Source organism: Delphinus delphis, chromosome 19 (assembly GCF_949987515.2).
Source record: "Delphinus delphis chromosome 19, mDelDel1.2, whole genome shotgun sequence".
Lineage (NCBI taxonomy): Eukaryota > Metazoa > Chordata > Mammalia > Artiodactyla > Delphinidae > Delphinus > Delphinus delphis.
The window spans coordinates 47,716,104-47,846,114 of record NC_082701.1 but is presented as its reverse complement, the minus strand read 5'-3'; the positions used below and the strand labels follow the sequence as shown (position 1 = coordinate 47,846,114).

The 130,011-nt window shown below is 45.6% G+C and overlaps 4 protein-coding genes across 7 annotated transcripts; 3 read left to right on the top strand and 1 right to left on the bottom strand.

Moving 5' to 3' along the window:
* Positions 1 to 9,358: 9,358 nt before the first annotated feature.
* On the top strand, positions 9,359 to 33,650 carry TRPV1 (transient receptor potential cation channel subfamily V member 1). The gene is made up of 15 exons (XM_059996881.1): positions 9,359 to 9,660; positions 10,417 to 10,571; positions 10,646 to 10,798; positions 11,176 to 11,316; positions 11,462 to 11,760; positions 12,626 to 12,805; positions 15,353 to 15,511; positions 16,790 to 16,885; positions 18,283 to 18,353; positions 21,404 to 21,569; positions 21,988 to 22,054; positions 24,898 to 25,220; positions 26,126 to 26,253; positions 26,864 to 26,979; positions 32,767 to 33,650. The coding sequence occupies exons 1-15, from the start codon at positions 9,374 to 9,376 to the stop codon at positions 32,937 to 32,939; spliced, it is 2,514 nt and encodes an 837-aa protein (XP_059852864.1). The 5' UTR covers positions 9,359 to 9,373; the 3' UTR covers positions 32,940 to 33,650.
* A 5,553-nt stretch (positions 33,651 to 39,203) lies between these two features.
* Positions 39,204 to 69,964, top strand: TRPV3 (transient receptor potential cation channel subfamily V member 3). 3 transcript variants are annotated; one of them, XM_059998701.1, is made up of 17 exons: positions 39,204 to 39,319; positions 43,904 to 44,008; positions 44,206 to 44,295; positions 45,220 to 45,374; positions 46,142 to 46,318; positions 48,846 to 48,986; positions 51,398 to 51,678; positions 53,782 to 53,958; positions 54,896 to 55,054; positions 55,769 to 55,864; positions 56,910 to 56,983; positions 59,148 to 59,313; positions 60,707 to 60,773; positions 62,502 to 62,776; positions 63,928 to 64,040; positions 65,227 to 65,306; positions 65,553 to 69,964. In XM_059998701.1, exons 1-17 carry the CDS (start codon positions 39,204 to 39,206, stop codon positions 65,645 to 65,647), a joined length of 2,367 nt encoding a protein of 788 aa, XP_059854684.1. In that variant the 3' UTR covers positions 65,648 to 69,964. The 3 variants fall into 3 exon arrangements, with proteins under 3 accessions (XP_059854684.1, XP_059854680.1, XP_059854681.1); XM_059998697.1 differs by lacking the exon at positions 48,846 to 48,986; XM_059998698.1 differs by lacking the exon at positions 48,846 to 48,986 and having other exon boundaries at positions 65,227 to 65,662.
* Positions 69,965 to 72,261: 2,297 nt separating this feature from the next.
* ASPA (aspartoacylase) lies at positions 72,262 to 94,096 on the bottom strand. 2 transcript variants are annotated; one of them, XM_059997951.1, is made up of 7 exons: positions 94,061 to 94,096; positions 91,790 to 92,050; positions 88,460 to 88,655; positions 86,904 to 86,997; positions 84,263 to 84,370; positions 77,547 to 77,656; positions 72,262 to 73,772 (listed from the first exon to the last, which is right to left on the bottom strand). In XM_059997951.1, the coding sequence occupies exons 2-7, from the start codon at positions 92,023 to 92,025 to the stop codon at positions 73,575 to 73,577; spliced, it is 942 nt and encodes a 313-aa protein (XP_059853934.1). In that variant the 5' UTR covers positions 92,026 to 92,050; positions 94,061 to 94,096; the 3' UTR covers positions 72,262 to 73,574. The 2 variants fall into 2 exon arrangements, with proteins under 2 accessions (XP_059853934.1, XP_059853933.1); XM_059997950.1 differs by lacking the exon at positions 94,061 to 94,096 and having other exon boundaries at positions 91,790 to 92,171.
* A 4,031-nt stretch (positions 94,097 to 98,127) lies between these two features.
* SPATA22 (spermatogenesis associated 22) lies at positions 98,128 to 114,733 on the top strand. Its single transcript, XM_059996889.1, has 8 exons — positions 98,128 to 98,170; positions 99,894 to 100,022; positions 101,897 to 101,957; positions 102,097 to 102,191; positions 106,530 to 106,873; positions 109,571 to 109,700; positions 111,611 to 111,708; positions 114,542 to 114,733. Exons 1-8 carry the CDS (start codon positions 98,128 to 98,130, stop codon positions 114,731 to 114,733), a joined length of 1,092 nt encoding a protein of 363 aa, XP_059852872.1.
* The last annotated feature ends 15,278 nt before the right edge of the window (positions 114,734 to 130,011 follow it).

Below are 130,011 nucleotides of genomic sequence, written 5' to 3'. Positions count from 1 at the left end.
GGCTGATGTCCACCTCACAAGGCAGAACGCTACACCTTGTCCGAGGCCTGACTCTGATGCCATCCGCCAGCTGCAGTCCCCCTGCAGCATATTTGCCACCAGATCACAACTGCATCCAGGACCTCGCTCAATGTTTGCTGTCGGCACGGCCTGTTGGCTCCTGGTTTGTGCCGGTTACAGGGAGCCCCACCCTGTAAGCGTCAGAGAGGGCCTAGCAGGTCTTCCTCCTTATCCCTCCCAGCCTCCTGGAGGGCAGAGACCACCCTGTTCACCCTACTCACCGCTCTGGGTTTGCAAAGTGCACAGTGGGCCTCAGGAAAGAGGGTGGGTCACACCTGACCACTTCTCAGGCGTGATTAGATGAACAGGCCACATCTTTGAAAGCGAGATGTTCTTGGTATAGAGATGCTCATTGCGTGACTCATGAACATTAAGGAAATCTTGTTTTTTTCATCAGAAAACAATTAGTCACCACCTCGAGCTAATGGCCGGATACAGTTCAGCAGTCAGCAGATGCGAGCTGAAATAATGAGGAGATGTACAACCCCCCAGACCTGCCTGGAGACTTACCAGCTCACAGAGCCCATTCACATCCATATCCTTGCTAATCCCCAGCAAAGCCCCTGAAAGCAGGCCAGGCAGGTGCTCTCACCTGTGTCGTGGATGAAGAAGCAGGCCCGGAGCTTCAGCTACCGCCCAAGTTCACACAGCTGGCGTCTGACACAGCTGGGCCTCTTCACTCCTGCTTCCATTCTCTGCCTGCACCCCGCCAACCACTTCTCACTCTGTTCTGGTCCCTCTCTCTGGGTCCCAGCTCTGCAGAGCAGGGCTCAGCCATGGGGTGCCGAGTGGATGTCGGCTCCCTCCCCAGCTCAGATGGCCAGCTCATCTGCTTCTGCAGCACACAGACCCCTCTCCCAGAGCCCTCCCCTCCACGGGAGCTGACTCATGTGAGTACCGCTGACACTCATGCACAGACCAAATGCGAAAAGGAAAGTAGTTTTCTTCCAGGTTTGCTGTTTTCCATCTGAATCTTGGACCCCTGAAGCCATTTAAAATTTGGGAGGCAAGACGCATAAATCAGGACACGAGTTAGAAATCTCAGTGCAAGACTTAGAAAGCTCAAGACAAACTAGTAGTGTTTTCACTGTCCTTGGCGGGGGGGTGGGCGTTACGGCACCTGCGGTCGTGTCTTCACCAGTCTCCCTGGGGCTGGGTCTAGCACGGCCTGCTTCCCACCAGGTTCCTCCCGAGGTGGCAGGATGAGTGTTCCCGACTTTGGTAATCAGTCTTTTTCAGCACATGGGAGTTTGCTGGTTTCTAGCTGTGCCAGAAAGTCTGGCTTCCAATCTGAGAAGAGCCCAGGTGGATGAAAAAAATCTATTAGGCTCCCATTGCCAGGGTCAGTGTGCCCCACGGTGGTAACACAGAGAGAGAGAGAGACCTGTGGCCATTACTGACGTTAGCAGTTTTAGCCTAGGTCACACCAGAGGGGGCCCAACCACCTGCTGTGAGACCTCTAGCGCTTTCCCATGCTGCCTCTGGTACCCATCAGAGCTTGGAGGGAGTGCCCCTTCCCAGAAGTCATCATTAAAACATGATCTACTTACAAAGAGTTTTAATGGGCACGTCATTACATAGATCCAAGAACACAGTGTTTCAAATTACGACCCAGAAACCACACTGATGGTGGTGAGGCCCAGCCCTGAGGTCCCGTCCCAACACTGTTTTCTGAACTTTAGTGGAACCACTCAGGGCAGGTGCTGTTCAGATAAAGCCGGGCCAGCGTGCACCTTTGGGAAAGGCACGGAGTTAGGCTTGGAGAAGGGAAACGGAGGGCGCCGGAGCCTGTGTCGCCCAGGAGCCATTAAAATCTGCAAAGCCGGGTGCAAACATCAGAGAAGTTAAAGCCCGATACAAATTTTAGGAAGCTCCAGCTGAGACTAGTACAGTTGTCACTGTTCTTGGGCAGGTTACATAGCCTGTCTACTCTTCATTTCCTCCTCTGTAAGGTGGGAACAAAATTGTACTCACCTCGTGAAACTTTGCAAGGGTCCAATGAGATAGTGCCTATCAAGTGCTTATCCCAGAACCTGGCACTCTGTCTGCCATTCTTGTTGTCATTGTGATCAAATGTACCAGTAGGCCCAGGAAGGCATCGTTTGGAGGAGGTGGGATTTGAATGATAGGATCTCAGCGTCCATAGGTCTCACCTTCCACTTGGGCCGTAACGGTGGGTTGAGTGGGATGGATGTTGGGCAGAGGGAGGGCGGGGGGAAAAGCGTGGAGGCAGGCACCGTGGGTGTGGCTGGGGAGGAGATGTGTCTAGGTGACAGGAGGAGGTGGGCCACGGTGGGAGAGGGGACCGGGGATGTGGTCTCAGGGTGCCAGGTGGAGGGGTGGGGCCTTGATTGGTAAGGGGACCACGATCAGGACAATGTTCTAGGACTAGGGACTGGGTGTGGCAGGCTGGGAAGCCTAGACTGGGAAAAGGAGGCACTTCTGGGGCTTCTGGTGAGAACTGTCTGCCAGCTGCCGTGAGGGATGGACGTGAGCCACAGAAACAGCCCAGACAGCGAGGACAGAGAAGAAGAGGGTTGAGAGGACAAAGCATGCCGGACTTGGTGACCAGAAGAAAGTTGGTGCCTTTATAGGCAGGGGCATTGAGGGGAGGGAATGTGGGGGGAAGAGGGGTCCATCTTGGGACGTGCTGAGGGGAAGGGGTTTGCAGTCTTTACCTGGAGATCCCGGGAGGCAGGGATGGAGCCCAGGGGAGAGGGCAGGGCTGGACGCCTGGGTGAAGGAGTCTCTGGCTTGGGAATGTCAGGTGGGTTCTTGGAGGAGTGAGGGTCTCAGAGAGGGGAAGGAGGAGGTAAGGGTCCCGAGGAGCACCTGTGTGGAGGGGAAAGGCTTGGCGAGGAGAGGCAGCCAAGGAGACCAACATGGAGCTGTCGGGGAAGGAGGAGAAGGGCCAGGATTTCCCCTGCAGCCCTCGGAGCATGTGCGGTACCAGGTAGACTCTGGGATGTTGTCAGCCCCAATGGCTCTGTTACAAAGGGGACACATTTAGTGACAAGTGTTGTCCTCACCAGAGGCAAAAATCACCTTGGAGGCTAAGGGGACGGTCCTGGTGGAGAAGTGTGACCCACCACTTTGCTGGACATTGCTCCTGGGCTGGCCGGTTCTCTCAGTGCCTTCCTCAGATATCTCCCTCCCTGTGCCTGGGGGCAGCTCAGGGCTGAGACCCCGGCCTGGCCCAGGCAGCGTGTGAGCCAGGGGCTGTGCCTGACCCAGTGTCTGCACGGCACTGTCTCCATACCGAGGTGTATTTAATGCTACTCAACTGTGCACTTAAAAATGCTTAAAACGGTAACTTTTAAGTTATACATATTTTACCACAATTTCCAAAAAAAAAAAAATGAATTCCAAGTTTCATTTTTCAAAAATTAATTTTTTTAATAATTTTAAAATGTTTTTATTTATTTATGGCTGTGTTGGGTCTTCGTTTCTGTGCAAGGGTTTTCTCTAGTTGCAGCAAGTGGGGGCCACTCTTCATCGCGGTGCGCAGGCCTCTCACTATCGCAGCCTCTCTTGTTGCGGAGCACAGGCTCCAGACATGCAGGCTCAGTAATTGTGGCTCACGGGCCCAGCTGCTCCGCAGCATGTGGGATCTTCCCAGACCGGGGCTCGAACCCGTGTCCCCTGCATTGGCAGACGGACTCTCAACCACTGCGCCACCAGGGAACCCCTCAAAATTAATTTTCATTAGAGTATAGCTGATTTACAATGTCGTGTTAGTTTCTGCAGTATGGCAAAGTGAATCATTTATACATACACATATATCCCCTCTTTTTTAGATTCTATTCCCATATAGGCCATTACAGAGTACTGAGTAGAGTTCCCTGCACTATACAGTAGGTTCTTAGACGTTCCAAAATTTCATTTTATTTTATTTTTTATTTTTGTTTTGGCTGTGCAGCTTGTGGGATCTTAGTTCCCCGACCAGGGATCTAAGCTGAGCCCGCTGCAGTGGAAGCTCAGAGTCTTAACCACTGGACCGCCAGGGAAGTCCCCCAAGTTTCATTTTAATTGAAGCATTTTAGCTTCAATTTTAGGCACATATCAAACGGCACACATATGAAAAGATGTGCAAGCAGGGGACATGGTATGGCGTGGTGGAATGGGCCCAGCTTCCTGGCCCAACCAGCAGTGTGACTTGGGCAATCATCTAATTGCTAGATGTCACAGATTTCTCATCTGTAAAATGGCTATGACAGTCTCTACCCTCCCACTGTGCCGGGTTGCTGCATGGCCTAGGAGAGTGGGTGGTGAAATCTTTTTGTAAACTGTAGAAAGACATGCCGGATCCATGTGGTGTCTGCACTTCAGTGTCTGACTCAGGGGTCGGAGCTCGTAAGCTACTCCAGGCAGGGCTACAATGGGCCTTTCTGGCATGTGGCTGCTCTTTTCAGGCTGTGTCTGACCCGCAGCTTATTGGAGTCCTATTGAGTTCCCAGGGGCAGCTGCTAGGTCAGCTTCTCAGGCATTTTGGGCGGCAGCCTGTATGCACACCTAGAAAGACTTTGAGACTTTTCTCAACCAGTTTCTGGGAGGGAATGAAGCCCTATTGGAAGTGATGAATTAACTTTTCCCTTGTTCCTTTAGGGTCATACTAGGAGGCGTTAGAAAATAAACCCTCATCAAAGCCCTATTGGAAGTGATGAATTAACTTTTCCCTTGTTCCTTTAGGGTCATACTAGGAAGCGTTAGAAAATAAACCCTCATCATTTTCTGTGTTCTGTGGTTCCGTGAGGAACCCCAATTGAGAAACTGGCAGATGCAGACGTGCCCCCACCATCATCCCTGCCCCAGATCTGGGCACACAGGGAATGAGAGGCCCAAGAGAGCCAGGCACTTGTTCCAGGTCACACAGAGTTGGTGCAAAGGCAGCACTCAAAACGAGGAGGTCCCTAATTGCCAGGCCAGGATTGCATGATGGGTGACCCTTTCCATTCCTTCTGCATTTTGAAAATGGAGCGGTGCTCCATTTACATCTCTGGCTGTGAAAGTGCATTTGTTGAGCTGTTTCCCCAGACCACCCTGTCTGCAAGAGTGGTGGGTTTGGGAGGTCTGAGCAGCGCCCCTCTTCCTTGAGAGCTGAGGTCACCAGCTCTGGCTGGTTCTGGGCTGCGTGTGGCTAATTGCATTGTGGCCCCAGCACTAAGTGGTTTCTGAAAAAAAGGGCAAAAATGATGGGAAAGACTTTGGGGTCCTCTGGGAATCGGAGCCTCAGCAACAGCAGCTGCTACTATTGCTGGAAACGTTTTCCTTGAGTGCCAGAGGGCGCCCACAGCCCATCCCTGTCAGTGCGGAGCAGCCACAGCCCGGGGAGAGGCCGTGGACCCTCACGGAGGGAGGCAGGGGAGGCACCTCTTCTCCCCACAGCAGCTCCACTCTCCCTTCGAGTGGAACGGCCTTCGAGCTCGCCGCGCCTGCTGGGTCTGGGGTGTGCCTGCGTCTAGCTGGTGAGTCCCTTTTGTAGTTGGATGTTCGCTTTCAGAAACATCTAAAAGCGTTGGACAGCATAGTGAGCTGTCAAAAGCTGGGGTATGCCTCTTCCCAGCTGTGTGACTACGGGCTGTTCAGCTAGCCTCTCGGCGCCTCACTCACCCCATCGGAAACCTGGGGATAATAACAGTGGCTTCCTCAAAGCCCATGGTGAGTCTTAAGTGGTACTGGAGTCGCAGGGCACTTATCCTAGCTAATCGTGAGCGCTTGGTAAGGGATGGTGGAGGTTGCTATTATCACTGTCTCATCTGCACCAGAGGCATCCTGGGGTGAAGAAGCTCTGGCTGCTGCAGAGGCCAGCGGTCCGTGGCTGAAGGATTCAGTGCGTAGTCCTCTCTGGAGTGAAGGAGCGCTGGGCCGGCAGGCGGGAGCCCTGGGTCCTTGTCTAGCCTCCACTCTCTGTTTTTGGTAGTGTTCCTCTGGCTCTTCATCCATGCGCTGCAAACCCAGCTCTCCATCCCTCTTTAGGAGATGCTCAGTAGGAGACGAGAATGATCAAGGCCGGGTGCTAGACCAGCTCCCAAAAGCCCGAACGGAAGCCAGACGCAGATGGATGCTTTGGGCAGAGAGGGGAGGAGGAGAGCTGTACCCCAGGATGTCTCACCTGGACTGGGGAGAGGGGAAGGGAGGCCTCTCCCAGGTGATGGGCAGTGTCCTTCCTGGCTCTAGAGTTGAGAAAGACCCAGAGGCCAAACCAGGCCTTTGCTGGGCAGAGTCTTTTCTTGAGACCATCCTTTAGTCCAGATGGGTGAATTTGTGAATCTTATGTAAAACAGAAGCACCATCTCCATCAGACACCCCAAACCGCGGTTGGAAATTCCCCCAACTCTGTAGAATGTTTGGCTCTGACAGGTGCATTGCCATGGGGCGCACGTGCTGGGCACACCTCAGGCCTGGCAGTGCAGACTATCTTGTCCCTGTTCATCCCCCCCAGCCTAGAGCAAATGGCCTCTTAGTTCTTGTCCCTCCCTCTGTCCTGGGAGAAGCTTGGTTTCCAGTAGGGAATCAGGTGCAGGGCCTGCAGGGCAGATTCAGGGTTTGTTGACTGACTGACTGATAGCACTGTGTGGGCTGCTTCATGCTTACTGAGTTTGGTTAGATTTGGACCAGTCAGAGAATGAGGCAAAGCTGCAAGAAAGAACAGCACTGAAAGGTTTGTTGAGGCTCCTGGCTAATAGGTGCTCTCTTGTTGGGCTGTTAAGAGCTGCTAGTTGGGAAGCAGGTTTATTTTTGGTTTTGCAGCCAGCCTTATCCAGAGGGAGACATTCCTGGGAGAGCCAGGCCTGGCATATGGCCTGGACCTGATTTGTGTCTGTTGTGGGGTTTTGAGCTTCCTGGGTTGCTTGTTTTGAGCAGGAGGGTGCTACAGGTTTGGGGCTTCTGAATGAAAGGGCATTGTCCCCACCTGCCTGGCCCCAGGGCTGGGAGGGCCTGGTCTGATTGGCCCCCAGCTCTTGGTTTGAGGTCTGGGGCTGATTTTCGTGACTGAGAAAGAGCCCTGAGCCTTCCGGTGGGGGTGGTAGAGTGCTAGAGAGACTCAGGGGCCAGGCTGCCTGGGATCAAATCCAGGTTCCACCTTTTACTAACTGTGTGACCTCGGGTAAGTAATATAATTGCTCTGTGCCTCAGTTTCCTCATCCGTAAAATATTTCCCTCTTAGAGATGTGAGAATAAAGCGAGTGAATGCCTGTAAAGTGTTAGAACAGTGTTTTCCTTTGCACAGCATGGGCTCAAACACATCAATTCCTCTCATTCTCATTAGCCTCCCGTGCCTTTTAATCGCCAATACGATCCCCATCCTATGAACAGGCCTCGATGGGAAGCTTCTCATGGCTTCCTACCATCTGAGCAGTAATGTCCACATCTTGTTCCTTGGCATTCAGGGCTGACAGCCATCTGGTTCTGACCCCACTGACTTCCTCTTCATCAGCTGCTCTGGGGGTCTCCATCCTCTTCCCTAGTCCCAGCCCAGCCTTGTTCCATTTCCAGGCCCAGCTCATCTGTCACCTCCTCCACGAAGACTTCTTCAGCACCCCGGGCCCTGCTGTGGTTCCCCTGCCCCAGCCAGCACCTGGTTTCTGTCTCCGATGGGGTCTCAGTCCTCTCTGTGCCCCCAGCACAGGGCTGGGCACCCAGTAGTGTCAGTGAATGGGTGTTGAATGATGGGATGCACACAGGGGTGTTGGTTGGAAGTGGAGCTTTCTGTGGCTGGGCATACTTCCTGCAGCAGAGTTTCCACCTAATGGATGAATCAGAGAAAGACTCAGGCCCTCCTGAGTGCAGAACAACAGGCAGGAGTGGAAACGAGCCTGTAGTCATCGTCTGTCCTATTCACAGGATGCGAAATGGTAAGGCTGCCTCTTTTTCCGCGTGGATCTGGGTATCAGATCATAGCCGAGTTATTGTCACAGCCCAGCCACGTGCTCTGACTTCTCACTGCCTGAACTTTCACTTGAACATGCAGGCTTAAGAAGCCTCCCATTCCTTCAATGGCTGTTTTCTGGAATCCGGCCACTGCCGGAACATGAATCTCTCTAACTTACTATGGAAATGGGAGCCAGAAGGGTCTGTATCTGATCTCACTCCTTTCCCAGCACAGCTTTTTTTTTCATAAAGACATGGATCTGGTAAGTGCCCTGCCCAGGTGGAGTTCACGGGGCAGGGTGCGGAGATAACAGTTAAGCATAGAAATTGCTAGACTGCATGGTGGACGGTGCTAAGAGGGCTGTGAGGAGGGATGAAATGAGCTGGGCCCCTCTGGAACGGGAGGGGAGCAGCACGATGAGTGCAGGGATTAGGGGACGTGTAGGAAGTGGCATCAGTGGGGAGGTGGCATCTGAGCGGTGGTGCGGTTTGGACAGGAGGAGAAGGAGGAAAAAGCACCCCATGTGGAGGCACTGTGGAGGCCAAGGTCCCTGAGATGTGGGACAGCGCTGGGTATCAGGGAGTGATGGTGCCCAGTCGGGAGGGGAAGAGTAGGAAAGGAGGTTAAGAAAGAGTGGAAAACAGTATCAACAGCAGTTTACAGCCATAGGTGCTGGCACCAGCTGCCAGTGTAAGTCCAGGTGTTCAGGCCTAGAAGGCCCACCGGCGCTGAATCACTTAAGGTCTAAAAGTTCAGGGCCAGGATGCTTGAAATATACTAATTTCACAAAGATGACAAAACGTGCAAAAAATCCCCTGCAAACTCAACAGCTGCAGCAGCCAGGTCGAAGAGCAAAGGTAGGAGAGTGCGTGGCTGATGAGGGTGGGGGGGTGACACACAGCACCCAAGGGCCCATGCAGTGTGGAGTGTGAGTGCCGGTCTCTGCCAGCAGCCACCTTGCTCCTGGGGACGCACACTGCTCGGCTCTTTGGGGCTGAGCCGTCCTGAGCTCCTCCCCAGATGCACAGCCAGAGATTAGCCTCTCCTCCTGTTTCCCGTATTCTGATCTTGGAGGGAGGCAGAGCAGTGGTTATCATTCCTACTCTGCAGACAAGGCAACTGAGGCCCAGAGAAGAGGAGGAACCATCCATCCTGATGGTTCCAAGCTGGGGGCTCATTCATCCCTGGAGGCTGCTGGCCATGGGGCTGCTAGGCCTGCTCCCCCTGAGGCCTCTGGGGTGGGAGGTACAACACCCCTGAAAGCTTCCTTTCTGGAAGGCTGGGGGCAGGAGCTGTCGGACTTCTGGGCTGTCCTGCTTCACAGGGGCCTTTGCAACAAGGGCAGTGGGGGCTGGGGTCATGCAGCCCTCCAGCTGGGAGCAAACCCGATCTTGGTGGCTGCCCGCAGGCCGCCTCTCGGGCCACAGAGGATCTGGCAGGATGAAGAAATGGGGGAGCTCAGACTTACGGGAATCTCAGGACCTGCGTCAAGAGGACTCCTGCCCAGAACCCCTAGATGGAGACCCTAACTCCAGGCCAGCTCCAGCCAAGCCCCACAGCTTCCCTGTGGCCAAGAGCCGCAGCCGGCTCTTTGGAAAGGGTGATTCGGAGGACACATCCCTCATGGACTGCTCTTATGAGGAAGGTCAGCTGGCATCCTGCCCGGCCATCACAGTCAGCCCTGTTGTCACCGTCCAGAGGCCTGGGGATGGTCCCACCTGTGCCAGGTAAGCTGCATCTGGAGCTCAGCCTCCCTCTCCACCAGGAGCCTAACTGGCCCAGCTGGCTGAGGCCCCAGCCGTGGAGACACCATGTGATACTCGAGTTTATGGGCTGAAGGTCATAGAGCTAGGGAGCTGGGGGGCCTCCAGAGGTCGCCTGGTCCAGCGTCTGTACTCATAGGACCTTCAGGACATGTGGCCACACATGCTGGCATATATGCTGATCCTAGCTGCTGGCTGATCTCTGGGTCCAGGCTTAGAACGCTCACCAGCCCTAATCATGAGGACTAAGTTGGAAGGCTCAGGCGCAGGATGCTTTTAGACAGAGTACAGAACAGTTCCAGTGAGAGTGCACCAGGCCTCCCACCTCCTCCGAAGCAGGACAGGGACTGCACAGGGCTGGATGACTTCTGTGGCCCTGTGAGGATGCTTTTTCACTTAGCAGAGGCCAGCCAAACCCCTGCCCTCCATCCCCTCCAGGCTCCCCCAGCCTCTGAGCAGGCAGAGAAGTGAGTGGCCTGGGTATTGGAGGAAGTGGAGGCTGCAAAGACTTTCTAGATGATGCCTACACACAGGGTGGGGACACAACAGGGGTACACGCGCCCCACTGTTCCCTGTTACAGCCTGGACTGAGCGGTGGGTTTTGTATCGTGTTTTTTCCCCTTTTGGTTTGCCTCGGGGTTTAGTTGTGCCCCCTGACAGGCTCTGAAGGCCTCAGGGCTGAGACCAGAGTATGAGACGAAGGTGTTTTCTGGCCCTTAGGCAGCCATCCCAGGACTCTGCTGCCGAGAACCTCAAGCTCTATGATCGCAGGAAGATCTTCGAAGCAGTGGCTCAGAATAACTGTGAAGAGCTGGAGAGCCTGCTGCTCTTTCTGAAGAATAGCAAGAAACATCTCACGGACAGCGAATTCAAAGGTGGCCCGGAAGCCGCCGGGTCCCGGGAGTGGCCCCGCCGTGCTGCCTGCTCTGACCCCCATTTTGTCTTGCAGACCCGGACACAGGGAAGACCTGCCTGCTGAAAGCCATGCTCAACCTGCACGACGGGCAGAACGACACCATCCCCCTTCTCCTGGAGATCGCCCGGCAGACAGACAGCCTGAAGGAGCTGGTCAACGCCAGCTACACGGACGGCTACTACAAGGGTGAGGGAGGCCCGGGCCGGCATGGCTTTGCCCACAAGTTTGCCTGGATCCAGGAGGGCACCGTCATGCCCGGGAAAGGCTCTGAGCTCCTTACTCCCTGTCCAGCCACTGAGTTGGGATCTCCTGGTCCTGGGGGTCCCTGCACCCCCCACCCCCACAATGGCTCGGTGCTCCTTACACTTGGGCCATTTTGATTCCTTCAGCTCCCAGTCTGGTGTTCCCTGTTCTGGGGGTCTCTACTCCTGCCTCAGGGCCTCCTTGGGCCTCCTTTGGTGGGGGGTCATGCTGCATGTTCTGCCCACGCCCACCGCCGGCACCTGTCCGGGCAGCCCCCGCAGGACGACAAGCACAAAGCCAACAGCACGCGTCCTCCACAGGCCAGACGGCACTGCACATTGCCATCGAGAGACGGAACATGGCACTGGTGACCCTCCTGGTGGAGAACGGGGCCGACGTCCAGGCCGCGGCCAATGGGGACTTCTTTAAGAAAACCAAAGGGCGGCCTGGCTTCTATTTTGGTGGGGAGACCACGTGGTAGACACTTGGCTTTTTGATGATTGCTAAGGGGAGGTTTGAGGTGGAGATGGGGGGAGTTGGAGGCTGGGTGGTGCAAGGGCCAGTCTCTTCCTGGGGAAGCCCACCGCTTGCCTGTGTTGGCTGCAGGTGAGCTGCCCCTCTCCCTGGCTGCGTGCACCAACCAGCTGGGCACCGTGAAGTTCCTGCTGCAGAACTCCTGGCAGTCGGCCGACATCAGCGCCAGGGACTCGGTGGGCAACACTGTGCTGCACGCGCTGGTGGAGGTGGCTGACAACACGGCCGACAACACCAAGTTTGTGACGAGCATGTACAATGAGATTCTGATCCTGGGGGCCAGACTGCACCCTGCGCTGAAGCTGGAGGAGCTCACCAACAAGAAGGGGCTGACGCCGTTGGCTCTGGCCGCCAGCAGTGGGAAGATCGGGGTAGGGAGGGGGCATCATGCCTGAGCAGGGGGTGCTGTGGGAGGGGCCTGCCTACCTTCCTAAGCTTCTGACATCGCCACCGCGCAGAGCCCTGGTGCTGCCCCACCAGCCTGTAGAGGGAGGGCAGGGGGCATTAGAGTCAGCCAGGGGAATTGTGAGATGCCGAGCAGAATTCATCAGCTCACACGTGGCCGTTTCTGATTTCCAACTCTGAGCATCACCGACAAGACACAGAATGGGGGTGGGGCGCTGGGGTCTGGGGATGGGGGTGGGTTGATCTGAGGGTGAAATGGAAAGAGAAGCTGTTGGTGTTTTTTCATGGAAGATAGGACTTTTGGGTGATATGGGGTCCTAATGGGGTGGGGCAGGCCCAAGCCTGTGGACGATGTCAGGCCATGGAAGGCTGAAGGTGGGGCTGGGCAACTGGGAACTGGAGGGGAAGGGGCTTCTCAGTACCAGAGGATTCTGGGAGCTTGACTCTGTTCATACTGAGTCTCTTAGGATGAGAACATTGGTTTTATAACCTTTATAACCTTGGTTTTATTTCTTGGATTTTATTTCCTTCTGGCTTGAGGTTTTCTAGAGTGGACCACTGCAGTCCTTCACTGTGAGATGGGAGAAATGGGGGGCCAGGTGTGATCAGGTGATGGGTCCGATGTGGCTGCAGTTGGGGTCTGAGGCAGTGGGAAGTTGATCTTGATGGTGGTCGGGAGGCTGCTAGATGGGGGTGGGGCTCTCCTGGGGCTTGGGTGGGGTCTCCAATGGGCTGGGAAGCAGAATTATTCTTGGAGCAGAGCTGGTAGGGAATGCAGCCCGTGCAGGGCCCCAGGCTGGCCTCTAACAGGCTCTTGTATCCCTGCGGCAGGTCCTGGCCTATATTCTCCAGAGGGAGATCCAGGAGCCCGAGTGCAGGCACCTGTCCAGGAAGTTCACCGAGTGGGCCTACGGGCCCGTGCACTCCTCACTGTACGACCTGTCCTGCATCGACACCTGTGAGAAGAACTCAGTGCTGGAGGTGATTGCCTACAGCAGCAGTGAGACACCTGTGAGTGGGCTGAGGCTGGGACCCAGCCAGGAAGGGCTTCGGGCCTCACTGCACCCCAGCCCCTACTCCCACTCCCTAATCTGGCTCTGGCCCCTCCCATCAATGGAAACCTGCTACCCGGGGCCTACACCCTGCGGTCTCATCTCCCCATTCATTCCCACCGAATGTCTTCCTGCATCATACAGTCAATATATGATAATATTCCCATAAAACTTAAATATTTCAAAAATACATAGACAAGAAAAGAATCCTCCTTTTCTACCATATAAAAACATGTAGCTTCATTTTGTTTATATAAATGGGATTATACTATATATAGTACAGAACAACCATGTTTTTCACTTAGTGGCATGTTTTATTGTTTTTTAAATTTTTTATTTTGGCTGCGCTGCTCGGCTTGCGAGATCTTCCCCGACCGGGGATCGGACCCGGGCCCCCTTCAGTGGAAGCACAGAGTTCTAACCACTGGACCGCCAGAGAAGTCCCTGTAGATAGTTTTATATCAGCACATATGAGTCTGCTTCATTAAAAAAAATTACTGCAAGTATTCCATAGAAGGAATGGGGTGTAAATATCCACAGAATGACATTTGAGTTATTTCGTTGTTGTTTTTTTTTTCCTACTACAATGCTACCGGCCACTTGGCATGGGTTTGAGAATTTTTCTATGAAGGACACCTGGAACTGGAATTGCTAAGTCAGAAAGTATGGCCTCCAAAAAGATTTCATGAATGTACTTGCCCACCACCCATGGGTACACATCTACTTGTGTCCTTGCCAACCTGGGTATTACCAATCTTTTTTTTTTTAACCTAGTTTAAGCCCATGGAGCCCAAAATGCTATCTCATTGATGTCTTAATTCTTGTTTTCTTGCTTACCGTGAGGCTGAGAATTTTTTCATGTGTTTTCAACCATTCATATTTCTTTGGTAGATTTCCTGTTCCTTGTCCTTTGCCATCTCTTCTACTGGACTGTTTGCCTTACTCTTTTAGTGTGTAGATGCTCTTGTTATGAAATGAATTGATCCTTTCTCTATTGCATGTGTTTCAGATATTTTATTTTCTCCTAGTCTCTTGCAAACTTCATTTGCATCATTTGCTTATACAGAGTTTTCATTTTGAGAGTCGAATTGGTTAGACTTTTTCTTTCATAGCTTTTGTGACTTGTGTCTTGCTTTGGAAAGCCTTTTCCACTTCAAGATTGCACATACATCTTCCAATACTTATATTTAGTTCCTTTGTAGGTATTTTATGTTTGGCTTTTAAATTTATCAAGAATTGATTTTTGTGTATGTGTGAGGTAGGTGTCTTACTTATTTTGTTTACAAATGAGGGTCCCAATGCCACTTAATGAAAAGTTTATCCTGCCACCACTGCTGTTCCATCTTTCTAAGGTGACAGGTGCTCCAGGCCCTGAGGCTGACTTTGGGGGCTGTAGTCTGTGCTGTTGGTGATGATGGGCTGCCATGATGTCTCACAGGGCAGAGGCTGCACTTACAGGGGCAGAATCCAGAGGAGGGAGAGGCCTGGCTTGCTTTATTCTGTCCTGTCAGCTCCCACCTGGGCTGCCATGCTGAATCTGGGCCTCTGACTCAGAATCCCTGATGTAAGTGTTCCCAGAGGGCTGGCCCAGGTAGGAAACAACCTCAAGAAGGACTAGGGTGTTTGGCCTAGAGAGAAGGCTCTGGGGCCACGGCTGCCATCTGCACATCTCTGGAGGCTTTCAAGGGCTGGAATGCAGTACTGGGGTCCCGAGTGCAGAGCGGGGACCACTGGTGGGAAGCAGAGAAGACCAACTTTACTCCAGAGAGCAGGATTTCCCAACAAGCTTCTTGGGGCAGCAGAGAGCTTCCCATCCCCAAAGGTATTCAAGAAGACACTGAACATGGTCCTTATTTGGGGAGCTCCAGCTTGGGTCAGAGTTGCACTCAATGGCCCAAAAAGGCTAGGATGACCTGATTTTGGCTCATCCACATCCTAGGAATACTTGAACTTTACAGAGAGCTCGTTGATGTGAGACTTTTGCCCCAAAGCAATACTTGTAATGGTGGTATCCCAGGCACTGGGCCCACTCACGGCAGGAAAGACTTCCCCGTTCCCTTCAGTCTCATGCATAGGTAATTGCCACTCCCACCTGGATAGCCTGTCTGACTCAGGGCCGGAAATGGGAGAATTAAGGAATTCAAAGGCCTCTCCCTCAGCAGCCTCATGCTAAGCTCTGCCTGTGCCAGGCTCTTCCCGACACTGTGGGAACAGCAAGGATGTAGGCTCTTGGGAGAGCGTTATTACAGAGCGTGGGCGTAGAATGTCGGGTGACACTGGTACGCTCTTGAGTGTCAGGGGCTCTTAGGGTCACGTGTCCAATGTCACCCCTTGTTCACTGCACAACAGAGACACTGAGGCCCACGGGGGGGCCACGTGGGGAGCCGGCTGTGACCCTCGGCTGCCGCCCGAGCTGAGGGCGTGGTCCTGCAGAGACGTGGGTGTGATGTGGTCCTGTGAGACGGGTCCGGGACGAGTGAGCCTCACTCCTCTTTGCTCCCCTTAGAATCGCCATGACATGCTCTTAGTGGAGCCGCTCAACCGCCTCCTGCAGGACAAGTGGGACAGATTCGTCAAGCGCATCTTCTACTTCAACTTCTTCATCTACTGTCTGTATATGATCATCTTCACCACGGCCGCCTACTACAGGCCTGTGGAAGGCCGGGTGCGCCTGGGGCTCGGGCCTCTGCGGGGGACGAGGGGAGGGGGCGGGCGTTCCTATAAGACCCCGAGACCACGGGCCCAGGCCAGACCCTGGAGACATGGAAGAGTCACCTGGAGATCTTACGTCCCTGTGCTCCGTCCTCCCTCTCCTGGTCGTCTCACCTCCCTCTCCTGTTCTCAGCCCCTCCTTTAGCCTCCGGGTTCTGAGAGGCCGAGCCTGTGGTCGCTGAGGTCCCTGATCGCAGGGGGGCAGTACTAGGTTAGAAAGGATGCAGGAACTGGGGCTCCAGAAGCACCTCTCCGCTCGTCTGGGTGTCTTCAGGGTCCCAGGTGGCGTCATCCCTGAGCACATTGCCAGCCCTCTCACCTGCCTGCTTTTGTTCACTCACTTGCACATTATTCATTCCCTGGACATATACTTCGAGGGCTTCCTCTAAGCCAGGCCCTGGGTTATGCATCAGATTAACTGAAGACCAGACTTTTTCCGCTACGCTACCGGGAGCCATAGACTCCCTCAAGTTTCTGAACTGAGAACTTTCCATTCAGTATCCAAGCACTTAACTTGCTGCCTTTATCTCCAGGTTGCCTTGCTTGTAAATTTGGTTGAAAAACTCAACTTCCTAGTTAGGTGCAACCCAATTTCTATACAACTATTAAGGCCATCTAATGACTTTATTTTAAGAGAAACGAAATGTGTGCTCATGAGACAAGCTAGTGAACTAGTGCTTATGAAACATGGGTGATCGGCTGGAAGGAAACCCACTCTGGAAAACTGTGGCTGAAACACAAGGACGACACACACACGTGCGTGGGCGCACACGCGCGTGCGTGTGTGTGTGTGTGACGGTGACGTCTCTCCCTCCACCATCCGTGGGGAACCTTGACAGTTCTGGGAGACCAGGCGTTTGCCATAGGCTGTGGGAACAGCAGGAAGCACATGTCATTGGATCTGTAAGGGTGCCTCCACCTGATGCCACCACCATCCTCCCAGCCAAGCAGAGCTCCAGGTTAGGACATCATCCAGGAGAGAGCACAGTACAGTAAGGATACTCCTCTCAGCAGCTGGAAGCTGCCACTTTGGAAATCAGGTCCCACAGAGGGGCCTCCTTGCAGGTGTCCCCATAATTATGCATTGTCTTCATTTGTGTCTCTCTCTCCTGATGGAGGCTGAGCCTTTCCAGAAGGGGCTGGGTCTTAATCGCAGGGCTCTGTACCAGGTAAATGTTTGTGGAATGAATGAATGAGTGAATGGAATCACTAACTTCTCTGCCCTTTGCAGCCTCCCTTTAAGCTGAAACACACCGTTGGGGGCTATTTCCGAGTCACTGGAGAGATTCTTTCTGTAGCAGGGGGAGTCTACTTTTTTTTCCGAGGGGTAAGCATTCCTTCCAACTCCGTGAGTTTCCACTATCACCAAAACAAAAAGTCAAGAGACTCACTCAGCGCTCACCCACTTTTAATTCATCAGCCACATAATGGCCCTGATAGAGGAGCTTAGAGATGCACAGGTGAAGATGAGATCCCTCAGGCATTCACAGCTGTGGGAGGGTGCAGGTTTGCCCAGTGGGTCCCTGCAGACCCAGGGCAGTCATGCTTGAAGACAGGCAGTCAGGGCTCCCCACTGAATGTAATTTTTAATTACAGAGATAGAGTGGAAGCCTCTTAAGAGACAGGATCATGACTAGTAGTTGTTTAATTAATTGAAACAGCCCATTATAGCTCTGAATAATGAAAGAAATCTATATGTAAACTGGAACCATTTTAACTAAAAACTCAAACATGCATATTCCTTGGCCATTCTTCTAATATATGTGGAACCACTGTTGCATGTACAAAGGGACCTGAATGCAGAATTTGAGATTATTGTGATTTTTTCCTTTAATCTTTTTTTTTTTTTTTTTTGCGGTACGCGGGCCTCTCACCGCTGTGGCCTCTCCCGCTGCGGAGCACAGGCTCCGGATGCACAGGCTCAGCGGCCATGGCTCACGGGCCCAGCCGCTCCGCGGCATGTGGGATCCTCCCGGACCGGGGCACGAACCCGCGGCAGGTGGACTCTCAACCACTGCGCCACCAGGGAAGCCGCCCCTTAATCTTTTTGATCTAAGCTACACCTCTTTTTTTTTTTTTTCAGTAACTCACCTTTAAGGAGTCTTTCCAAATCACTGGACTCTGTCTTCACAGAAACAACTGTTTCTGTTTATTTTCACCCTCCTAGTTTATATTTTAGTAAAGTACAAAGCTGCAGTAGCAAGTGCAGTGGGCAAAAAGCATTATTGGCAAACAGGATTAACCAGTGGGAGGGCAAGGCGGGTGTGGGTGTCCTGGAGGGGAGCATGCACCGTGGGCATCAGTCAGAATGTTTTCGGGGGGTGGAGAGCACTGGTTTACCCTGGGGAGTTAGTTCGGTGGAGGATGGTTAAAGAATTTTTACTGTAATTCAAACTTCTTTAAGAAAATTAGGAAGAAAAAGTACAAATTAAAAAGAAGGAAAAAAATCACCCAATTCCATCATTCAAGCACAGCAATTAATAACATTTTGGTGGTTTTCCTTCCCATCTTTGCTTCTAGGTATAGCTGTAATTCCACTCTATTTTAAAAAAATCTTCCTGACCGAGTACATAACATTACCCCATTAGCCTGACCCATCCTGTTTCACTGTCTTCATTATCTTTGCTTTGATGCACTCCCATGGTCCATCGTGGCTCCATGTAGGAAGCATTCTGGGCGCTCACCATTTAACCTTTCCTGGGATCTTACTCTGTTTACCTGCAGATTCAATATTTCCTGCAGAGACGGCCATCACTGAAGACCTTATTTGTGGACAGCTACAGTGAGATGCTTTTGTAAGTGATAGTGACTCTTATGCCTCTGTAGCAGATAGCATCTTTTGGGCATGAGACCTGGGGTTACAGCAATCAGCTCATTCTCACTCATTCTCTCACATCCGCTGGGCCTGGCACATAGTAGGGCTTCATAAACATGTTGAATGAATGATGGAAGGCACCCAATAAACGTTTGTCGGGTGAGGAATACTGAGGGTCCACTCTGTGCCAGGTATGTTCCAGGTGCTAGGGAATTTCTTTTAAATCTGGCACATCTGAAAATATTTCTACTATACCTTCACGTTTGATTGATAGCGAGGTTGGTTATAAAATTCTTCTAAAATTGTGAAGATATTTCTCCATTTTTTCTTTGCTTTCAGTATGAAAGGCGACAAGTCCAAAGCCATTCTGATTCTGAATCCTCTTTTAAGACCTCTTTTGGTTTTTCTCTTCCTAAACCTATAGTATCTTCTGTTTATTCCTAGTGTTTGGAAACTTGATGTTTCTTGATGCAGATTTGTTTTTATCCAATATTCTGGGTACTTAGTGGGCTCTTTCAATCTCTAAATTTATGTCCTTTATTTTTTTGTATATTTTCTTGAATTATTTCTTGGTCTCTCTTCTGGAACTCCTGTGATTTGTATATTGAACCTCCTGACTTCGTCCTGAACTAGTTCTTACATTTTTTCACTTGTGTTCTCTTTATTTTTGGCTCTTCTTTCTGGGAGGTTCAAATCAATTTTAATTTCCGTTCTTTCTAGTGAGTTTATTATTTTTGATATCATGTTTTTAATTCCTAAGTGCTCTTTTAAAAAAATTCTATTTGTTTCCCCCCCCCCTTTTTTTTTTAAGTTTATTTATTTATTTATTTTTGGCTGCGTTGGGTCTTTGTTGCTGCACATGGGCTCTCTCTAGTTGTAGCGAGCCGGGGTTTCTCTTTGTTGCAGTGCGCGGGCTTCTCATTGCAGTTGCTTCTCTTGTTGTGGAGCGCAGGCTCTAGGCGTGCAGGCTTCAACAGTTGTGACTCACAGGCTCCAGAGCGCAGACTCAGTAGTTGTGGTGCACGGGCCTAGTTGCTCTGCGGCATGTGAGATCCTCCTGGACCAGGGCTTGAACCTGTGTCCCCTGCACTGGCAGGTGGATTCTTAACCACTGTGCCACCAGGGAGGCTCCTATTTGCTCCCTTTTATTACACTTTATTCTTGTTTCATGGATGCAATATCTTCTTTTGTCTCTCTACGACTATTAAGATAGTTTTTGGTAATTATTTTCTTTTTGCATAGCTTTTGTTTGCTCCAAATTGTTGATTCCCATTTGCTTGTTTAGTTCTCTCTTTCATGTAGAGGCCGTTCTCAGAATATTTGGAAATCTTTGATGTCTGCTCATGATTAAGAGTGGAGGACTGAAAAGCTGGTTGGAAGCTCTTAATGTGTGAATGGGGCTTATCAGTTTTTTTTTTTTTTTTTGCGGTACGCGGGCCTCTCACTGTTGTGGCCTCTCCTGTTGCGGAGCACAGGCTCCAGATGCGCAGGCTCAGCGGCCATGGCTCACAGGCCCAGCCGCTCCGCGGCATGTGGGATCTTCCCGGACCGGGGCACGAACCCGTGTCCCCTGCATCGGCAGGCGGACTCTTAACCACTGCGCCACCAGGGAAGCCCGGTGCTTATCAATTTTTAGCTGCATTATAGTCTGGTCTAGATAAACAATTTGTTGGAGAATGTCCAAAGTCAATCTGTTGGATCTTTTCAATCTCCTATCCGGAGGGAAGAAGTCTAGCTGCCAGCTTCCTGAGAGCTGAGTGGAGAAGAGGGCTTTACGTAATGTCTTGTATAGAAATCACACAATCTCCTGTTTTGGGTAAAATACCAATGCTTTCTTGGGTGTCTGATGAAACCGGGTCCAAAGACCCTCTGCTTTATCTTCTTCAGAGACAACACCTCCACTCTTACTCACGTCAGGTCTCTTCACCTCCCCTCGAAAGCCTTTTGAGTTTCCTTGATGAAACGAGTTGGTTCTCAGGTCTCCACACTATGGATTTGGCTTTCTTGGGTCTGCTAGGTCAGTTTCCATTTGTTCACTACGTCCCAGCTTCCAGAATTCTTAGGTGGGGACTCCATTTGCTTATGTCAGCTGGCGTCAGTTCTTATTTTGGCCAAGGGTCTGCAGATGCCGAGGAATAGTTTTTCTTTGCAGCAGAACTCCAATTGACGAGCCAGTTTAAGGACACTAGTTTTCAGGACACTCACATCAGCACAGCGGTGACTTTTTGCTGGGTTCTCACACACAAATGGGAGGTTGGGTGATCAGTGCAGGCTTCTGTGTTAATGCAGCTGTTGGGCGGGCACTTCCGGGAGGAGGCCATGATGAACAAGGAGACCTGGGACGAGTAAGTAAAGAAGGGACCACTGAGCAGACCCTGTCATAGGATCGTCGTAGGATAATGATCATAGGATCATCCAGACGTCCTCCAGCCTGTCCAAGGCTCCGAATAGGGCAGCCCTCACCAGACTAAAGAGTGAAAGGACATCTTCCCTGGCTCCTCACCTGAGTTTGAGGGTGTGACCAGCAGACTCTACCTGTGGTTCTTTAAGAGAGCACAGCCTAGACCTCCTCAGAGGCCTAGGCCTCCCAGGTTCTCTGTTGTCTGTGAGGTTATTGTTCCCAGGGACTGGGCAGGGAGGATATTGGAGCCTGTTTCTCAGCCTTTTTTCATTATTGCCTTTTTAGAAAATTTTTTTCCTAATTGCCCCTCCCATGAAATCTCCTACTGCAAATGTACTATATATGCGTTTATGTAACTGTATTTGTATCTGTGTTTTGTGTGTAAAAAGGATAAGATTTTGCACATGCAACACCCCCTCCCCCTGCCCCCCGAACCGATTTTTGCCTCTTGGGAGCGATACTCCTCCCACTGAGACTCATGGGCTGAAGGAGGGAGGACAGCCATCCCCAGCTCACCCGTGGCCTGGGGCTGTGCCTCTGAGGAGAGGTCCAGGCATCTGGGGTCTTGTCTGTGAGGGTGCAGGCCCCCCGGTGCCCATGGACAGGGCTTGCTGTCCCTCCCCCGTCAGCTTCGTGCAGTCGCTGTTCATGCTGGGGACCGTCGTGCTATACTTCTGTCACTGCAAGGAGTACGTGGCCTCCATGGTTTTCTCCCTGGCCATGGGCTGGACCAACATGCTCTACTACACCCGCGGCTTCCAGCAGATGGGCATCTATGCTGTCATGATCGAGAAGGTGGGTGCCGGTGCCGGAGCGGTTCTCCGCAGAGCCCGTTTACCTCCTGAGTGTGTGGGACCCGGTCTGGGGAGTTGTTGTCTGGGGAGGTGCTGCTTTAAGACCCAGTTTTGCAGAGAATTCCCCAACAATGAGGCAATCTGGCCTTGACCCAGGTGTGGGGGGCTCCCCTGAAACTTGACCTGCCACATGCCAGGCCCCCCTCTCCCACCAGAAAAAGGCCCATGGGCGGGGGCGGGGGGAGCTGTGGTGACTCCCTCATGACACCTGAGCTGAAAACCACCAAACCAAACCTACCTGTCTGTCCTCTGATTCCACTTGGGCTCAAGATGAGCCCCCAGGCCGATACAGTCCTGGCCCTTCCCTTGGCCCCTCCCGGGCCTTGATTTGCTTCTGACAAGCCTGCTCTCTCCCGCAGATGATCCTGAGAGACCTGTGTCGCTTCATGTTTGTTTATCTCGTTTTCCTATTTGGGTTTTCCACAGGTAACGGGCTTGGTCAGGGCTGGTGGGGGGCAGGGGATCCCGCTGACCTCAGCTTCCTGAGGACCCTGCCGGGCTGGGTGGGGAGAGGCCCACCGGGGTGTGTGTCTGCAGGTGACAGAGCAGATGGACAGTGAATACACTGAAATAGTAGGAGAACTTAGAAATTGATTCATAAAAGATTTTAAGTCATTTTAGAGGTATGAAGTGCTGCTTACCTATAGTATAGCTGCATTTTGGCTCAATTAAACTTTTTAAAAATTTTGATGTTATTTCAGAAAAGCCACAAGAATAGTACAAATAACTTCTCTATAGTCTTTACTCAGATTCCCCAAATTTTACCACATTTAAAAAAATCACTTTCTCTCCCAGCTACACACACACACACGCGCACGCGCGCGCACACACACACACACACACACACACACACACACACTACACCATACTTAAAAGAACAGAGTGAGTTGCAGACATGATCAGTCCTTTAGCGCTAAATACTTCAGTGTGTATTTCCTAAAAACAAGAACATTCTCTTACCTAAACACAGCATAATGATCAAAATCAGGAAATCAATATCAATACAGGACTATTAGCTCATTTCCAGCCTTATTCAAATTTCACCAATTGTCCTAAAAATATCTTTTACAGAAATGAAAATCCCAGATCACGCATTACATTCACTTGTCAAGTCTGTTTGGTCTCCTTCAGTTGGGAGCAGTTCCTCAATCTTTCCTTTTCTTTTGTGATCTTAGCATTTTTATTGAGTAAAGACCAGTTTTTACAATGTCTCTCAGTTTGTGTCTGTCTGATGTTTCCTCACAATTAGATTTCGGTATACATGTTTGGTCAGAATATCAGTGAAGTAATGTGTGTCTTCCTTATATCAGGAGTCCCGTGATGTCTGTCTGTCCCATTTCTGATGATAACTTTGTGGTTCTTTTTTTAGAATTGAAGTATAATTGATTTACAATATTGTGTTAGTTTCAGGTGTATAGCAAAGTGATTCAGTTACACACATATATGTATGTTTTTTCAGGTTATTTTCCATTATAGTTTATTACAAAATATTGAATATAGTTCCCTATGCTATACAGTATATCCTCATTGCTTATCTATTTTATGTATAGCAGTTTGTCCCATAGTCCTAATTTATCCCTCCCCTCTTCCCTTTCCCCTTTGATAATGGTAAGTTTTGTTTTCTATGTCTGTGAGTCTGTTTCTGTTTTGCTTATAGATTCATTAATATTATTTTTAGATTACACATATTAGTGGTACCATATACTATTTGTCTTTCTCTGTCTGACTTACTTCACTTAGTATGATATTCTCTAGGTATATCCATGTTGCTGAAAATGGCAATATTTCATTCTTTTTTATGGCTGAGTAATATTCCATTGTATATATATATATACCACATCTTCTTTATCCATTCATCTGTCAATGGGCACTTAGGTTGCTTCCATGTCTTGGTTATTGTAAATAGTGATGCTATGAACATTGGAGTACATGTATCTTTTTGAGTTAGAACTTTTGTTTTTTCCAGATATATGCCCAGGAGTAGGATTCCTGGATCATATGGTAGCTCTATTTTTAGTTTTTTAAGGAAACTCAATACTGTTTTCCATAGTAGCTGCACCAATTTACATTCCCTCTGGTGATGTTACCTTTGGTTACCTGGTTTTGGTAGGTCTACCAGATTTATCCGCTGTCAAATTATTATCTTTCCCTTTGTAATTGATAAGTAAATTGTGAGGTGATGCTTTGAGACTGTAAATATCCTGTTTCTCATTAAACTTTCACCCAGTGATTTTAGCATCCACTGATGGTTCCCACCTGAATCACCTGATCCTGTGATGGTTGCCAAATGATAATTTTCTAATTTATTCTTTCTACGTTTGTTAGCTGGCATTCTATTGTCTGGAAGAGCTTTCCCTGCAGTAACATAATGGAAGGGGTTTCCATTCTCCTACATTGATTTATTTATTTACATCAGTAGGGCCTCTTTGATTCTTTTGTGTGTGTGTGGATTCTCACTTTGTTAAGTGGGTTATAACTCCTTACTATTATCATTTCTTTTCATGCTCAAATTCTCCGAGAAATAGTCATCAGGGGTCCCTTGCAGCTGGCTCCTGTGCCCTTTTGACACACCACATCCTTTTCTTAGCAACTGAGTCCTGCTTTGATCCCCATCTGAGTCCTACTGTTACATGGTTCACGTGGTATCCTGTCTGGGAGTGATGGGCAGCTTTGACTGGAAGGGATCTCATAGGGATTAGTGTGGGCTCTGGCGCTTGATCTGAGCCACAGGAGGGGATAAGGCCAAGGGGGTTATGCAGTAACCATGGGGCACAACTGCTACAGAAGCTCTCAGGCTCTGGAGTATCTCTCCCAAAGAAGAGTACAGAATGCAGCAAGAAGCCATTCTGATCTGAGCTGCTTAGCCCCCATGGTTCTGGAATGGGCTGGCTCTGGGCTACCCTCTAAGGGGCACAGGCAGACAAAGGTGTGACTGAGAAAGTAGATGCGGACCCAGGGCTGACATGTAAGGTTAGGCAGCTTGTGTACTGCACACACGTGACCGTGTCACATTGTGCATATATACTTATTTTAGCATTTTTTTTCCCCTGGCAGATGATGATAAAACTTTTCTATTAATAAAACAGTATATTATGACAAACTGATAGTTTTGAAGAAGGGAGTGCTTTTAAAAACAAAAATCACACAAAGGTTTCTCACAGCCAGGCCAGAGTTCCTGCCGCAGACCCATCCTGGGGGTAGTGGGTGTTCATGTTGGGGAACCTGGGGTCTTGGCTTCCATCCAGCCACATGTTCCCCATGCCCTACAGCGGTGGTGACACTGATTGAGGATGGGAAGAATGGCTCCGTGTCGGCTGAGTTGACGTCGCACAGGTGGCGAGGTCCTGGCTGCCGGCCGTCCGACAGCTCCTACAACAGCCTGTACTCCACGTGTCTGGAGCTGTTCAAGTTCACCATCGGCATGGGTGACCTGGAGTTCACGGAGAACTATGACTTCAAGGCTGTCTTTGTCATCCTGTTACTGGCCTATGTGATTCTCACGTACATCCTCCTGCTCAACATGCTCATTGCCCTCATGGGTGAGACGGTCAACAAGATCGCACAGGAGAGCAAGAACATCTGGAAGCTGCAGGTGGGCGCTTGGCGGGGTGTGTGCAGCACGAGGAGATCCCCTGCACGCTTTGGGGAGGGTGCAGAGAGCCTAGCCAGGCCGCGGGCTCAGGCAGCAGCCTCTCCCTCAGTTGGCTCCCCCTGGCTCCTCCCACAGGGGTCCCTGCCCAGGGTCACCAGCGGGTGTTTGCAGACTCTGTGTCTACTGTGGGCTGGGCAGTCCCTGCGGGGAGGAGATGGAGGGTTCAGCTCCACGGGGGTGCCTGTCGCAGAGGAACTCCATCTAGAGTGGGCACCAGAGACCAGACTCGGGAAGCAGCTAATATGGGATGGGCCCTGAGAGCTGCATCTTTGAGACACCTGGTCTACATCTGCCTTTCCAACTAATGATAAAAGCATCATTGTTATTAAGTAGCACTGGCTCTACACCAGGTACTGTTCTAAGTGTCTTACGTACATGCTCTCTTTAATCCTACAGTAATGCTACCAAGAGGGCACTCTCACTCTCCCCGTTTTTGGGTGAAGGCACGAGGCATAGAGAAGTTAGGTATCTGTGTCCAAGGTAGCCAGGACTCGGCACAGGCAGTCTCACCCCCGAGCCTCTGCTCTTAGCCACTATACCACGTTGCCCCTTTGTGAGCTCCTCAGGGGAGGAACTGGGGCTGGCACACTCCATCCAACTCATGGTTGCCCTGCCCAGACCCGGAAGGCACCAGCAGCGCCTGTGCAGGTCTGAGCTCCATCCATGGAATGTGCACCCGCCTGGCTGTGGGAACCAGCCTGGTGCAGAGGGTTCTGGAGGTCCGGCTCGGAGGCGCAGGGACGGGGAGAGACCCTGCAGACGCTGATCTTGGCAGGTGACACTGGCAGCCAGGGGCGGCTCCTGGATGAACCCTCTGCCCCTCTGCCCTTTGTGTCGTCCTGCAGAGAGCCATCACCATCCTGGACACGGAGAAGAGCTTCCTTAAGTGTATGAGGAAGGCCTTTCGCTCAGGCAAGCTGCTGCAGGTGGGGTACACAGCTGACGGCAAGGACGACTACAGGTGGTGTTTCAGGTAATTCCCAGGCAAGAATCAAAGCTTGGGGAACTTGGGGGCTAAGCTATGGATATTGGGACCCAACAGAATCAGCTGTGGGTACAGAGGCCTAACTCAGGGCTCACCTGTGGGCCTGGGGATTCACCCAGAGCCAGCTGTGGGTACAGGGGCCATTCCAGGGCTTAGCATGGGTATGGAGGACCCACCTGGAACCAACTGTGGGAACATAAGCCTTTCTCAGGGTCTCTTGGGCCCAGTCATGAACATAAAGGACTCTCCCAAGGCAGCTGTAGGTTCCGGGGCTGCCCTAGGGGTTGACTGTGAGCATAGGGGCCCCACCATAGATCCCAGATGGTGGGATCCAGACATGAAATACTGGTAAATGAGGTGTCCAGAAGGGGTCACCTAGCGATCAGGGTCGGAACCAGGACTCCAATCTTTAAAGTTCCTGGGTCCCACAGTGTGGTCAGAGAACTCATCTTCAGGGGTGGTGTCCAAAAGGCAGGCCCCTCTGCGCCTCCTCTTGCCAGCTGTGTCTCCCCATCCTGGTCTACGGGTGTGGCCTGCGGGGCGGGGAAGCTGGCCGTGGACCACCAGCTCCCTGCTCCCTCACCTCCTCCCCTTGCAGGGTGGACGAGGTGAACTGGACCACCTGGAACACCAACGTGGGCATCATCAATGAAGACCCGGGCAACTGTGAGGGCATCAAACGCACACTGAGCTTCTCCCTGCGGTCGGGCCGAGGTGAGGGGAAGGTGGGCAGTTGAAGCCTTGGGGTCCCCCACTCCTGGAGCAGCCCCAGGTGTCAGCCACCCACATAGTCATGGGCGCTCCCGTGCTCTCTCGCACGCCTGCGCAGCCCGCTGCTCCGTGTGCCCGTGCCCGCTAGCTCTGCACGCCCCCCTGGTTGTCAGTGCCCCAGAGGAAGCCGTCAGCCCACGTCCAGCCTCTCCGTGGGTGCCCTGTCTCCTCCTGCCCAGTCCTCACACCCAGCATCTGCCTTCAGCTCCGTGAGGCTTACGGACACAAACAGGGACTCTCACCCGGCCCAACACATCCAGGCAGGCAGAGGAGGGAAGAGTGGGAGGAGAAGATGTACACCTTGAACAGAGAAGCCCCATGGAAAATCACTACCAGAAAAAGTCCTTTCATCATTAATAGTAAACATTTTAACAGTGGACATGAAATGAAAGGTCCAATGGAAGATATTTACCTAAAAATGAGGCAAGCCTAGTCTTATATTGAAGTCTTATTTTGAGTTATAATTACAACCCTGCACTAAGTCTGTTTTTCTTTTTTTTTTAAGTTGTGGTAAAATATATATAACATGAAATTTGCCATTTCCATCATTTTTTTCAAAGTGTACAATTTGGTGGCATTAATTATATCCACAGTGTTGTGTAAGCGTCACCCTTACCTATTTCCAAAATGTTTTCATTCTTCCAAACAGAAACTCTGTACCCATTCAGCAGTTATCTCCATTTCACCCTCCTCCCAGCCCCTCTATTCTACTTTCTGTCTCTATGAATTTCCCTATTCTAGGTACTTCGTATAAGAGGAATCGCACAATATTTGTCCTTTTGTGTCTGACTCGGTAATGCTCCATTGAATGTATATACCATATTTTATTTATCCATTCATCTGTTCCCTGACATTAGTATTGTTTCCACCTTTTAGCCTAGTGTGAATAATCCTGTGAACACTAGTGTACAAGATTCTTTTTGATTTCCAAATATCCAGTCTTCTGGGTGGTAGTAGAACTGCTGGATCATGTGGTAATTCTAGGTTTAACTTTTTTGAGGAGCTGCCAAATTGTTTTCCAAAGCAGCTGAGTCATTTTATATTCCCAGGAGCAACGTACCAGGGTTTCATTTCCTCACCTACACTTGTTATTTCCTGTTTTCGTTTTGATTATAGCCATCCTAATAGATGTGAAGTAGTATCTCATTGATTTACATTTCCATAATGACTAATGATTTTGAACATCTTTTCATGTGCTTATTTGCCATCTATAGATATTCTTTGGAGAAATGCCTATTCAAGCCCTTTGCCCATTAAAAAAATTTTTTTTATAGGAGTCCTTTGTAACTTTCGGATATTAATTCTTTATCAGATATATGATTTGTCAATATTTTCTCCTATTCTGTGAGTTGCCCTTTGATGTACAAAACGTTTATTTTGATGAAGCCCAATTTATCTATTATTTTCCATTGTTGCCTATTCTTTTGGGGTAATATCCAATAAATCATTGTCAAATCCGATGTCAGGAAGATTGTCCCCTGTGTTGTTTTTGTTAGTTTTTTTTTTAAAGAGTTTTGTAGTTTTAGTTCCCTAACATTTTTAAGTTGCTATAAACCTTGGACTGTTTCACAGAGTTCTGACTGCATTGGTTCTAAAGTTTCTGCCTTTTTAAAAAATGTTTTTGTGGAGGCATGGGTGTTTAGAGCGGCCTACTTTGCCAATTTGCTGATGTTGCTAATTCTTTTCTTTAATTTTTAAAAACAAATTTATTTATTTTATTCATTTATTTTTGGCTGCGTTGGGTCTCGGTTGCTGTGTACAGGCTTTCTCTGGTTGCGGCGAGCGGGGCCTACTCTTCGTTGCGGCGCACAGGCTTCCCATTGTGGTGGCTTCTCTTGTTGCAGAGCACGGGCTCTAGGCACGCAGGCTCAGTAGTTGTGGCTCACAGGCTCTAGAGCACAGGCTCAGTAGTTGTGACGCACGGGCTTAGTTGCTCCTCGGCATGTGGGATCTTCCCGGGCCAGGGCTCGAAACTGTGTTCCCTGCATTGGCAGGTGGATTCTTAATCACTGTGCCACCAGGGAGCCCAATGTTGCTCATTCTTAAATGAACAAATGAATCAAGTGTTGATAGTTTTTTTTTTTTTTTTTTTTGGCTCGCTCGGGGAAAGGGCATGATTTTTCAGGCAAACTTGCCTGTTAGCATGACACTGCATGTTGAATATTGCTTCATAGAGAAGCTCATTTTTTTATATTTCACAAACTTTAAAAAGTATACTTTATTGAGATGTAATTTACATACAATAAAATGCACACATTTTAAATGCACAGTTTGATAAGTTTTGACAAATGTACACACTCAGGCAACCACTACCCCACTCAAGATACAGAACATTTCCACCATCCCAGAAAGACCCTCATGCCCCTTTGTAGTCAATTCCACCCTCCCCATCCCAGGTAACTATCTAATTTCGATCAGTATAGATTAGTTTTATATCAGCTTTTGTTTACCTGAAAATGTTGATTTCATCTTCGTGTTTGAAGGATATTTTCATTGGATATAGAATTCTAGGTTAACAGGGGTTTTTTTGTTGTTGTTGTTTTTAATTTTAACACTTAAACTGTGATTCTCTGCTGTCCTCTGGCCTCCATTGTTTCTGATGAAAATTCACCCGTAATTTGCACTGCTGTTCTCCTGTCTGTAGTGTGTCTCCCCACCCTCCCCCCACCCCCGCCCCCAACCCCAGCCCCGGCTGCTTTCAAAACATTCTCTTCATCTTTGCTTTTCAGCAGTTTGACTAAGATATGCTTAGGTTTGGTTTTCTTTGGTTTTATTCTGCTTGGGGTTTGCTGAGCTTCTTGGATCTGTACATCAATATGTTTGGAAACTATATACACTTTGCTTTAGTCTCCCTATCTGCTCCTTTTACATGCATGTTAGACCATTTGATATTGTCCTGTGGGTTTCATTTGTTCATTCCTCCTCAATTTTTTTCTATTTCTCAAATTTGATAATTTCTATTGATCTGTCTCCAAATTCATTGACACTTTCCTCAGTCATCTCTAAACTGCTATTAAGCCCGTCCAGTGAATATTACACTTCAAGCGTTAGGCTCTTGGTTATGGAATTTCTATTGGGGTCAGTTTCTACTGACTGTTTTTTTCCTGGCTGTGAGTCACATTTTTTTGTTTCTTGTATGTCTAGTAACTTTAAATTGTATACTGGGCATCGTAATAATATGTTGTAGAGACAGTTGATTGAATTTTTATCCTAGTTGGCAGTTCAGTTACTGATGAATCACCTTGAACTTGTGTAGGCTTAGTTTTAACCTTTATTGTGGGAGGCCTGTGGAAATTCCAAGGTATTTGCCAATCCCATCAAACTTGTAGGACTCAACCTCCAAACTGTTTCCCCTGTGGATCTTGTCGGGGCTTGGTTAGAGGCTTTTTAGGGTGGGTCTCGAGTAGATCTTACTTTAGTGTGTGTACAGTAAGTAGGGTATTTCTGGTATTTTAGCTTGATCCTCAGAGTAGAAAAAGGGTGGTGAGGAAGTCTCTCCACTGGCGGGGCTGGATCTCCAATATCCCTCAGTACGGCTCAACTTCTGGTGTCTCTGTCCCACTTTCAACCCCATAGCATCCGCTGTCTGAGAAGCCTGTGCAAGTACAGCCCAACTGTGAGCCAAGGACTTGGGGGGACCCCACCCCAAAGACTTCTGGACCTCTACCCCTACAGCTCCCTTCTTCCTCGTCTCCTGCACCCTGTCCCACAGATTCTAGCTGCTTCGGCTGCTCAGAGGCACGGCCACTTCGGCTGCTCCCTTCTTCCTGAGCTCAGAGGCACTGCTACACTCTGCTTAGACTCCAGCTCGCTGCACTGTAGTCTGAGAACTTGTCCCTAAGCAATACGTTAGGGCGATCACAGGGCTCACCCTGTGAATCTCACTTCTCTCAGCAATTGCAGCTTCTCAGTCTGTTGTCTTATGCCTGAAGACATTTGCTGCATGTATTTTGTCCAGTTTTATGATTGTTTATAGCAGGATGGCTAGCCCAGTACTAGATACTCCATCAGAGCTGGAAGTGGAAATCTATTTTATTAAGAGGCTTACTTTTGGAAAACTACTCAAGGGCTTCATCAGTGTTCCCAAGGGCCTTCTGCAGTCCTATACTCTCCCCACAAGTTTCATTAGAAGCACTCCCCGTGTCATGTCATAACACTTATTATCTCTTTTTCGGTTGTTAACTGGTCCAGCTTCACCACAGAGCCGTTCAAAGATGGCTTTGCAAGGGATTCGAGTAGTTTTCCAACGTTGCCCTCATTGATTTCATGAAACCACACACCTTTTTACAAGATCTGCTGTTTCACTTTGCAGTTGATTTGCACTGTGTTTGCATGACATTGTTGGCTGTTTGAGGCATCGCACGTTCACTATGCTATTAATAAAGACATTGATCCAGTGACAGGGATACACACACACTCATGTTACTTGGGGAGGGGCTAGGAGATGGTTAGAGGATCCCTGGTTTCACACCTATGCTTAAGTAGGGAGTATTTCCTGAGGATTTTGCTTTCCTATACAACCTCGTAACAGTGGAAACTCCCATAATGAATAATCAGATTATTCAGGTAACAGGGAACTCTCCCCACCCACATAGCACTAGTGATTGGGAAGGCATGAGGGAGCGCAAGAGAGAAAGGGCAGGGAGGAAAGTGGTCAGTAGCTGAGCTAGGGAGAGCACGTGAGGGGGTCTTCGTATCAGGACTGTGGGAAGCAGGCACTGGGAGCCCCATGCCTGCTTTGAGGGCCCAGGGACTGGAGCTGGGCCAAGCGGTCTCTGAGGAGGGGTATCCCCACCATCCATCCAGCCAGAAGATGGTATCTTCAGTGAGCACCTGGCCTGTCTCCCTGTGGAGGCTTCCTGCTTCTATGCCTTCCCTGAAACATCCTCCTGGTGCTTGTATCAGGCTGTGGTGAACGGGGGCAGGCCAGTGTCAGCCTGCGGGCCCAGGGGAAACCCGAGGCCTGGAGAATTCATCTGGGAGGTCACAATGGGCCCAGCCTCCCACATTCCTGATGCCTTTGGGATGTGACCAGTGCAGGACACCAACAGAGGAGCCTGAATTGTGGCCTGAGGGCCAAAGGTGTGAATTTAGGCTGGTTTTCTAGAAAGATCAGACCCAAGATGGCCAGCCAGAGGCAAGCAGAAGGAGAGCACATACAGCTGTTCCTCTTGGCTGTCACTTCTCTGAGGTTGCTGGGGGGAGGGAGGGGCTGGAGATCGCTCTGGGGGGTGACAGTGGGTCCTCCTCAGGGGCTTCCTTGGATTTCAGGCCACACATGAGAGCCCACTTCAAGGCCCAGTGTCACCATGGTTCCCTTGGCATTGTTCCCAATCTGCTATTCCCTGGTGGGGCCTGAACCCCAAATCCTCATTCTTTGGCTGGGGTTCATCACCCTGCAGCTGACCTGGTGTGGAGCCGCTCCCAGGGCAGCCCCAGCATTGCTCTCCCTCCCACGTGGGCAGGGAGGAAACTGAGGCTGAAAGCAGCACCGGAAAATCCTGAGGCCACAAGCAAGTCAGGGTGGGGTCGAGGAGGAGAATTTAGGAGCTGCCAGAGCAGATGAGCCTCCTCGATCAGGTGAGGAAAGAGGAAATGGCACTGATCCCTGTGTTCCGGAAGCACCGATGTGCTTGTGCCCCCTTTTATCTGGAGGGTGGTAAGGCCAGCAAACGACTGTTTGGTATCGTTTTGCTGCTTCCAAAGCAGTAATAGTGTTTCATCTTTCAGCTGCAGGGAGGAACTGGAAGAACTTTGCCCTGGTTCCCCTCTTAAGAGATGCAAGTACTCGAGAAAGACACCCTGCCCAGCCTGAGGAAGTTCATCTGAAGCACTTTGCAGGGTCCCTCAAGCCAGAAGATGCCGATATCATCAAGGATTCTGCTGCTTTAGGGGAGAAGTGAGGGACCACACAGGGTGCTCTCAACCCTGTGGGCCTTAGGAAAGCCTACTGTCTCCGGTAAGAGGGTGTGTAGGGGCCACCAGTGATGCCTCAGCAGCCTGGCCCTACCAGCACCCTCCTCGCAGGCCCTTTCCTAGACCGCACGGAACAAGCTGCACGAGGCATTGCTGGATGCGTGGGTAGAGCTAGTCACGCCACCCTCACTGTCCCCAGCTGACTCTCCTAACACAAAAGGATATCGCTTTCCAGTTTTTACTGACTTTATCAAACATGGCGAATGAGAAATCGCCACGGGCATGTACGCGATGCCCCAGTTTCCTTTGATTTTATATTCCTGGGAGTGAAAGGCAGCGATGCCCAGGGAAACACCTTTCAGAACAAAACACTTCTTTGAGATAGAATGCCGAAGCCCTTGTCTATTTTGTCCTTAATATCTCCCCTGTCCAGAGTGGTCTGGGGGTGACGATGTTTGCTCCTCCGAGAAGGTGGGGGAACCTGGCCCCATTCCCAGCTCTGTCAGAATCAGGTGTTTCCGGAGTGACTCCCTCCTTCTGTGTGATCCATCCCAGTTCCAAAAATATTAGCTCTGTCGCTGTTCAAATGAAAGTACAGAACCATGTCCCAAAGCCACGTGGCAAGAATTTTTTTAATGATCTTCCCTCTGTAGTGGCCATAATCCTGCTCGCCTACAGGGATACCTACTTCCACCTCTACCCATCCTGCCGTCCATCAGATAAGTACAGAAATAAATACATCTGTCATATCAAGTGTGAACTCCATGTCAGTCATTGAGCCGGCGTAGCTCATTGGCTCCGTGTGTTCTGTGTGTGCACATGCGTGTGTGTGTGCGTGTGTGTACTACCTTGTATGGCTAGGAGCCTCTGGTCATGCTTTAGTTGTTACCCGTGTGTGAGGGCACTCCTGCATGCATACACCTACAATAGTTAGCAAACTGTGGGCCAGGGACCAAGTCTGGCCCGCCACCTGTTTTGGTTAACAAACTTTTATTAGAACACAAGGCAACCTTTCATTTCTGTACCGTCTCTGGCAGCTTTCATGCTACAACACAGAGCTGAGCAGTTGCAAGAGACTGAATAGCTTGCAAAGCCTAAAATATTTCCTTTCTGGCCCTTTATGGAAAAGTTTGAGGATCCCTGCTTTACGGACTAGAATGTAAGAAAGAATGATTTAGAAAAACCCTCTGTCCCAAACACTGGCGGGTTTTGTTATGTCTGTGGCGTGTGGAATGAGCTGCCTAGTCGTGAAATTGTTGGATGTTGATTCCCAAGATGAAGGATGACATTAGCTGCGGCCGGGCTTCAGCCCTTCTGTGAGAAGTCTATCCGGAGGGAACACTGGGACCCCCTCCTCCAAGTTCTCCAGCAGCACATCTACCTCCACACACAAGCCCAGCAGAGGATCCTGAGTCTGGTTGACGAAGCGGCCAGGCGTGTAGTGAGCCATGGCCAGACCATGGCAAATGAGCATAGCAGAAGGACACCGACGGCTAGAACGAAGGGAGTGTTTATGTGATGTGCTCCATGTTCATTATCCTGTAAGCCTCCTAATCGCCCATGAAGAGCTATTATTAGCTCCATTTTATAGATGAGAAAACTGAGACTGGAACAGTTAGTAAGTTTACACAGCGAGGAAACAGCAATGCCTGGGTCCGACCCCAGGCAAATGTGACTCCAAAGCCAGAACTTGACTGTGGTGCCAGGTTGCATGGCAGAGAACGGGCTGGGGCATGACAGCCTAGCCCAGGGTTGGAAGGGAGACGTGCGGGCTTCTGCTTCCTGTTTGGGTTTGGGACTCCTTACTTTACCCGTAGGCCTTCCTCAGAAAATGTGCAGACATTAGATATTTTCAAATGTCTGCAAATTGGATCAAACCTCCAAACTCAGCGCTGGAAGGAATCTTGTGGGTGTTCTTTTGTAAAATGAATGATTACAACCTTTGTGTAAACCCGGGTTGTTTAAAGGAGGACACACCTGCAACTAGCTTGGTCTTTTTTATCTGTCGCTGTCTCTTGATCTCTCTCAGTTCCCATGTCCTCCACTCTCCATCACTCGGAGGCAGCATGAGTCACCACCCAGAATCCCTGATGGGCGGGCTGCTCAGCTCTGCTAAACCAGGGACAGCTGTGGCCACTGGGATGCAGACGGACCCGCTGCTGACCATTGGGTGGGTCTGCTCAGGCCTGAGGCTGCTGATGGAGCTCTGCCTGGCTCCTGGTCCCCCCTCCTTGCTCACTGCACCAAGTGGGGCATTTTCTAGAGCAGGTCAAGAGATCGGCCCCTCCCTGGCTGCACCCCCTCCCCCGAGACCCCTCCTCTCCCTTCTCCCTTCTCCTTCCTGGAGGAGGGGGTACCTGTGGGCCTGCATCTCGGGCCTGATGTCTGCAGGGCTTGGGAGGTGTGTGTGTTGGGGGGGGGGGTCTTCTCAACACTTGCCTGGTGTGTCCCCCCTAAGGGGTCAGGGCTGACTCAGTGGCCTGGGGCCACTCAGTTGGCTGCAGCCGGACTTGAGTTTAGATGTTGCCCAAGATCGTCACCACAGCTTGAACGTGCCTGTGTCTCTTGCCTCTGAGTGCCTGCTCCGTGGCTCTCCCCGTGTAGACTGTCCTCCCTCCTCCCAAGTCCAACCCAAATGCCCTTCTCTGAACCCCTCCCCCACCTCCCATTAGAAGCACTTCCTCCTCCTGGGCGGCTTGAGTCCTCTCTGTCCTTGTAACCTGTCCCGTGGGGTTACAGTTCCTGCCCGAGCCTGGCTGCCGCATGGCTCACAGCTCCTTGAGGGTAGAGACCACTTTCCCCAGTTCGGAACCTCACGCTGGCCCCTGGCTTCCCTGCCTGGCCTCCCAGTGTAGGCTCTCATGATGTGTTGGATTCAATAGGACTGAATGCAGACCAGCCCCTGCTCCACACACAGCAGAGGGGGCTCCCTTTTCTCCTTGCTGGGCACACTGTGTACCTTTGGGTGGGAAACAGAGGCCTTCTTAGCCAGCCTGGCTATTGAGAAAATGTGCTAACACAAGGCAAAATACAGATGCCAAGATTGGGCAAGAGCCTCACCCTTAGGGCTCAGAGGCAGTCAGCCCAAAGCAAGCAGGGAGGGGTGAGGGGCTGAGTCAGGAGGGGCAATTAATGGAGCAATAGAGGGCGGACTGTGTTTGGTCCAACACCTGGCTTTAATGGAGTTTCAGGCAGTGATGGGATTGCGATGTGCGCTTAGGAACTTTGAGGCTCCTTTGACTTAAACTGCAAAAGCAGCCCCCTACTTCACCCACACCTGAAGCCTGTTGGCCCCGGAGCCTGGTTTTCTGCCCCTTACTGGCCACAGGTGGGAAGCCTTGAATGGGGACTTCTTCTGTCTCTGAGCGGACTTGATCCCAGACTTTGAAGGACGGAAAACAAGTCTTGGGGGTGGCCATTGTGAGGTCAACTAGGCCAGCCCTGGGCTGTGGCGTTGCCTCCCAGGGGTCGGGGCTGAGCACTCGACCGTTCATTTGTCCCGCCTACCAGCAGGATCTCTGACTTCTCACAGCATCCTTGGGAAGCAGTTATTATGAGGCCCATGATGGGAAGCATCAAATACAGGAAAGGGAAGCGTTGGGACCAAAACTTCAGGCTCAGCACCTGCTGCCTCCCCTGCCTTCTCCTGGGCCGGGGTGAGGCTGCCCTGGGGGTGTGGGGCTGACTCAGGCAGGGCAGGTGGGCGGTGGGCGGGCGTGGCAGCTGTGGCTGGTGGGCGTGGCCTGCCTGACATCAAGGGCAGGTGACCCAGCAAGTTCTGCCTCTGACGCCTCATTCCAGCCATCCCTCTGTCTCTGATGAGAGCCTCTCACCACCTCAGCTATCATCCTACTGGGGGGCCTTGGGCCCCTACACATGCGGTGATCTGAGAACAACCACTGCCTCCTGGACCTCACCAGGTGAGTCTTGCCGAAGTCTTGGCTACTGGAGGTAGCCAGTGCCCTCCAAGGCCGCAGGGTGCCCAGAGCGAGGACCTCAGGTGTCCCTCTGCCAATTGGCCTCAGGGGAGGGCTGGGAGGGAGCTTGGGTCTCTAGCCGGGAAAACAAAGCTGAACGTGAGCTCTTGGCCACAGGGAGTGCGTGAGAGCACGGGATATGATGGATGTGGGAAGCTTTCCCCTCCCTGAGGTTTGGGGATATTGGGGTGCGAGGACAGTCGTAGCTGCCCAGGGCAGAGGTGAGGCTCCTGTCACCCCCACAGGCCCCAGGGACGTGGCTCTCCAGGGCAGCAGTGATGGGAGCTCAGGATGGGATGAGATGGCCCCAGAGCTGGAGACGGACAGGGCCCAGGAGGCTCATAGGAACTGAGTCAGCAAGCCCTGGACGGAGGGTGGGCCCTGTGGCCCCCGGGCCTGGTCAGTCTCCCAGGAAAGGCCACTCCAGTCAGTACCAGGTCTTGGGAGGCACTTCCCAGGTGAGGACGCCCAATCCCAGATAGAGTGAGGGCCAGGCCTGCAAGAGAGTCCAGCAGGTGGGAACGCAGGTTTATGGCGTGACTCAGGGAGCTAATTAGAGCTGCTGCAGTCCCCGACCAGAGTTCTCTGTCCCCCTCCTGCTCCAGCAGCCCAGGACTGTCCCATACTCACCAGGCAGGGCAGAGAAAATGGAGCAGCCAGTGGTCATGGATGAGAGATGTAGGGGACCATTCAGCCCATTTTTCAGAAGGGAAAACAGAGGCCCAGGGAGCGGTAAGGGACAGGCCCTCCATCCCTCTCTTCCAGTGTTGGCCCAGCCCAGCCTCTAGCCCCACAGGTCATTTTGGGCTGAGGCAGGTGGTAAAGGCAGCCCACCCTTATCAGGCTGTGACTGTGGATACGGCCTGGGGCCTGTGTGCTGAGAATCCTCTCCCAATAGGATGCTTAAGGCCTCCTCAGAGCTCCCTAACTCCAGGTGCCTACACGCCGGGGCACCCCCTGATGACTCTCCTCTCCCAAGATTGCTCACGTTTAGTGGGGTGGGGCGCGCGGGCAGAGGGAGGAGGCTCTCCCATTTCCAAGTCTCACTGCAGTCTGCAGACAGCCAGGTCCAGACACTGCCTCCGGGGGGCTCTCCTATTTGGGTCAGGATCACCAATGGCCCAAGCTCCACCCAGAAGAAGAGGTGGGCTCTTCTTATGGAAATCACCGCCCCGCACCCCTGCCCCGGCTCCCTGTGACTCTGAGGGAGTTCTCTGAGGGTGGCTTAAGCTGAGAATGGCCCCCGCTCACTGCAGAGTCACCTCCTGTCCCCACAGCCCTTTCCCCTGCCCACCTCTTCCTCTATGGCCAGCCCGCCTCCCCGCTGGCCCCCACGGCAGCCTCGTCCTGGCCTCTGGTCTCCTCCATCCCCCTTGTGCTGTCTCCGGTAGGACCTGGGTCCCTCTCACGCCCCCGCTGTCCCCAGGTTCAGCCACAGCTCCTACTACAGGCCCAACCTCTTCCCAAGCCTCTTACCACCCACGGGTCCAGCCACACCAGCTCCTTGCCACTCGCCAAACTTTCTTGAGCCCTGGTCTTTGCTCAGGCTGTCGCCTCTGCCTGGACAGCCCTGCCTCCAACAGAAAGCTCGAAGTTCCCCTCAGTCTCCTTGGAAGACATATCAGTTCCTCTCCCCAGTACCTCCCTCCAAGCCCCGCATGGGGTCCAGCCCTTACCGAGCATCAGTAAAGCAGGTCTGGACAGAGGGGGCTGGGGCTCAGCTGCTCCCTCCAGGTGGACAGATAGCCACATAGCTTGTTACACTCAGCTTTGCGGGGGAGAAAGATGATCAGCGTGTTAGTGGCAGAGAGCACCAGGGGGTGAGAAATTAAAAAGCCGGAGCGGCCTGAGGCTGTGTTACTAGGAGCATAGTGTCTAGAGGAAAGGAGGTGACAGTCCTGCTCTGTCGAGGAGAATTCTAAGCACAAAACCTGAGAGGGATGTTGAAAAAGCAGAGCTGATTCTCAGGAATCCACCTGGAGATTGGTGGGGCTGGAGAGGATGTCTGGAGAGAGGTCAAGGGCATGGTGACCTCTACCTGGAAGGTCTGCTGGGCTCTCCTAGGACCCAGAGGAGCAGGAGTGCTGAAGCGGGGAGCAGGGGAAGCTGCGGGGACAGTCTCCCTGTCCCTGAGAAGGGGTGGTGGCCTGGGAAGGCAGAGTGAGCTCCCCGTCCCGGGGGGTATGAGCAGGGGTCATATGGTGCTCCAGGGGGGTCTGAAGCTCCTTTCTGTCCCTTCAGCCTGAGCATCTGTGCTGTGGTTGTGTTCCAGCCATGGATGCCCACCCGAAGGAGATGGTGCCTCTCATGGGCAGAATAGCCACTATGCCCAGTGGGAACGCTGCCACCCTGCAGGAGAAGAGGCTGGCAGAGATCACCCCCACCAAGAGGTAGGACCAGCAGGTTCAGGGCTGGGTGCTCTGCTGTGAGGGGCACAGGAGGAGCCTGGCACCCACCTTCAGGGACCCCTCGCCTGGGGTGGACCTGAGAATCTCAGTCTCATCTGGGGTGGCCTGGTGCCCAGCCAGGTATAATGGGGGGTGTAGGGGGGACAGCACTGCATTCTCTGGGGTTGAGCTCGGGAGGTTAGTATGACTGGAATAATCAAGGGAGGCCTCCCTGGGGGCCCAGGGGCACCAAGGCAGAAACATTCAGAAAGGCTCCTGGGGGAGGTGGGGAGTTGCTGGAGCCCGAGATAAGGAGCAGAAAGATGGGTGGAAATTCCAGGTAGCAGGGACCCCCTACAGCATACATTTTTCAAGTCCACTGGGGGCTTTCATATCCACTGGGTGCGTAGCCAGGTAATTCAGGCTCTCCAACCCCGCCTGTGTAAGAGGGACACCAGCCACGGCACCAGCCCACAGAGTAACAGTTAATTGCAATTGTGCCGACAACGTGCTCGGCACGGCGCATGTTGGCGCTGATAATGTTTTGTTACCTTGAACTTTGTCTTCATTGTTGTCGTTGTCACTGTCATGCCCCAGGGCCCCTGGAAACTGCACAGGGCTGGGACAGTTATGACCACTTCCCAGTTGAGGACACGGAGGTGGCGGGAGCAGAGAAAGTCCTTCTCCGGGGTCACAGCTGGCCCCTGAGCTGTCTCCACCGCAGTCCCCGCCTGAGCCGGTTCGGTGTCCCTCAAGCCTGAATGCCCCTCCTCCAACCCCGCGGCACTTCCCTTGGACCGGGTGGGCCCCCGGGGTCTAGGTTGGCCCATTTGCCCTGCCTCTTCGGCCCCTGTCCCAGGCCCCTTCTTGGGCCGAGGTGAGCCGGGTGCTTTCCCTTCTCTTGATTTGAGTAGAAATTGCTGAGGCCTTCTGTGCATGAGGCGGGGGCTGGGCCCAGGCTGGGCAAGAACACCTGCCCCTGTTCACAGTCTGGATGGTGAGGGGCCCCCAGGGAGAAAGTGGGGCGTGGCCTGGAGAGAGGGTGAACTAGGCGGGGCCGGGCCTGAGGAGGGGCAGGTCGTTCTGATCCTGTGGGCATGTCGTTGAGGAGCTGCTGTTACAGTGGATGGTGGCAGGTGGACAGGAAGGGAGAAGGCAGAGGCTTGGGGCAGGAACCAGTGAGGAATCCCATGGGACTAAAGTGCCGGGTGGGTGAGGGTGTCTTTGGGGGGATAAGTCCCACCGGGGCTGGGTCTTGGCAGTCAGTTGAGGACATTGGACAATTGGGGGTAGTGGGGAGCCATGGAGGGATTTTGTATGAGAGGGAGGGCATGGCAAGATTGCATTTTAGAAAGGATACTCTGGGTGATCTGTGTGGGTGATGGATTGGAGGGGAGTCTGTTGTGACTATTGCCCAGGTGATAGGTGGTGAGCCTGGCAGCGAGAAGCAGGCACAGATCAGAGAAGTAGTAGGATAGTGGAGTCTGCCGGTCAACTCTGGGAGGGGAGGGAGGAGGACTGAGAGACGTCCCCTCCTCCGGTGGGGGGACCTGGAGGGGTGATGGGGCCACCTCTGACATGAGTACTTCAGAGGAGCAGGAACAAGGGCAGGAGGAAGGAGCCAAGTTCAGGTGTGAAATGTTGGCTGAGAGGTTCCAGAGGCTCATTCAGGTGGAGGCTCCATCCTGGAGCGCAGGAGAGAAAACTGGGTGGATATGGAGACCAGACAGGTGTCGGGGGCCCATGTGGGAAGCCCGGGTCTGGGAGGGCTTGTCTGGGCAGCAGCAGAGATATCTTGGATCTAAGCCACCAGCACTGCCCTCCTGCCTCCTTTCCCCCTTCCCTCCCCTCTCACTTTCCCAGGGGAGGTTTGGACCTCAGAGAAGGACTGAGGACAGAGTTTCAGGAAAATCCCAGATGCTTCCTGCAGTCGGGCTGCCCTTCTGAGCCCATCCTGGCTCATGAACTTAGTTCCAGGGTCAGCTCTGCCAACGGCCCCCGCCCAGCTAAGGGCCTGGTGTGAGGTGTGACCTTTGTCTCATGAATTGGTGGTCCCTTCTCCTTCCCAAGGCTCTTTGAGGGACCTCATGTGCCTACTTCTCCCCAGACCCCAAAGGTTTGGGCAACTCCCTCAGAACGGAGTATAGGACTCAGGTTTAGAAAGAAAAAGAAAAGAAAATATTATATGTCAGAAGGCAGTTCTGACCGCTGAGGAAATATGTACTAATGGGGGAATTGAAGGCACCAAGAAATCTAGATTGGGGAGAAATTTCTGGACCTGGAGCTTTTTCTGAAGCATCATGCCCCTCCCTGTGAGTGGCTGCTATGGTTACCTCCCCCTGGGCGTCACCTTGCCCAGGGACACAGACACAGGCCATGAAGGCTGCAGAGGCACTGGCCTTGAAGCTCAGAGCACTTGGGCTTTTCTTTGGACAAAGTAGGAGAGATAAGCTCCTCCCCAGGCCTGAGTCCGCCTGGGGATTGTTCTCTGCCTTCAAAGGAACGGAAATGCAGGAGGAATTGTACAGAGCTGTCTGTCTGCGCATCTGAGTTAACAACACCTAGGTGGTGGTGCCTTTCTGGCTGGGTCAAAGTTGGAATAAACAAACAGCACCTGCTGCAAGTTAGGAGCCGGGATGTCACCTGGCCAAGACCTTGCTGTCTGCTCATGCTGGTGGATGAGATGTGGCACATGCAGTGGCAAGTAGGGCAGGCAGGGGACAGGCCCTCGTGGTCTAGCAGCTCCCTGTCCCAGGAGTTAGGTCCTTACATACAGCTGGGTCCTTTCCAGCTCAGCTCTCACCATCCACCTTCCCAGCCACTGAAGTCCTCCTTCCTCAGTCACAGCCCTCAACTTCCTGTTGAGGGATGCAACCTCACAGCTTTTACAGTTTAAGGGTCTGTCTGATTACTGGTCTCTCCATCTATCACCTATCTACCCACCCAAGTATTCATTCCTCAGACAGTCATCCATCCATCCATTCATCCTTCCAACCATCCATCATCTACCCATCTATTCATCCGTCCACTCATGTGTCCAACCAGCCATTCTTTTTTCCACTCATTTATCTTTCACCTATCCATCCTTACACTCAGCCATTGTTAGGTCTTCTGAGCGTCACGACAAATGTTGGGTTCTAGAGAATTAGGACGATGCAATTGTAGTTTCTGCTGTTGAAGAACTTACAGCCAAGGGACAGTGTGTTATTGCCTAGAGCAGCGATCCCCAACATTTTTGGCACCAGGGGCTGTTTTTGTGGAAGACGGTTTTTCCAAGGACCGGGGGGAGGATGGTTTCGGGATGATTCAAGCGCATTACATTTATTGTGCACTTTATTTCTATTATTATTTCATCAGCTCCACCTCAGATCATCAGGCATTAGAGCCCAGGGGTTTGGGACCCCTGGTCTAGAGCAAGAAAAGCAATGGCCTTACTGTGCTATAATCTGGTCTGATCCTTGGGGCCAGTTCTTACCAACCCACTGAAACAAGAGCTTTGTGAGGGGAGGAATTTTTGTCTACTTGTTTACCACTGTATCCGCAGCTCCTAGAATAGTACTTGGCACATTGTACATGCTCAGTAAATATTTGTTGAGTAAATGCACTACTGAACCCAGATAAGTAGGGTGGGATGGAGGTCAGGGCAGGAGCTGGACCTATTGTCCTGGGGAAACACCTGCAGGTGTGGGAGTTGGGCTCTGCCTGGAGATAGTCAGCAAATCTCAACCAGGATGTTTTGCTAGTAGATGTGTTTGTTAGTCGCTGGGTCAGAGCTGCCATAGTGGTGTGGTGACGACTTTGGGGTGGCAGTTCTGGGGTACTGCCGGGGTGCAGGGAAAGGTGATCTCACAGGATGACCTCTGATGCCCATTTCAGCTGGACGGTCCCTAAGTAGACAGTCCTAGAGCAGCACTGGCTCCAGAGTCCAGGTCTTTTTTATTTGTTTTGTTTTTTGTTTTTTGCGGTACGCGGGCCTCTCACTGTTGTGACCTCTCCCGTTGCGGAGCACAGGCTCCGGACGCGCAGGCTCAGCGGCCATGGCTCACAGGCCCAGCCGGCATGTGGGATCTTCCCGGACCGGGGCACGAACCCGTGTACCCTGCATCAGCAGGCGGACTCTCAACCACTGCGCCACCAGGGAAGCCCCAGAGTCCAGGTCTTAAGGATCATGTAGCCCAACCATTTTCATATCCGGTGAGGACACTTGGTCCAGAGAAGGCCAGTGACCTCCTGGGGTCACACAAGAGGAGAGGCAGAGGCAGAGCCAGACTAGAACCCAGGCCTCGGGTTACCAGCTAGGGGTTTGTTCCTCCCTTTGTCTTCTCTTTTGGAAGAATGATTTGATCTTAGGTCAAATCAGAAGGTTCCTCTTGATAGGCAGGAGACAGGCAGGTGGGGGGGCCAATGTATCAGGGAGCCCTGCCCTCACGCCATTTATGCCGCATTTCTGGACTAGCTCTGAGCCTTCCAGGCTTCCCTGGGAGTGAGCACTCCGTGAGATGGGCACCCTCGACAGTGGGGTTGCAGGACACACAGGTGGACAGGCCCTGTCCCAGCTCTAATGGCCTTGCTTGGGTGTCCCCCCAGTGCACACTTTTTCCTGGAGATAGAAGGGTTCGAGCCCAGCACCACTGTCACCAAGACCTCTCCCCTCATCTTCTCCAAGCCCATGGACTCCAACATCCGGCAATGGTGAGTACTGCGACCCCAGCATCCGGCAGTGGTGAGTACTGCGGCCCGCCAGCCCGCCACCCCTGCCCTGGCCCAGCCCTCAGCTCTCGCGGGCGGGCAGTGACTCGCCCTGGGCCACACAGCCAGACCTGCTTGGGGCATACTACCATTGTCCATTTAAAAACTCGTCCCTCTCTCTGTCCTCCCCATTCCCCCAGCAGCCTCCCCGGCAGCTGTGATGACATGGACTCCCCACATTCTCCTCAGGATGACGTGACAGAGACCCCATTTAATCCCAACAGTCCCAGGTGAGCCTGGCCCTTCCCCTCCTCCCACCGTGCCCACCAGGCAGGCGCCAGAGGGACAGGAACCAGGACCCTGCAGGAAAGAGAAAGAGGCCAATCCTGGGGTGCAAATGTCTGGGCCCATAGTTATGGCATGTAGGTCATTTTTGGGGGGAAGGGAGTATTACATTTTATGAAAGTAATACCCGTTCATTATAAAACATCCGGACAACAGTATGCAGCAGAATGAGAACTTAACGCAATGCCATATACGTAAATTAAAAATATATGCATGTAGGGGACTTCCCTGGCGGTCCAGTGGTTAAGACTTCGCCTCCCAATGCAGGGGTGCCAGTTCCATCCCTGGTAGGGAGCTAAGATCCCACAGCCTCGCAGCCAAAAACCCAAAACATAAAGCAGAAGGAATGTTGTAACAAATTCAACCAAGACTTAAAGAAAAACATACATGCATGTAGCCATCAAACATCAATGTGCATTTTGCAAGAACACACACAAACAAAAGGAAACACATCACGCATTCCCGTGGCTGCCTATTTGGAGTGTAGGGGTGGGGAGAGAGATATGAAAAGTATTCAAACAACACAAAATATGAAAGCGAAATTCCCCTTCCTCTGACCTCATTCTTTCGAGGTAATCAGGATGAACAGTTCGGCACGTATCTTTCCTGATCATTACTATGTGGATCCAAAGATACAGTTTGTTAAAATGTGCTTGCATTTGGGTTAGAAGCGGAGCAGCACAGGGCAACATGAATCCCAGCACCTCCGCCCACCCCCCAGCACTAAAGGAGGGGATTTCAGGCACTGTGACAGGCACGTGCAGATGGTGGGGGCTGGCGCCGAGCCCCCTGTAGGCACAGCGGCTTTGGAGGGGTAACGGGAGACAGTGGTGCATGTGTGGTGAGTTGGAAACATTTTCTGGCCTCAGTGCAAACCCGGCCAAGCAAGAGCAGAGGCACAAACAGAAGCGGCTGAAGAAGCACATCTTTGCGGCTGTGTCGGAGGGCTGCGTGCAGCAGCTGCTGGAGCTGCTGATGGAGCTACAAGAGCTTTGCGAGCAGCGCCACAGCCTGGAGGTGCCTGGTCAGTGGCTGGCCCTGGCAGAGGGTGCAGGGCTGGGGGTCCTGCTCGGCTCCTGCTGTCCACCTACCCACTGCCCTCCCACCCCGCCCTCCAGCCTTAACTGCTGGGCTGGCAACTTCGAACCTGATTCTGAGGGCAAGGGGGAGCCATGGAAGGGCTTAGACAGGTGACGGTGGAGGATGGGGGTAAAACTGGAGAAGGCCGCCGTTCAGGCGGAGTTGGGACTCCAGTGGCAGGGCTGGGGAGGGGGGAACAGCCCTTCCGGGAGTGGCACTGGTAGGACTCCAGGACGTGAGGAGTGAGTCCATGGCGGTGCCATTTGGACTTGGGCGACTTGGTGGCTTGTGGGGCCCGAGCTGTCTTGGGTACCAGGAGAGTAGAAAGTTAAATGGAAGGGGGTGAAGTCTATTTGCAGGAAACCGGGGTGTGGGGTGGTGGCCTGGAGATTTCTGAGCTGGACAGTGGGAAGCCAGGCCGTGGGTGGGATTGGAGACGGTGGGAAGGCAAAGAGCAAAAGGTCTCTGATAAGGCTCTGGGCAGCTCACCGAGGGGGAGGAGCCAGCAAGGAGGCGGGAGGAGGAAGAGATGGACAGGGCAGAGGGGAGCGCGGAGTTCAGGGCAGGGAGCTCCGTGGAGAGCCCGCGGCAGGTTCTGGAGGTCTGTGGCTGCAGCCGCCACAGCCCGGCCTCCCTTTCTCCGGGCCGGGAGCACCAAGGGCAGCCGGGGTCCCCCTGTGCAGTGGCTCCATCCTGCGACCCTGCCTGCAGACTTCCTCATGCGCAACCTGACGGCCTTGGACACGGGGAAGACCTGCCTGATGAAGGCCTTGTTGAACATCAACCCCAGCACCAAGGAGATCGTGCGGATCCTGCTCGCCTTCGCTGAGGAAAACGACATCCTAGACAGGTTCATCAACGCCAAGTACACGGAGGAGGCCTTCGAAGGTACCCGCCTGCGGGAGGGGCTGTGCAGACGGCGATTTCTGGCGGTGGTGGGGCACAGGCACTGCTGTTGCGGAAGCCCAAAGCACTTAGTGTGGTGCCCGGCACCTTCCTTCATTCTGCAAACAATCTTGACCTCTGGCCGCGTGCCAGGCAGTGTTTTTGGTCCCAGAACACAGGAGTGAACAAGACAGATGAAGGCTGATCTTCTAAATAAGGCAATTTAAAAATTGATGAAAAGAAAGTTACAAAAAAACCAAAAGATAATGTCATCAGAAGTAATTGGGGATGGGCAACTTTAGTGTGGATGGTCAGAGAGGTGAGCTTTGACCCGAAGCCAGCACGATGAGAAGGATCCAGAACAAAGCAAGGGCGAAAGCCTGAGATGGAACTGAGCTTGACAGGGCTGAGTGATGGCAAGAAGGCTGGAGAGCTGGGCAGGGCCAACACATAAGTAACTATTAGTATCGCCATTATCCTCATCACTATTAACAGCGCCATTTGGGACTCAGTTTTGTGGCTTCTCTCTTAGGTGGTCTGGAGAGGGGGCAGGGAGACCAAACTCAGGAAGTCTGTTGTGAATAACCAGTAAGGTGTGTCTTTGAGTTTTTGGAGTCAGTAAACGTCCCACTAGGATCTTATGACACGCTTGTGTCAAAAATGATTGGCCCGAGAATAACTGGATGCCATCTTACTGACATGCCGAGGGTGCTAAACATCTCAGCTTTTCGCAGGTGGGAGTCTGGCTTGGGCCCTTAACTTTTCTTGTGGGAGAAAGTTATTTTATTTGTACTTATTTATTACCATTATTATTTGTTTTTGCCAGTCTGGTGGGTGAAAAGTATGAACTCATTAGGTTCAAATTTTCATCTGCCCGATTACCAGTAATTCCAAACATTGTTCATTTCCTGTATTGTCTGTGTGTATTTTCTTCTCTGTGAGGTGCTTGTTAATACTAGTTTCTCAGTTTTCTTTTAGGTTGTTTGTCTTTTTATTGATTTGTAGGAGCTCTTAATCCTTTATGGACTTTTTTTTTTTTTAATTTATTTATTTATTTTTGGCTGTGTTGGGTCTTCGTTTCTGTGTGAGGGCTTTCTCTAGTTGCGGAGAGCGGGGGCCATTCTTCATCGTCATGCACAGGCCTCTTACTGTCGTGGCCTCTCTTGTTGCAGACCACAGGCTCCAGACGCGCAGGCTCAGTAGTTGTGGCTCACGGGCCTAGTTGCTCCGCGGCATGTGGGATCTTCCCAGACCAGGGCTCGAACCCGTGTCCCCTGCATTAGCAGGCGGATTCTCAACCACTGCGCCACCAGGGAAGCCCGCATTATGGACTTTTAAATGCACATTGCCTCTTTTATACATCTCAAATATTTCCCCCAGCCTATCGCTCGTCTTTTAACTTTCTTTAAGATGTCTTTTGAAATACAGAAATTTTCAATTTTTATGGAAGCAAATACGTGAGTGTTTTCTTTATGGCTTCAGAATTTTGGATTTTGCTTAAGAAGTCTTAAGAGGGTTTTCCCTCCAAAAAGGTTAGTTATTCACAATTTTCCAGTTTTAAAAAATGCTTAGTTCTTTGATCCAGCAGGACTTTGTTTTTATGTATGGCAGCTCTTTGGAAAATGCTGTTTCTGGTGTAATGTTCTGAGACACCGGCCCCCGCACCCCCAGCCCTCTGGTCTCTTCTGTCTGGAGGTTCTGTAGGCTCCACCAACTGTGTCTATGTCCCTCCCCCACCCCCCTCCCTGCTGCTTCTCCCCTGTTCTGTTTCTCCGTCACCAGAGTATCACCCACCCAGCACCCAGGCCAGATGCCTGGACCTTACCTGAGACAGCCCTTGTCCCCCATCCCCAACAGACCATCCTGAGGACTCTTTCTTCCCAAGGATCTTTGGGTCCATTGGATGGACAGCTCCTCACAAGTCTGAGCTCCTTCTAACACATCCTCCAATTTTGCAGCCAGAGTGCTTTGAAAACACACATGTACAAAACCCCAAACTCTGATCATGTCACTGCCCTGCTTCAATGCCTTCTGTGCCTTCCCATATCCTTTGGGATAAAGTTCTAACCTCTTAACCTGGCTTACGAGGCCTTGAGTCAGCCCCATCCAGCCTGGCTAAACTTACCCCTTAGTTTCGAGGCCACTCTGGGAAGCCCCCCAACCCCTTAGGCTGTGTTAAGAGCTCCTCTGGATACCACAGACCCTGCACCTCCCCATATCATAACGCTCAATTCGCAGGGAGACTGTGAGCTTCCTGAGGACAAGAATCAAAACTGCATCCCGTGTCCTGCTGTGTCCCCATTGCCTGGCTGTGGGGCACAGAGCAGACGCTCCACGAATAATCCTTGCTTCCATGCAAAAATGAATGAAGCGAAGAATGAAGCTGGGCGACGCAGACCAGGCAGGCAGCTAGCATTTCTCCACGGTTCGGTGGAGGATACAGAGGACAGAGAGGGGAATAGGCCAGAGAGGGTGTGTCACCCCCGGTCCCAGCCGCTGAGCGCAACCGCCCACCCCGTCCTGTCCGCAGGGCAGACGGCGCTGAACATCGCCATCGAGCGGCGGCAGGGAGACATCGCCGCGGTGCTCATCGAGGCCGGCGCCGACGTCAATGCCCACGCCAAGGGCGTCTTCTTCAACCCCAAGTACCAGCACGAAGGCTTCTACTTCGGTGGGTGCCGCCGCCCCGGGTTGGGGTCTGGGGGCCAGAGGGGCGGAGGGCGAGGCGGGGCTTCTGCCCATAGAAGCGCTAGCAGGCAGGGGAGACCCCACTGCCAATCTCTGCTGGCTCAGTTGTGTCCGAGGCCCTGGAGGACGGAGCCGGGACCAGGGTGGTGGCAGGGGCAGATCCACCTGAACAGGACCGCCAGGCTGGAGACCGGCACTTGGGAGGATGGGGAGCCTGCATTCGGGGAGTGTCACCTGGTGGTGTTAGAGGACACACAGACATTCACCTGAGCAGCCCCCGGTTGGGAACATAGACCTGGGAGGGAGAGCAAAGAGAGCGCCCTAGTTTACAAAGAGCAGACAGGTTCTGAGAAGGGAAATGACTTGCGCCAGTGTAGTAAGGATGTAGGCATCCTGCCTGCCAGCTCTGGCCTCTGTCCCCTGTGTACAGTGCCTCTCAGGGCTGCAAACAGGAGTCAAAAGTAAGGGGACAAAAACTCCCTGACTGACACTTTAGGGGGTCCAAAAGCAACTGGTGTTAGGCCATCCCGGGTGAAAAAAAATTTTTTTATTGTATAATTTAGATACAGTGAAGTTCACCCTTTTTTTTTTAAATTTTTATTTATTTATTTTTTTGCTGTACGCGGGCCTCTCAGTGTTGTGGCCTCTCCCATTGTGGAGCACAGGCTCCGGACGCACAGGCTCCGGACGCACAGGCTCAGCGGCCATGGCTCACGGGCCCAGCCGCTCCGCGGCATGTGGGATCTTCCCGGACCGGGGCACGAACCCGTGTCCCCTGCATCGGCAGGCGGACTCTCAACCACTGCGCCACCAGGGAAGCCCCAAGTTCACCCATTTTAATGTACACTTCTGTTCATTTCCACAAATGCGTACAGTTGTATAACCATCACTGTGATCAGGACGGGACAAACAGCTCCATCACACCAAAAAATTGCCTGGTACAACTTTGTAGTTAACTCCTCCTCCTTGCCCAGGCCCTGACTGATGGCCACTGACCTGTTTTCTCTTCTGGATGGTTTTTTAGTCAGCAGGACTAAATGGGTCTGGGTGGCCTTGAGGACAGGGTCTTGTCCAGTCAGACCTGGCTGGGAAACATCTGTTGGGTGGGATGAAGAGAGGTAACAGGATGGAGATTGGGGGGGGGAAGCAGCAGGAGACCTGATGTCCAGCCCTGGTTCTGTCCCCGGTTTGCTGTGTGACCCAGTGTGAGTCACTTGCCTTCTCTTTTCTCAACTAACATTGATTGTTTACTATATGTACCAGGCATTGTTCTAGGTATTTGAAATATATCTGCGAACAAAACCAAGATCTCTACCCTCATGGAACTTGCATTCTAGATGGGAGACAGACCATCAATAATGGATATAACAAATAAGAATGTTATGTAATATGTTAGAAAATAACAAGTGCTATTGAAAAAAATAAAAAGTAAAGCAGGGGGGACTTCCCTGGTGGTGCAGTGGTTAAGAATCCGCCTGCCAATGCAGGGACAAGGGTTCGATCCCTGGTCCGGGAAGATCCCATATGCCGCGGAGCAGCTAAGCCTGTGTGCCACGACTACTGAGCCTGCGCTCTAGAGCCCGCGAGCCACGACTGCTGAACCCATGTGCCACAACTACCGAAGCCCACGTGCCTAGAGCCCATGCTCCACAACAAGAGAAGCCACGACAATGAGAAGCTCGCACACCACAATGAAGAGTAGACCTGGTTCACGGCAACTAGAGAAAGCCTGTGTGCAGCAACGAAGACCCAAAGCAGCCAAAAATAAAATAAGTAAAATAAAAAAATAAATAAGTTAAAAAAAAAACAGCTCAAAAAAAAAAAAAGTAGTAAAGCGGGGGAAGGAGATCAGGAATTCTGGGCCAGGAAGGAGCTGGGTTTCCATTTTAAAAGGGTAGTTAAGGTGAATGATTCATTGAGAAGGTGACATTAGAGCAAAGACTCACAGGTGGTAAGGTAGGGAGTGATGCAGGTATCTAAGGAACAGCACTACTGGAAGAGGGAACAGCCTGTGCAAAGCCCCTGAGGCAGAAAAGTGCCTGTGTGTGCTCGAGGAAAAGGAAGAAGGCCATTGTGGCTGGAGGGGAGTGAGTGAGGGGGAGAGGAGGAGGTGACGTCAGATGTAGGGCCTTGTAGGCTGTCATTGGAATTTGAGCTTTTGTTCTGGGTGAGGTGAGCCTTATGTATTAATAGGATCAGTCTGGCTTCTGTGTTGAGGATAGTGTTGGAGGGCTAGGGTAATAGCAGGGAGACCGGTTAGGAGTTTGTTGCAATGATCCAGCTTCAGTCTCCCACTCCTGCTGAGATGGGCCGGATAAGCCCCATTCCTAGAACTTGGGGAATCACCACTCTGGTCCAGGAGAGAACCGAGCCCCTGTGCTCCCCCTCCCCCAGGCGAGACACCCCTGGCCCTGGCAGCCTGCACCAACCAACCCGAGATCGTGGAGCTGCTGATGGGCAACGAGCAGACGGACATCACCTCGCAGGACTCACGGGGAAACAACATCCTCCATGCTCTGGTGACGGTGGCTGAGGACTTCAAGACGCAGAATGACTTCGTCAAGCACATGTACGACATGATCCTGCTGAGGAGCGGCAACTGGGAGCTGGAGACCATGCGCAACAATAACGGCCTCACGCCGCTGCAGCTGGCCGCCAAGATGGGCAAGACCGAGGTGGGTGAGGCCCGGGGCCGGCGGGAGGGCGTGAGGCCTGCTCCCCAGGGCCCCTTCTGAGTGGCCGACTGCACGGACCACGGACAGGCAGCACGTGGGCACACCCTCTGGACTTCAGGCCCTAACATTCTGGATTTCTGTCTCCTGCCCTGGGACCCCCTTGCCGGGGCCAGAGTGGAGGAGTCTTAAGGCTGCGGTGACTCAGGCTTTGCGGCCGAGGATTCCTGCGCAGTGAGGCACCCAAGCGGAGGCTGACTGTCTGACCCTGGGGGCCTTCAGCCTCTTATGAGGACGGGAGTCCCCGAATGTCTGCTCTGGATCCAGAGCCAGTTGGCTGCTGGTCCCTGACGCTGGACAGACCCCAGCCTGTCTGTCAGGTTGAAACATTGAGCCAAGTCCCCAGCAGAGTATGTGGCTGCTCGTGGCTCTCTGTGCCCTTGTGATGTGGCCGAGGAACTCAGGTTAACTGGGAGCTTGGTGAAGACTCAGCTGGGGTGGGCTCCCATCTCTATCTGTGGTGGGAGCCACGGCTTGGTCTGGTTTCAAGGTCAGGACTCATCATGGCAAAGCTGCCCTGAGCGTCCACATCTTGAGCCCTGGGAGGGGACCGTGGCTCCTGGGAGGCTGCAGGAGGGCACTGGGTAGGGTGGGGACTGTGGAGCCATCACAGCTGTGCCAACCTCAGGGCAACTGATGAGGGAGGTGGTGCCCCGAGGGCCTTGGGTCCCGTCCCAGTGCTCAGGGCTGGTGCCCACAAGGGACCTTTTCATTCTCTTGTGGGAGGAGGAAGGGGTGCAGAACAGCTTTGACAGAGGAGGAATTGTGTGCCTGCCTCGCCCATCTCCTGCCCACCCCAAGGACACAGCTTCCTGGGGGCTTTGAGGAGAGTCAGACTGTGGTCACAAGTCAGAACTTTCTCCAAGGACCGCTGCGCCATGTGTTTGTCCCTGGGGAGGGCCCAGGGATGAAGCTTCCTGCATGGAGCATGGCCCCCTGACCCCTGGTTCCCCAGAGGATAATGTGTCCCTCCACCCACACCCACCACTTCTTGCCAGTCTTGGGAAGCCGCCTGCACCCTTCCTGGCCCCTCCTCTCCTTCATTCAGTGTTCTTTGGAAACTTTTCCAGATGCTGCCCAAGTTGGCCACTATGCTGGGAGCAGAGGGTGCGGTCATACTTGAGACACAGACCATGTCCTCGGGCTCTTGTAGCCTGGGGCACAGGAAGGGGAGACGTGCCTTATCCCTAGGAGCTCCCTGCCTGGACTGTAGAGACTAGGCTCCTGTGCGAGATGAGATGGGAACCCCACTGGGTCACATGAGATCAGGGCTCTGACACTGTCCTGCCCATTAGGACCCTCCTCCTGGGCCTTGGGTTGGTGCCCCAGGAAGTTCTGCCCCCATCTTATCGTACCCAGGGCTCGCTTTCGGGAACAGTGAGCTCTCCATCTTGCCTGCACTTTGGAACCACCCAGGAAGCTTTACAAGATGCAGATTCCTGAGTCCCACCTCCAGAGATTAGGATTGAGTTAGTCAGTGGTGTGGGGATTCTAAATGTTCCCCAGTGACCCTAACATGTAGCAGAGAGCAAGCTCGCTGACCTAGAGAGTGGGTCCCACGGGCCTCTCTGAAAGGCTGGTGTCATGCATCACCCCCTGACTGGCCAGAGCAGTGAGCCTCAGCTGGCAGGGTCTGACAGAGGGTGGGATGGGGAAGCTGGAGAAACTTCCAGCTGCTTCTCAAGTCCAGGCCAAACAGAAATTATTTCTCAAAATTGTCAGTTCCTGGATTCTTCCCGGAACAGACTCCCCAGCTGGTGCAAGGATTTGTGAGCTGATCATGCAGCCCTCTTAAGCGTGCAAAAGGCCTTCACGCCTCTTGTCTCTGTTATTCACAATGCCTGGTGTGACGGGCAGGTCAGCGAGCTCTGTGCCCATCCCACAGATAAAGCGGGGGCCGGGGGTCACAGTGACAGGCACTCGGCCTGACTCAATCCATCCCTGGTGGGAGCCTCTTCCCAGGCCCTGTCTGCCTGGGGCAGGCCCAGTGGTCTTCGCCCCAAACCCTGTCCAGTGGCTGATGGTTGTGACTCTTCCTGTCCCCAGATCCTGAAGTACATCCTCAGCCGTGAGATCAAGGAGAAGCGGCTCCGGAGCCTGTCCAGGAAGTTCACCGACTGGGCCTACGGGCCAGTGTCGTCCTCGCTCTACGACCTCACCAACGTGGACACCATGACCGACAACTCGGTGCTGAAAATCATCGTCTACAACACCAACATCGATGTGGGTCTCCCGGGTGGGCTGGGGAAGGTCAGAGGGTAGCAGGCTGGGCCCCAGGCCAGGGAGGCCCTGGGAAGACCCCTTGCTACTAGCCAGACGTGTCTGCAGCCCCCATTCCTTAGCCTTAGTGGGCGGGGCCTGGGGTGGGTGCTGGGGCCACCTGTTCCCAGCTGACCTTGTGGTGGGGGTCTCCTGGCCCCATAATCCTGGGCAGGGTTGGGGGGGTGTAGACCTTCTCCATCTTGTTTCCCCCCAACTCCTTCTATTGGTTCCACATGGTCAGGCTTAGAATCCCCTCTTCCCCCAAACCTGGCCCTAAATAAGGGTCAGGGAGTACACAGCTTGAGCAATCAGGGAGGCCTTTCTGGAGGAGGCATAGCTGGGAAGTCAGTGAGGCTGAAGGAGGAAAGAGAAGATCAGCAGCGGGAAGTTTCTGGCTCTTGGAGGAAAGTGAGGCAACACATCTTTCACATTTTACCAAGAGTTGTGCTTCCCAGAGCCTGCCTTGCCCGGGATCTCCCTGGCCCTCACAGCAGCCTGACTGGTAGGGCAGGGATTGAGATCAGTTTTACTGATGAGGCGGCTGAGGCCCAGAGAGGGTCAGGGGTTTTCCTAGGGTCACACAGTGAAGGAGGGCCCAGTAGGGGCCAGACACCAGTCGTGGCCCTGGCCTCCCTTCTAGCCCTCCCTCCCCACCGTGCCTCAGATCCCCTTGGCAAAAGCACCAAGCTCTGTGTCTTTTGGTTGCTGTCTGGGTGCGCTGGAATGGAACCTCAGGAGCTAGAAATTACCTCTCCCAACATTTCCAGCCAAACCAGTTCATTGCCTCCTTCTGCCAGGGGCAGTGCTGACTCAGAGCTTCCTTTGAAATGAGGGCCTTCCGAAAATGGTCCCTTCCTCTGTCTCATCTCCATGGTGACTTGTGCCGTTCTACCCCCAGAACCGGCATGAGATGCTGACCCTGGAGCCCCTACACACGCTGCTGCATATGAAGTGGAAGAAGTTTGCCAAGTACATGTTCTTCCTGTCCTTCTGCTCCTACTTCTTCTACAACATCACCCTGACCATCATCTCTTACTACCACACCCGGGGGGAGGAGGTAAGTGGGCCCCTTGAAGTGGGGGATGCGTTGGTCAGCACTGCTGGACCCTGGAGCCGCCCCATGTGCCTATGGAGAAACTGAGGCCCAGAGAGGTCAAGAGTTGTGCATGGGGTCCCCCAGTTTTCATGCTTCAACAGTGTCTTGGACACTGAATACGTCGCCAGCGCCTGGTTGAGCTCAACCCCAGGTGCTCAGCCCCAGGCTGACCCCTGCTGCAGAATTAGGAGCCCCAGGCCCTGCCCAGGCTCCATGTCTAAATCTGGAGCTGGTTGGGTGTTTCTGCTGTGAGGGCCATGGGAGAAAATGGGAGGAGGTGGAAGTCACTTGGAGAAGCATTCCCAGCACTCTGGGTCTCGGTTCCCCATCCATTACACGAGGCACGGAGCCTTGGCTTTAAGTGTGTTATGAGGCCCTGTGAGTGTCTGGATACAGAAGGAACAGATAAATGCCAAGAGGTGTGAGAGGGTTGTTAGCGTGGATTGGATCGTGCTTCTCACCGCACAATTCTGGGTTTCCACTCTGGGCGGGGGAGGCAGGGGCTGGGGGCTGCAGTTCCTTTTGGCCCTGTACAGAGATGCGGCTTTGTGCTGGCCTCTGGCCCAGCTTGAGGGTTGGGCATGTGTATGTGCGTGGTCGCCCCGGAGGTGGCGCTACCCCTACCTTCCTCACTCCCCATCCTGCACCCATCCATTCCTCTCCCTTCCTCCCCAGGCCCTGAAACACCCCTTAGCAAACAAGATGGGGTGGCTGCAGCTCTTAGGAAGGATGTTTGTGCTCATCTGGGCCATGTGCATTTCTGTGAAAGAGGTGAGTAGGTCACCAAGCCCTCCTGGACTGCCCTGTGAGGCAGGCAGGGTGACAGCAAGCCCTGCTACTACTGCTGGGAGACTCTGGGGAGGCATTTCCTTTTTAACCTTTAGATTTACATAAACAAGCAAGCTTATCCTACCTACTTTATCTATCCATTCCTCCATCCATCTGCCCATCTATCTGCCAGTTATCTACACTCCCAGCCACTCAGTGTCCCATCTTCCCTGCCCCTCCATCCACCCATCCAATCACCTGCCCTCTCTCATCAACCCAGCCACTCATTCATCCATTTAAACACCCACTCATCCTTACCCACTGTCCTTCCATCCTTCATCCAACCATCTTTCCATCTGTTTGTCAGTCGATCTACCCATTCATCCATCCAACCAATGAATCAGCAGGTATATTCTGAACACCTTCAATGTGGGGCTCTGGAGGAGATGATAGGGATGGAGGGAATCTGCCCTCTTTGAGTTCATAGTCTGGTAGGGATTTCAGATGGACACAAATAGCTAGACTTTAACATAGACTGTGAAAAGACCTGATGTTGGGCTCAGACCCGTGCTCAGAAGAAGAGAGATGACTTTTATTGGCGGCGGGCGGGGGGGGTGGGCAGGAAGGCTTGAAGGCAGAGATGGCACTTACTCTGGTAGGGGAGGGTTGGCATGAGGACACTGGGGAGAAGGTATTACAGGACAGGTGTGGGGAACAGCATGAACAAAGGCTCAGAGGCTGGAAAGCTAGGCCATATTTGGGGAATGGCAGGTAACTGTATGGTTCTGCTGCTTTGTAGGTTCTGGGGTGATTATGGGGGTGAGAGTAAGAGATGTGAGAAGATCAGGGGGAGCATGCCCTCTTACCCTGGGGTTGCCTCTGTCCCCCAGGCACAAGTCCCCTTCCACATCCCTCACCTGGGCTCTGGCTGGGCCTTCACGTACTTCCCTGTTCCTGAGTCTCAGTCCTGGGGAAACGCCCCCCTTCCCCAAATCCTCCAGCGAGGGGCATGAAGAGGGGGCAGCTTTTCTTTCCTTTCTGGCCTCAGGGCATCGCGATCTTCCTGCTGAGACCCTCAGATATGCAGTCCATCCTCTCGGATGCCTGGTTTCACTTTGTCTTGTAAGTAGGTCTGTCCCCTGGTCACCACCTCACAGGCAAGGCTGAAGTCCTGTATGATGGCTGCTGTGTCCCTCTGCAATAGCCACCCTACTGTGTCACCTGTCCCTGTCATTTCGCCAAGTCACATGGCCAGGGACCTCCTCTCTCCTTTCTGGTAAGAGAGGCCCATAGATGCCCATGGAGAGGACCAGAAAACACTAGGACAGTGCCCACCATCCGGTTGCAGGGATAGCTGCCTGCACCCTGCCAGAGCCCTGGGCGGCAGCCAGCACAGAGAAGGCATGTTTATTTTTTATGAAGGGACACTCCCGGCCAGTTCCTCCTGGCTGTCGTTTTGGACCCTGGCAGGTCAGGGCTGGAAGGTACTTGAGAAATCATTGAGTCTCATCTTTAGGCATGAAAACCGAGGCTCAGGGCTTCCCTGGTGGCGCAGTGGTTGGGAGTCCGCCTGCCGATGCAGGGGACACGGGTTCGTGCCCCGGTCCGGGAGGATCCCACGTGCCGCGGAGCGGCTGGGCCCGTGAGCCATGGCCGCTGAGCCTGTGCGTCCGGAGCCTGTGCTCCGCAACAGGAGAGGCCACAACAGTGAGAGGACCGCGTACCGCAAAAAAACAAAACAAAACCGAGGCTCAGAGCAGGGAAGTGAGTCACGTCGAGTCAGGCGGAGCTTCAGTCGTGAAGCTCAAGCCAGCCCAGTTTCCCAGTCAGCCTCATCCCCAGCTTGTGCAGGGTTGACTACTGTAGGCTCTAGCCAGAAAGCCCAGCTCAGCGGCCTCTCTGAATGAGGGCTTGTGCCGAGGATTACGTAATCCCTGTCTCTAAATGAAAGGAGGATTATGTAACCCCTGTCATGTGCAGAGGATTACGTAACCCCTGTCTCTAAATAAATAATGGAAAAGGATCTGCAGCTTGAGATGAAGAATGTTAGGCTCCATGGCTCTGTAGACCCCACCAAAGGCCCTATTCTGAGCATTTGGGAGGCTGGGTCTATAAGACCTTGAATCTTGGTCTGATGTTTCCAAATACCTATTAAGTATGTACCTGCCTTCCAGAAGCATGAGCTAAGTTCTTCATCTCTTTGGGCACGTGGGGCCCCCTGATACTGCAGTGAATGAATAAGCCAGGTGCAGCACTGCCCAGGGTGCAAGTCACATATGAGTCTGTCACCTTGGAGAAATTGTGACGATTCCAGAGAAAAATCCATTTGTACAGCCACTGGCTTTGGCACAGACGGAAGGCACCAGTGCCATGTCCTGTTCTTCTGCTTCTTCGTTGTTTTCTTAGTGTAGAGGAACGTGTAAACATGCTTCCTCACTTCAGTCCCAAATGCCCTGCTCACCCAAACGTTTGTTTTTCACTGCACAAGGAAATCAAAGTTGCCTGCGTCCTAACTTTAACTAGTTAGATATTTTGTAATCGTGGAGACTACCTGATGTTATAAGCAAGAGAGGGTTTCTATCCAGATGTCTGCATAATTGATGGTGTTACACACTGTTTAGGAGTAGATTTTGATCTTGCATGTTTGGTACTTATTGTACTTTAAACATTTCAAATTGTGGTATAATACACGTAACACAAAAGTTAAAACATCTTAACCATTTTAAGTGTACAGTTCAGTACTCTTAAGTACATTCGCATTGTTGCACAATCTCCTTTTAGCAAACCTATTATATAGCATGTATTGTAGTTTTTTCAAGGATTTCTCAAAATAGGTTATGGGGGACTTTTGTTGTGATTGACTTTTGAGTATAGATATCAGCTTTTGTCATTTTGCTTAAAAATGCAATCATTCACCACATCCTCAGTCTACCCCAGTGTACCCCAACCCATGTGGGGGTCAGAAATCACATGGGTGATTTAAAAAACATACAGCCTCCTGGGCAGCACCCTGGGCCTTCTGAACCAGAATCTCCTGGGCCCTGGGGATCTGTATCTTTAAAAAGTCCTTGTCAACTGCAACCAGCACTGACTTGCATCTAGCAATGCAGTCTGCAAGGCTGGATTTTAGACGTGGTCCAGCAGATCTGGGGCAGCCTTATCTGTCTCTTCAGCGCCAGCCACCAGGGTAACTATTCAGGATTTAAGGGAGGTTGGAGGATTTGGACATCTCTGCCCTGATGCCAAGAAGTAAGTAAGGCCCTTGTCTCCTGTGTCTCCTGAACAGTTTTGTCCAAGCTCTGCTTGTGATACTGTCTGTCCTCTTGTACTTGTTTGCCTGCAAAGAGTACCTCACCTGCCTCGTGCTGGCCATGGCCCTGGGCTGGGCGAACATGCTCTACTACACGCGGGGATTCCAGTCCATGGGCATGTACAGCGTCATGATCCAGAAGGTGTGTTGGGGCTGCCGAGCGTCAGAGATGGGCAGGGAGGGCCTTCCGAGAAGGCCCATTTTTCAGATGGGGAAATTGAGGTGTGGAGAGGAAAAGAGACTTGCCCAAGAGACAGGCCACTGCTCTTTCTCCCAAATACTGTGGTCTCCCTTTGCCTTTGGTCAGGCTCTCTAGGAGGGAAAATATGTATATATAATATGTTATATATATACACGTAGATATGTTTATTATATATGTTTACCATATAAAGGATGTGCAGCACACAAGTTACAAACAATAATAAAATATACAGTGCCTTTTGTTGTAAATTCCACATGGCTAGTTGAGTCTCACCGAATAGTTTGTTGATTTTGGTTGAACTCATATCTGTTTGCCAACCTATGGTTGCAATTGACAAGTGAGTGTTTTGCCAGCATAAATGCTGGTATTTTCCTCTGCTTTAAGGAGTAAGATGAAAGGGAAACAATGAAGACTTGTGTTGAAACTGCATTTGTTTGTCAGTGATGCTGAGCCATTTATCTGCTGAATTGGATAATAGTTTTCAAATACTAGAAGAATATTTCATCAACGTTTTTGTGCTATTCCCACTATTAACAGCTACAGATAGGACACATTTTTAAAGTTTAATCTGCCTTAACATTTTGTCCATCGTTGTCTTAAGTCTAGATCTAGATGATCAACAATCTCTGATTTGTAGCTTTTACCAATTTCCATGGTGTAAATATTCCCACCATGGCTGACTTCCAGCTACCAATGCGATGTCACTGAATACAGAATTGGGAAGGGATGCACAGTAATGCACCATTATATAGTGTTTCCACCATATGGTTATGAGAAATAAATAGGCTTAAAAGCCTAGATAATTATAAAATGTAGTAAAGTCACTCGGAAGTGATGCGTTTTGAACATTTATTATCTTTGTTTCTAACGCAATTTATTTAGTTATAAGTTTACACAATTTAATTCTTAGTCATGGCTGTGTTTAACGAGCTCAGAAAATTCATGAAAGTGAGACCATCAGCTCTTGTGAGCTGGTGCGAGCTCGGCCCAGCACACTGCATCCCCCAGGAAGTGTGAGGATTCCAGATGTGAGTTTCTATGAGGAAAGGTGCTCATGTGCAGCCTGAATCAGCAGGGACAGAAACAGACTGTGTTCTAGGAGGGAGGAGGGTGGAGAGCAGGAACAGGAGAGAAGTCTTTCTGGAGGAGGTGGGCCCAGCGCTGAGCTGTGCAGACAGCATCAGGAGGACCTGGTGAGGGTCGCAGAAGAGTGGCCGGAGTGAGGGCATGGTTAGAGTGCGAACCCAGGAGAGGGTGGGAAGCAGTCAGGAAATCAATGTATAATGAATCTGTGCTCAAACCTTACCCTTGAATTGCGTTTCTTTCTTTGTAGGTCATTTTACATGATGTTCTGAAGTTCTTGTTTGTATATATCGTGTTCTTATTTGGATTTGGAGTAGGTAATTGATTTATAAATAATAGTAACTCCCTCATTTGTAAAACACTTTACACAGATGTCAGCATGACAAAGCACACAGGAGCCTTAGCAACTATTATATCGGCCACCGGTGGAACACTTTCCGTGGTTAGCATTTCCCAACGATTATCTCTTTACTTCTCGTGACATCTTGACCAAGGGGGAGTCATCATCATCCCCGGCCATAAAGGCACTGAGGCTTAGAGACTCCAGGGTTTGAACTGGTGGCTTTTATCCAACCACCCTGTGTGGTATGCCTCCCACCTTTACGTCCATCATCCCATGCGGCTCTCACAGCCTCAGATAGGCTTGGCAGGTTTTCGGCCCCATTTTACAGATGGAGAAGCTAAAGTCTGCAGAAATTTGATTGATGGTCTTTGAAAAATAGGAGTAGAGTAATGCATTGAGATAACCTCCTTTGGCCCTCCACATCACATTACTGTCATAGTTTGCTGCAGATATATCTGTGAGAGCCTCTGGTCTGCTGGGACCAGGGATGGGAAACCCCTCTTGAAAACCTCTCCATGTACACCTAGAGACTGTCATACAGAGTGGAGTAAGTCAGAAAGAGAAAAACAAATATCGTTTATTAACGCATATATGTGGAATCTAAAGAAATTGGTATAGATGATCTTATTTACAAAGCAGAAATAGAGACACAGATGTAGAGAACAACTGTATGTATACCAAGGGGGAAAGGGGGGGTGGGATGAATTGGGAGATTGGGATTGACATACATACATTATTGAGACTATGTATAAAATAAATAACTAATGAGAACCTACTGTATAGCACAGGGAACTCTACTCAGTGCTCTGTGGTGACTTAAATGACAAGGAAATCCAGAAAAGAGGGGATGTGTGTATACACATAGCTGATTCACTTTGCTGTACAGTAGAAACTAACACAATATTGTAAAGCAACTGTACTCCGATAAAAAAAAAAAAAACACCTCTCCATTTACAACAGAGGGAACAGCATAACCTGATTTTATTTCTAACCTCTGCATAAAGCGATATCATTTTATTTTCCCAAGCCAGTTTTTCTTCCCCTAGTTATCACTGGCATTTGAAGTTAGGCAGCTGTTCCCATCTGTCTGGTACCTTTTCTGGGTCAGTTTGCTTATTTATTTGCTCCTTCACTTGTTTGTTTATTCATCCATCCATTTCCTGCCTGATTAATTTGATCATTCATTCATTCATCCATCCGTCCATTCATTCAGTAAAGAGCCACTGCTGTAGTGCGTTGGGGAGAAGAGAAGAAAGAGTCCCAGGCCTTGACCAGAGGTCTTGCCACAGAGCATTAGGAAGAGACTCAGGACTTCCCAGTCTTGGGGGATACAACCCAAGCTGCAGGAAGTTGGGAGCTCAAAGCCTGGTTGAGGAGCCAGAGACAGACAGATTATAGATTGTAATCATCGACTGTGCAAGCCCGTGATAGATCAAGGGCTGAATGGTGGGGTAGAGAGAAGAGTTTGGGCCTTGTTAGGCAGAAAGGGCTTTCTGCCCTTTCTGTCAAGGCAGAGCACCAGCCTGATGAAGCTTCCGGAGGAGCTGAGGCTGGAGATGTAATTTAAATAGCTGGAGAGAAGGAGGCAGCAGGCCTGCAGTCTGTGTGTGTGGGCATCGGTGTACATGCAGGCATGCACGGGTTTATTGGGTAATTAACCAGACAGAGAGGCTGCAGAGAACACCCTGTTATGTCTTCCCAGCCCTGGCCTCGCTGATCGGGAAGTGTTCCAAAGACAATGAGGACTGCACCTCCTATGGCAGCTTCAGCGACACGGTGCTGGAACTCTTCAAGCTCACCATAGGCCTGGGTGACCTGAAGATCCAGCAGAACTCCAAGTACCCCATCCTCTCCCTGATCCTGCTCATCACCTATGTCACCCTCACCTTCGTCCTCCTCCTCAACATGCTCATTGCCCTGATGGGGGAGACTGTGGAGAACATCTCCAAGGAGAGTGAGCGCATCTGGCGCCTACAGGTGACCTTGGCAGAGTCTTTCTATGGGAGCCCTCATGGGGACTCAGTTCAGCACATGGCACCAGTGGATCTGGGGTGGGGCCTGGAAATCTGCATAAGCTCCCTGTGCTTGGCCAGGTTTGAGGAAGCTAGGTTTCTGGGGTATAAGGTCTAGGGAGTGTGGCTGGACAACAGCACGTGTGAGAGGAGCTCAGGCTTATGGGTGTGCTGTGCTCAGAGTCAATGGTGTGATATGTGGATGTTGAAGCGTGGCCTTAGGTTGAAGAGTGGATGTTGAAGAGTCAATGGTGTGTTATGTGGATGTTGAAGCGTGGCCTTAGGTTGAAGAGTGGATGTTGAAGAGTCAATGGTGTGATATGTGGATGTTGAAGTGTGGCCTTAGGTTGCCAGGAGTAGGTATAGGACAACGTCCTTAGGTATAAGACAATGAAGGTGACAGTTCTGCTCTCCTCCAGTACTCCTCACATGCTATGGGCCTTACACACGGAGGATACTAACCCACAGGATGATCCAGAGGTAGTGACCAGGCATGTTACACTTCCTACATAAATGGTGTAAGAAGAGCGTGACAGTTCCTTCAGATATGTGCAGAGCTACTTGTGAAAGGGAGAGCAGCTTCCTTCTGTGATCCAAGAGGCAGAAATGAGGTATATGGGGCAACAACAGGGAAAAAAGCTTTGATTTGACACAAGGAAGTTACTAATGATCAGGGCCTTCTTAATTGCATTGTTGCTAGTATTCAGGAGAGATGGGACAAATTATTGCCGGGAAAATTGCTGAGGGGACTCTAAGCCTGACATGGGGCTAGGACCACATGGTGTCCTCCTGGAAACTCCCTGGTGGGATCCCAGGATCCTAACATTTTCAGTTAGGCAGCTCTGGACTTCCAGAAACATTGTTTATGTGATGTTTAAAACAATTTGAACACCTTCCCCAAACTTACTGGGTGTTCGTTTTTGAATTCTGTAGGTTAGCCAGGTCCTCAGGATCTATGCATGAAGCCTTCCATGCAGGTGGAGTGGGCTGTTCGGTGTGTGTGCACGTGTGTATATGTGTGTGTGTGCAGGCGTGTGGGCGCATCCAACGCTCACACGGAGCCGTGCTCCTGGGCTGGCTCCTGAGAGATGCACTTAGGCTCGTTTATGTCCCCAGAGAGCCAGGACGATCTTGGAGTTCGAGAAAATGTTACCAGAATGGCTGAAGAGCAGATTCCAGATGGGAGAGCTGTGTAAAGTGGCAGAGCAAGATTTCCGACTGTGTTTGCGGTAACAAACGGAGAAGGGCCCTTTGGTGATGCTTTCTGGGTGGGTGAAGAGAGATGAGTTGGGGAATGTTAGTGAAATGATGCTGCCATTTGCTTGCCAGACCACGGTCTGTTCTGCCTCCTCAGAAGATGGAATTTGCTCTCTCGGGGTCGCTGGCCCAGGGATAGACTTTCTAAGCCTCAGAAGGGAGAAGGAGACTCTGCCCTTTTGGAGGTGCCTCCCCCTGCCCAGTGTCTGCCTTAGAAGAGATTTGCCAGCCTGGCACTATTTGTCCTTCTGAGAGGCACATTCTGTCACAGGCAAACGGAAAGTGAGACAGCTACTTTTGACAGATGTCAAGCTTTTTGATTTTTAAAAAAGTACTTGCACGTGCCCTGACCCTCTTTTCTGATGGGTCTATCTCTTCCGACCCCCTGTCTGGCTGCCTGACCCTGCAGACTACCTTCTTGGAGTATAATTGAACCTTGACCTAGTTCTATGACTGAAACCCCCCTCCGCCCCGCTCTGCCCCAGGAGCCATCAATTCAACTATAATAGTTACCCTAACAAATATGTCTAATTTTGACACCCTCACTCTAGAGATGTTCTGTGAATGTGAACTTCAGCCAAACTGTCTTCTCCAGTTACAATCCAGTACCTTAGACACTGCCCACTCTTTTGGGTTCTGAACCCTGACCTTCTTCTCTTTTTATAACAAAATTTGGGGCCACACCCCGCAGCATGTGGGACCTTAGTTCTCCAACCAGGGATCAAACCCCTGCATTGGGAGGAGGAGTCTTCACCATTGGACTGCTGGGCAAGTCCCCTAACCATCTTCTCTTAGTGCAACCTTAACCCTAGCTGGACTTCACGCCCTCACATCTTCTCAGCCCGAGCCTGCCCACTCTCCTTCCTTCCCTCCTTCTCTGTGGGCTGCCTCCCCGAGTCAGGCACAGCCCCTGCTGGCTGAAGATGTCCCCTTTACACCTCTCTGAGCTTCTGGGTCCCACACCCTGGGAGGAGACTGATCCTGGAGGCCTGGGAAAATGGAGATTCGGGCAGGTTTCAAGCCTTAACAACACTGATGTGACCACATGGGGCAGGAATGCCCTTGATCCCTGTGGAGGACTCCCCAAACGCTGTGCTACTTGTTTGCATTTGATGAGGTGCACTTGGGGAGTAGTGAGAATGATTATCACACCCGCAGGATCAACGAGGTGAAGTGGACTGAATGGAAAACTCACGTCTCTTTCCTCAACGAAGATCCGGGGCCCGGGAGACGGTCAGGTACCGCTGCTGTCAGGAAGCGTGACACCCACTCCGTTCTGACCGCGTGACCCCAGGCACACCAAGTCGGAGGGCCGTGATTTTCCCCATCTGTAAAATGGGAGGGTTGAATTAATTCCTTCCAGCTCTACCGTTTTCTAACCTGAGTTGGAATAACTTCTAAGGCAGGTGGTGGACTGAGACCTGGAGGTACAACTTGCAGAATGCTGTTTCTGTAAAATAGTGTTTTTTGGTTTTTTTAAGCAGATTTCAACAAAATCCAAGATTCTTCCAGGAACAACAGCAAAACTACCCTCAATGCATTTGACGACATAGATGAAGTTCCGGAAACCTCCGTGTAGAAGCAGAACCCAGAGCTCGTGTGCATGTGGGCCGTCTGAGGCTGGAGGCTGGGTCCTGGACTTGGTGCTGCGGGCTTTGCAGAGTAATGGAGCCTGGCAGAGACGAGGAAAGCACCCTCATGCTGGACGGGTGGCTGAACCGAGGGGCAGTTGTCAGTTTGAGTGGGGAACACCCTGGACTTTGTTATTCGGCAGAGAGTTTGTATAAACCCACGGCCAGCAGTCCTGAGCCTGGGAGTCCCAGGAGTCCCTGAATCCCAGGTGAAGTCTCTGCGTTCACCAACTGCAGGTCGATTTGTCTGGGAGAGAGGGTGGCAGGGCAGGGGCGGGGGCCCAAGGAGCAGGGAGAGGAGTCTTCTGCCAAGGTCCCCAGCCCCAGCCTGCGCATTCTACCATTTCCCTTATTGTAACTGGGTCTCCTGAACTTAAGGGACGCTTGATGCGTCCCAGAATGTGCAGGGGACTGAGCTAAGCCGGGTGTCCTGGGACTGGAGGAGAATGAGCTTCTGGAGCCTTCGGGGAGAAGGAAAACACCCTTGGAATGAGTGGCCTTTGTACTCAAGGCTCCAACTGTCTCCGACTGAGACGTTTCGAGTAGCATAATTAACACAGGGTTTTTCTTTTCCATAGAGAAAGGCTTTTGCAGTTTTAAATGAAAATTACTTCAAATGAAGCATGTGATTTCAAAGCTGAGAAATAGATTTTAGGATTTGGGGCTGGAGGTAAGTATTATATACTTGGCCTCGGGGTGGCCAGAGCAAGGACAAAAGCTTTTCTTTATGCACATAAAATTCCACGAGAGACACGCCAGGCAGGGACTACCATCTGGGTGAAGGATCTTGGCTGTTTTCCTTGTCCCAGCCCTGCAACAGCGCATGCCTCTACGTTGGGATCATGGCTTCGACTGAAACGGAAGTAGCAGCTGCTCTATTTACATGGTCTTGAATCTCAGAGGTTACTTGTATACATCAGTATTTCTCACTGGAGGAATTTAACACAATACCTGAAATGCTCTGGTATTAAATATTTTTGTTAACTGTGAAGTCTGAAGTGGAGGAGGAGGCATTTGAGGAAGGAGTGCTCGCCAAGATGTGAGGCTTATTTTTAGATTCTCATCCTCTGATTTTTCTCCCCACTGAAATCACACAGAGTCACTTTGGGGGCAGAGGTGAAGTGGAGATAGTAGAAATGTCCCAGGTTACTGGAGCCTAAAGAACTATAAAATCCACTCTGCCTCAGTTATCTGGTAATAGATTCATGTGGGAATTTTTGAGGTGGAATTATAACGCTATTAACCATGAATTTTAATTTTAAGTGGCACAAAAACCATTCGGCTTTTAGATAACTTGGCTATTGGCTAGTTAATCTGACTTGAGGCAAACTAAGGAGTACAGGCCAAGCAGTCCACTCTCGGCCTTCTTCTCCGCTCTGGGCTGCTCTGTGCACCAGCTTACCTGGGTGGGTAGAAAGTTGGCCCTGATGGGCTGGGTCAGGGAGAGATGCCATGAGTGGAGGATGTAGCCTTAGAGCCGTAAGATCTGCAGCAGCCCCTGTGCTCTCGGATGACCCAGGGAGCCAACCAGTGCTCTAAGTTGTAGTGGTCAGGCCAAGCTCAAGTGTGAGCAGGGGAGGAAGGGGCTAGGCATGTTCCCCAGAGAAGGGAAGATGTGGGGAGATTGTCCCAGAGGCAGGGGGAGCAGATGTGTTCCAGATGGGCAGAGCTAATGCCAAAAGTTGGAAATTTCACGGAAAAAAATTTTAGTTCAATTCAGTCCAGCAACTGCTCCAGATATTGGAGATATTTAAGCAGAAGCTGGTTGAGCATTTATTAAGGATATTGTTAAAGATCACAATCCAATGAACTTGAAGGTCCTTTTAGCCTGGAGATTAGCATCCTGTGTCTGGAATTACCTGCTTGCGTTCATCCTGAACAGATGTCCTGGTTTGAAGGGCAGCCGTTTGGATCGATGGCACCATGCTCTACACCATGCAGCTGGGAATTCAGATATGTTTTGATCTGGATATGAATGGATAAAGCCGTATGGTTCTCCATTTCCCACTTGAACGAAAGCTGGGACGTTAGACAGAAATCAATAACTGGATCTTTGCCTTCTTACATGTATGGAGACCTGTCTGTGGATCTGGATGGAATTTGCTGGCAGGACCATTTTCTATACTGAATCTTCTTCCTGACAGTGGCATCCGCCACAGGTTTTCAGCCTAGGTGGTCTCAGCCTAGGTAGGTTTACCAAGGAAAGCAATGAGTCAAAGAGCATTGGCTTAAAAGGACCAGTTCTCTTATTTTACACCTGGAGACTAAAGCTCCAAAAGGAAAGTGGACTTGTTTAAAGTCATGCAGGAGGTCGTATCAGAGCTGTCGAAGCTGGAGTGTTCTGATTCTGGACCGCAGATATCCCCCTGCACAATTTTTTTTTAGCACAGTTATTCGGTAAATTTGAGTCTGCCTTTGTGGTTGACGTATGTGAGGGGACGAGAGCTTTTTGCTCAGAGGATTCATGCTGGCAGTCTGCACTGTCCCTGTGATCCCCACGATGGGTTTAAAATTGAAGTGTGTGCATACAGGTGTGTACAAAACCACACACCACGCCACACTGAATCCACAGGTGTATCAGGACATCTTAAATGATTCACATTTCAGTAATTTAAGGGGAAGGCATTTTCCAGGGGTGGAATCTCCCACACTCAGATAACAGTTTTGGCTGGAAATTTTCCTTTAACTAAACTCTGCCTCAGGAAGAATCCATTATTTTAGAAATTATGTGATATATCTGTTTGGAAGAAAAATGGTGCTTACTTTCCTCCTTGCCGGGGTGGGAGAAGGAGTTCAAGGCCGTACTGTGAAGTCATTACGCTTGTAGAGGGCTCCTGCCTGCCCTGGAGCCCAGGGTTATTGACCTTCTTTTCCTTCCACAAGGCCTGGTGAGCTAAGTCCTTTTGCTCTGGGTAGGGCCCCAGTAGATGGGCCGTCATCTGGGCCTGTAAGTCATACTTGATCTCTGCATTGATTTATATGTTTTTACTGTGCTCTTGGTCCCAAACACAGAATTTTCACCTTGTTCTCATTGAATGTGCCTGATCCTTGCAAATTCCTTTTACATCTTGTTTTTAGTGTTGTGTGTGTGTGAAACTCTGTGTTCAAGAAAGAAGTCATAAATGCAGTGAGAACATCTTAGTGCCATTGAAGAAATGCTTTTATGATTTCTAATAAATATTTATTTTGCCTTGTTATGATCATGTTTTATCCTTGTCTTAGGTGTGCCACTGTGAAGACTGACTAGAAATCGTAGGGTGTTGCTTAACATGAGTGGATAAAGGGAAGGCCACTTTTCGGACCTAAAATATTATTATTGGTCCCAGCTCAGCACACTAAGACATGCCACCTTTGTGCAGCGTTTTACATCTCAAAGCATATCACGTCCAGTACCCCATTTTAACCACTCAATAACTCTGGAAGTAATTTGAGTAAAAGGAGACCTAGAGATTTTAAGTGACATGCCCAAGGAATCACAGCCTGAAAACCTCATAGGTTCAGGTAATATGACCCCAAGCAGGGGGTCCATCCATAGAAATCCCTCCTGTCTACCTCACAGGACCTTTATTGATAAGGAGGCAATAAGGGAATGGACAGGAAAGAGCTGATATTATTACCATCATTATTGCCCAACATAGATGCATGTGCGTTTTTTCATTCTTTTGAGGTATTTTGAAAGAATGGCAGTTCTCAACTTGAATGCCAAGATGCTGCTGTGTCTTGAGGGGTTGCAGAACTTGCAAACAATGTATTAATAAGTGATGTGCTGCATTTGGTCAATTACTTAATCCAAACGATTCCCAGAGTAACAGCCTTCACTGGGATATGTCTCCTCGAGTGGCAAGGAAATGGGAATTGCACACAATCCAGATCCTAGCTCAAACAGGTTTCAGTCTATAATCTAGGATTGTGCCATCCACGGAAACATTCCGGGTAGACTGACAGAAAAAGGGTGGAAGCCCCTGTTGTAGTATATATTCTGGGAGTGGGATGCCTAGGTCAATGAGGATAAACAGTTTTATGACTTGATACTGTGAAAAATTATCTTCCAAAAGATATTTTGCAATTTTTTCAGCCTTTGAGATTGTATGATGCCCTATTTATAAAGTGCTTTCATTCATATTGGTTATCTTAATCCACTGTTTTTTAGATGGCTTGTTTAATTTTTATTTTTTTATTTATTATTTTTGGCTGCGTTGGGTCTTCGTTGCTGCGCGCAGGCTTTCACTAGTTGCGGCGAGCGGGGCTACTCTTCATTGTGGTGTGTGGGCTTCTCACTGTGGTGGCTTCTCTTGTTGCAGAGCATGGGCTCTAGGCACGCGGGCTTCAGTAGTTGTGGCACGCAGGCTCAGTAGTTGTGGCTCACGGGTTCTAGAGCGCAGGCTCAGTAGTTGTGGTGCACGGGCTTAGTTGCTCCGCGGCACGTGGGATCTTCCCAGACCAGGGCTTGAACCCGTGTCCCCTGCATTGGCAGGCGGATTCTTAACGACTGTGCCACCAGGGAAGTCCCTGTAGACGGTTTGATGAGTATTCTATCTCCATTCAATAGGTGGGGAAATTGAGACTTGGAGAAAGATGGAATGATAGGTAAAGGTCACAGTGCTTTTTCCTGGGCCAAGGATCCAGGTTCTCTGAGGTGTTCTGGTACGCACTAGTCCAGTAGTGTCAATGAGCTCACATTACAAAGTGGTTTACCCTAGCCTGAGTCACATTTAAGAATAAGTGGAATCCAGGTAAAGGGAGTGTGGTGGTGGGATAGGGTTTCAATAAGAGGGAACAACATGGGCAAAGACCATGTTGTAGTAGGGAGCTTGGTGCATTTGAGGATGGAGAAGTTTTTGTGGCCAAATTGCTGGGAAAAAGGGCTGCAGAGGTAGGCAGAGGCTAGAGCACATAGGACACGTCCAGCTGTGGGGAGGCTTTGAGATTTCCTATCAAGGGTGAGGGGAAACCACCCAAAGCTTTCACACAACGGGATTATTTAATTTCCTTTTTTTTTTTTTCCCCGCGGTACGCGGGCCTCTCCCTGCTGTGGCCTCTCCTGTTGCGGAGCACAGGCACCGGTCGCACAGGCTCAGTGGCCATGGCTCACGGGCCCAGCCGCTCCGCGGCATGTGGGATCTTCCCGGACCGGGGCACGAATCCGCGTCCCCTGCATCGGCAGGCGGACTCTCAACCACTGCGCCACCAGGGAAGCCCAAATTTCCCTTTTTTCCCCAAAGGGCTGCTGGCTTAAAAGGGTGTAATTTTCCATCCGCCATCATTTGGCATATAGTGACAGTCTGAAGAGTGTGGCATGGAGTAAATTCTACCTGGGATTGATGGGGACACTCAGGAAGTGACTGGGAAAGAAGGCAAGAAGGCAAAGAGAAGGCAGACATTGATGGAATATGAAGACATTTCAGTAGAGAAGGAATGGTTGAGCACACTCATTTACTCACCTGAACTTTATCAGGCATTTAGTAGGTTACAGGTGCTGAAAAAGACACTGGTAATGTCCCCAAGTTTGGATGGAAGCAGAGAGGGTCAAAGGGGCAAGCCAAGAAAGGCTTTATAGATGAAATGAGAGTCGAGTTGCATTTGGAAGAAAAAAATAGCAATTTGCTAACACGAGGTCTTGTGGGGGAGGGGCAGGGATGGAGGAAGGGAAGGGAAGGGAGAAAATTCTAGGTGGAAAGGCCAGTCTGTGTGAAGACATGCAGGAATAAAACAACACAAAGCCCACCGGAACAGAGAGGACCTGAAAGCAGATGAGTCTAGAGAGGTTGTGGGGAGGGAAGGGCAGATCAGGAAGGGCCTTTTATGTTAGGAATTTCACTAGGCACCCTGCTAAGTACTTATCTGCATTAGCCCACTTAATCCTCACAATAATCCCATGAGAGGGACACTATTATTATGATTATTCCCATTTTATAAATGGGAAAAATGAGTCTGCAGACTGTTAGAAATAATCAAAATAAAACTGAAAGTGGCTAAAGCCACACAGCAATATGTTATCGTTATAGATTAAAAAAAGTCACACCTGGGCTTCCCTGGTGGCGCAGTGGTTGAGAGTCCGCCTGCCGATGCAGGGCACACGGGTTCGTGCCTCGGTCCGGGAAGATCCCACATGCCGCGGAGCGGCTGGGCCCGTGAACCATGGCCGCTCTGAGCCTGCGCGTCCGGAGCCTGTGCTCCGCAACGGGAGAGGCCACGACAGTGAGAGGCCCGCGTACCGCAAAAAAAAAAAAAAAAAAAAATCACACCTAACTAACTCTAAAGATATAAATATTGAGTCAGAGAGAATAAGACTTAATAGAAATAATCAATACAAAACCGGAAATCGCAGTGGCCTCAGTTGCACATTGTAAATTTTGTAACTAACTAAAATTTGATGGGAGAGTAAAGTATTTTTGCCAAAATATACGTATGGAAAAAAACTGACCTAGAAAAATTGAACTTAGACGTAGAGCACAAAGGAACATTCTATGTTCTATGGGAGAAGGAAGCTTGGTAAAACTTGTTGTATACAAAAGGTGATTGATAAATCGAATCTTTAGTAAAGAATTCAGAAGGAAGAGAGTTTATTCCAATGAAAATAGTTTTGGTAAAGTGCAAAAATAAATGCTGAAAATTTAGAAACAGTTTAATTGTGTGCTATAGAGCAGTGAATATGGAATGAAATGGGCTTAATGGAATCTGCTTTGCAAGAATGGAACTGTCTATATATAGACATATATACGTTACAGATAATGTTAGTGTGATTTTGTAAATATATTTGAAACCATAAACATGGGTTCCATGGAGTCCAAATCAGGGGATAAAGTGTTCTTTACTTGGCTGCCATGAGGAGGGAGGGGAGGCTCCTGCAGGGATTGGAGCGGGAGAGAGGCAGAGTTTTAGCCCGAGGACCTTTGAGGAGAAGAATCCTGGGAGTGAGGGACTTGGGCATTTAGGCCAGGGGGGAATGTCTTAAAAGAATGCATTTGTGAACCAGAGATGGCTTTGGGTCACATTTCCGCTAGTGTCCACTGCCCTCTGCTCTTTCTGCCTTTACTACCTATGCTACTGGAGCCCAAAGACTTCCTTACACGTTGGCTGGGAAGAAGGGCAAGCGTGTTCTTTCAAAGTAAGACGGGAGGGCTGGGAGCAACATGCCTCCCAAGTTGGGAAGGAACGTGAGCTTCTAGCGGGGCGTGTGAGAGGTCTGAAGGAGGTTCTTCGCTCCCTGAGGTCAACCCAGAACAAGTGGGCATGCCAGAGAAGTGATATTTTGCGATGCTTTGTGCGGGTGGCTGTCAGTGGACAAAGGACCATTCAGAGTTTCTTGATTTATTCATAATGTCACCTTTACAATCAGCCCTCATTTCTTGTTCACATTTCATCTTCAAAAGAGCATTGAAAAATCTACAGATAACAGAACTACTGCTAAAGTCGATAGACTGGATCCTTAATACTTTATCATTAATTCAAATGTGAAAAAATTTAAAATACCATTAGTTTCTAGCAGCATTTTTATATTACTTGAAAACATACAACATTTAATTATATGCTCAAGTTATTTTTTTGTGTATATAGTATCTATTTCAATGTTAAAATTTAAATTCAAAGGCTGTTTACTAAGAATGTTAAACTATCAAAGTAGAAGGTATAAAAAGCTATACAGAAATAAGAAATGTGCTTCTTTGAATAAGTTACACACATAAAGTACGATATCTATAAAAGGTATTCATTAATGTATTCACTCATTCAAGAAATTTACCTGAATGTCCATTGTGTGCAAGGCACTGGGCTAGGTGCTGTGGAAATGAATAAGGCACAATTCTGCTCTTCAGGAGCTTACGAACTAGTAGAACTTTTCAACGTACCCTATAACAAGTGAGCTAGAAGTGATTTCTAATGTAAAGAGGAGCGAATACTTTTCGCATTGAGTGTTAGTTTAGCTGTCTTTGCGAAAGCTTCTTTCTTTTCATAATATGCAGCCTCGTTTACAAACGCTGGGTACACGGTATGGTCTCCGCCCAATGGAATAGTCTTTCCATCAAGAGTTAAAAACACAGGATCCCCAGGGTGCAATGGTTTCCAGTCTTGATCCTCTCAGGAAACAATTAGAATACATAAATTACATTAGATTTTTCGCCTACTTGACACATTGTATAATGGAAAAGAATAGGAAAAAGAACACATATATGTATAACTGAATCACTTTGCTGTACACCAGAAAGTAACACAACATTGTAAGTCAACTATACTTGAAGAAAAAATAAATTAAAAAAATGTTTGTGTCAGGCTCTAGACAACTAAAATGACAGCATTGCCTTATTCTAAAAGAGATAGCTTAGAGGCATGTGAGTTATCTGACTAAACAGATTGAGCAGTTAATTTGGGCAGCGGTTTTAATAGTTCCCCTTTTTATGCTTATAACTGACACATGTGATTATAGTTTGCTTGAATATTGCCAAAGAGATTTATAATATCAAAAGGCAAAACTAAATGAGTGTCTCCTCAGGTGTATATCTTAACTCTTGCTACCTGAAGTTAAATTCTGCTCAGCAAAATTTAGGAAATACCCATTAAGAGCCTTCTGTGTATAAGACATTCTACTGTTGGGGATAAAAAATGAGTGACGTTGTGCCTGCATGCTAGGAGGTTCTATACTGGTGAGAACGGGTGGGAGAAGGTGGGGTGTGGGCTGGGAAAACTCTAAGACGACGTGGATATTTCCCATACGTGTCCCCACATTAGGATAACAACTGAATCGTTTGAGAGGTCCCCACCAGGGTTTGGACCTGTGAGCCCTCAAACACCAGGGCTGGCACCCCAAAGGAACCCTAGAGCAGTTCTCCTCAAACTCTGCTGTGTTTGCAAATCACATAGGGATCTTGTTGAAGTGCAGATTCTGATTCTATAGGTCTGGGGTGGGGGTCTGAGATTCTGTGTTTCTAACAGTTCCCAGCAGCGGAGCAGCATCACCTGAGAGTTTGTTAGAAAAGCAGAATTTGATTCCCCACCGCAGCCCTACTAAGTCAAAATCTTCATGTTAACACATCCCCAGAGGTTCACAGGTGCAACATTTAAGTTTGAGAAGCGTTGCACCACAGCGATTTTCTGAACCCTGGCTGCATGTCACAATTACCTGGGATGTTTGAAAAATATAGATGAATAAAGGCTGGCCCCGTCTCAGATACATCAAATGGGAATCTCAAGAGTGGGGATCAGGCATCACTATTTTCTAAATTTACATGCAGTAAAATCCAACCATTTTGGGGTAGGATTCTATGAGTTTTGACAAATGTATAGCACAGAGTCATATAAGCATGTAATCTAGAAGCATAATTCCATCACGCACCTCCTCCAATTCCCTCATGCTACTCGCTGTTATAATCCGCTGTTTGTATCTTTTTTAAAGCCCCAGGTGATGCTACAGGACAGGGTGGCTGAGCACTACTGCTCCAGACCAGTGGTTTTCAGTCAGAGATGTGCCCCAGAACGACCGACAGGGTTTCTTCAACACCTCCCCCCTGTCTGCGAGCCCCACCTGCAGAGATTCCGATGGGCAGTGCTACCCAAGCCTGAGCCACATGAACATCACCTGGTGAACCTAATTGACTTCTTGTCTCCACCCTGATAAATTAAATCAGAATCCCTGGGCCGGAGAATGAGGATTTTACAAAGTTCCTCAGGTGATTCTCATGTGGCTGGAGCTTGAGAAGCACTGTATTAGTGCTTTTGTGATAGGCTCCAAGCATTGGGGGGTGGGAAGAGGGAACCTGGAGCATTCTAGTGAGCACCCCTGATTAAGAACCATCATTTTTAGAATAAAATCTGGACTCATAACCAGGTGCCTGCCTGAGTCTCTGGCTCCAGGGTCTCTGTTCACTTCCTACTCTCCGTTGACACTGGTCTTCTTGCTGTTCCTCAAACACTCCAAGTTTGCTCCAGCCTCAGAGCCTTTGCACTTGTTTTCCACACGGCTGACTTCTCACCTTCCAGGTTCCAGCTTCCATGCCCTCATCTCAGAGATGGCTCTTTCTGACCACTCCATCTAGTAGGAACCCTTTGTTAACTGCTCCTATATTATTCTGTTTATTTCTTTTATAGCACTTATTACAATTTGAAATCATGTGGTTGATGTATTGTTTACTTATTCACGGTCTGTTCTCCCCTTATTAGTATGGAAGCTCTATGAGAGACCCTATCTTGAATCTCAGGGCCCAGAACAAGCTGAGAAGTCCTTCAAATATATTTATTGAAATAGTCAATCAGTCAATCCCTCCTGTAGAATACTGAGCCGTTCCTTATTGTCTACCAACTCAAAATGATCCTTCCTGACTTTCAAGACCTACAACTAGCCCTGTTTATTAGTGATCCCATCAATCTTACCTCTCTGCCTCTCCAGGATGATTTTTGTATTTTTCATGGATATCCTTGAGGAATGTAAAACTTACATTTGTAACTATTGATACTATGTATAAAATAGATGACTAATGAGATAACTATGTATAAAATAGATAACTAATGAGAATCTACTGTATAGCACAGGGAACTCTACTCAGTGCTCTGCGGTGACATAAACGGGAAGGAAATCCAAAAAAGAGGGAATATGTGTATACGTATAGCTGATTCACTTTGCTATACAGTAGAAACTAACACAACATTGTAAAGCAACTATACTCCAATAAATTTTTTTTTTAAATCCTGTGTTGTAGCCGGTTGTGACATCATCACTTTGGCCTCTGTTTCTTGTATGTGCAATTTTTGTTACCTGTAGTGCTTTCCTCTTTTCTCTCCCCCAATCTTTATCTTTCTGTCCTTTAAAACACTGCCCAAGGCTCCTTCTTCAAGTTTCCACCCGGATCCCACTAAGGCACAAAGCTGGGTTTGCTCCACGAGTCTATTTTTGGGCAGGCTACTTTATTAAGTTGTAAGTCTGAATAACTATCATTAGGGTCATTAAACGGGAGTCTGAACTGGATCAGTGGTTTTCTACCCTAATTACCCACGCCAATAAGATCAGATTATCCCAGAGTGGGGGATTGTTATTTTTCAAAAGGCTCTCTAGGCAATGTGCATCCAGGGATGAATGTACCAGACTAGACAACCCACTGGATCACTTCCACATTTCTGAGGTCTGAGATTGTGCATGGAGATGGATGTTTTAGCTTTTTGGAATCTTTGCTCCTCTCTGCTTTTATCTCTGCCTTTTCCAGTTTTAAACCTCCTATACATTCCTATGAGCCTTTTCTTCCCCTTCACTATGCCATTATTGATCAAACCACACAAGGAGCAGATATTGAGGTTTTGAGGAGTCAGGAAAAGGCGGCAGAAAACATCCCAAAGAAAGAGGTTCTGATTGTTTTGCTCTAACTTATACAGTAGTGATCACAGGGAGGTGGTAGCAATGTGGTCAACTGCAAAGAACATTCGTTCTGGATCTGTCATCAATAACTATAGGACTATGGGAAGGATATAATTTTTGAGCCTCTGTTTTCTTATATTAAAATAGATATAATAATTCTTACCCATTGCACCTGAACAGGAATTTCACATTCTCTGACCCCCATCCCCACCTCATTATTCTGTTATAGCATCTGGTTATCTTCATTTCAAGATCACAGTTTAGACTTTAGTATATCTAGACTATAAATTCCACAAGAATATAAACCATGTTCACTGATGTACCCCCAGAGCCAGCAAAGGATTTACTCAGTAAATATTCACTGAGTGACGGTCTGAATACCTTAGACTGCAGTGTTTTTGAGAACATCAAATGAGCTCATGCATGTAAAGTGCTTTATGGACTGTAAAGTTCTACTCAAAGGTAGGGCATCATTATTTTCAACATTTAAAAGAAATAGTGAATGTTACCTGCAGTTTAGGGTGGATAATAGCAGCAATTTCTCCACTTTCATTCCTGGGATAATCAACTTTCTCCATTATTTTATAGACTTCAATAGCACAGGGAGGAAATTCTTTTCCTATGGCAAAAACAATATGTATAAATAGCAACTAACAAAATCTCCTGAAAAAAGGGAAGTTGATACTTTAAAGAAGGAAGAAGAACAAAAACTGAAGACAGACAGTTACAGGGAGAACACACTATTTTCTTGCTTTTGAACCATTTTATTGTGAAGTATAACACTCAGAAAGTACATGAAACATAAGTATATAGTTTAATGAACTGTAAAGTGATTAGCCATGGAACCACCACCCAGGACAAGAACATTGCCTGCATACCAGCATCCCTGCATGTCTCTTTCCCATCATGATCCCATCGCCTTCCCATCTGAGCAGTAACCACTAATTTTGGTAATGACTCACTTGCTTTCCTTTATAGCTTCACCACCCGTGCACGAATCCCACACAATATAGTTCAGGTTTGCCTACTTCTGAATATTTTACAAATATAATCAATCAATATATGCATCTTGTGTCTGTCTTCTTAAGATCAACTTTTGGGGAAGAGTCATCCCTATTGTGGCATGTAGCTATTATTCATTTTATTTGCAGTATAGTATTCCACTGTGAGAAAATGCCATAATTTATTTATTCTTTCTATGGTTTATAGACATCTTGCACATTTCCAACTTGGGGCTATTAAGAAAAATGCCACAGGCTTGTACAGCTTCAGGCAGAGAGCTGCTCTGCCACCACTAACACTGAGACACTGTACAGGACCTTCTTTCTGGTGCTTGAATGTCCTAACCTAAAGCTGAAAAAGCCACCCTTAGAGGCACATGTCATTGGCCATAACAGCTCTTGCTCTAGTGTTATCTTATTTCATCATTGCCAGCATTACCAAAATGCTGAGCGTTGGCTCTATGACTAAAGATCTCAGGTCCCAGAGGCCTTTAACTTCCTTGGCCTATGGAGTAAGTGGACAATATATTATAAAGGACTTGTACCCTTTCTATTAACAATAAGAAGTTTAGGTTTCATAATCCTGAACCAATCCAATACACCAAAGAGTCCAACACTCAATTTCTTATTTTCTTTGATTTCTTTGTTTCTTCTATTTATTGGATTTGTCTGTGTCTTACTGAGTTTTTCATGGTTACACTGTGCTTGAAAAATGAAACTTCCAGGCTGTCTAATAGGTTAGAGTGGCTTTAAAAAAATTCAATTTATTTAAATTAAAAAACCCCTCAGACAGTTCATCCATTTCTCCCATCCCTACCTGTTTCTGCTTTAAGGCAACCCCCAATTTGTTTTCTGTATCTACGAGCTTGGTTTTAAATTTTTATTTATTCATTTTTAGATTTGACATATAAGAGAGATCACATGGTAATTGTCTTTCTCTGCTTGACTTATTCATTCAGCATAATGTCCTCGAGGTCCATCCATGCTGTCACAAATAGCGAGACTTCATTCTTTTTTATGGCTAAATAATATTCCATTGTATATGGATACCACAATTTCTTCATCCATTCTCCCATTGATGGACACAGGTTGTTTCCATACCTTGGCTATTGTAAATGGTGCTACAATGAACACAGAGGTGCCTATAGCTTTTCGAATTAGTGTTTTCATTTTCTTTGGATAAATACCCCAAAGTGGAATTGCTAGATCATATGGTAGTCCTATTTTTAATTTTTTGCAGAACCTCTATGCTGTTTTCCATAGTGGCTGCACCAACTTAGACTCCCACCAACAGTGCACAAGTGTTCCCTTTTCTCTACATCTTCAACCAAACTTGTTATTTCTTATTTTTTTGATAACAGCCATTCTAAAAGGTGTGAGGGGATACCTCATTATAGTTTTGACTTTAATTTCCCTGAAGATTAATGATGTAAAGCATTTTTTCACGTATCTGTCAGCCATCTGTATGTCTTCTTTGGAAAAATGTCTATTCAGATCTTCTGCCCATTTTTAAATCACACTTTTTTTTTTTTTTTTGCTGTGAGTTGTATGAGTTCTTCACATATTTGCAAATATTTTCTCCCATTCAGTAGATTGTATTTTCATTTTGTTGATGGGTTCCTTTGCTGTGCAGAAGCTTTTTAATTTGACAGAGTCCCACTTGTTTATTTTTGCCTTTGTTGCTTCTGCTTTTGGTGTCAGATTCAAAAAATCACCAAGACCTATTTCAAGGAGCTCACTGCCTATGTTTTCTTCTATAAGTTTTATAGTTTCAATTCTTATGTTCAAGTCTTTAATCCATTTTAAGTTAATTTTTGCGTATGGTGGTTAAGATGGTGGTTGAGTTTCATTCTTTTGCATGTGGCTGTCCAATTTTCCCAACACCATTTATTGAAGAGACTGTCCTTTCCCCATTGTATATTCTTTGCTCCTTTCTTGTAAATTAAATGACCATATATACATGGGTTTATTTCTGGACCCTCTATTCCGTTTCACTGATCTGTGTGTCTGCTTTTATGCCAATATTATGTGGTTTAATTACTACAGCTTTGTAATATGGTGTGAAGTTAGGGAATGTGATGCCTCCAGCTTTGTTCCTCTTTCTAAAGATTGCTTTGGCTATTCGGGGTCTTATATGGTTCCATAAAATTTTAGTTAAGGATGTTCACAAACAACACTAAACCAAAAGATGTTCTCAAATTATGCCTACCGACACACTGTCCACAAGTACGCCGAGGTAGGACAGAGGTAGAAAACGGAACTTAAAAAGCCAGTGTGGGAGAGAAAGAGGCTAGGACTGGGAGTCATGATACCTAGGCTCTAGTCTCCTAGCTGTGTAAACTTGAGCAAGACACTGAACTTCTCGAAGCTCACTTTCTTTACCTCTCAAATGAAGGTTTCACATTAGTTTACCTTGAAGGACTCTTCCAGCTCTGACACTCTGTGATTGCATAACTTCAGGAGGACGTTCAACTGGTTAGATGACTTCCCCACTGTGCTCCTTCTCTTAACTAAGTATGTTAAACATTTGGGTAGCTCCTGAGCAGTGAGATATTGGGATGCAGGCAGTCTGCCAACAGTGGAGTCCAACCAACAAAGACGCAGCATTAAACAACCCAATGCCCAGAAACTTGGAAAAGCAGTAGTTTACATTTATACCAGGCAAACTCTTAATAAATAGCATGAACTTTCATCCAGCGTAGAGCCCCTATTGTGCTATGGTTGCAATCCAAAGAAAAATCTTCCTTTCCCCTTGGCGCGGAAAGCGCAGCCAGGGTTGGAATGCAGATACCCCGTGATTACTTCTGTATCAGTTAGCTTTTGCTGCGTAACGCACTATGCCAGAGCTCAGTGGCATAAAACAACCACCACCTAATTTAGCTCATGACTCTGTGAGTTGGTTGGCCCGTTCCTCTGGTCTAGGCTGGACTGGCTGATTTCTAATTGGCTTGCTCATTGCATTTGTGGTGAGATGGCAGGTCAGCAGGAGGCTGGATGATCTAAGACAGCTTTACTCTCATATCTGGCATTTGACAGGCTGTCAGCCGGAGCTGCAGGACTATTGGCTGGGGTGTCTCAGTTCTCAGCCTCACAGTCTCTCATTATCCAGCAGGCTAGGGTGGACTGATTCACATAATGACAGTGCAAGGTTCCCAAGGTCAGCAAGAGAGCAAGCCCTGATGTTCAAGTTCTTTTCAAACCTCTTCTGTGGCACAAAACACGTCACATGGCCAAGCCAGATTCAGGTGGTAGGAAAACAGACTCCATCTCTTGATAGGACATGGAAGCAGGGAAGGGAAGAATTTGTGGCCATTTTTAGAATTTACCACACCTTCCAAGATGAAGATGGAAACAGCAGATGTCATACCTTTAAACCAGAAGGTCCATTGGGAGGAAAGGAGAAAGTGGTAGAACACAAAGGAGCATGTTTTTGCTACTTAGAATCTCAGAGCTAGAAGGAGTCTCAAATACCTAAGTTTCATCGATGCTTGAATATTCTCCGTATCTTTCTGACCAAGTGGTCATCTTGCTCCTGCTTTTAAACAACCTCACAAAATGTGGTCTGTTCCATTGTTGGTCAGCTTCGTTAATTAGAAATCTCTTTCTTTCTTTCTTTTTTATTTTTAATATTTATTTATTTGGTTGCGCCAGGTCTTAGCTGCAGCATGCGGGATTTTTTTTTTTTTTAGTTGAGGCATGCAGGACCTAGTTCCCTGACCAGGGATTGAACCTGGGCCCCCTGCATTGGGAGCGTGAGTCTTAACCGCAGGACCTCCAGGTAAGTCCCAGAAATTTCTGTCTTTAGGTAACACTATCCCACCGATTCTATTCTGGCCTCTGAGTCACAGAAAACATGTCTAATTCCTTTCCAATATAACACTTCTGAAACTCTGAAATAAAATTGGCCTTAAGACTTCTTGTTGCCAGTCTAAGTATCTTTGATTCTATCAGGCTCCACTCATATTGTCACATACACGAGGATACATGTGAATGTACTTTGTAAACTGAAGTTCTATGTGTAAACTGAAGTTCTATCTTTGGGATCATTCCTATTATGGTTTTCAAACTCTTCAACATGCTCAACTAACTCCTTGGCTAACCTTTACTTCGTAGATGTTTCTCCTGAAATATGGACTTGGAATTTATTCAGAGGTCTCCAAATGTTGTTTAGCCAAGCAGAAAAGAGACTATCACCTCCTTCACTCTGGGATTTTTTAACATGAAAGTAAAATGTTGTTCCTGATGTATTTAACCTTAAACATTTGGTCTAGATTATTGTTAAATATTGTCAGAACTTTTTGGATACACCTTTTGAACCCAGATACTTTCCTGATAGCTTCCTGTCACTTACCACTTATATAAGCATGTCACTTATGTCCTTATCCAAGTCACTAATAATAACTTTGAGTAGCACAGAGCCAAACATGGAGCTCTTCTATACATTTCTAGAGACTTTTCTTCAGACGGTTATGATCCTTTTGCCAGCATTGTTTGGATAATGGTGCTCTTTCCATGTTAGTTAAAAATCCATCAAACTGGAGAGTCTAAATTAATAATGGTTTTACAATGTTGAATTGCAGAATCCTTTGGTTAAATGAAATGTTACAAGGATAAAACAGATAGAACTGCTCTGATTGAAGCAGAGGTGGGCTGGCTGTCCCGGAGCTACTAGGACAGCTACTAAATCCCTACCCGGTAGCAGGAATCTATGGATTGTGATTTGAAAACCATGTGTTTTTTCAGTCAGGTCTGTGGCCTTCTACCTGGGTGCATTGTTTCTTAACATCATAGTCTCACACTCACTATTTGAATGGTTTCTTGTGAATAACTGATGACCTTCCCAACACCAGGTCCACTAGACCGTATAGAACCTGTCCTCAGACAAAGGTGGTAGAATGCTGATTTTCAGTCTTTGTGACTTTGGAGTCAAAGGCTTCCCAAGCACGGAAGAAATTCCTGTGATCACAGTAGGATGCACAAACAGGTTAAGGGATTGTACTCCCCACAGGCACTGAACTATTCACCAGCCCTCTCACTGTAATGGCCCATTCCTCAACAAATAATTTCAGTTCTGCCTGTATGAATAATTATTTACATAAGATGCCTCTTTGATTTTACTTTTATTATAATTCTTAAAAATTTTAAGTTATTTTTAAAATAATTAATAGATTTCATTATTTTTTCTGCTGCAGTTTTAGGTTTACCAAATGAATGAGCAGATAGTACATAGAGATCCATGTACCCATCTCACCACCAGCCCCATCTAACTGTTTTGTAATTGCATGAATAATACATGAATACATCATTCTTCCTGAACACAGTTAAAACAAAATTAACCTGGTTTTCCCCTCCTCTCCCCAGTAATTGCTGTTATCGGTTTGATATGTTTTCTTCTAGAACTGTTCCTATGTACTAACATATATATTTATGTATATTCCAGCAAGTGTTTATTATTATTATTTTGAAGCAAATTGGTATATTGTATGTTTTGGTCTGCAACTTGCTTTCTTTCAATTAACAATGTAGTTTGAAGATCTTTCCACGCTATTTTATTTAACTAACCAACTGATGGATATTCAGGTCATTTCCATTGTTTTGCTTTACATACAATGCTGCAGTGGCCACCCTTGTATGTGGCATGTAGGTGTGCATGTGTTTGTGTTTCTTTGAGATGTGGAACTGCTGGGTCATAGGATCTGTGCATATTAGAAAGTGGTTACTGTAAAATTATCCTCTAAGTGTCTTTACCAATTTATACCAGCAGGGAAGGAGAATGTCTCCTTTTCCTACACCCTTACCAACACTTAATATTATCAGATTTTAATATTTTCCCAATCTAATGGGAGAAAATGGTTTTGCATTTTAATTTGCACTTTTTGATCACTAGTGATACTGGACATCTTTTCATCTGTTTATTGGACATTTGTATTTCTTTGCTTTTAAAAATGGAGATTAATAGGAAAATGAGGATTTCATTAAGGGAGCTTTATTTGGTAGCTGCTTTTCTTGAATGTGTCTACACTGGTCATTGACGAATGGCTGAAGTGATTAAATTCTTTAAAAAGCAACTAATGTCACAAACATGGCAAATTTAACCTAGGTTCCATTGTTATTTCAATGTTTAGTGGTTAAGTCATTATGTGTACTCCATCTCATCTTCCTTTTCTGATTTATTTACACACACCAGCTAACAATTAAAGAAACAATTTCTGCCTACTACTTACCTTCATTGAAATTATGTATAAAATCAAGAGCATGTTTAATCATTTTTCTCATTTGATCCAGAATATCAGCTCTCAGAACCCCTTGAGGCTGGGGACCAACTTCTATACCTAGGTACAGAAGGAGAGACAGTCACACTCATCTAAGTATTAGAATATAAGATCGAGCATTCTCATATATCAAGATCTAGAATCCCATCATTAAAAATGATTAAAGAGGCAGACCATGCAGCACCATGGAAAATATTTGAGACCTAATGTTAGGCAAAAAATAAAGCAGAACATTTACATGTACAAGTTATATGCATAGTAAATAAAGACTGGGAGAGAACATGGAAAAAAATCAAAGAGTTGTGTTATAGCAGCAAGGTTTTGGGGTCTTTTTTCTTTAAATTTCCTTCAATATTATCAAAATATTAAAAAGTAATAATATAGTAAAAGGAGTAGACAAATTTATACTGACAAAATAATAAGTGGCCACAAAGAGAAACTGTCACGGACCTAACATTTAGCTTGTAGAAGAAAACACATCTATAATATTTAGTAATAGAAATCTAGACTAAATGAGCCATGGATTTAAGTCAAATGACAATCTATGTGACCCTGGAGCAACATTCTTGCCTTTAATATAACAACCCATCCCAACATGATAGTGCAATGGTTTTAATTTTCTGTAGAAACAATTTGTATTCATTTCTTCTCACCCCAATAAAATTCTGCCTGTACTATCAGGTCTATTTCCTGTGGCTGTCAAGCATCCATCCATAAACCTACAAAATACTCTTTCTCTAAACCACTTATCTAGTCCCTTCCCTCCTGCCCAAGTCTCCCAGACTGTTATCACTCCAATCATCATCTTAACCATTTATAAAACCATTTACCAAGTATAGCATCATCCACTCTCTTCCACCAATTCATATACAGTCTTTTCCACCTATTCTATTTTCATCCACTTCTGTTATTTCTCAATTCACAAAATCTTACTGTATTCTCTTTTATCCTCATTTTCATTTTTGTGCTTAGCTTTCCTGGATATACTTAAGTATATGATATAAGTGCGGTTAAGGTATGTATCAGTACATAAATGGTTTGTACAAATGTGTGAAAATGTGTTCATGGATATGTCTTGTATGCATACTGTAGAAGACATTGTTGGTTGCCTACCCAAAATTCATTCTGTCTTACTCCTTGCTGACAGAGTCCTGATTTTGGTTGGGGTATCCAACTCAGGAGCAAATGTAGAATAGTTTTAGTCAATCATAGTAATCTCGTTAATCCTAGTAATTAATTTAAGAATGGATATGTGACCCAGTTCTGAACTGGCCATAATGGAAGGTCTGCAGGGGAGTTCCTGGGAGTCTCCCTTCTTCCACTAGATATTGTCATGTTGGCATATGATGCTTGAAATTACAATGAACATCTTGTGGCACCTAAAGTCATAGGAGTATTATAAAGCATTGAGTTGGAGAGAGTGTCTCTCTGATCTTAAGTGTTTTTCCCCCCAATGGCTGGATGATATAAAAAATATTCCAAATAAAATAGTAAAGTTGAAAGGAGAACATACAATATTTCTATTACTTGTGATGATCTTAATACTCCCCCATATTGAAACCTTTGAAAGATTTGGCTCTCTTTTTACGAGCCAAACATATCAGTAGATATTTGTTCTACCTAAGAGCAGCATTGCCCCCTCAATGTAATAGGCCAAGATTGCTCTCTCAAGACTTGGAAATCCTATGCTTTATATGGTGTTACAGAGAAAAAGGAACTTTATCCGTTATTGTCAAGCATTTGGTTTGTTTCAAATAATTACCTATACTTGGCTCTTTAGCTTGCCTCAACTGATCCCTTGATTATGCACCAAAATTATCAATAATTGAATAACCAAGATAACCTTAAATTTGCTTCTATTGTTTGACAACTTGTTTTTAAATTAAATTTCTCTTATTTAAACCACCTGAGATCTGACAAAAAAGATTTTAAGTCGTGACAGCAACTTTAATGATTATAGTGTGGTCTGCAAACAATTACGCTAATAGGTCACTCAGGAAAGAGAATGGAATATAGAAAAAGAGACTGTCTGTCTGGGAGGGTGTATGAGAGTGCAAACCTGCATGTTGGAAGTTACCAGAAGGTAAAGATGAATTCACAGCCCAGTGACTGACAGGGCAAACAAGTGAATGGATAACAAACACAGGTTACCAGAGACCCTACTGCAAAGCAGGTGCTAAGAGGGATGTTGGGAGAGAATTTTCCATGGGTCTTTTGTACTTCTGCACATCTTGCCAGCAAGATAGTGACTGCCCTGGCTCCAGATTATATTTTTAAAGAATGTTTGTATAGTAAATAGTCTTGGAAGATAGGGATGGTGTCTTCCTTAAGCAAAAGGCAGGCTGCTTACTGTCCATTATAAAAGATTCAAATTCCCTCAGCTCAGTGTTTTTTCCTGGAATGTAGAAGCTGCTCAATGAAATTGAGGAAATCTGCTATAGTTAGAGACTGCCTGCGATATTTTGCTTATTACTTGACAGTTATAAGCCATAATGATAAGCCAAGTAGCTATAAATAGTCTTTAAATTAATTTTCTCAGAGGTTCATCTCAGACATATTTTGTTTAGTTGTGACAGTGGGAAATACGACTTACCAACAGGATACTTGGCTATAGAACGAGTGGTTGCATATCTGAGGGAAGGATGCTCAATAAGGTAAACATAGCAGGGTAATGGAGCCAAAGAAGTCTGAAAAGAATTTAAAACATTTTTCTTATTATGTAAAGACCATATGCCTTGTTCTCTTTGCTATTAGAGTCAATAATGTCTTCAATATGTTTCACTTCATCAACTAAGATTAGTAAGACAGCTTTATGAAACACACTCTAAAATCTGATGGTATTATTAAAGCTTTGAAAGCACATAAATGAATTACATATAAAATTGGATAATACATAGCTTTCTGGATAAAATGTACATTAAACAATTCCCCAGAACCATAAACAAAGAATATGAATAAATTCTTTTTCTGAATGGATTTGGTTATTTTTGTTTTCACCACTGGTTACACTTACTATGTAGCTTAGTATTGGTCTCTTAAAGAATTCTTTTTCTACCGCTATGGGCCAGGTCCCTACAGATGTCGGCTAACTCCCCCTACCTCCACTTATCTGAATGAGAATTCAAGACGGCCCTCTCAGTTTTGATAACATGCTGCTTCTGTGCCTGGCAAGCAAAGTATTCAGCTCTCCCTTCAATCAGCAGCAAAGAATAGCTGCATTATGATCTCTCACCAGAACTACTATTTAGTCAACGCCAAAAAATTCAAGGAAACAAAACTAATAATCTTTACTATATGCCAGGCATTCAGCTAAGTGCATTAAATATTTTATCTCATTTAAGGCTTATAACAGCCATATGGGGTAAGTATTGTTATGATGTCAACTTTATAAAATGAAGAAAGCAAGGTTTGGGGAGTTGAATATCTTGTTCAAAGTTAGTGAGAGAAAGCCAGGATTTGAACCCAGGCACTGGCTATATGGGTCACACTCTTTCCATTAAATCATACTAGATCATACCAGCTCTCCGGAAGGAAGGCTATCCTTTATATAAAAATAATCGTACAGTTTATTATTTGTGTTTTTGTTGGCTTGTTATTCTCTAGCAGTTTTTCTCTAGGTATAGCAATGGATTGCTGATTTTTTTCATCTTGTAGATTTTTGAGCCTTAAAATGATTAGCTGTATGAAGTACTGCAAGATCAGATGTATGTTAGGGTAACTGAATCAAATGGAGACAAGGGCAGGACTAAAGAGAGCCAATCTTTTTACCATTGGTCTTTAGTCAACATTAAATGACTATATTTTGAGCTTCCTAAAATGGTAATTGAGCAACTTCAACCATACCATTTAAAATTTTGGTATTAATTTTACCACATAGCCTATGATTTGGTGGCTGTCTTGATAAAAGATGTAAAATTTTATAGACACAATGGTCCAATGTTTTATTATTTTATTCATTGCATTTATTGTTTTACTCATTTCTTCTCCTTTTCTCCCGCCTGTCACTACTACCTCTATTCTGGCGCTCCTCGCAGCCCCCCATTTCCCTTGGACCCTCCCTCCTGACCCTTTTCTGCTTGTTTCACATCTATAAGTGACTTAAAATTATGGATCCTATGCTAACTTGTAGATTAATAACATTGACATTACCTTAATATAATGAAACATCTGAATTAAAAAGTCATTCCTGGAATCTTCAAGAATAAGAGTGCACCCCATATTAGAAGTAGTGTTGTGAAGGTCAAAAATAATGTCATACGAATCTTCACTATCTTTTGGACCAAATAAATGATTTATTTCTTGAGCCCTTCTCACTTCATATGGCAAATCCTCTGACATTTTTTTGCTGTTATTAGCAGAGAGAAAAAGATTAACAACATCTGCGGCTAAGGTAACATAAATATACAATAAGAACACAGTATATAAGAAACCAGTTGCCAAACCTTTAATATGAAAAATCTGTAAAGGAATTGGAAATTTATTTGGAAACTTTATAATCGAAAATTTACATTTTTTCCTTCTATTTGATTCCATGTAATGTTGCATTGACATGCTTGCAAATAATAGTTCATTTATGTGGCTGGTCACAAGAAGGACATTTCAGTTTATCATTTGACTTCAACCCTGAACAAAATTCTTCCATTAATTTAATCAACAGTCTCTTAGTAGTTAAGTGCACTAGGCTATAATGGAACTAGACCATCAAATGCACCTATTTTTCTTTTTTTTTTGCACTACAGCTAGTTCTAGTGCACAAAAATAGTCAAAGTTAGGTGCTCACATCATCTAATTAGGGATTCTTAAGTGATGTCCAGGAACCACTAGTGGTTCAGGGTCAAGCTTTACAGAGAAGAGTCTGTAGACGCTGCAAAAATACAAAAATTTGCAGGTATATGCATACATGCATTTTCTGGGATGACGGTTGATAGTTTTTATTGAATTCTCAAATGAGTCTCTACCTGCCCCACCCCCAGTGGTTAGGATACATTTTTTTCTTAATGTACATGATAATTTAAATTTATTTTTCTTCATTAAAGCATTCAACCACATTTCTCTCTAATTCCATTTATTTCCATTCTCTGACTGTTTTTGTTAGTATCTTCAAAGGACCTACAGTTTGCGCCTGGGTAATTCTTGCCTGGAAATCAGTCAAGAAAGTGGAGCAGCCATTTTTCAACTATGGGACAAAAGCTGCACATCAAGGCCGGTGCAGTGGGAAGATAGGAGGAGTCTGCGGCGCTGATGATATCATTGAGCCACTGTACCAGCCCTGGACTGCCTACCTCTGGACTTATTACTTGTGAAAAAGAAACCCTTATTTGTTTAAGCCACTGTTTTCAGATTTCTATTACATGCAACCAGACATAGTTCCTAAAGGATACGTATGCACTTCATGCAACATCTTCATGAATTCTCCCCTTCCCCCAACTGATTTGCTTCTCATTCTCCCCCATGTGAGTAAATCACACCACAGCCACCCAGTTGCCCATGGTCAAGGCTTGAAGTCTTGAAAGATAATAGACACTTTGAGCTCTTGTGCCTGGAATCCAGGTCCCACGGGAAGAGTCCCAAAGGATAAAGCTGAAAGAATAGGCAGGAACGATATCTTAAAGGGAATGACATCTATATACTAAATTACTTAACTCTATTCTGGATAGGAGATTTTTGAAGAATTTTTAGCAGGGGAAAGACATGACAAGATTTGCATGTTAGAATGATCCCTATGGCTAGTGCCATACAGACAATACATGGTAGGGAGGATTGGAGTAAGGCTGGATGCAGGAAGATTCTTTAGGACGCTACTCTAACTACCTATAGAACAAGTAAACTAAGGCAGTAAAAATGGTGAGGAAGACTGGATTTGCAAAATACCTACAACTATTCAATATTTGAATAATTGGGAGACTCCATAACCCACTAGACGTAGGGGATGAAGAATGGGGAAGGTTCTAAGATGATTTCCATAGGTGATTTGGTGGGTAGTTGTGACATCACTGAGATGACGAATAGAGGAAAAGCAGCAAAATTTGGGAGAGGGAAGATGAGAGAAGGTAATTAACTTATCTATTTCATAAGTTTCCATAACTACCCTGAGACAGAACTGTCTAGCCTCTGATAAGTGTTAAATGCAAGAAGTAGAAAGTGAATTTAATTAAAGAGACTACTCTCATTGAAATGCATGTTATTGAGTGGTCATAATAAGAAAACTCACTCTAGTTCATCTCAGAGTTATTTGGGAAGTTAACATGCCAACTAAAAGTTATTCTTCAAGAAATCCTTACTTGTAATATGAGTTAGTTAATAGCTATTTTAGGTGAATAGATAAACCTTAATTGTGTTGACATAACCTCAGTCATGAAGATAAAGCATTTTTGAAATTAAAATTTATGTTAGTGAGAACATGGCCTGATACGCAAGCTATGGCTAATGTATAATTGCCCCAGAAGAATGTATTCCATAAAGTGAGGCAAATTTGTATAAATGTAGTAACCATCTTTTGATCTGTGATGAGATTAAGTAACTCTTTAAACTCAAATTAGGATTTAATAGAAAATGAGTACATAAAGTGGTGTTCCATTAGTTGTTCCTCTGCATGACTTATATCTTAGCTTGTAGTCTGCCAACCCATTGAAAGTAGAAACCACTTTGTCCATAGCTTTGTACTCCCACAGTACCTGGCACAGTGCCCAATGAAGAGTAGGTATTTAATAATATTTTTATGTAAATGAAAGAAAGAAGTGGTAAAAAGCTTAGAAGCCTATATATCTACAGTGGTAGCTATAATGATGTAAAAAAAAGGCAAAAATAATAACGACATACCTAGAGTGTTATGATTGCATACACTGTATGCGATGTATCATCAGCAGTAACTTAAATTCAGAAAATTCAGGTCTTAGTAATCCATTACTGAAGGTAGTACATCTACTCCTCAGATCACAGAGCGGTCTAATGTTTTCTGATGATAGACATTTATTCACTCTTTCATCAAACAACTATTCACTGAAACATTGCACTTTTCTTAACTAGAACTTTCTGCACTACCATAAACATAGTTGCAAAACACATAGTAGTAAATCACCTAGAAGCTAACAAATATGTATCCAAGCATAGTGGCCAAACATTCATTTAATGCAAAAGACTATTAAATCTGCTTCTTTAAAGATACGACTTAAAAATAAAAACCTTTGTTATTTGTTGTCTCAGTCTGTGTAGAATACATTTAAAAACAACATCAGTTAAGAACAGTCTGATGGTTATAAAAGTTTACAAAAGAGCCCATGAATGCCCAGTTTAGAGAACTGAGTAATTCATAATGGCGTATAACAAAAGTGAAAGTGATCTTATTCACAAGAGCGACTATATGTACAAACATGAATATCAAACGCATATACATATGCTCTCACACACACTACTTTTCAGACACATCCACATCCACACACGTGTGCATGCATACACACACAACACAATATATAGTCTTACCCAAGATTTTCAGGTCCAAAAACTCGATTCAGGTCACAGTCAATATATCTGGTGCACTCCTTCACTGCTCTTGGGTTGGTAATAAATGGTTTTACTTCCAGCCCTGTTCTCTGAATCTCAGTGCCGTTCTCCAGCCAGTGCTTGACTAGGAATACTCCTGTTAGTTCATTCCCATGAGTTCCTCCAAAGATAGCAACCTTTTTAATAGGATCTTCAGCAGCGTGACAGGAAATCATTTTATCAAGTAGTTTTATCTGATTTCTGCAATTCAGAAGAGAGGCGATCAAAGAAAACTTAATTTTGTAAGCAAAGTTTAGAAATTTAAATCTAAATGAGACTTTAACCAAAGTGCAAAGTTAACCACGCGAGAACTTGGGTGGAGTGTATTTTAATCTTCTGTTACAAGTTCTGAGCCCTGTTTATTATACGAACTCCCTTATTTAGCCCTGCCCTTTACCATATTTGGATTAAAATATGCAGAGATCAACTAGAGATACAGCTGTTTAACTTCTAACTCCCTCAAATGGTCGGTAGACCTAAATGCAATAATAAATTAACATCTCACACTAATGCAAAACTTCTGTTTTCTCTTCAGCTAGAATGTCATCTAATGGTGCTTTCATGACTATTTGTAGTAGTAAAAATAGATTACACTTTTCTTATCCTCAAAAATATAAAAAATAAAGAAAAGGTCTATAGTATGCCTGTTATTATTCAATATTTATGTTTCCACTTTAAACCATTTCTTCTCTGAAACGAGTTCAGGCCCTTTTTTATCATCTGAGGGCATTTGAATTTCATCTCTATAAACAGCCAATGGCAGATCTTCAGAGACCTCCTCTGGAACCACTATCCTTTCTTTCAGAATGCTTTTTCATGGTCAGAGATGCAAGAACCAAATCAATGGTCACTGGGTCTTAAAAAGCTACTTTGAAACATGCTTTCATTTCTTTCTCATGAAGTTATTAGTAATTCTAAGTCGACTTGCTTAGGGATCTTCCTCACTTTTTGCCCAAATACTAAAGGAAAAACAACTGTTAGTAATTTTCAAGACTTTGTAATGCCTGAAAATGTCTTGGGGCATGCTATATATACGAACCAGATTATATGAGGTTATATGGACAAAGCCTAATTTACTGGCAACAGAGACTCTCCACTGGAATGTGTTACTCAAGAGGGGGTCTTATTAGGGGAAACTATCCAGAATACTGTACTAAGATGATTACATCCCTTTGCAGAAATGACTCTGAGCCAAATCCGATTTGATTTCATGCTCAATCATCCAGAAAGTCAAACATGTTCAAGTACTGAAAACACTATGTGCTAGTAATGGGAGATTGTTTGAAAGGGGTACGACAAGAGTAATTCATTACAACTGCAGAGTAGTTCAATTTATAATGTTTTTCCGCATACGTTATCTCAGTTTATTCACATATCCACTTTATGAGATAGGATGGGTTAGGTATTGACATCCCCATTGCAGAGGTAGAGAAAAAAGAAGTTAAATAACTTGGTTAAATTTCCCAAGCTTCCAGGACAAAACTAGGCCTGAGATCTAGGTTTGCTGAATCTAAGTCCAGTGTTTTTCACAGAACAAAAGGGTGTTCCCTGTTATTTTTGGCTTTCCCCAAAGTTTTAATTTTACTCTTTCCGAATTCACATGAACAGTCACTACAATGTGCTCAGGAAACAAACAAACTTACAAACAAACACATGATGGAAATATAAAATGTGAATGCTTCAAAATATTTAATAAACCAATACCTGTGTTCTTCCTTTAAGAGATTATAATGCAGAGATAGAGAAAGCATAATAATAAAATCAAAACGTACACATTAAAATTACTGTTCTAATTTCAGATAAAGCCCTGCAGCCTTTGATTTTCTGCCCACATCCGTGTACACTGAACACTTCATTGTAGAGATGCAGAAAACAAGCATAAATGTACACAGATGACAGTCGTATTATTTAGTTACTTTGGTTTTAAGAGCAGTAACTATGGTGAATTATTAACACTCGATTATGTTTGTTTCTTTTCTGCCAATTTGTGGTTAGCTCTGTCCTTTGCCCTAGTCTCTCTGGAAATGCTGCTTCAGCTATGTACTTGGAGCTGGCACAAATGACTTGCATTTCGAGGCTTGTTTTATGGAATTTTAACAGAACAGCACTCTGAAGCACATCTAACATTCATAAATAAAGTCTCCCTTACATGTCAAAATGAATAACTTTTTTGAGAGTTAATGAATTGTAGTAATTCTGTCCTATACTTACCCTGTTTATTGTGTACAGAGTTTGTCTTCTGCGGAAAGCTTTATTAGAAAAAAAGGAGAGCATTTCCTTAGAACTAGAGCAACAGAGGCTTTTCATACTCTTATACCAAGTTAACTTCCGAAAGATTTTTAACTCCCTGTTTCCCAAAGCGCACCCTATAAAAAATACAAATTCTTATTAGTCTAGTTCTTTCCGAGAATTCAGAGAACTCATAGTATACAAAGTGAGACCCTTTCTAGTTGTCACTATCTCACAATTAGGTTGAATATTTAATGTTTTGAAGGACTTAAAAAAAATAAGCCTGACTTCCAGTACTACAAATGTTTTGTAGGGATGTTGGTGCCTGATTTATTAGTAAAATAATATACTTTAAAACAAAGGGAGAATAAATTTTTCATAGTCATGGCTGTCCAATTGATCAATGTCAGAAAATTTGTAGGAAACAAATTCAAGGCAGAGTTGTTTCCAAAATAGTATGATTGGGGGATGAGAGGGTTTTCTCTCCAATACGACACATAAAGCGTCTCATACACAGTGTGGTTGTCCAGCAGTCATGTAATCAAACTACTATTACTATTTTAATTTTTTCTTCCCCTGTGGTCCTATAGCTGTCATCCATCCAGAATAACTTTCTAGGTGGAAATAAATAAATGATAATCAGAACAAGAGAGTGATAGAACAGCTAGGTTTATAAACTGCTAGCAAAGATTCCACTTCTGCAGTCCTTACAGATGTAGCTCAGGATGTTTCTCATAGTGGGTTTAAAGTCTTTTTCTTTCAATGAGAAATCTATTTTGGGGGGTAGATGGTGTTACATATGTGTGTGTGTACATATGTATATATCAGGTCAAAATCTGCTTCCTTGAAGTTTTTACTCATTTTTTAAAAAACCTCCTCTCTGGAACCATGAAGACAAGTTTTTTCAGACATTTTATTGTGTGAAGTCTTCTCTTTTCCAAATTAAACAAAGACCTTATTCCTTCAGACTTATTCCTTAGTTTGGCATTCAAGATCTTTTATTATCTGGTCTCAATTTACCTCTAATCCTATCTTCCAACATTCTCTTTTATTTGGCCTAATCTTCAAAGAAACTACTAATAAGTCTCATGGTCTCATAGTCTTAGGACTTCACTAACAACATTCCCTTTATCTCTGGGTCCCTTCGTAACTCTTCCCTTCACCTATCCCAGTCTTCAAATGGTCAGAAGGTAGGGTAACAACAAAAAATGGGCTTTGAACCCAGACAGAAGTAGAATTATTATTCCTGGCCTCCAGTAAGTACTCAATAAATGGCAGCTACTGTTATTAAATAAGGGCTAACATTTATTGAGCATTTACTGTGTGTCAGAACTGTTCATTTTCTCTTTTAGCATCTTCAGGGCAATTAAGTATTATTACTGCTATTTTACTGAGGAAGGAAATGTAGATTTAGCGGGGGTAACGTGCCGGAGATCAAAGGGCCAGAGAGGGGCAGTCCAATGGCCGAGGGCCAGAGCCCAGGTCACTGCACCTTCCCTTTCCTCTCCAGGGTCCTAGGTCTCTAAGGTATGTACTCCTTCTCTTCCCGAGCTTGTGCAGCACTGGCCCTGCCTTCCTGACCACGCTTGGCCTTGCGGGACTGTCATCTAAACCCAGGCTACCTCTCCCAACCTCCTGGCGACTCCAATGCCCCGTCTGCTTGACCTCACTCAGACTCTCAGCCAGACCAAGGAAGACCCCTCTGGCCTGGCTTTGAGGCCTGTGGCTTTTTTTTTTTTTTTTTTTTTGCGGTACGCGGGCCTCTCACTGTTGTGGCCTCTCCCACAGCGGAGCACAGGCTCCGGACGCGCAGGGTCAGCAGCCAGGGCTCACGGGCCCAGCCGCTCCGCAGCATGTGGGATCTTCCCCGACCGGGGCACGAACCTGTGTCCCCTGCATCTGCAGGCGGACTCCCAACCACTGCACCACCAGGGAAGCCCGAGGCCTGTGGCCTTTGAGTTATCCTATTCTAGGCACACTCTGGGGTGCCACTAGCATCTCACAAACTGACGTCTAGACCTAAGAAATGACTTCGGAGTGTGGGATCGGGGTTGGGCGACCAGCTCTGGCCTAACTTCCTGATGAAGCTGGAGCGAAGGTTGGCTGAGCAGGCTCGTCCCTCTCCGGGCAAAACTCCAAAGGGAGTGTACCCAACAGTATGAGAACGCAAGGGGAGGCGCGTTCATGTTTCCGTGCCAGGGAAAAGGGGTGCGTGTCTTTCCCTCTTTGTCCACAGAAGTGACGACGACACGGCGCCGAGCCCCCAGGTGGTGGCCTCTGCGCCTGCGCCGACCGTGGCGCGCGGCGGGGCCGTGCATGCGCAGAGCACGACTTCCGCGTCTTTTCGGCGGCGGGAAGGCGGCTGGTGGCGGCTGACGCGGTGGCGGTTGACGGAGGCGAGGAACCTGAAGGTTAAAGTTGCGTGTCGTATGACAGGAGGGCCAAGGAGGAAAAGAGGCTGTGTGGGCCCTAGTTACCAAACTGCCGCGATCCCTGGGTCAGGAGAGCTCATTGGGAGAGAACGTGAGCCCTGACTGGAGCTTGATGTTATTTCCCCAAGAGGCGCCCAAGTAGGCCCAAGTAGGCCCGACGGCCTCCTTCTGAGGCAACGGTCTTTGGGGCAGGGTGTGTGCGTGTGTGCGCATTGAGCAAACTTTCTGCACATCGATGTCACCACCCGCCTTAATGTAATTAGGGTCCAGTGGGAAGCCGGAGTGGGGGGCACCTCAGGGCCCCTGCCCCCGGGGTCAGTGGTCCAGGGGAGGATGTGGCGCTTTTGTTTGCCTGAGTCTCTTGTCGTCCCCCTCTAAGCTCAGGATGTGTGTTGCGTTGGTATTTCTGGGCTGAGAAAAGGTCACATAACCTGTTCTGGTTCCTAGAACGGCATCAAGAATATTTTCTAAAGGGCATACTATATCCAGGTTCAAGACCAATCTGTGGAAACAAAGCAGGGGCAGCCCCTGACCTCACGTTTCCCAAGTTTTATTTCTAGAAACGATATTTGGAAATTAATATGTACCTCAGTATGATTTGCATTGTTACTCAGTGGTGTTCGTGTCTGTTTGTCTCATGGGGCAGAGAACTTGGGAGCAGAAATGATCTTATTTAGATTTGAATCTTACCTTTTCATGAAATAGGCAAGTATTTATTGAATTAAATTGGGATCAAAATATAAGAGGCTAAACATGGAAAAAACTACAACAGAAATTCTGTGGTAAAAGAAAAAACAAAAAAATCTTATTTCACTTAAGTTATAGAAACGGAGGGGAAACTTATCAGTACAATTATTCTGGATATTAAGTGAGGCCTTAGTCTTTGGCATTATGTAATCCAGGGGTCTCAAACTAATGGCCAAAGCAGATGATCTGCACAGTGTTTTGGTTTTTTTTTTTTTTTTTTGCGGTACGCGGGCCTCTCACTGCCGTGGCCCCTCCCGCTGCGGAGCACAGGCTCCGGCCGCTCCGCGGCATGTGGGATCTTCCCGGACCGCGGCACGAACCCGCGTCCCCTGCATCGGCAGGTGGACTCTCAACCACTGCGCCCCCAGGGAAGCCCTGCACAGTGTTTTAAAAGTGAGACACAGAATACGTTCTCACATGGCTAGTTCAATTGTGCATGTTTCCTCCCTGGCCTTGTAAGTATGTTTGCCAATGTTGGAGTCCCTCTCCCTCTTTGTAGATCTGGTTCAGAATTATTCTCACTGTGGGTCCTTGATTCTGAAATAAATTATGTAGACTCTGTGAAAATCCACAGATGTTTAGGAAGCAAGATTATAGCCACACTAGTCTTATTTCAAACAGATTTGGAAAAATGGGCTATGCTGTAAATTCTTACTCAGAAAGCAAAAGAGTCTGGCAGAGAGTTTACATTATCGGGTTTGAAACCATAGGTTTAAACCATAATTTCAGTAATTACTAGGCTGAGAACTTGATTTTGATGTTGATACAATACAAGGTATAAATTTCTTTCTTTGAAGGTTTAGTCGAACAACTTCATGTTGTAAAGTTGGAGCGCTAAAGAAAAAATTATAGACTTTGATATCGAAGGAAATGAAGAGAAACATAAATGAAAATTCAACTCGAAATACAGCAGGTATTGACTGACTTTTATTTTTAAAATTTCTATAGTTTGTATATACTATGTAAACCTTATATAGTATATAGATGCAACATCTTGGAAGGAACTTTTGAAAAGAATGAACATATAGTCTAGCCTCTTTACTTTTTAGGTCGAAGGAAGTAAAATAACTTACTCAAGACGAAACACTTAGTGGCTTAGGTGGAAGTAAAATCAGACTTTCCTGGATTTACTCTTGTATTCTTTCTACAAATCCCATGTGCTTGAGTTGTTTTGTGCTTTGTAAGCTGAAAATAATGAAATTAATAATATTTTAATTTTTATTTGTGACTATTTAAAATATTTTCAGAAGTGCTTCTGTTTCCCTAATAGCTTCCCCTGCCATTTCTGCTTTCCCAATTTGTTAGTATAAGGACAGAGGGCAAGAATGAAGAGAACCAAAGGAATGATGATAATGCACAATGAAGATAATAATAGCTATTATTTATGGGGGGTGTACTGTATTGTGGGCATTTAATTTTATGTTAATTTATTTACTCTGAGAGAGTTATTATTGTCATCCCTGTTTTCTAGATGAGAAACAAAGGCACAAAGAGGTTAAATAAGTAATTTATGAAGTGGAAGAGCCAGGATTTGAACCTAGACTCCATTCTTTTAATCACTATATTATTCTGCCTCTCACTATATGCCATATTGGCACAATGAGTTTAAGGAAACAGCCGTAGTTTGTACTTTAAATTTTAATTGAAACATGCTTTGAAGTTGTAATTCAAATTCAGACAGTCTGAGCCCACATCATTTTCCCAGCCGTTCATCAGACAGTTACCAGAATCTATATGCTCATGTAAGTGTAAGTGTTGATGGACCAACTAGAGGATGGTATAGTGGCAAGATATCTGAACTAAGAGTTAGGAAGTGTGGGCCCTATAGGTTCTTTCACTGTGGCAATGTGTAAGCTTTTTCTTTTTCCTCTGAGATCCCTTCTAGTTTTAGTGTTCTGACTTTTGACCTGACTTGAGATCCCAGGTCCCTCAACTGGAGGGTTTGGAGTAGTATTTATTCTCATTTGGATTTATTACTATCACTCTAAGGCATTCTCAAAATGATCCACAGAAAATATGCATTACAGACACCTGGAGTTCTTGTTGAAATTGCAGAGTTTTGGTTTCCAAAGCAAGTCGATTGAAATAAAATCTATGAGGGTGGGGTCTAAAAACTGGCATGTTAAGCATAACCACAGATAAATCTTAGTCAAAGTAGAGTTTGAGAACCATGGCCTTAAAGGGTATGCTACCATAGTCAGAGAGTGGTTAGAGTTTTGGAAAGCAAAATGGGTCAAATTTTGGTTCTCCCTTACCTCTATTGTACTTGAAGTGTCCCCTCCAGTTGATATGGTGATAAGCAAGCACAGGAGGGAAGTAAGGAAAACAAAAAGTGGATTTGGAAAGGGTAGGGGGATGAGGGAGGAGATGGGAATTACTGCCAAACAAGAGGAATTAAGGCAGTGTCAACATAGAACAAGAAAGGAGTTTTTAGAGAGACAAATAAGGCTATTCGGGATCTTAAAAAGAGTGTAAAAAAATTCCAAATCTATAGAAATATATCTGTAATAAATATAAAATTAATGTATAGAAGCAGACAAATTCAAATCGTGAATTATTATATACTAGTAATTAGTCTATAACTAGATCTGACTATTTGCCTATTATGTACTTATTTATCGGTATATTCAATTTAGGCTGTTTGCCTGTACCACTGTTCAATCAGAAAAAGAGGAATAGACAGCCATTAACATCCAATCCACTTAAAAATGATCCAGGTATCAGTACTGCTTCTGACAGTTATGATTTCCCTCCTCTACCAACAGGTAAGAAAATAAGGTGAAAATTTTCAGAAAATAAGAAATAGGATTATAGAAAATTACCATTTCTATTATATTATAATGGAAATAGAAAGTTTATTTTTTTCTTCTTTCCACTATCCAATTATAAGGATTACTTGGTTCTTTCTGAACATTCCAGTATAGTAGTTTGAGTTTCCTTGTCTACAAGAGTGTCTTAGCATTTAAATGGAGTATCTTAAATCTGGAGCCTTTGTTCTAATGAAGTAGTAACCTATCTTGTAAAGGTTTTTTTTTCTCTTTCAAAACACGTATAGATATTGTGACTTAAACATTTGGTGATAAAGAATGGAGAAACTCAAGTTCCTTGAGTTATAAAAATTTGGTGATAGTTGGTGATAAAGAATGGAGAAACTCAAGGATAAGTATGAATGGGAACACGGGAAAAATGGAAGAAAGTAGACCTTAGGAAGGGTAGAAGCCCAGGAATTTCTAGTGCTTGCCCCTAGTCTTTTTTCTCTTCTTACATAATTTTTGCCATTTTTCATTTATTGGCTTTTCACTCTTTCATCCCATTGGCTTCCTTATAGCTTCGACTGGCGTGTGAACTAAATTGCTTTTGCTTGGTGTTAACATAACCTTTTAGTTCTAGTTCTCAGGGTCCATCATTGGCTGCCCTCTGTTTCTCTTGATTCAAAATCTAGAGACAGAGAGCCTCTGCTTCAGCTCATATTAAATGAGGTCACTGAAATCCTAATTTATCTTTATGGTTAGCCTCTCATATCTGAAACAATTAGCTGTGGTGGTTTGTGCTGAAAGGTCTTAATGTTTGCTTACTTTTTACTTCTCTGTGGAAGAAGGCATGGACAGGCAGACAGTCTGAAATATACTTGGTACATGCTGGTTATATACGTTTACATTTTTGGGGGGCACACTTAAAAATGTTTAATAGGATTTTATGCAACTAGAATTTAAAAATCCTCGTGCAACCATAGACCTTAATCTACTTTTACATCTATAGTTATTTTGTTTTCTTCCACATTTGAGGAATTGGAAGTATGAATTTCATATTATTCTCATTTTTATGGATAAAAAATTAAAAATTCACATGGATATGCGTAAGTGGACATCTTCTGTCATTTAAAAAGTTCTCTACTATTTAAAATATTTTTATAAGTAGCATGAATGATAGATGATCTTGAAAAATCACAATTTGAGTTGTTCCATAGGGAAGTGTGCATTCTCCTAAGTACTGAACTTTTCAAACTCTGACCAGGATTACTATCTGTCAGAGATATAACAAGATTCTTATATTGGGCAAGAGATAGGACTAGATCAGTGTTCTTCAAATTTTTTTTCTTGATCCATTAGTAGGTTAGGAAATAACCAACCTTTTAAAAGATAAATAGAAGAGAATAAAATAGAAAAGAATAGAATAGAAAGTGTCAGTATATCATATAGTAAGAATAAGAATTGATAGTAAAATTGTTATATTCTCCCTCAGACACACACGTGCGCGCATACACATGCACACCATGCCTGTATATATTCCGGGTTTCGATGTATTTCTTGCTGTGGGTTGGGATTAAGAAACATGGATTACACTGAATTTATGTTACAAAATACAAGGTGCTATACTAGGATTGACTGTGGAAGAGATACAGGTTAAACTATTACCTTGCTTAGAATACAGTGGGAAAGAAAGACATCTAAAAAATTAATAAGGCAGCCTATGACAAATTCCACAACAAAGTACTATTGAAGAACATGTCCATATATTCAAGTCCTTTTCTCCTTCAAACTTTCAACTGCCTCCCCCCATATATTAAATAAATATGAAAGAATTATTTCAAAAAATGCTCCCTATCTTACTCTTACCTATATTACTTGTATCTTTTGAGATTGGGCCTGGGAAGCTATGAATCCAGAGCTGCCTCCTTTAACGAAAACAGTGAACACAGGGTATGTGGAAAAATATATACCAATGAATGTATGTGTCTGTTACAGACTGATGTTATTCTTCTATATATATGTTATATTTTTATATTTCTCAATCGGGGAACAAATTATTAATAGTTAATAAGACATATTTCCTTGAAAGGCAAATACCACATTCAGTTTCTCATCCCCTGAGAAGTCAAGATTCTGTGTCTAAATCTATTCAATTAAATGCTGAAAGAAGCAAGAGTGGTTGGAGGTGAGTCTACTTACGATTTTTCTTATTCTATTCATTCTTCTCCTTCCCATCTCCTCCTATAGTCCCTTCCCTCCTCCTCTATCTATTCTTCCTTTCTTAAACAGAATTATATTTAGGAAATTTATATACTTAATAACTAACTATAGTGATATTAGCTGTGTTTTATAAAAGAAGAGAACATGCCATATATAACTTTAAAAATAGGTAAATTTGGCAGTGATTATATTTCCAAAGAATACTTCATGTTATAATGAAATTTTTGTAAATATTTATCACCATGAATTTATGATTTTGCTGTGGATTATTAATGATCTAATTGACAATAGTTAAAGAGTCAAGAATAACTGTATCTAAGTGTACTACCAACTGTAAAATAGATAGCTAGTAGGAAGCAGGCGCATAGCACATGGATATCAGTTCGGTGCTTTGTGACCACCTAGAGGGGTGGGATAGGGAGGGTGGGAGGGAGATACAGAGGGAGGAGATATGGGGGGGATATATGTATATGTATAGCTGATTCACTTTGTTATAAAGCAGAAACTAACACACCATTGTAAAGCAATTATACTCCAATAAAGATGTTAAAAAAAAAATGAAAAAAGAATGTCGGATATATTTAGGTATTGAGAACCAAATAGAATGCTGAGCCTTACCCCAGTAAGATAATCAGCTCCAAGGTAAATAGGATGGAATAAGAAAGAAAGACAGAGAATGAAATCATAAGCATATGTTAAGATGGTGAGGGTAGGGCTTCCATGGTGGCGCAGTGGTTAAGAGTCCGCCTGTCAATGCAGGAGATGCGGGTTCGAGCCCTGGCCCGGGAGGATCCCACATGCCGCGGAGCAACTAAGCCCGTGCGCCACAACTACTGAGCCTGCGCTCAGGAGCCCGCGAGCCACAACTACTGAAGCCCTCACGCCCAGAGCCTGTGCTCCGCAACAAGAGAAGCCACGAAAATGAGAGGCCCGCACACCGCAACGAAGAGTAGCCCCCGCTCACCACAACTAGAGAAAGCCTGAGCACAGCAACGAAGACCCAATGCAGCCAAAAATAAATAAATTTATTAAAAAAAAAAAAAAAAAGATGGTGAGGGTACTTTTGGGTCATTGCCAGAAATATCTTAAGTTTAATGTCTAAATAATACGAAAAAAAATGAATAGATAAAGGACATGGATTATTATTTTTAGGTTGGACTTCAGTATTTTTGGGTAAGTGGCAAACTACTGAAAGAAATAATTTTGGAAACAAAGTATTGGAAAACAGCCCCAACCCCAGATCATATATCAGTCATTGGTTAGTGCTTTGTTATGTTATTTTAATGATCCTTACAACAACCCTGTGAAGTTAACATAACCTTCACTTTTTTTTTTTTTTTTCTTGCGGTAAGCGGGCTTCTCACTGTTGTGGCCTCTCCCGTTGCGGAGCACAGGCTCCGGACGCGCAGGCTCAGCGGCCATGGCTCATGGGCCCAGCTGCTCCGCGGCATGTGGGATCTTCCCGGAACGGGGCACAAACCCACGTCCCCTGCATTGGCAGGCGGACTCTCAACCACTGCGCCACCAGGGAAGCCCTAACCTTCACTTTTAGTAGATGAAGATACCATATTTTTTAAAAAGGGGGAAACTTTTAATAAAGTGGTTAATACAACAAAACAGTATTTTTATTTTTTAAAATTTAGTATTGTTTTTATTACTCATGCTAGTTTCCTCAGGACCAGTCAGTTCTTTCTTCAGTACCACTGCTTCAAACTAGGCCTATTCAGTGGTTTGAGATGGTCCTCGGAGGCATAGTTCCAGCTGCAAGTGCTAGGAGAAAATGCATTCTGATAGACATTAGAGAATTAGGTAACGGATTGTAATATGGATAGGCAGCCAGTATTGGATATTCCAATTTAAAATAATAAATGATCTGTCAGACAGTTGGAATATAACAACAGAAAATCCAGGAGCAGAAGACATTTGAAAACCCAAGTAGGCAGTTAGTAATCTGCTGAAGATCTTTTAACTGGTTCTATGCTTAGGTTTAGAATCTAGGCTAACATTGCAAGATTTAGCAAATAAAAATATAGGATGCCCAGTAAAATTTGAATTTCAGATAACGGACAAATAATTTTTTAGTATATGTCACATGTAATATTTGGGACATAATTATACTAAAATTTTATTTGTTATTTATTTGAAATTCAAATTTAACTGGGCATCCTGTATTTTACCTGATAACCCTTGTCTAGAATCTCTTGAAACATGGAATTTGCAAGAGCAATGTAGACTACTATTCTTATAGGTATTAAGCTATTAGACAAGTTGTCAAGATAGGTTTAATTTACCAGAATTAGTATACTAGACAATAAGCAAGGTGAACTGATTTAACATCTTCAAGCTTTCATACTAAAGCTCCTATAATTAAATAATTGGTCTTAGAGAAATTGGGATTGCACTTGATGGTTAAGAAATCTCAGTTGAGGAGAGGTGAAGACTTTAGAAACTGGAAATTGGGCACAACCTGGCAAATAAGTTTAGATAGATCAATAAATTGGTTTTTATAAATTTATTTATTTATTTTTGGCTGCATTGGGTCTTTGTTGCTGTGCGTGGGCTTTGTCTAGTTGCGCGGAGCAGGGGCTACTCTTGGTTGCAGTGCGCGGGCTTTTCATTGCAGTGGCTTCTCTTGTTGCGGAGCACGGGCTCTAGGCACGAGGACTTCAGTAGTTGTGATGTGTGGACTCAGTAGTTGTGGCTCACGGGCTCTAGAGCGCAGGCTCAGTAGTTGTGGCGTATGGGCTTAGTTGCTCCACGGTGTGTGGGATCTTCCCAGACCAGGGCTTGAATCTGTGTCCCCTGCATTGGCAGGTGGATTCTTAACCACTGCACCACCAGGAAAGCTCAATAAATTGCTTTTAAGGGAAGATAAAGTATTTTTTTTCTATAATAGCCTACTGTTATTATAAAAATAATATAATCATTCTAGAAAAAAAAGTAAATGGAAGAAAGTTATTCATAGTCACACTGATCCAGAGATAGCCATTAATCAATTAATTAATTTTTAAACAGAAATATCAAGGCATTTCCCCAGGCTAGGAGCACCTCCTGAACGAAAACATTGGAGAAAGTTGCAGATGCATTGTTACCGATAAGGAGTTGTAAAGCTAAAAGAAACTTCCCTAAACTATGAAAATAAAAGTAATTTCCACAGCCATGAGGAAGGAGAAAATTATGTTTCTATTCTCTCTGTTGAATATAAATTGTTGCCATATGAAGAGGTGATTAATGTAGGAAAAAATTTTATAGAGGTGTATTAGGCAGTTACTTAATGATAATAAGTTTTTCCTGGATATTGTGATGTTTGTGGTATTTATCAACTTAAAATAATTTTAAATTATTTGTGGTGATTTCTTTTCTCATTATTTTCATACTGAATTTTGTACCTAATTTACTTACGAAAGCTCCCTAAATTATATAAGCCTCAGGTCCCATATAATCTGGTCTAGGGAACCTAAACGTTTTCTTGGATTATTTTCCCTAACAAGGTATGGGTTGCATTGTTTGCCCGCTTGTGGTACTTGTGGTATTTTTAGGAAAATTATTCAGGAATAAGCATTTGTGACTTAGACTAGTTTTTCCCTGTGGAACTCTTAACTAGCCTGCTCAGAAATTATACTTTTGATTTTGGCCTCATTAACATCATGTTCTGATGAACTGGTACAGCTCACTTAGGTTAATGTAGCTAGTAAAATGCTGAAACATATTCATAAGTAGAGTTTTTAAGCTACACAGTAAAAGTACAAAATTTCTAATCAAACAGCTGTCTACCCTGTCTATATCTATTTTCCTTGTGATTTAAAATCACTGACGAGCAATAGTTTAACTTTTGAAAATTTTACTTTGTAGAAAATTTAAAAATAAATGTATAAAAAAGGAAGCAGGGAGTTCCCTGGTGGTCTGGTGATTAGGACTTGGTGCTTTCACTGCCGTGGCCCCTGAGGGTTCATAACCACTGTCATATAAAGGCTTGTATAATTTAGAAATATACTCTATGGCACTGGACTTTGAGTTGGGAGACTAGGATTCTCTGGGTTTTGGATTGTCAGTAACTTGCTATATGACTTTGGGCAAGTTACTTCCTCCTCAAGACTCAGTTTCCTCACCAAGAGAGGTATAATATATTGTAGGGTTGTTGTGATGATGTATTTGGAATTTCTAACTGTTCAGTAATTACAAAGTAGTTGATAAACCACAAATTACCATGTAAATGCAAATTTTCATTAATAATTTTCTTTCACTTAAGAAAAAGTATATAGAAACAAAATTAATACTAATTTAAAAAACAAAACTATTTCTGCTACAGAGACGGCAACAAAAATACCACTTTAAAAACTTGGGATAGAACTGATTTTAAGCCTCAGTGCAAAAGAACAAATCTAATGACAAATAATGGAATAAATTCATGTCCAGTGAATTTGGGAGCTCAACAATGGAAACAATTAAGAGTATCTGAATCTACTAACTTATCTCACCAAGGAGAAAGTGAAGTACTCACACAAACACATTCGTCAAAAATATCTGGCTCCACAATGAGAAGTCTAGACAAAAACAGTTCATTACAGGCATTTAAGCCCAATTTTCAACAAAATCAATTTAAGAAAAAAATGTTGGATGGTTTTCCAGAAGAAAACACCCTCAAGGTAAACTTTTAAATATTATTTACATTTTTGTATTTACATTAAAAAAATGAGATAAGTATTTAGAAAATTACAGAGATAAGAGCATTTGAAATCACTCCCCTGGTATACATTACTTGATTAGCACAAATACCCAGTTCTGTTGGAGTAGGTATATGTTAGTGTCCAAAACATTTTCTTAGAGGTTGTGAATGGCTACTGCTTTTCAGAGTTGCTTTAGAATTTCCTACCAGGTTCTGAATTTCACTGTTTGCTAATTATTGAGATGATGATAGTTTATCCATTGCTTGCAGCAATTCTTCAAGTTCTTCATATGTCACTCTTTTTTTTTTTAATAGGGGTCAGCAAACTTTTTCTGTAAAGGGTTAGATAGTAAATATTTTTGGCTTTATGGGCCATATTGTCTCTCTTGCAAGTATTCAACTATACCACTCAACTCTGCTGTTGTACCTTAAAAGCAGCCATAGATAATTCATAAATTAATTGGTGTGGCTGAGTTCCAATGAAAATTTACCCAAAAAACACAGCAGATTAGATTTGGCCTGCAGGCCGTAGTTTGCTGACTTCTGCTCTGTAATCTGGTCTTATTTACTTTTACAGCTTCGTATTCCATATTTCACTAATTCTTCAACGCTCCAGCCATTTCAGACTCTTCACAGTTCTCTAAACGCACTCTAATATGACTCTGCTTCGGTTTATATTCTTCCCCATACCTGTGCCTCAGCCTTATTTCCTCTCTCCACCTCTCATTCTAGTCATTCTTTGTAAATGTCTTTCATATATGTTCTGGCTGTTTGCTATCTTCCCTTGCTCGCCACCTGGTCTAATAGATTCTTTATCCTCTGCCCTTGTCTGTGTTCTGGAAGGCTGAATGGTCCTACATAGTGCATCATTCTGGGATCCATTAGCTGGCTTCTGTTAGGAGTCAGCCAGTGGGAGTGGAAGTCCCAGGCAGGACAACAAAGGGTAGAGAGAGAGGTTGGGTTTTCCCATCCCCCCCGCCCCACCCCCCCCACCCCCCCCCCCCCCCCCCCCCCGGCTTAAGTGTTGTGTCTCAGGTGGTAGCTGTGTCCCTGCATGATGTAGCCCCTCCGTAAGTCCAGATTTCACAGGCTTGGTAATTTTATTTCCTCCTCTTGTCCTTTCAGCCTAGGAGTGGTAGAAGTTTCTTATTGTTGTTAGTCTTTGAGTGCTTAAGTACCCTATGTTTATTCAATAAGCCATCTAGGGTAAATTTTTTTTTCTGGAAATCTAATATTGCATGTTCCACAGTGGTTCTCAACCTTGTTTCCTTGTACACAAGAATGATATGATAGTCACCTTAGTAACAGTGGCTCATTATGGCAGTAATCCTCAACAGGAAGCATTCATATCTTCGTTAGGTATGGGAAGAGGAGGGAAGGTAATTGTAGTTGGAAAAAAATGTTCCATCAAGTGTTCTTGGATATGCCACTGCCCTCATGAAGGAAGGTGCCCCCTCCCCAAAAATTAGTATCTTAGCACACTGTATTCTTAGTTGATCTTTTAAAATTTTAATTAGTTCAACTTTTATTTTTGTATGACCTTATGTCATCAGGCTTTCTTTTCCTCCCTCCCTCCCTGCCTTCCTTCCTCTTTCTTTCTTGTAGGCCTGCCTACTTTCTTGGCCTGAGGCATGCCAGTACCGATCCAACAGGCTGGTGGGCGAGGCCAGGTCCTGGTGCTCTGTGATTGCAATTAACCTCCCATTTGTGGGTTGCCCACCCTGGGGGTATGGGTCTTGACTATACCTTGTATCTTCCCTCCTACCAGTCTTGTGGTTCTTTCTTTATATCTTCAGTTGTAGAATTTCTTATCTGCTAGTCTTCTGGTTTTTCTCATCAATAATTGCTCTGTAAATAGTTGTAATTTCGGTGTGCCCATGGGAGGAGGTGGGCTGAGGGTCTTCCTACTCTGCCATCTTGGCCATTCCACCCTTTTAGTTGATCTTTAAAAATGCCAAACACATTCCCATCTCAAGGTTTTTACACTTGCTGTTCACTCAGTCCTCACTCAACAACCTATTTAAAATAATAATCCCTGTCTCTTTTTATCCTTTTACCCTGTTTATTTTTTTAATGCATAGGATATAGCAATTCCTGACATTCTGTATTTATTTTCTGAATCCCCTATTAGACTGTATAGTCTCTGAAGGTAGATAGATTGTCTGTTTTGTTCAGTACTGTTTCCTCATTAGCTATGTTTGGCACATAGTAGGTGCCAATAAATACTTTTGGAATGAATGAATCAATCAATGTGTCTGGGTTCCCTCTCAGAGTGTGAGCACGTCAGGGAAAGGAATTGTGTTTTACTCACCTGTGTTTATCACAGGATTGGCACATGATGCTTTAAAAATATTCAAAGAATCGACAAATGAATGAGTGAATAAATGCCCATATAAAACAGAGCTAAAAAGAAAAAAAATAATCCTCTTCTTGATTAATTTTCTCCAAGTGCATTCTAGTTTCTCCTCCTTTATAAAGTACTAATGATGCCTTTAATTTAGGGGAGTAACTGTACTAAAATTGTCAATAGTTCCTTTTACATATTTTACATAGTCTTTTAACATATTTTACACATTTGCCTATTATAAGAACCTAGAATCTTTACATAGAAAAGTGAATGAGTATGATGAAAAAAATGACAGGTTTTTCTAATGCCATGTTTTCATTTTTTCAGAAGGAAGCATCATTGTATCAGTTAAAGCTTAAGGAGAAAGAGAATTCTTTAAGAATTATATCTGCAGTTATTGAAAGCATGAAGTACTGGTGTGCACATGCACAGAAAACTGTACTTCTTTTTGAAATATTAGGTAGGTATACTACTTCAAAAATACTTCAGTAATACCATTTGGACAATAATTTTGAATGTTAATAGGAATACGTAGGGGATCTTAAAGAAAAATAACATTTTATAAAAGGAGATTACGGTTTATTAGGATTTTCTTCAGTTCCTGTATCTGTCATAGATTTGTGTGACATAAGATGTATTTGATTATTCATGGTAGAAGAATTCTAATTCATAATGTCAAAAATGGAAAGATTCTTAAACGTAATCTAACCCAACCCTTGAGGTAGGTGAGGAAGTGGGGCAAATAATTAAAATAGACTTGACTAAAAATCATAATGCTAGTTAGCAGCAGAAATGGATCTAGACTCCAAGTCTTCTTATTCTCAACAGAGTGTTCTTTCTACTATATTACACTAAATCCAGTAGTAATTTCGTATATAAGTTAAATTATAAATCAAATATTCTGAAAGAACATTTGTGAAGAATCCTTTACTGATATGAGTAAACACCCTACAATTAGCCTGTTTTCTAAATTAGTATTTAAAAGGGAGGAGAGTTTTGTAAAATGTTTCTGGAATTTAATTTTACTTAGACTGAAGAGATAAACAAGAAGTAGAGATTCAAAACATATTTATTTCCATAGGCTAAATAAAATATTTAATTTAAATTATGAAATATTTTAAACATACAGAAAAATACAGAGAATAAATATCCACCTACCTATTGTTATAGCTATCTTTGAAAACCGCTATCCATTTTTCTTCTTCTCTAGAGATAATCACTATGGTATCTTTCCTTTCCATGCTTTTATAATTTTACTCTATACATCTGATTTCATAAATTTATATATATTTATTTACTGTTTTATGTGTTTTAAAATACAGAGTTTACATTTTCATCCAGCATTATGTTTTTGAGATTTAGCCATCTTTCTATCCTGTTAGTGTTGGCTTCATCCTGAGGCTCCAATTATGGTCTCTCCAGCAGCTTCTGACTCTTCCCTTATGACATTAAGAAGATTATCAAAATTCTCTATACCACACATTCTTCCTTATACCACAGTCACATTCTTTGATAGTTTCTTCTGGTTGCTCTTTCCCGGAAACTAGCAAATGACCCCTTGCATATCATCATTTCTGTCTGGGCAACAGGCCCATCACTGCAACCCTGAGCTCTGTAGCTGAGGAAGGGGGTACATTGACTGGCTTACATCAGTCTCAGGTTACTCCTGGGTCTAGGGGTGGGGACAAATCCCATCCAAATCATATGGCTAAGAATGGCATAGGAGAGATTTCCTAAAGGAAAATCTGGGTATTATTAGGGGAAATGGAGGCTGACCTCAAAGTAACAAATGTTCACTATCAGTACCTAATAGATGGTTATTAAAGGAATGAATAATGGTCTCATTTGATAGTAATTTCTTGAGATAAACATGAATTATCATTTGAATTTTATAGATGAAACAGATTTGAAAGAGGTTAAACAGTTGTTCGATTTAGTAAGTTGAAGAACTGAGACTCAATTGCATGACTTCTGATTCTAATTCAATGCTTTTTTTTTCATTCAACCATGATGTTTATTTGTTATACTTGTGTATTTTGTTTACTATAATGTAGTAGACTGGTCTGAGGATTTAACCACTCCATCAAACACATTCAAAGAAAAAAGCTTCAGATGGCCAGCTATTGTCAGTTGTATAAACTTTGTCATATAACCTGATCCTAGGTTGGAGAGGGCCAGAAATTTTGCTTTCCTTAGAATAAAAGTTTCAGAAATATCTTTCCCTCTTAAGATGTTTTCTTATCAATGTATAAACAAAACCATGAGAGGTTGGTGTGGGAATAGCTATTTAAATATCAACTTCTCTTTGTTAAACTTTATTTGCATTTTACCAACACTGATTTTTTCCCCCTCTATTTCAATGTTGCTTAGCTGTTCTCGATTCAGCTGTTACACCTGGCCCATATTGTTCAAAGACTTTTCTTCTGAGAGATGGGAAAAATACTCTGCCTTGTGTATTTTATGAAATAGTGAGTATCTGTTTAAGTATTCTTTGCAAAGCCTATGCCAACAAAAACATACAAATGCAGGCTATAATTCAACTGTAGTAGAAATTCTGTTAATGATTTAGTGGTACTTTCAACATTTTGTTTGGTTTTAATTATGATTTTAAAATTATTTATTTGTTCAACTAAAATGGAGGGCTGCTATATGCCAGGCGCTGTGGTAGATGCAGGGGATACAAAGTGGAATAAAAGTGGTAAATGGCTCTTTCTCTCAAAGAGTTTATAATCTCAGGTAGAAAGACGGAAACATAAATGTTACACTGTGGTATGATAAATGGTATGACAAGTGGTGTGTGCAGGGTGCTATAGAAGTAGATAGGGAGGATGGGTCAGATCAGGGGAAGATTTTTGAAGAATGTAGTCTTGTCTTAGATATTTAAGGTCTAATGAATTAAGCCAAAGTGTTGGGAGGTGGGGGAAGAGGTTGGAGGAACACAGTCTAAGGTGAGGGAGCAGCACATGTAAAGACATGAAGCTCAGATAGAGCCTGGATTGTTCAGGAAACTGCAAGTAGTTTACAATTACCGGAGTGTAGAGTTAGTAAGTGATGGGGGTAAGGGTAGTGGTTATGAACTTGGGGGAATGCAGAGAGAGCGGGCTGGGACGTAGGGAAGAGCTTGGTAACAAAGGAGGCTGGAAACTTTATAAGACTTACATACTTTGTAAAATAGTTTGGCATTAATTCTGAAATTGGGCTTAATTCTGAAATCACACTTGGATTCCAATTTGTACTCCACCATTTATTAGCTGTATGACCTTGAGTGAGCTCCTTAAACTTCTTGAGCATCAGTTTTTTAATCTGTAAATTGGGGAGACTAATTCCTACTTTGAAAGGTTGTTTTGGAGATTAGATAATAAAATATATGAATCTATAGCATCTGACACATAGCAGATGATCAAGAAATAGTAGCTGTCATGTTATTAATTTTTATAATATCTTGAAAGCTTATTATTTTTCTTTAGTCTGATAAGTTTTAAAAAAACTTTTATTAAAATATAACATATACAGAAAAATGCACAAATCATAACTGTACAATTCTATGAAGGTATCAGAAAGTGAACATTACCAAGGTTAAGAAATAGAACATTGCTATCACCCTAGCATCCTTGTGCCTCTTCCCATTCACTCCCTCTTGTTTTCTGCCTACAAGTAACCACTACTGTGACTTTTAATATCATAAATTAATTCTGCCTGTTTTTGAATTTTATATAAATAGTATCATGTGGTACGTCTTGTTTTATGTCTGGTTTCTTTCATTCAACACAACGTAAGATTCATCTGTGTTGTTGCATGTAGCTAAAGTTCATTTATTTATATTTCTTGTACAATATTCTTTTGTATGAATATATCACAATTTAGTTTTCTGTTCTACTGTTGGTGGGCATCTTGGTTGTTTCTTGGGTTTTTTTTTTTATTATGAATAATACTCTGTGAACATTCTTATATATGTCTCTTGTTGTGCACATGCATGCCTTTCTGTTGGGTATATACCTAGAAGTAAAATTCCTGAATTGTAGTGCATTTGTATGTTCTAATACAGTAGTTATTGCCAAAGAATTTTCCAAAGGGTTGTAACAGTTTACGTACTCACAATCAGCATAGGAGAGTTGTAGTTTCTCTGCATTCTTATCAACATTTAGTAGTCATTGTTTTTTATTTTAGCCATTCTAGTGGGTAAGTTTAGTGCTATCTCATTTCTCTCCAATTCCCTGGTGACTAATGAGGTTCAGCACTTTTGATGTTTACTGGCCATTTAGATATCTTTTGAAAAATCTGTTCAGGCCTCTTCTAATTTTTTTCTGTTGAATTATTTTTTTTCCTTATTGATTTATAGGAGTTTTTGAAAAAACTATTCTGAGTACAAGTTCTTTCTCTATTATGTACATTGCAAATATCTTCTCATACTCTGTGGTTTGCTTTTTCAGGCTTAGGAGTGGCTTCTGAGGAAAAGAAAATCTTCACTTTAATATGGTCCTTTAGCAATTATCAACATTTTCCTTTATAGTTAGTGCTTTTTATGACTGTTTAGCGAAAGAAATCTCAGAATAATTTTATTCATGACTGAGAGGATTTGGAGCTGGCTGGTCTTTTTCTGGCTTACTAGTCCCATTAGGGCACAACCCTTTTGAGTCTCCCAACCCTAAGCCGGGGGTGGGGGCGGGGTGGTTACCAGAATCTCTTTTCTTTGGGGGACCCTGGAGTCCATTTTTTCTCTAGCCCTATGAGCTGTCAGAAGCTCTGCTAAGTCTCTTAGACTCTCAAATTGCCTTGACTGTAATTAGCAGATACCTCAGGGGGTGAAGCATCTCCAAATATCAGGCCCCATTCTGGACTCCTATCCTCTCCCAGATGGGGTCTCTGTAACTCCTCACTGCCTTTTATCTCTCTGGTGTCTATGAGGATATTTTTAAATAAATATTCTATCCAGGTGTTCTAGTTGTTTTCAGTGGGAAAGTTGGTCTGAACTACCTAGTCTGTCATCTACTGAAAGTAGAACTCTGGAAGTCTAATAGAAGTGAATATTCATGTGCCATTATATTGGGAATTATTCAGTCTTTTAAGAAGCAGCAGCTCACTAGCTTGTAAGAAGCCCTACTCAAGTGAAGGTCTTCTGTGTCAGGGCACCCATTTACGACTAGCTATTATGGTCTTGTCGCAGTGGGGCCCTAAATGAGGTAAGGGAATTACAGCATTTTGGAGTGATTCATATTTAGTTGATCATATTATTAGTTTAAAAAACTGAAATTCAAATGAAGTAATAAATAACTTTATTGATATTTATTTTTTTAAAAACAGGATCGTGAACTTCCAAGACTGATTAGAGGCCGAGTTCATAGGTGTGTTGGAAACTATGACCAGAAAAAGAATATTTTTAAATGTGTTTCTGTCAGACCAGCATCTGTTTCTGAACAAAAAACTTTCCAAGCATTTGTTAAAATTGTAGATGCTGAAATGAGATATTATACTAAAGTAATGAGTGAAATTTAAGTAGTGATGAAGTTTAAATCGTATAAATTAAGCATTTTTCTGTTCTTGTTTAAATTACCATCTCCATGGTTTTATGGCTACTGTTCTTCTGTATTTCACTTGTTGAATTAAAATATTTAAATCCTTTTAATGTGGAAAGAATTTTTGAAAAATAATTTTACTGTTATTATAAAAATGGTGCATTTGCTAAAACTAAAAAACCATTTCAGATAAAAATGCTCACTATAATAAGAATAGGCACATACTTATTTAACATGGGATAATAGTACATTTGAGTCAGCCTAAAAGCCAACATCAAGCTTAATGGGGAAATATAGAGACATTCACACTAAAGTCAGGAACAAGGTCAGGGTGCCCTATACTGGAGCTCCTAGTCCATGCAGTTCATTTAATTACTTCAGATATTTAGTGGGCATATGCTCTGTGCCAAGCACTATTTCATGTGCTTGTTTGTTAACAAAGCAGGTTACAAAGTAACAAAAATCTCTGAAATTATAGTATTTATATTCTGGGACCCATGGAATACATTAGACAAAAGAGAAATATTTGGGGTATAATAATTACTGCTATTGGTAGATGATATAATTGCATATATGGGAAACCTAAGAAAATCAACCAAGAAACTACCGTAAAATGAGATAATTTGGTAAAGGCACTAAAATAGAAAACTTTTAATATGCAGAAATCATCACTAGGTGTTATTTATATGACCCAAACCATTAGAGTGTGAAATGGATAAAGATATCATTTTAAAAAATATCTAAGACTAACCAATACTAAGTGATAAATGTGGAAAGTATATGAACGAAACTTTAAAATACATACTAATGAAGGACACAAAAGAAGACTTGGACAGATGGAAAAATAAATCATTTTCTTTGATAGGAAGACAAAGATGTTGATTTTTCTAAAATTAATTTATAACAATTTCTTTCTCTCTTTATGTATACAAACCACACACACACACACATTAACCAAATGAATACTAAAGGTTATAGATATCAAAAAATGAGAATAGTCAGGAAAACTCTGAAAAAGAACAACAGAGGATAGTTTTATCGAATATTATAAAGCCTTAAACATATATTATTATTGTTGCATAACCAATTACCCACCAAATTAATGGCTTTAAGTGACAAACATTTATTATCTCTCACAGTTACAGTGGGCCAGGATTTCATAAGTGGACTGGCTAGGCAGCTCTGGCTTGGGATCTATTAGGAGGACTCACCTCCAGGGTGGCTGATACACATGATTGCCAAGTGGGTGCTTTCTGCTGGAAGGAGGATTCAGTGTCTTACTATGTGGGCCTTTCCAAAGGGCTGCCTAAGTGTCCTCATGACATGGTAGCTAGCTTCCCCTAGAGCAAGTAATCCAATAGTGAGTTAGCTAGGTAGAGCTATCCTTTATATGACCTAGCCTAGGAAGTCACATAGCATCACCTCCACTACATTCTGTTTGCTGGAAGTGAGTCATTAAGTATGGACCACATTTAGGAGGGAAATTAGGCTCCACCATTTGAAGGAAAGAGTGTCAAAGTAATGGCAGGCATTAAAAAATTAAATACATATTATGAAGGCATATTTATTCATGTAAAATATGGTACTGGTTCATGAATAGACAGGACAATAAAACAGAATTTAAAGTACAAAAATAGGGACTTCCCTGGTGGTCCAGTGGTTAAGACTCCATGCTTCCAATGCAGGGGGCCCGGGTTCTATCCCTGGTCCAGGAACTAGATCTCACGTGCTGCAACTAAGACCCGGTGCAACCAAATAAATAAATAATTAATTAACTTTAAAAAGTACAGGGCTTCCCTGGTGGCGCAGTGGTTGAGAGTCTGCTTGCCGATGCAGGGGACACGGGTTCATGTCCCGGTCCAGGAAGATCCCACATGCCACGGAGCAGCTGGGCCCGTGAGCCATGGCTGCTGAGCCTGCGCGTCTGGAGCCTGTGCCCCACAACGGGAGAGGCCACAACAGTGAGAGGCCCGTGTACCGCAAAAAAAAAAAAAAAAAAAAAAATTATAATAACTTTCTAATATCTATCATTTGCATTTGCCAACATTCACTTAACCACTGGGTATTTAGTTTCCAATTTATCACCATTGTAAATAATAGTGCAACCAAGTCTCTACATCTCTGATTTTTGTCTTATATCCTGAGTAGTTTCTAGCCCCAATTTGTGCAATGATCTTGTCTAATACATTGATATTCTATTACATTCTCAAGACTAGATTCCTTCTTACCTCATGACAAAACTAAAAATTACTTATATTTTTATATATTTTTACTTATATTTTTATATACCTGTCTCCGGACGCGCAGGCTCAGCGGCCATGGCTCACGGGCCTTGCCGCTCCGCGGCATGTGGGGTCTTCCCAGACCGGGGCACGAACCCGTGTCCCCTGCATCGGCAGGCGGACTCTCAACCACTGCGCCACCAGGGAAGCCCCCTTGTATTTGTTTTTAATTGATTGTAGAAGTTTGGGATATATTTTGGATACTCCAGGATAGCTCTGTACGATGCCAATCTCTTAATTTGTAACTGTCTTTTCACTTTAAAAAAGTTACAAATTACTCATCTATGATGAGTAGAGATTTTAAATTTTAATGCAGGCAAATTTAGCAGTCTTAAAAATGATTAATGCTTTTTTGGACTTTAAGAATGATTGAAGGAAACCATAAACAAGACGAAAAGACAACCCTCAGAATGGGAGAAAATATTTGCAAATGAAGCAACTGACAAAGGATTAATCTCCAAAATTTACAAGCAGCTCATGCAGCTCAATATCAAAAAAACACCCCAATCCAAAAATGGGCAGAAGACCTAAATAGACATTTCTCCAAATAAGATATACACATTGCCAGCAAACGCATGAAAGAATGCTCAACATCATTAATCATTAGAGAAATGCAAATCAAAACTACAATGAAATATCAACTCACACCAGTCAGAATGGCCATCATCAAAAAATCTACAAACAATAAATGCTGGAGAGGGTGTGGAGAAAAGGGAACCCTCTTGCACTGTTGGTGGGAATGTAAATTGATACAGCCACTATGGAGAACAGTATGGAGGTTCCTTAAAAAACTAAAAATAGAACTACCATATGACCCAGCAATCCCACTACTGGGCATATACTCTGAGAAAACCATACTTCAAAAAGAGTCTTGTACCTGCCGCGGAGCGACTGGGCCCGTGAGCCACAACTACTGAGCCTGCACGTCTGGAGCCTGTGCTCCGCAACAGGAGAGGCCGCGATAGTGAGAGGCCCGCGCACCGCGATGGAGAGTGGCCCCCGCTTGCCACAACTAGAGAAAGCCCTCGCACGGAAACGAAGACCCCACACAGCAAAAATAAAATAATTAAATTAAAAAAAAAAAAAAAGTCACGTACCACAATGTTCATTGCAGCTCTATTTACAATAGCCAGGACATGGAAGCAACCTAAGTGTCCATCAACAGATGAATGGATAAAGAAGATGTGGCACATATATACAATGGAATATTACTCAGCCATAAAAAGAAACAAAATTGAGTTATTTGTAGTGAAGTGGATGGACCTAGAGTCTGCCATACAGAGTGAAGTAAGTCAGAAAGAGAAAAACAAATACCATATGCTAACGCATATCTATGGAATCTTAAAAACAAAAAATGGAACTGATGAACCTAGTGGCAGGGTGGGAATAAAGACGCAGACATAGAGAATGCACTTGAGGACACGGTGGAGCAGGGTGGGGGAAGCTGTGGCGAAGTGAGAATAGCATCGACATATATCACTACTGAATGTAAAATAGCTAGTGGGAAGCAGCAGCATAGCACAGGGAGATCACCTTGCAATGACCTAGAGAGGTGGGATAGGGAGGGTGGGAGGGAGGCTCAAGAGGAAGGGGATATGGAGATATATGTATGCATATGGCTGGTTCACTTTGTTGTACAACAGAAACTAACGCAGTATTGTGAAGCAATTATACTCCAATAAAGATCTATTAAAAATAATAATAAAATCCTTATGATAACATATAAAAGGCACATTATTGGTTTTTTATTTAATTAATAAATACGTTTACAAATCACAAAAACCAAAGCTCTTGGGGGTCTTCAAAATTTTAAGAATGTAAATGTATCCTGAAACCAAAAGTTTGAGATATGTTGTCCTAAAATACAAACATACATGAAAATGATTCACATCAAATGGAAAATGGCTCCTTTGAGAAAGGAACTGGAATGTGCTTTAGTGGTATTTATAACATTTAAAATTTTTTTTGAGAGAGAAGTGACACAAGGTAACAAAATAATATAATTTAATTTTTGTAGAGAGTACATATGCATCTAAAATTATTCACCATATTATAGTGTATGCTTGAAATTATTCCTAATTAATTTTTTTAATTTTTAAATGATCTGAAAGTATGATTTGCCATTGGGTTTGATCAAAATGTGGGAAACACATGTATTTTCTCTCTAAATACAAAGAAGATCTGGATGATATATTTTTAATTTAAAAATAGTCTTTTGAAAGACTAGAAGGAAAAATGATCAGATACCAGAGGTGGAAAGTGAACCCTTAGCAGCAAGGAGTTGAACTGGTGGCCTCTGGGACTACTGGGAAGCTGAGGGGTTTGGGACTTTACCTCCCATCAAGCCAGGAGTTGAAGTCAGAGGACTCATCTCAGTGGGATGTAGAACTGGACTTCCTGTGCATGAAAAATAAAAGACCTGAATGGAACCTGGGAAGTTTCCACCCTCTGACCCAAAGTCATAGCTGGAAGTGAACTCTCTGTCCTCGAACCTTTCATATTTCACATCTCCTTATTCCTATGTGCCATGACTTAGGAAAAATCATCAGGCTGACCTTTTACCTCACTTCAGATGTTAGATCTGAACATTCTGCTACTTGGAACATTTATTCAATTTTTTTATTTTAACGATTACATTTTTCATTTGCAAGAACTCCAACTGGTTCTTTTACACAACTGTCCTTGTTTCATGGATTGCTACCCTGCGATATTTCTCTGAAGATACTCTTACAATTATCTGGAGGTCTTGTTCTTCCTCAGTTTGGTCTATTTCCTTGGGTGTAAGTTCTTCCTTTTGTTTAGTTCTCTATTCATCATCACACTTTCATGATTTTATGTTTTTGAAATAGCTGGTGATTCCTGATGTATGCACTTCTGTTTGTAGCTGAGATTCCCTATTTAACTATCCTTTGTCTCTGTATATCACTGGCTTGGGTGAGGGTGAAGTTAAAATGCATTCTGCACTGTTTTCGGTAAGAGTTAGGTCTAAATAAGAATTTTTACCAGGATAAGGGACTGCAGCAGCTGGTTCCTCTGGGTATGAGTGTTCCTTGTTTTCCCCAGATTTCACTAGCAACTCAGGGCACTTCTCTGTCTCCAACCTGACCTTCCATACTTTGTCCCTCCCACCTGCAGGCAAATAACCCCCTCACTGCTACCTGACCCAAAGGAGTTACACTATTGCTGCTCTCACTGCAGAACCACAATCACCCTGTCAGGCAGTCCTGGGTCCCTTCTTGCTCTAGAGTCCATCACTTCTGGGTGCAAGACACACCTCATACTGCACCCACCAGGTAAGTAGTATCCTGTAAACACAGGGAGGTGGGAGAGCATAGATAGGCAAACCAAACCAAGGGACAGAAGCCAAGGAGGAGATATCCCCTGAGCTGGGTCTGGAAGGACAGGAAGAAGGAGTTATGTTGATAAAAAAAAGTAAGAAGGAAAACTGAGGCAAAGGGAATGGTATGAATAAAAGCACAGGAACTTTAAACAGCACGGTATATGCAGAGTTTTAGGCAGTCTGAAATAATTAGAGTGGTGAGCGATGATGCCATCAAGGCAGTGTCACAGGTTGCGTTCTCCAGAAGCAGCTGCTGAGATGGAGTTTGGAGTGTAATGTGTTTATTAGGGATAGACACAAGTGAAGGAACACGCCTTCCCAGCTCTGGCAGGAAAGGGTAGGAGCAGCCCACAATGATCTCCTTCCCCATTCAGGACTCTACCCCATACTCCAGATCTCTAGCCCATAGGAAAGACATCGCTCCCCCCCCGCTCCAGCCGTTTTCTACTGAGGGAGGCACTGATGAGCCCCCTAACTCCGCCCCAGTTCCAGCTGTCTCCCGAAGCTCGTCCATCCCTGTGTGCCGGGGGTCTAAGGCAAACAGCACCAAAGAGGGATAAAATCCATCCGAAGTGCATCGGCTCCGCCAAGGAAGCCCGGCTAAAGTGCTAAGGAGAACCTCAGCCACTCCAAAGCCAAAGCGACAGGCGCGGGGCAGAAGCCAATGGGAACTCTTGCGGGGGAGGGCCTCCTGTTTGATCGACCAACGGGAGGCCCTGGTTGATAGGTCCTTGTAAATCCGGACCTCTCGGTCGGCCCTTCACCCCTTTCAAGACCCCGGGAGGGGCTGACCAAAGACGCACACCCTTCCTGGGCCGACAGCCAATGAGGAGACCGGAAAGGCGGGACTCCTGCAGAACTAGCTAATGAAAAGCTCGGAGGAGCGCTCTAATTATCCTTCCCCAAACGCCGCGGAGCGACGCCCGCTGGTTCCGCTGGTTGCGCGCGCCATCCAGTGGCGGTCTGGCAGAAATCTCAGCGTCATTATTAGAAACTTAAAATCTGCTTCCTACCTTCGTAGTGTTCCCCAAGCTCAGAAGAAAGGACGTCCCTGTTGACCCTCCCGGTCCACTGGAGAGCAAACAGTCCCGGACCCTCTTATTCTTCCTTAAAACTAAGTAATTCTTTCCCACGAGCACCAGGCGCCCGCTCCCACTGCCCGGGCTGTCTCCTTTGTGAAGGCGTTTGATGCAAAATTTCTAAATAAAATACGAGCAGATTAAGTCCAGGATTACATTTTTTTTAAACAATGCGCAATGACAACAGTCAGTTCGTTAAACGAACAAAGGCACTGATAAATTTAACATCGATTACTGAGTTTAAAAACAAAAAAATTCTCAGTAAACTAGGTATTCAAAGAAACCTTAATTCAATAAAGACTCGGAAGACCACAATGAACCTCAAACTGTGTGATACACCAGAAGAATTCCTGTTAAAGTCGAGACGGATATTAATACCCCTACTCTCATCAATTTCATTTAAAGTTTTGGAGAGCCTGACCAAGCTATAAGACTTTAGAGGGGGCAGGTCAGTTAACTGGAAAGAAAAAAGTAAGAAACTATCAGTATGTCAGGTAAAATGATTTATAGCTGAAAAACCTGAAAAATCCACTAAAAACTAAAGAATTCAGTAAGGTATTTGGAAGAAAGATATATTTGTGTGCAGAATGTGTTATGTACGGGTATACAGAAAGAAAGAGGGAAAGAAATGAAAGAAGGCTATGGCTTTCCTATATTCTAGCGTCAAAGACTTAAAAGATGTTGTGGAGGAAAAGAAGATCCCATTCACCAGAAAAGGGGAGACAAAATTTTTGTTATATGGAGATAAATGTATACTCGGAAACATAAAAAGAATCAATTGAAACTATTAATAACAATAAGAGGATAGTGTAGGGGACTTCCCTGGTGGCGCAGTGGATAAGACTCCATGATCCCAATGCAGGGGGCACAGGTTCGATCCCTAGTCGGGGAACTAAGTTCCCATGTGCCACATGGCACAGCCAAAAAAAAAAAAAAAAAAGAAATTTCACATCAATTGTATATGAAGATCATAAACTCTTCAAGAAAAGAAATATAACCAACTGTAAAAGCTCAAGAATCAGAATGGTTATTCTGATTGCTAGAAGACAGTGGTGTAATGCCTTCAAATTTCTGTGGAAATAAATATTTACAATCCAGAATTTCCAGCCGAAATGGTAATCTAGTGTACAGGCAGAATAGAGACATTTTCAGATACGAAAGGACTCAAAAAGGTTGTCTCCATTCTTTCTTAAGAAGCTCCTGGAGGTACCAGCCCCAGCAAAATCAAGGGTTAAATCAAGAACAAGGAGTTCATGGGATCCAGAAAAGCACAGGTTTAGCCCAGGAGAGCAGCAAAACAGAAATCCCTGTATAATGGTTGTACAGGTAAACCTAGAAAGCAACCAGGACAAATTGGAGCAAAAAGACAAAGCTTTTTGCCAGGAAAAAAGTAAACTCAATAGGACTTCAAGAACGCAATGAGACTGTATATGAGAAAGTAGATAAGTTACAACTGAGGTAACTATTCTCTCTGGGGAAAAACATAAAGCTGTATAAGAAAGAAAATGAAATTCTACTTGATAGTGAGCAAAATTTATATCATTATAATGACTAGTACACCTTGATTGCTCACATAACTGAAAATACTGTTGAAAGAGGGAAGGAGGGTTAAGAGAACTACTTCCATCTGTCCTTAGAGAAAGACACTAAATATACTAAAATTGATCAATAAATATCAATATAAGGATATCATCAAACAATATGGCAGGAACAACCAGGGGGGTTAAATGCTTAAGGAGTTAAAAGTGATTGCTGGGACTTCCCTGGTGGCACAGTGGTTAAGAATCTGCCTGCCAATGCAGAGGACACGGGTTCGATCCCTGGTCAGGGAAGATCCCACATGCCGCGGAGCAACTAAGCCTGTGCACCACAACTACTGAGCCTGTGAGCCACAACTATTGAAGCCCATGCGCCTAGAGCCCGTGCTCCACAAGAGAAGACACCACAATGAGAAGCCCGCGCACCACAACAAAGAGTAGCCCCTGCTCGCTGCAACTAGAGAAAGCCCGCGCCCAGCAACGAAGACCCAACGCAGCCAAAAATAAAATTAATTTTTTAAAAAACGATAGTGAGGCAGAAAAAAATGGCGAAACCCTGGTTCCCTGATGGCATCACTGAGCCCCTAAACTGCCTACCTTCAGACTTCGTATTTGTTAAAAGATAATTTTCAAAGTAAGGTAAAATCATGGCTCTCATATATTATAAAAATGAACTTGTGTTAAAGATTTAACACTGCCAAGGTGTTACAGTCCAAAGAACAGATACATATTTAGATGAGGAATATTGAAATGTACAAACAAACTGGTTTTGCCATTGAGGGGGACAGTAGAGGAGAGTTATCCCTCTACTGGGCATAATTCATTTGTATGTCTATAGACTAGAATTATTTTGTTTTGCTATCAGTTATCTAAAACTTACAAAGTTGTAAAATAAATCTGATAGAATCAGAATAACCCATTGTGTTCTAGACAATGCAGTTTTCCACTGATGCCCTAATTTTTCCCTGCATGTCACATGTAACAAATATTCTCCCATCTTTTCAAGCCATTGTTAGTTGGCTTTTTATTTCCTGTAGCTGAATATATTCCTAGCTGATAGAACCGATAAATTTGACTAAACTTAAAAAACTTTAACTTTGCACAGCATAAAAGGAGCCAAAAGATGAGAACAAACTGAAGGAACACTGCCAACATGAATGCCAAAGGACTAATTTCCTTAATATTAAAAAATCAAACCAGAATGAAAAAGACCAACAACCCAAGAGAAAATGACAAAGGGCATTAACAATTCACAGAAAAAGAAATGCAAATACCGTCTAAACATAGGGAAGATGCTCAATCACACCCATGAGTTTTGAAAAATGTAAATTAAAACTATAATGTAATATTATAGTTCACCTATCAGAAAGGCCAAAGTATAGAAGTTTATTGATAGTGAGGGAAATAAGGTACTTTCATACATTCTTGTAGAGTGGTAAATTAATGTAGGCTGTGTTAAGGGCAGCTTGGCAGAACCGATCAAAATGCAAAATGCACATTCCCCTTGTTACAATAATACTTCAGGCATTTATCCTGTAGATATACTTGCCTGTAAACACAAAGACTTATGTAGAAGAATATTTTTGCAGCACTGCTTGCAGTTGCAAAAGACTGGTTAAGTAATCATTCAAACATACATAAAATGGAATACTATGCAACCATTTAAATAATGGGGTAGAGTAGTATTATTAGAAGTCAGTGGGAGGGTTCCCCTTTCTCCACATTCCTGCCAACACTTGTAACCTTTGGCTTTATGATAAGAGCCATCCTAACAGGTGGGAGGTGCCAAGTCACTGTGGTTTTGATTTGCATTTCCCTGATGATTAGTCATGTTGAGCACTTTTTCTTGTACCTATCGGCCATTTGTAACTATTCATCTGAGAAATGTTTATTCAGGTCCCTTTGCCCATTTTGTAACTGGGCTATTTGGGTTTCTGCTATTAAGTTGTATAAGTTCCTTATACATTTTGGACATTACATCATATCAGGTACGTGGCTTACAAAACCCATTCGATAGGTTCCCTGTTTGCTGTGTTGATTGTTTCCTTTGCTGTGCAGCTTTTTAGTTTGATGTAATCCCACTTGTTTGGTTCTGTTGCCTATGCTTTTACTGTCATATCCAAAATAATTGTTGCCTTTTCCCTGTGTTTTCTTAGATTAGTTTTTAAGGTTTCAGGTGTTACATTTAAGTCTAATCCATTTTGAATTTTTTTTTTTTTTTTTTTTTTTTTTTAGGTACGCGAGCCTCTCACTGTTGCGGCCTCTCCCGTTGTGGAGCACAGGCTCCAGACGCGCAGGCTCAGCGGCCATGGCTCACGGGCCCAGCCGCTCCGCGGCACGTGGGATCTTCCCGGACCGGGGCACGAACCCGCATCCCCTGCATCGGTAGGCAGACACTCAACCACTGCGCCACCACGGAAACCCTTGAATTGATTTTTAATGTGGTGTGAAACAAGGGTCCAATTTTATCCACAGTTGTTGGAAATATAAACTGATACAGCCATTATGGAAAATGGTATGAAGTCTCCTTAAAAATTAAAAATAGAACTGCTATATGATCCAGCAATCTCATTTCTGGGTATATCACCAGAGGAACTGAAATCGGAATATTGAAGAGATATCTGCGCTCCCATGTTTACTACAGCATTATTCACAATAAATGGTCATGAATAGATGAATGGATAAAGAGAATGTGGTATATATATAAAATGCAATATTATTAAGGCTTTTGAAAAAAGAAGGAAATCCTGCCATTTGCAACAACATGGATGAACCTGGAAGACATTATACTAACGGAAATAAGCCAGACGCAGAAAAACAAATACTGCATGATCTCACTTGCATGTGGAATCTAAAATAGTCAAATTCATGTAAAAGAATGAAATTAAAATATTTCCTCACAACTAATACAAAAATAAACTCAAAATGGATTAAAGACATAAATGAAAGACCGGAAACCATAAAACTCCTAGAAGAAAACACAGGCAGAACCCTCTTTGACATAAATCATAGCAATATTTTTTTTGGATCTGTCTCCTAAGGCAAAGGAAACAAAAGCAAAAATAAACAAATGGGACCTAATTAAACTTAAAAGCTTTTGCACAGCAAAGGAAACCAGTGACAAAATGAAAAGACAACCTACTGAATGGGAGAAAATATTTGCAAATCATATGACTGATAAGAGGTTAATATCCAAAATATATACACAGTTCATACAACTCAATTTAAAAAAAAAAACATTTAAAAAATGGGCAAAAGACCTGAATAGACATTTTTCCAAAGAAGATAGCCAACAGGCACATGAAAAGATGCTCAACATCACTAATTATCAGAGAGATGCAACTAAAAACCACAATGAGATATCACCTCACACCTCTCAGAATGGCTATCATCAAAAAGATTACAAGTAACAAATGCTGGTGAGGATGTGGAGAAAAGCAAACCCTAGCACACCGTTGGTCGGAATGTAAATTGGTGCAGCCATTATGGAAAAGACTATGGAGTTTCCTTAAAAAACTAAAAATAGAACTAACATATGATCCAACAATTCCATGCCTGGATGTATATCCAAGGAAAACAAAAACACTAATTCAAAACGATACATGTACCCCAATGTTCATAGCAGCATTATGTGCAATAGCCAAGATATGGAAGCAACTTAAGTGTTTATCAACAGATCAATAGATAAAGAAGATATGAGAAATACATATATATATTCACATATATATGATGGAATATTACTCAGCCAGAAAAAAGAATGAAATTTTGTCATTTGCAACAACATAGATGGACCTGCAAGGTATTACACTTAGTGGAATAAGTCAAAGAAAGTCAAATACTGTATGTTTTCACTTATATGTAGAATCTAAAAAAAATAAAACAAATGAATGAATGAAACAAAAAGAAGCAGACTCACAGATATAGAGAACAAACCAGTGGGGAGAGGGAAGGGGTAGGGGATTAAATGGCGTAAACTACTACGTATAAAATAAATAAGCTACAAGGATATATTGCACAGCACAGGGAATATAGCCAATATTTTATAATAACTTTATATGGAGTATAATCTACAAAAATATCGAATCACTATGTTGTATACCTGAAACTAATAAAATATTATAAATCAACTATACTTCAATAAAATAAAATATTCAAACTCATAGAAGCAGGGATATAATGGTGGTTGCCAGATGGTAGGGAGAGGGTTAGTGAATGAGGTGATATTTGTCAAATAGTACGAAGCCTGAATAACTTCTGGAGATCTAAGGTACAGTATAGTAATATAGTTAACAGTGCTGTATTGTGTATTTGAAATTTGCTAAGAGTGGATCTTAAGTATTCTCACCAAGAAGAAGAAGGAGAGAAAGAAGAAGGAAGAGAAGGAGGAGGTGGTGGAAGAGCAGGGGGAGAAGGAGGAAGAGGAGGGGGCGGAGGAGGAAATGGTAACTAATGTGAGGCCACAAAAATGTTAATTAGCTTGATTGTGGTGATCATTTCACAATATACACATATATTAAAACATTGAGTTGTATACCTTAAATATATACTACAATTTTTATTTGTCAATTATACCTTAATAAAGCTGTTTTTTAAAGTCAGTAGGAAAAAGGTCAGTAAGAACATGTAGAGTATCAATATTTCTCCAGCATCATTATTAATTTTTCCACATTCATTAAATGGCCAGGTATTTTTAGGTTATCAGCATGTCCCAGGTTTCCATACACTCATTTACCTTTAATAAACAGGGTTCTGTAGTAGACACCTGCTGGGAACCTGCCCAGGTCCCAACGACCCTTTAACTGCTCTTTGTGGTGGCCACATGCCCCAATCCCCTGGCTTTAGCTGATTGGACTAGGAGGTTATCACCTGACCTTCTTGGGCCAATCAGATTCTCCCTCATGGGACTCTGAATAGAACTAAATACTGGCCCTGGACTGACTCTTTAATGAGAGTGATGTGGGCCTGTGTGCTATGGAAAGGTTTTTAGCAGAGAAAATAAGAAACCTGGTCTATCCATCTGGGCCCAATCAGGAGAGAGAAACCACATAGTAGCCTGAATAAGGAAAGTTTAACAAAAAGAATTATTAACTATAACAGGGTTGGAGTAATGAGGGATTGACTGCTGGGAAGTGAAGAGAACGCTGAAGAATACAGGAATAGCAGAAGTAAGCAGCCACCACCCCTGGGGCAGAGATCTAGTGCCTGAGGAAGGGGCTCCCCCTAGGCCTGAGACCCAGAGCCTGTTGGCCTTGGGTCACTCGATGGAAAAAGAAAAGGAGTCACCATGGTCCCACACCAGCAGAACTTGCTGGAAACCCACCCTCTGTTCTCAGGGAAGTGTTTCACTGGAGGCACAAGGCTATGAACCACCTGGCACTGGGGGAGGCAGGAGAGGGGAGATGGAGGAGGCCACCGAGGGGACCTAACCACTGGCAGACCCAAGAGCTGGACCCAGGAAATCTGAGGTTCCTCACCCTCCGCTCCTGCTGCCTTCCCTGCTAGAAGCTGCCTCAGGTACACGGCCTTGAGATAGTAATGTGTAGCTGAGAGGTCTGGCTGTACATGACTGAACCGAGTTAGGACCTCTGTATACACTTTTTTTTTTTTTTTTTTTTTTTTTGCAATACGCGGGCCTCTCCCGTTGCGGAGCACAGGCTCCGGACGCGCAGGCTCAGCGGCCATGGCTCACGGGCTCAGCCGCTCCGCGGCATGTGGGATCTTCCCGGACCGGGGCACGAACCCGTGTCCCCTGCATCGGCAGGCGGACTCTCAACCACTGCGCCACCAGGGAAGCCCCCTGTATACACTTTTAAGGTTCCGCCAGGCAGGTGCAGAGATCTACTTCTCTCGGGGCCACCCAAGATAAACCTCGGGAGTAAGTTCCCTTGCTTATTAAACCTGCACCTACCAATCTGGAGTGGTCTGCCTCTTTCTTCGGTCTCTCCTTACCCTCCACGTAGAGGGTGCCAGTTTCAGACTTCACGGCAAACTCTGGAGGGGACGAACCAGCAAGTGCAAGAAGAGGCTGTCGCTGGGAGAAGCCACTGGCCACTGGGTGCTGCTGGCCGTCGTGCACCGCAGGCCCCGGGCACTGGAGAAGCTGTGCGCGCTGCAAGCATCCGGTGCCGGGAAAACTAGGACGTCGCCCAGGTTGGTGAAGCAGGCCAGGCAGGACTCGGCGTAGTCGTCGCAGCAGCCCTCGTGGGCCGTCAGCTTGAACTTGGTCTTGGCGCTCATCTTCGGCAGCGTGAACACCTCTGACTGCTCCTCGGACGCGATGAGCACCGCCTGACCGCCCTGCATGTTCCGCGCCTGCGCCAGATACCGCGGAAGCCGAACCTGGAGCCGACGCATGCGCCTACGCTCCAAGGGTTTGCCGAGTGAGGCCTGAGAGCTTGCCGAGCGCACGCAGAAGAACCAGAAAGACAGCCCTCCAGGAAGAGAAATGCCCCCATGGACAGCCCAGCACCTAGAAATAAACACAGCGCACTATGAGGAGAAATGCCAGGTGGCCGGCACTCCACTTGAAAGAGAGAGAGGGAGAGAGCTTCCTGAGGAGATTATGCCGGATCCCCAGGCCTTCTTGGCCTCCACAGTGACAGAGCTCCATGAGGAGCAGTGCCGAAGGGTTGACCCACTTTATTTTTATTTATTTTTTAATTTTTATTGGAGTATTGTTGCTTTACAGAGCACAATGAGGAGAAATGACAAACGCCAGCCTTCTATTTCAGAAAGAGAAACCGTGCTCTGTGAGGTGATATGCCTCAGTGTCGGCCCTCCTTTTAAGACAGAGGCAGCGCTCTATTAAGAGAAATGCTGGCCGGCCGGCTCCCTCTTTCAGACAGAGAGAAAACCCCCTATGAGGAGAAATGCTGGGTGGCCAGCAGGCACTCTTTTCCAGAGGGACAGCTGGCTAGGAGGAGAAACGGCAAAGCGCTGGCCTCCTCCTCCGACACAGAGACGGTGTCCTATGCAAAGAAATCGCGGGAAGTCGACCCTCCTCTTTTAACAGAGACAGA

Excerpts from the sequence above, each read along its gene's own strand:
- TRPV1 (XM_059996881.1), top strand. The coding sequence starts at position 9,374 with ATGAAGAAATGGGGGAGCTCAGACTTACGGGAATCTCAGGACCTGCGT. Across the intron at positions 9,661-10,416 it reads GATGGTCCCACCTGTGCCAG|GCAGCCATCCCAGGACTCTG; the intron begins GTAAGCTGCATC and ends TCTGGCCCTTAG. Across the intron at positions 12,806-15,352 it reads ACAGCAGCAGTGAGACACCT|AATCGCCATGACATGCTCTT; the intron begins GTGAGTGGGCTG and ends TGCTCCCCTTAG.
- TRPV3 (XM_059998701.1), top strand. The coding sequence starts at position 39,204 with ATGGATGCCCACCCGAAGGAGATGGTGCCTCTCATGGGCAGAATAGCC. Across the intron at positions 46,319-48,845 it reads CACGGAGGAGGCCTTCGAAG|GGCAGACGGCGCTGAACATC; the intron begins GTACCCGCCTGC and ends TCCTGTCCGCAG. Across the intron at positions 53,959-54,895 it reads TCTACAACACCAACATCGAT|AACCGGCATGAGATGCTGAC; the intron begins GTGGGTCTCCCG and ends TTCTACCCCCAG.
- SPATA22 (XM_059996889.1), top strand. The coding sequence starts at position 98,128 with ATGAAGAGAAACATAAATGAAAATTCAACTCGAAATACAGCAG. Across the intron at positions 98,171-99,893 it reads TTCAACTCGAAATACAGCAG|GCTGTTTGCCTGTACCACTG; the intron begins GTATTGACTGAC and ends TATTCAATTTAG. Across the intron at positions 106,874-109,570 it reads CAGAAGAAAACACCCTCAAG|GAAGCATCATTGTATCAGTT; the intron begins GTAAACTTTTAA and ends TTTTTTCAGAAG.
- ASPA (XM_059997951.1), bottom strand. The coding sequence starts at position 92,025 with ATGATTTCCTGTCACGCTGCTGAAGATCCTATTAAAAAGGTTGCTATC. Across the intron at positions 86,998-88,459 it reads AGATGTTTCATTATATTAAG|ACTTCTTTGGCTCCATTACC; the intron begins GTAATGTCAATG and ends AATTCTTTTCAG. Across the intron at positions 84,371-86,903 it reads TATAGCCAAGTATCCTGTTG|GTATAGAAGTTGGTCCCCAG; the intron begins GTAAGTCGTATT and ends TTCTGTACCTAG.